The sequence below is a fragment of the Schistocerca nitens genome, chromosome 5 (assembly GCF_023898315.1).
Source record: "Schistocerca nitens isolate TAMUIC-IGC-003100 chromosome 5, iqSchNite1.1, whole genome shotgun sequence".
Lineage (NCBI taxonomy): Eukaryota > Metazoa > Arthropoda > Insecta > Orthoptera > Acrididae > Schistocerca > Schistocerca nitens.
In genome coordinates this window covers 281,987,885-282,132,063 of record NC_064618.1, presented here as the reverse complement: position 1 = coordinate 282,132,063, position 144,179 = coordinate 281,987,885, and the positions used below count along the sequence as shown (strand labels likewise).

At 41.5% G+C, this 144,179-nt stretch overlaps 1 protein-coding gene across 1 annotated transcript; it reads right to left on the bottom strand.

Moving 5' to 3' along the window:
- Positions 1 to 30,172: 30,172 nt before the first annotated feature.
- On the bottom strand, positions 30,173 to 128,965 carry LOC126260390 (carboxypeptidase B-like). Its single transcript, XM_049957717.1, has 10 exons — positions 128,901 to 128,965; positions 117,972 to 118,181; positions 99,386 to 99,482; positions 89,871 to 90,160; positions 84,763 to 84,778; positions 68,075 to 68,162; positions 65,222 to 65,367; positions 46,894 to 46,949; positions 46,720 to 46,805; positions 30,173 to 30,363 (listed from the first exon to the last, which is right to left on the bottom strand). Exons 1-10 carry the CDS (start codon positions 128,963 to 128,965, stop codon positions 30,173 to 30,175), a joined length of 1,245 nt encoding a protein of 414 aa, XP_049813674.1.
- Positions 128,966 to 144,179: the final 15,214 nt, after the last annotated feature.

Below are 144,179 nucleotides of genomic sequence, written 5' to 3'. Positions count from 1 at the left end.
TCCTGAAAGTTTGGCCGTACCTTTTTGTAACACCCTGTAGAGACATGTAAACAGGCAGAATAGGGCGCTGCGGTGGGCAACACCTACATAAGACAAGTGTCCGGCGCAGTTGTTAGACAGGTTACTGCTGCTAAAATGGCAAGCTATCAAGATTTAAGTGAGTTTGAACGTGGTGTTATAGTCTACGCATGAGAGATAAGTCACAGCATCTCCGAGATAGCGCTGAAATGGGGATTTTCCCGTACGACCATTTCACGAAAGTACCATGAATACCACGAATCCGGTAAAACATCAAATCTCCGACATCGCTGCGGCCGGAAGAATATCCTGCAAGAACGGGACCAACGACTGGAGAGAATCGTCCAACGTGACAGAGATGCAGCACTACCGCAAATTGCTGCAGATATGAATGTTGTGCCATCAACAAGTGTCAACGTGCGAAACATTCAACGAAACATCATCGATACGTGCTTTCGGAGCCGAAGACCCACTGTGTACCCTTGATGACTGCACGACACAAAGCTTTATGCCCCGCTTGGGCCCGTCAACACCGATATTGGACTGTTAACGACTGGAAACATGTTGCCTCGTCGGACGAGTCTAGTTCCAAACCGTATCGAATGGATGGACGTGGAGACAACCTCATGAATCCATGGACCACGCATGTCACCAGAGAGCTGTTCAAGCTGGTGGAGGCTCTGTAATGGTGTGGATCGTGTGCAATTGAATCGATATGTGGGCACCTGATACGCCTAGATACGACAAGAATGTAGGCATCCTGTCTGATCGTCTGCATCTATTCATGCCCGTTGTGCATTCCGACGGAATTCGCCAATTCCATCAGGACAATGCAACACCCCACACGTCCAGAATTGCTCAGTGTGTCTCCAGGAACACTCTTCTGAGTTTCGACATATCAGCGGGCCACCAAACGTCCCTGACATGCATACTATTGAGCTTATCTTGGATGCTTTGCTACGTGCTGTTCAGAAGAGATCTCCACCCCCCACCCCCCTTACTCTTACGTATGTATGGAAGCCGTGCAGGGTTCATGTTGTCAGTTCCCTACAACACTATTTCAGATGTTAGTCGAATCCATGCCACGCCATGTTGCGGCACTTCTGCGTGCTTGAGAGGGCCCTACAAGACATTAGGCAGGTGTACCAGTTTCTTTGGCTCTTCAGTATAGGATCCTCACAACCTAATTACCATTTTATAAACGATCCAGCATAGAATTATATGTATCAATTGTAGCATTTTCAGTTCTACCCTGTGGCATAATTTGTTCTTTCAATTGCAAGTCTGCCTACGCTGTCTGAATATGGAGGTACTTCTGTTGCATTTCCGTCGTTTGACCCTGTGCAGCTGACTCGTTTGCTTCTAGTTGCTGTCTTGAATATACTGGGAAACGGCTAGTCTGTTCAATGTGTGGCTGGGTTGTCTTTATCAAAAAAATGTTCAAATGTGTGTGAAATCTTACGGGACTTAACTGCTAAGGTCCTCAGTCCCTAAGGTTACACACTACTTAACCTAAATTATCCTAAGGACAAACACACACACCCATGCCCGAGGGAGAACTCGAACCTCAGCCGGGATCATTGTCTTTATCAGCAGCGTATTGTCGTGTCGTTGATACCTCTGGGCTGTTTAACGGTCGTGTACGGTTCATTTTATGAGCGTACGTAATGGTGTTCTCCGCGCTGGATTGGATTCTCCCGCTTGAAGTGGTGCCGTGCTGCACGCGTTTCTAGTCGCAGGGACCCGGCTAACATTCACATTCCGTCGCTCCATTATTTCTAGTAGTACAGGGTTTCTTTCACACACGCAGTCAACTAATAAATGAAATTCCAATAAATGAAAAATTCACTTTCTTAATACGTGTAAATTACGGCATATAATTTCTTAAATAACGTGGCAAGACAGTGTTTTCTTAAATAAGATTGCACAGCTTAACACTGCCGTGTCTTTAATATTCGATCACAACATAATTCTTGGATTTCATGAGTAATATTGTAACTCATTACTTTGTGGGGTATCACTTCTGCTTTAGAAACTCTTACAGATGTTCTTGCGAGTTAGCAACGACGTTTGCGGTTTATTCAGGCACAGTTAGTTACCATTACTATTTCAACTTGTTTTTCCGACATTTTCGAATTCATTGTCATTCTGCCGTTCCTTCCATGGAGACCTCCTCATGAATTCACTAAGGGATAAACTTTCGTGACTAAGCTGGTGTTTGAATGAACAGTTATTATGAAGTTATTCCATTGCAAGGTGAGACTTGGGTTTTGGGTCATTATCTTGGAAAATATGAATGTAGATGATCTAAACACCGACTTTTCTCTGTACCTGTGCAAATTTTGTTACGAGTAGTTGAGGTATCTCTCCTCGTTTCACGTGCTGTCAATGAAAGTAATCTCTCCCACACCAGGTGACAAATCACTGCCCGATACCAAAATTCTCCGTCAGCTCTCACCCCCTGTATTTTGCATTAGGTAGCAAATGTTTAGCCTGCAGCAAGTCAAATAGTTTTCGCCAAATTATAGTTCTTCCATTTGTTGAAAAGAAGTTGTATTTGGTCTCATTAGCAAATATAACATTAGTCCACCACTCTGAACTTTTGCCAACGCGGTGCAATAGCAAAATCTCCTTTCTCACTGATTGGTGGCTGGAAAATACGTTACACGTTCGACAGTTTGTGAACGAAAACAGTTACTGAATATTTCGTGAATGAAACTGTTAACGTAGACAAGAAAAATTTTCGTATACAGTATACATCTAAATCTGAGCCTGCATCCGCAATTGTCTACCACTAGTTTTAAAACGAAAATAATCCTTAATATTAGCTTAAAATGTGACTTGACTGACTCCATAATCCACATACGAAAAACTAAGGTGAACCACAAACCCGCATAACGTGCGCCCGTAATATCGAGTTAAACATATATACATTCAATTCGGGTAATTGCTTTGTGATATATATATGAGTGTGTGTGTGTGAGAGAGAGAGAGAGAGTGTGTGTGTGTGTGAGTGTGTGTGCGTGAATATTTGTTGTGGTCTTCATGTCCAGAGACTGGTTTGATGCAGCTCTCCATGCTACTCTATCCTGTGCAAGCTTCTTCATCTCCCAGTACCTACTGCAACCTACATCCTTCTGAATCTGTTTAGTGTATTCATTTCTTGGTCTCCCTCTATGATTTTTACCCTCCACACTGACCTCCAATACTAAATTGGTGATCCCTTGACGCCTCAGAATATGCCCTACCTACCGATCCCTTCTTCTCTCCAATTCTATTCATTATCTCCTCATTAGTTATGTGATCTACCCATCTAACTTTCAGCATTCTTCTGTGGCACCACATTTCGAAAGCTTCTATTCTCTTCTTGTGTAATCTATTTGTCGTCCACGTTTCACTTCCATACATGGCTACACTCCATACAAATACTTTCAGAAACGACTTACTGATACTCCTCATCGTACGAGAGAGTCTGACTGCATCTAAAACAAAAAACCGCACAAAAAAAGAATGAAAAAATATTTTCGTTTGTCTGCCCCTTACCGCGCGTTCATAATTTATGTCTTTGCTAGTGCTTCTGGTCGATCGGTATTTTATTTTTGCTTTGTTCTTTAATAAATATTAACTTGGCGGCATCGTGGGTGTCTTTCACCATGTACTTATACATAGTATAAGGTCCACAGGTGGATCAAATCGTTATTGACTTACATAATATTCGTTTATTTGTACATGTGCATCACTTCTACCAATTCCATCCAATTCGGATAATTTCTACGTGACGTATATATGTCTGAATTGAATATTCCCGTATATATATCCCCCATGAACCATGGACCTTGCCGTTGGTGGGGAGGCTTGGTTGCCTCAGCGATACAGATAGCCGTACCGTAGGTTCAACCACAACGGAGGGGTATCTGTTGAGAGGCCAGACAAACATGTGGTTCCTGAAGGGGGCAGCAGCCTTTTCAGCAGTTGCTGGGGCAACAGTATGGATGATTGGCTGATCTGGCCTTGTAACATAACCAAAACGGCCTTGCTGTGCTGGTACTGCGAACGGCTGAAAGCAAGGGGAAACTACTTCCGTAATTTTCCCCGAGGGCATGCAGCTTTACGGTATGGTTAAAAGATGATGGCGTCCTCTTGGGTAAAATATTCCGGAGGTAAAATAGTCCCCCGTTCGGATCTCCGGGAGGGGACTACTCAGGACGTTATTATCAGGAGAAAGAAAACTGGCGTTCTACGGATCGCGGCGTGGAATGTCAGAAACCCTTAATCGGGCAGGTAGATTAGAAAATTTAAAAAGCGAAATGGATAGGTTAACGTTAGATATAGTGGGAATTAGTGAAGTTTGGTGGCAGGAGGAACAAGACTTCTGGTCAGGTGTTTACAGGGTTATAAATACAAAATCAAATAGTGATAATGCAGGAGTAGATTTAATAAGGAATAGGGAAATCGGAATGCGGGTAAGCTACTACAAACAGCATAGTGAACGCACTATTGTGCCCAACATAGATACGAAGCCCACGCCTACCAAAGTAGTACAAGTTTATATTCCAACTAGCTACGCACATAACGAAGAGACTGATGAAATGTATGATGAGATAATAGAAATTATTCAGATAGTGAAGGGAGACGAAAATAAATTTAATAGTCATGAGTGACTGGAATTCGATAGTAGGAAAAGGAAGAGAAGGAAACGTAGTAGGTGAATACGGAATGAGGGTAAGGAATGAAAGAGGAAGCCGCCTGGTAGAATTTTGCACAGAGCATAACTTAATCATAGCAAACACTTGGTTCAAGAATCATAAAAGGAGGTTGTATACATGGAAGAAGCCTGGAGATACTGACAGGTTTCACATAGATTATATAATGGTAAGGCAGAGATTTAGGAACCAGGTTTTAAATTGTAAGACATTTCCAGGGGCAGATGTAAACTCTGACCACAATCTATTGGTTATGAACCGTAGATCAAAACTAAAAAAACTGCAAAAAGGTAGCGATTTAAGGAGATGGGGCCTGGATAAACTGACTAAACCAGAGGTTGGAGAGAGTTTCAGAGAGAGCATTAGGGAACGATTGACAAGTATGGGGGAAAGAAATACAGTAGAAGAAGAATGGGTAGCTTTGAGAGATGAAATAGTGAAGGCAGCAGAGGATCAAGTAGGCAAAAAGACGAGGGCTAATAGAAATCCTTGGGTAACAGAAGAGATACTGAATTTAACTGATGAAAGGAGAAAATGCAAAAATTCAGTAAATGAAGCAGGCAAAAAGAAATACAAAGGTCTCAAAAATGAGATCGACAGGAAGCGCAAAATTGCTAAGCAGGGATGGCTAGTGGACAAATGTAAGGATTTAGAGGCGTATATCACTAGGGGTAAGATAGATAGTGCCTACAGGAAATTAAAGAGACCTTTGGAGAAAAGAGAACCACTTGCATGAATATCAAGAGCTCAGATGGACACCCAGTTCTAGCAAAGAAGGGAAAGCAGATAGGTGGAAGGAATATATAGAGGGTCTATACAAAGGCGATGTTCTTGAGGACAATATTATGGAAATGGAAGAGGCTGTAGATGAAGCTGAAATGGGAGATATGATACTGCGTGAAGAGTTTGACACAGCACTGAAGGCCCTAAGTCGAAACAAGGCTCCGGGAGTAGACAACATTCAATTAGAACTACTGATAGCCTTGGGAGAGCCAGCCCTGACAAAACTCTACCATCTGGTGAGCAAGACGTATGCGACAGGCGAAATACCCTCAGACTTCAAGAAGAATTTAATAATTCCAATCCCAAAGAAAGCAGATGTTGACAGATGTGAAAATCAGCGAAGTATAAGTTTAATAAGACACGGCTGCAAAGTACTAACATGAATTCTTTACAGACGAATGGAAAAACTGGTAGAAGCCGACGTCGGGGAAGATCAGTTTGAATTCCGTAGGAATGCTGGAACACGTGAGGCAATACTGACCCTACGACTTATCTTAGAAAATAGATTAAGGAAAGGCAAGCCTACGTTTGTAGCATCTGTAGACTTAGAGAAAGCTTTTGACAATGTTGACTGGAATACTCTATTTCAAATTCTGAAGGTGGCAAGGGTAAAATACAGGGATATAAGAGTCGAGGGACATGAAAGGTAAGCAGTGGTTTGGAAGGGAGTGAGACAGGGTTGTAGCCTATACCCAATGTTATTCAGTCTGTATATTGAGCAAGCAGTAAAGGAAACAAAAGAAAAATTCGGAGTAGGAAATAAAATCCATGAAGAAGAAATAAAAACTTTGAGGTTCGCCGATGACATTTTAATTCTGTCAGAGACAGAAAAGGACCTGGAAGACCAGCTGAACGGAATGGACAGTGTCTTGAAAGGAGGATATAAGATGAACATCAACAAAGGCAAAACGAGGCTAATGGAATGTAGTCGAATTAAATCGGGTGATGCTGCGGGAATTAGATTAGGAAATAAGACGCTTAAAGTAGTTAATGAGTTTTACTATTTGGGGAGCAAAATAACTGATGATGGTCGAAGTAGAGAGGATATAAAATGTAAACTATCAATGACAAGGAACGCGTTTCTGAAGAAGAGAAATTTGTTAACATCGAGTATAGATATAAGTGTCAGGAAGTCTTTTCTGAAAGTAATTGTATGGAGTGTAGTCATGTATGGAAGTGAAACGTGGATAATAAAAATTTTAGACAAAAAGAGAGTAGAAGCTTTCGATATGCGGTGCTACAGAAGGATGCTGAAGATTAGATGGGTAGATCACATAACTAATGAGGAGGTATTGATTAGAATTGGGGAGAAGAGAAATTTGTGGCACAACTTGACTAGAAGAAGGGATCGGTTTGTAGCACATATTCTGAGGTATAAAGGGATCACCAGTTTAGTATTGGAGGTCAGCACGGAGGGTAATAATCGTAGAGGGAGACCAAGAGATGAATACATTAAACAGATTCAGAAGGATGTAGTTTGCAGTAGGTACTGGGAGATGAAGCTTGCACAGGATAGAGTGGCATGGAGAGCTGCATCAAACCAGTCTCTGGACTGAGGACCACAACAACAACAACTAAAAGTTTACCTTGTCATCAGTTGTAAGTTGCCAGTTCGTTTCGTTTTCGTTAGGGGATTCACTAAGCGATGTTCCTCGATTCCAGATGAGGATAACATGGCAACAAAAATGGTTTTGCGTGTTCCGCTTCAATCAGCGTTATTCACTGCCTGGTGAAATACGTAGTAATACCAATATCAGTTTGCTGTAGTTAATTCTAAGTTCACTGTTAACAAAATTGCGACACAAGGTTGGGCAGTAAATAATGAGATTTTATTTTTTGTGCCGATACAAAACAGTATGATGAATGAAACTTCCTGGCAGCTTAGAAATGTGTGCCGGACCGAGACTCGAACTCGGGCCTTTGCCTTTCGCGACCTATCGACTGAGCTACCCAGCACGACACTCACGACTCGCCCCTCCGCCACCCCCCCCCCTGCCCCCCCCATAGCTCTACATCCACCAGTACCTCATCTCCCCCCTTCCAAACCTCACACGAAACTTGCGAGTTTAGCACTCCTGAAAAAAGGATACTGCGGAGACACCGCATAGACAGAGGGATGTTTCCAAAATGAAATTTTACTCTGCAGCGGAGTGTGCGCTGATATGAAACTTCCCGTTAGATTAAAACTCTGTTCTGGAACGAGACCTTTGCCTGTCGCGGGCAAGTGTTCTATCGACTTTATTTTCCCCAGGCAAGTACACTACCAATCTTTTTAATTTTTTATAATATGTAGAAGTCCGAGAGGAAGGTCGGGGGCGAAAAGGGCTAGGGTCGCCTTCCGAGGCCCTCCCGGAGCCGGAGCCAGGGGGGAACCTGGAATATAAATCATGTTCCGTGAGTCGTCTTCAAGTGTGCGTTCTAGTACCCGCAACGCCCTAATGGGCAGAAGGATCCTCGAATAATGCTCCTAAACAATTTGCTAGCCGTGTCTGGTACAATGTACGGCGGTGGAACGGCTCATGAGTCGTCGTCGGGTGAAACTACAAGTCGAGAGCGCTTTTGGGGCGTGGTTGCAGAACGCAATACAGCACCACGCTGCCCGTCGCAACACATGTCAAGCGGTGAGTGTCCAAATTGACGATTGCGCAGTGCTGGAACAAAGGGTCGTCCTTTAGGTGCATGGAATGGAGACGCTGGCGTGTAGCTAATTCACCGCCATGTACCACAAGGAACGAGCGTACGTGGGGAGGTATGGGGCGTGGACAGCCCGCCACACCCTGGTCCAGCGGATTTTCGGGAGCTGATGTTCGACCTTGTTGCGGAGTTGTCGTGCTTGGTGGAGGCGGTAATTGTCTCTCGTGCTCGGCGCTCTCGTCACCGGTACCGGTAGATCCTCGGTCATGCAGCTCAGTTCGACTAGGAATTCTGAGCTACCCAAGCACGACACACGACGTGTCCTCACATATAAAGAACACATCACACTTGTAGGTGATTTTGGGGTACATAGCGTGCGAAGTTTAATGGACAGCAACAACAGCTCTAGCCCGGCAGGGCAATGAGTTGAATCGAGCTTGGTCGAAAGGTGCGTGTACGTCATTCCATGCGTCCTCAACTCTAAACCAGAGTTCATCAATCATGCCAGTCTCTCTTGAGGGGGAGGGGGGGGGGGGGAGATATGTGATGGCCAGGGCAACAGTCGAACACTCTGTATGTCGAGGTAGGTCAGCACAGCATGGCCAACATGCAGTATTGTGTTATCTTGTTGAAAGATACTTTCAAGTGGACCACCAAGATACGGCACAGCCACTGTCCTTTAGTCGTTAGAAACGTAACACTCCCTGTCCTAATTGGTAGCCTGTATCCAACAATTCCATACTCGAATGTCAGTCTCGTATCTGGAAGAATGCGAGTGGCCTATCATGGAACAATAAACTCCAGTCTCGATAGGCCACGATATTCTAACAAGCGCGTCTTACACGTAGCATAACACGTTCTCCTCACACAAAAAATAACACTCAAATACCGTTCCTGAATGAGAAACGCTCTGTGTGATCTTTTTTTTATACTGGGTGTTTCACAATTCATGTTACGTGCTTCTAGAGGTTGCAGAGGGGACTTAGTAGATCAGGTTTTCATAGGAATCCATTTCCACAAACGGTTCGTTTCCATTTTACAAGGAAAACAAATTAAACAAATTTTGTTCCTGTTTCTGTGATATTACAAGAACTGTTCGATATGAAGACTACAAAGTTCAGTGCACACAGTGTATCTGCTGCTCAGTAAGTTCGTATCAACTCTGCCCAACATGCATGATATATGGTTAAGCACTTCGGTTGCAGCAATGATCCATGTAATCAGGTCTTTCTATGACTGAACAGGGGTCTCGTAAACAAGATTCTCCATGTTGCTCCACAAGAAAAAGTCCAAAGCAGTTACATGTGGGGATCTTCGTGGCCAAGTTTGTGGTCCAACTCGACCGATATACCTGTCCCTATAAAATATATTGAGATGGTTTCGTACGTGAACTGCAAAATGTACTGCCGCGCCATCATGCTGGAACCACAATTCGTGCCGTATGTCCAGCAGCACATCCTCCAAAAAGTCCTTCAGCACCTGTTGCAGCAATATCAAGTACCTCGCAACCATTAGGTGGGGAGGAAGGATGTGTGGCCCTATCACACGACCATCGCAGATACCTGGCCAGACATTGATGCTGAAGGTGTGCTCAAATCTTTGTGTATGTGTGGGTTTGGGATTTTCTTGATCCCAAACGTGGCTATTTTGAGCGTTCAAAACACACTGTCTGTTGAAAGGCGCTTGGTCAGTGAACAAAATTCGCCTTGGAAATTGAGGAAAATCCACACAACGGTGTAAAAACCAAGTACAGAAAGTGACACGTGGCACAAATTCCACTGGGAGCATGACATGTACACTTGACACCAAAAAAGGTGGGTCACTGCCGAATACAACCAACATAACGTAGCTGTGTTGCAGGTCCTCTGAACACCAAAACCCTGTGGGGTACATTCGTTTGACTACACACAATGGGTACCGCAAGAAACTACTAGAGACCAAAGGTCTTTATGGCAGTCAGTCTAAGCGTCAACTAATATCGTCATTCAAAACATATTAGAAAACACGTTCTTATCGATGAGACACCCCATAGCACTCATAAACTAACCTTAATTACAACAAGTGACATTCCAAAAGTTCTGAGAAAACGGATTATTTTACATGTATCGTACAGTAATCCTTAGTCAAAATTAAATACTTGAGACAATATATGGAGTTACAAAGTGGTCGGCAATTGGAAAAACGTTTTTCGCTCTCGAAAATGTTTTCCATCCACGTGTTGAACGTCGCTAAACGGCGAGTGGCTCTGGAAACTAGATATTGGACGAACCAGTAAAAAAACGCGATTAACTGCAACAAGCACTCTACAGAAATCTCAACATTAACAGCGAATCACCAGTACTATCATTGTTCTCGTAACACATCAACAGCTACGTGCACATAAATTTGAACTTTAAATGACATGACCAACGTCGTCGTTCTGGACCTGGATTCAAACCCAGCACCTATAGCCATTGCTAACTAAGTTAAACTTTGTTTGTGCCTTATTGAAACCTGATCACTAGGCATAAAGAGACGTGAAGTACAGACGTTTGCACTAGCATCAGTTATCAATTCAGATCCTGAAAATAAATGACGAAAATGTTTGTATTGAACTGGGGATCCTGTCATAACAGTTACCTTCCTGGGAACTACCCCCAACGGCGTTTAATATGGTGTCATTCACAAGGAACAAGGTATGCTCATGTTTAAAATTGAAAGGCCATCATGTAAAGCTTGTGACAGGGATGCGAACCCAGTACCTAATCTGTTTTCACCTATATCGAGATGTTGGAACCTTAAATGACGATAGAATTGTTTTTGCCTGACTGGGATTCGAACCCAGCATCTAGCGCCGTCGTTTTCTAGCCAGGAACAGACGATAAATAGCTATTGTTGGTTTCTCCAGAAGCGAGATGTGCGCATGTTTAGCTAGACATCAGGCGACGAAAAGTTCTGTGCTGAATGGAATTCAAACCCCGCACATGTGGTCATGAAGAGACTTTAACAATCAAATTCTTTTCCAATAATAGCTAGGAGTGACATGTTTGTACTTTCAATGATGTGATGGAAAATACTCTGCTGGCTGGAAGTTGAATCCACAACATATCGTCGTTGGTGATCACAACGAACACAACGTCAAACCCAAATCCATTTTCGCCAGTGGGATGGAGAGGAATGTTTGAACTTGAGAAGATGTAAGAAAACGTTTGATCTTGTAATGTTGTGATAAAAAGCTCATCATGTGGCTGTTAGTTGAAACGAACACGTTACAGCTGACAACGCACGAAGAGACGTTGAAAATGCAACTATTTTTCACTAGTAGTTCGAAGTATTGCTTACTCAGATCTGTTCCACAGTTTGTTTCATCTTAGGACCGAGAGATAAGGAAGGACTGATTTTAGAACGAAGAATGGGTTATAGGGAAGGGGAAATCATAGAATACGGTTTCATAGGTGTTGAGAGGAATGATAGAGAGTAAAGACAGCAGCAATTAAAAGAGAAAATGTAGCGTCAATGTAAACCGCTATATTTGTTTACAAAGTTTTGGGCAAATGGAATAGAAGGGCGCTTGCGGCGATAGTGTCAAGAGAGAGAGAGTGTGTGAGAGAGAATAGAGGAGACATTAACAACGAGTAAACATAATATGAAATCGTTTTCGTATTGTGTGGAGGACGGAGGATGTATTCATGGACGGAGGGGAAGAGAGAGATGTGTTTGAAATAGCAAAAACTACTGTGATAGAGTCCATCTACGCTGATTAGTTTGTAAGTATCTAGACAGGGTATAAATGAAATCAAAATAGAATATTTGACAAATTTTAAATTCAAAAGAAACCCACTTGAATTAAAACGGCAACTCAAAGGAAAACTAACCCATATTGTATCTTTTCTGTTGCCACGCGATCTTCCACTAGCTCCCAATGGGGAAAAATGCCGGGAAAGAAGACATAACAAAACATTTTAAGGACTGTAATATTTTATGGACTCCTTCATTATTTTGTACTTCTATCATGCGTCTTGGCATATAATGTATAAGCCGTCGGACGTAACAGCCTGAAGAAGCAACCGCTTCCTAGGCTTCCAGGACGCAGTCCCAAAGAGCGTCCGCAGTAGTTGGTTGGTTTCGTGGCCAGTTCTCTGCTAATGTTCTGGCGACCTCAGCCCACATGTTCTCCATGGGGTTCATATCAGCAGCCCGTGGCGGCCAGTCCATGACGTTGACGCCAATCGTGGAGAGCCGCTGCTGAACAAATGCAGACCTATGAATGGGAGAATAGTCCTCTTGCAATGTGACGTCCCCTTCTGCGTACAGCATTCGCACGGACGGATGCTTCACATTTTCCAATATGTGGGCGTACTGCACGCTGTCCAGAATTCCTTCTATCCTGTGAAGAATTCCCGCCCCTCTCGCAGAAATCCAACCCCAGCAGGTAACAGACAGCTGGCCACTTGTTCTCGTCATGGTTATATATCCGCGTTGATGGCGAGTCCTTTGCGGCCTTTAAACGATTCGTGGACCGTCGTTACTGGTGGAAAACACCTTCTCATCAGTGAAAATGACGTTGTCCCACGACTCCCTCAGCTGAAGCTCCGCAAATGCTAGCCGGTATAAAACTTTGTCGTCGCTGAGCTCTTGTTTCAAGGCGGATCGTCGTGCATGCAGTCCAACGTCCCTCAGCCTTCAACGAATCGTGTGATTGGAGCCGGGGAAGTTGGCCTCTCGCCGCAACTGCTTCGGGTTCAGAAAGATATTTTCTCTGCTCCTAGACACTAGGTCCCTGTCTTCCTGCTGTGAGCTCACACTCTTCCTGCCTGAGCCAGGAGCCCTGTTGGTGGTGCCTCTTTCAAGGCAGATCCTCCACCATCTCGTTGCAGTGGTATGTGGTACGCCATACCGTCTGCCAGCTTCTCTGATGGAACATCCTCCCTCAATAAAAGCGACGACTCTATCTCGAATAGACTTCTCCCAGTGAGCCATTACGGCAGACAACCTGATGTTTATTTCTGCTTGCCACTCTTATACTGATGCCAGGAGAGGAGGTAAACATATTTACGTCAAACGGAGCTGGCTCGTCCCAGACTGTTGGCCCACCAACCACACTGCCAGCTCGCTCACTTCCGTCTCGCCTCGGTCAGCCTGGCTGGCCCGTAGCTCCCGAGCCGCGGCTAGTACAGACCCGGGCCGCAAGGCCACGATCACCGTTTGAAGGATCAAAAGTTACACATAACCTACCCAAGTCTGTAGTATAAACTAACGCAGCTACATGTGCAGGCACACCTACAGTTGACGATTCATTCAAATATTTGACGAACAATACGTTCAAAAATACATTCATTTTAAACATAGCTACCACAAAATATTTCACCTAGCTAGCAATAGCATGACGCAGGAAACTATTCTTTCTTGTTAGCGCTCTGCATTAGATTGAGCCTTAAGAAAACGTGTTCAAATGGTTCAAATGGGGCTCTGAGCACTATGCGACTTAACTTCAGTGGTCATCAGTCGCCTAGAACTTAGAACTAATTAAATCTAACTAACCTAAGGACATCACACACATCCATGCCCGAGGCACGATTTGAACCTGCGACCGTAGCGGTCGCTCGGCTCCAGACTGTAGCGCCTAGAACCGCACGGCCACTCCGGCCGGCAAGAAAACGTGTATTCAACCACGGCAACTAAGCGGAATGTAAAAGTAAACAGGTTTTACGACAGCTTCTCCAAATAATGGTATATACGAAGTATATAATTCACATTTTGTACACTTACAACATGTACTCAGTGTCTCTGAAACAATACGTGCTGCACGACGGAAATTACTTTCTGCTGAGGCACTTCATTTAATACACGACTACTAGAGAACATTTCTCTTTACGGCAGTCAATCCTCTTCTAAATCAACACCATGATATCGCAGATGCCGGCCTGAGTGGCCGTGCGGTTCTAGGCGCTACTGTCTGGAGCCGCGTGACCGCTACGGTCGCAGGTTCGAATCCTGCCTCGGGCATGGATGTGTGTGATGTCCTTAGGTTAGTTAGGTTTAAGTAGTTCTAAGTTCTAGGGGACTGATGACCACAGCAGTTAAGTCCCATAGTGCTCAGAGCCATTTGATATCGCAGATATTAGGCAACACGTTAGTAGGGATGAGAAAGGCCTTAAGGTTTGCAACTAAATATGCTACTCGTAGCTACTACTGAATAAGAATTTGATTATCAACCTGTCTTCATAACCATGTGCGCGGCGTCCGACTCTCAGTCAGCATAGACGTTTTTGTCAAATGGTTCAAATGGCTCTGAGCACTATGGGACTTAACATCTGAGGTCATCAGTCCCCCAGAACTTAGAACTACTTAAACCTAACTAACCTAAGGACATCACACACATCCATGCCCGAGGCAGGATTCGAACCTGCGACCGTAGCGGTCGCGCGGTTCCAGACTGAAGAGCCTAGAACCGCTCGGCCACACCGGCCGACAGACGTTTTTGTCGCCTTATTTCTAGTTAAACGTGCGCACATCTCGCTAATGGTGGACCAACATTGGACATTTCTCGTCTGTTGCTGGTTAGACAACGACGGCGGTAGGCGCCGGGTTCCAATCCCGGTCAGGCAATACAACTTCAGTGGTCATTTAAGGTTCCAACCTCACTACTGGTGACAAACTGTGATATCTACATTCTGATTTTACGTACATATTCAACAATCTGATTTTGTGCTGGATTCGCATCCTTGTCACCAGCATTATTTGATGGCATTTCAATTTTAAACATGTGCATCCTTTGTTCCTTGACAATGCAACAATATACAACGTCTTTCGAGGTTAATTACCAAGAACGTTATTGTCAGGATAGGGTTCCTGGTTTCGTACAAACATTATCGTCATTTTCGTTCAAGTTGAGAATTGATAACTGATACTGGTGCAAACTTCAATATTTGACGTCTCTTTCTGCTTAGTAACTGAGTCTCGATAAGGCACAAAGCTTTGCTTGGTTAACAATTTCTTTACGATCTGGGTTTGCATCCGGATCCAGAACGAAGACGTTGGTCGTGTCATCTAAAGTACAACTTCGTGTACAAGTAACTGTTGATGAGTAATGTGAACAATGATATTACTTGTGATTCGCTGTTAGTGTTGGGATTTCCGTAGAGTGCTTGCCGCCGTTAATCACATTTTCTTTTAACTGCTTAGTATTACATAAAGTTGATGCGAAACCACTCCCCGTTGAACGTTGAACGACGTTCAGCATGTGTTGGGTAAACCTTTTAGACAGCAAAGAACTTGTTTCCAATTGCTATATAACTTTATAAATCCATATACTGTCTCAAATATTTAATTGTGCCTAAGGATTACTGAACGTTTTATGTGGCAAAATTAGTTGTCCCATGACGTTTGAAATGTCACTTACTGTAATTAAGTTTAGTTTACAAACGTTAAGGACTGTCTGATCTCTTCTGTACTATCATGGTGTCACTTTACATCTGTACGGACTGTCATAAAGACCGGTGTTCTCTAGTAGTCTCTAGTGGTAGCCATTGTGTATCTTACAACGACAGTACTTTGGAGGGTTGCGACGATGTGCAACACAGATATACTATGTTGCTTGCATACATTCAGGTGCAGCCCACACGTTGGAATTCAGGCGTCACCCACTTATTTTGCTGTCTAGTGTACCTTCTGAGAACGGTATGAGTGGAGTTACTGTTCATGCAGAACACGCCAGACAGACGACTGAAACACATGCAAGTCGCGTGAAATGTCTCGAGTACGCGTCGATGGGTGATCTTCGGCTTGGTGAAGGGCTTCCTCTTCCAGTACTACACTGCGCCACCTTCTTGGACCATCACAGTTTGCTCTAGCGCTTGTGAATTTCCCACTTTCCCGCAGCCGTTGATCCACTCTGGTAAACATGGAATGAGATGGAGACACACGGTTTAGAAAGTACCCGTCATAGAGACGTCCTTTACAGCGAGGTTCACCGTAAATTAACGACATATCGATGTAACCTGCGAACATGTACTCAGGCATTCTGTTACTGCAGTACTAGTCGCCGTAATGTAAACTGACGCATCACAAGGAAGCACGAAAACAAGGCAGGTGGAAACAGAGGACATCACGTGATATTGCGTCATCCTACCGTTCATGAATGTGGGTGGCCTACCATAACAGGCGATCTGAATAAGTAACATAAAGTGAGCGATTGAGTTGCTCTTGTTTTCCTAATAACATAAAAACAAACCGTTTCCGGACATGGGTTCCTATGTAAAACGTGATCTAACTCCTGCAGAAGTGAGTAACATGAATTTTGAAACATCCTGTAATTATAATCCTCGAACTACTCCATCACACTCCTGGCTTTGTGACACGGCGCATTAGTGTGTTGGAAAATGCCACTGCCGTAGGGAAACATGATCGTCATGAAGTGGTGTACGACACTGCTTTGCCTTCATGTTGCATTGCACGAGCTCCACTGGACCCATCGATCCCCTCGTGAGTGTTCCCCGAGCATAATGGAGCCGCCGGCAGCTTGTCTCAGTATCGTAGTACAGGTCTCAAGGAGCTGTTCGCCTTGAAGACGACGAATTCGCGCCCTCCCATCGGCATGATGAAGGAGGTATCGGGACTCATCAGACGATGCAGCGCTGCGCCACTGCGCCGACACCCAGTACCGATGGTCCCATTTCAGTTGTAGTTGCCGATGTTAACACTGCCACATGCATGGGTCGTCGGCTGCAGAGACCCATCTTTAGGAGTGTTCGGCGCACTTTGTGTTCAGACACATTTGTAATCTGCCAGCATTAATGTATGATGTTAGTTCCGCCGCAGCTCACCGCCTGTCCTGTTTTACCAGTCTTCCCAGCCTATTGGTATTCCAATTGATATGCTGGCCCCCAACTCGCCAAATCTGAATCCGATGGAACAGATCTGGGATGTGAGTGAACGTGGCGTCAAAGCTGATCACCCTCCTCCCCGGTATTTACGGGAATTAGGTGACTTGTGAGTACAGATATGGTGCCAATTCCCTCTAGCGGCCAATCAACACCCCATTGCTTCCATTCCCCGACGCGTCGCCGTTGTTATCCGTGCCAAAAGTGGGCATACAGGCTATAAGGTAGGTAGCTATAATGTTCTAGCTGATCAGTGTAATTCTTTGCGCTTACAGTGAAATGCTAACAATTTGCACGTCTAAACATGTACTACATTTCATGCCAATTTGAAATCTTTTGCAGGCTGCCTTCATGGTGTCGCAGTTGTTAGCGTCCAACTGTGTATTTTGGGCTCATCAAGTTTTTTACACATATTTACGCCGATAGTCCGTTCTTGTCTGATTGCGAAGCTCATACGTAAACCTTTAGAGATAACTTATTTTTATCTTAGGAGGTCATTCATAATTTTGTGATTTGATCTTTCTACTAAAAAGTTTTCGAGACCATTTACGCAACCGACATTACCCAAGCACCCAGTATAGTTTACTGATACCATCAGTTCGCGATATTGAAATCCGGCACAAATACAACAGCACGCTTTGTAAGAAGTGCCACTTGTACCTCGCACTATTGAATTAATTTCTTATCAAATACCGTATTTTTCATTTCTGTACATTTTCAAGTGTTCATTTCCTATTTTTGCAATTCCTTTTATTTATTCATTTATTTTTTTGTGACCTATGACTCTGGTTGTGCACTGTTCCTCGTAATGTAGTAATAGCATGCTAGTAGATCATTAGAGGCGAGTAGAGCATACGTCGTTATGAACTTCCTACTACTGCAGACTAATTTCGCACTAATTTTTTTTATCATTGGATTCGTTCAAGTACTCATCACCATCAGGTTACAGTGGTTATTCTGCAGTGGTGGCTCTACGGTCACAGTTACCTAGAGATGTTCAGTACGAAATCACTAAAAACAGACGTGCGTCCTTAAACTTTAATTAAATAAATTTCAATAACTTCGTTGTCGCTGGTTCCTCCACCTGCCAGTAGGAAGGCCTTGACTGATCTCCTGTTACCAACTATTGCGATAAGCGTTTGCCTACTTGTCACATATCAGGAGAATAACACAAAACATCCACCGCGAAATTCCAAAGGTTGAAATATACAACTAACATTCTATTTCCACAGGGTGAGAGTAGACATAGACACTACCAACCTAATTTTTATATTGGTCCCTATAGCGATAAAGAAAATGTTTAATAGCAGACAGTGCATTTCCTTCAAATAGAATGAAATTCTATTTTTGCTATGAAACGAAGAGTGCTAATTTTAATCACAGTGGAGTTTCTAGCAATAAGCTGATGCTGTAGTTTGCGATGTTATGTCCATTATAATTATCCGGGCTGTTATGCCGTGGTCGGTTGATGAATTCTGAGGTGATTCCCAACGTTTCGTCTCCGACTGCGGGAGACATCTTCAAGGGGGTCCGTAGCTTGATGGTCCAACACACACACTGGCTCGCTACTGACTGCCGCTAAATTCCGTGTCCGCGCGCCCCCGCGCCGCGGCGTGACGTCACGTGTTTTGAAAACGTCAGTGCAACTGGCCGCTGTCCGTCGCCGTCGATCGCCGTTGCCATCACCCAGTAGTGGACGAGTGGTACACATCTTCTTTAACACCGGCATCCATATACCGTTTAATTTGACGCCCTCCTCCTTTCGGTTGAAATTATTTGGGTGTTTAGCGATTTCGATTGCCTCCCTGTAGAGCCTTTCGTAGTATCCGCTCGTGGCCGCTAGTACTTGCGTCTCCTCGAAACGAATATTGTGGTTCCCTGGCTGGAAAGCATGCTCCGCAACAGCTGATCGTTCCGTTTCTCCTCTTCTACAATTTCCCTTGTGCTCTTCCAAACGTTTAGAAACAGTTCTTTTGGTGGTACCCACATAAACATCACCACAGCTGCATGGGATCCTATACACTCCAGATTTTTCCAATGGTTTGCGAGCGTCCTTGGCAGGAATACCTTTATCGGTAAAAACGGAACCCTTATAGAATCAGTTTGTTATCCGTCTGTCTGTCAACCTGTAAATACTCCATTTCTCAGGTATCAAGTTGAATATTTACGTCATTTACGAAGGTCTACGGTCCCTTGACGGTGTAAACAATGTAATCTTCTAGGCCATTGTAATCAAAAGATACGGTTATTTATGTTACATAGTCTGATACAAGGGAACTCACTAATCAAAACCTATAGATGAACTGTGCATATAGATAACTGAGCTTGTACGGAACCCGTAGAGAGTGTGTTCTACTCGCATTTGTCCGTTTTCTTCCATCAGAGACACCAAAAACCTCGAATTGTCTATATTACTAAGCAGCTAACCCAATTCGGTTGTATGTTGCCTATGCAACGGCTTCCAGGAGCAACAAAAATTTGATTTTCATTACTCCGTATAACAACTGACCGAATTTGAAAATTTAAAATGCTGTCACAGTCTACTCATTAAAAGGTACAATCTGACGTCAAAGGTTTGACACAGTAAAACGTGTCTTGAGCGAGCGTAGCTCATGGCGCGCAAATACCCGGACTATATTCATCCAGTATTTGAAAGTGAGACAACTAAGTGACTCAACAAATATTACACCTAATTACAAACCTTTACGAAACTTTTTCTCGTTGACACCTACCACAAAATAATGAAAGGAAAAGATTTATCGCTTACTGATTTTCACTGTTTACGCAAAAAATCTTCAGCATTAGGAACGACGTTTCAATTTAGTACTTCTTTACTGCTTATTCTATTCGCAGGTATCCAGATATACAGCTGAATATACCTGCAAAACTTTATGATTGTGCGACACATAGCTCAGGAGATATGACCTCATAAATGATGCGTATAATACTGACATTTGTTTAAAACGGAGCGAAAATTACCCAGAATGTACTCTTCCAGTGCTTGATAATAAAGGCACTTAGCAGCTTCCAATAAACTCTAAACATAATTTCAGACGTTTTCTAAACTTTCTCCCGCTTACATGCTTAACGTCAAATATTTAACACATTTGTACAGTAATGACATTTTTAAACTGATTCATACTTGGAACTTCGATTCCTTAAGGAAACAGCGATGGGGATTTTATTTTTATCTTAGGATTATCGTGTTGGTAAACTTTCAGACTTTCTGTGTACACTTAACTATGATTTCAAACAAAAAACTTGATATGGACATATGCCGTATTCCGAATAGTTTCCGAGGCCGAATACATTTAATGTATTATTCAGAGCCTTTTTAGGTTTGCACATGTACTTATACAACAGTTAGTAAACATTCCAACATACATTTCACAAAGTATTAATTGAAAATACATATTTTTTAACACATTCACCCCTAAGCATTATTATGCACGTCATATTACAGCAGTTGTACAGTTCTCAATAAGTATTCAAATATCCCACGGTCAACTCGAATGTGTTTGTGCACTCTTGAGAGAAGATGTTGCTTGATGGCCTCTGTAAATTCCCTAATAAAAGCAGCAGCGTCATGATGTGACCAAGTAGATTATAGAAATACTTCATACTGTCAACGTCTTCGTATGAAGTATTTGTATAAAGATTGATATTCACGATATCCAGTGTTTATAGCGCTACACGATACGTTCGTTATTTGGATAAAAGCGTATGGGGCCTGAAGACGGCAAAATGAATTGCCGAAACTGGTTGCTTTCAGAATAAAATAAAATATCTCAAGTTATACGGCTGTTGGTGAAGTTTATTGATATTGAAAGACATCAAATATCCCGTCAGTGAAAACCTCTAAAATTTGTGGTTCAACAAAGATATACCATCTTCGACTTTTGATTCGCTTAGTCGAGGGAATTTTTCCGTCGAATGCTTATAGGAGTCACCTTCGCAATTCAAATTCCTTACAGAATGTTTCATGAGTTCTACAAAATCACTTTTGAACGAAACATATAGACTAATTACAATCACAAAGTAACGTACTGAGCTCGTTTGACCTGAGCATTGAATAATACTTCCGTGATATTGTTTGATTTTTGCCATATGCAGCGCGATTCGGCATAAACCTCAAGGTTTTATGGAGCTCACAACACCTTCAAATACCACGCACAAGATATTCATACTCTTTCGCTCGATATGTGCATACTCGTAGTCCTAACAAAAACTAATAAGACCCTTTTGTAGGAAATTTAATGTAGTTATTTTTGTACAGTCTTACAGTTGTTCAAGCAAAACGCGTTCGAATGTCAGTTTAAGTTTTTCTTGAGTAATTCGAAAACTACCCCCTCTAGCGAAAATGCATCCCTCTACAAAACGTAACTGTATTAAATTTCCTACAAAAGGGTTCTGTTCAATTTTTAGGACTAATAGTTTACGCATATCGAGGAAGAGAATATGAAAATCTTGCACTTGTATTTGAATGTGTTGCAAGATGCAAAAACCCAGCAGTAGGAGCAACTGAATAACCCTGTATAATAATAGTAGTACATACAGTGACAACAAACTCCTTGTTTTCCTTTATGGTCAAAATTCTTTGGACAAAGATAAAAAGTTACAACTTTGTTCTCGATATTCCTTAGCAGCATAATGTGAGTGATGATAATTAGTTAAACGAAATTTACACTGTACACAGTTCATCTTGACACTGAAAGCCGGCTGCTGACACTGCGGGTACGTTATGCAGTCAGGAAAGTTCACAAGCGGAGAAAAGACGAACGGTGGATCATTCTAGCGACAATAAGGGTCCCGAATGTGGAAATTTACTGGCATAAGCGACTTTCACAAAGGGCAGAATGTTATGGCCGCGTGCATCTGAAGAGCTGCGAAGCTGATCGGCTGTTTGTATACCGGTGTCGTGGACGGAGAAGGACGGCGAAAACACGAGTGGGCGACAAGGTGGTGGACGTCAACGGCTCGTCGCAAAACAAGGACATCAAAGACACTCACTCTCTCTCTCTCTCTCTATAGAGCATGATAAGCAGCAATCTATGTGGCTGGCGATATAATACAATACTGCTGCAGACGCCAAATGTCCCGGAGCACACCGTTTAGCGCACATTGATGAACATAAACGGCCCGTGCATTCGAACGTCAAAGCTGAGCGTGCCCATTCCAACATGCTGCTGAATGAACAGAACAGTGCGGCTCGTGCATACGGCACGCGTGTCTCAACGTGGTATACGCGATTACAGTGCGCTCCAGCGGCGGTTGTCCGCTCTATCAGGCTCGCAAATCACACAGTTTGCTTACGACATGGAAGAGCGTAAAACTCCTATATCAGCTTCATTAAAACGCAGATTTCCTCCCTTCCAGTCACATTGATATGTCATACATGGATGAAAACTTCAATATCCATGAACATGTTGTAAGGTAAAAAATGGAAATTTCCATAAACAGTCAGTAAGGACATCAGCTTACGAATGTTCCATCACAAAAGGTGCGACACAAATTTACGATAGTCTTCCACGTAAGTTAACAATTACTTCATCATTCTCACTTTTCAGTAAAACTGTAAGGTCATTAGTATTTCATCATTGTTTCTATTCAGCAACAGTATCTTTAGGACAGGTGAAATACAAGATATTTTAATAAAAAAGGGCTATATCTCTCGCTGTAAGCACTGCAAGGTCTCTTGCAGATATAGCCAATCTAACAACCGCACCTGTGTGTGTGCGTGTGTGTGTGTGTGTGTGTGTGTGTGATACATAACAACGAATATTGTAGAATAAACTTTTAATACATTAATAATAAAGTCTCAGAACCTATAAGAAATCGCAAAGGTGAGTAAAAACAATTCAGATTTTGTGAAATGTAAACCTGCAACTTGTCACACATCATAATGTAATTCAGCGTCTCTATCCATTACGTTACGTACCATGTGACTTTATTTTGTATGCTACTCTCTTCTTGAGGCTTCAGTCGCAGGTATGTCATAAATGAACCTTAAGTTTTACGTAACGTGGCAAGAAAAATGCATTTTTGATGGATCTACCGTGAAACGACATGGTTTCACAACACGCGAGTTACTATTCGAAAATCCTTTAACCTCCAATACGACATTTCCCGTCATTTTATCACAAGCAGTCGCACCAATAAACAACAGGTTTTCGAGAGATCACTCTTCTGGTGCTTTGAAACGACATATGTTAACAAGAAGTAAGTTATTATACACATATCAAAAAAGTTTAGCATCACCTCGGTTCCGAGAGTTCCGGAACCTGTACAGAAAATTGGAATAGAGATCAACATAAACATCATTTCCTCCCTTTTTATTGCCCTCTAGTCAAGCGGTGTCGTTATCCTAAAGGAAGTCATTTAGAAGATGTGCACGATGGGGACGCGAATTGTCCATGAAGACGAATGCCTCGCCAATTTGCTGCTGATACGGTTTTACTACCGATTGGAGGATGGCATTCACGTGTCGTACAGCCGTTAAGGCGTCTTCCATGACTACCAGCGGCTTACGTCGGCCCCACATAATGCCACCCCAAAACAGCAGGGAACCTCCACCTCGCTGCACTCAATGGACAGTGTGTCTAATGCGTTCAGCCTGACCAGGTTGCCTAGAAAACACGTCTCCGACCGTTGACTGATTGAAGGCATATGCGACACTCATCAGTGAAGAGAACGTGATGCCAATCCTGAGCGGTCCATTCGGCTATGTTGTTGGGCCCATCTGTACCGCCCTGCATGGTGTCGTGGTGGCAAAGATGGACCCCGCCATAGACGTCGGGAATGAAGTTGCGCATCATGCAGTCTATTGCGCACAGTTTGAGCCGTAACACGACGTCCTGTGGCTGCACGAAAAGCATTATTCAACATGATGGAGTTGCTGTCAGGGTTCCTCCCAGCCATAATCCGTTGGTAGCGGTCATCCACTGAAGTAGTAACCCTTGGCCGGCCTGAGCGAGGCATGTCATCGACAGTTCCTGTCTCTCTGTATCTCCTCCATGTCCAAACAACATCGCTTTGGTTCACTCAGAGACGCCTGGAGACTTCCCTTGTTGAGAGCCCTTCCTGGCACAAAGTAACAATGCGGACGGCATGGCATCGAACCGCGGTATTGACAGTCTAGGCATGGTTGAACTACAGACAACACGAGCCGTGTACCTCCTTGCTGGTGGAATGACTGGAACTGATCGGGTGTCGGACCCCCTCCGTCTAATTGGCGCTGCTCATACATGGTTGTTTACATCTTTGGGCGGGTTTAGTTCAAATGGTTCAAATGGCTCTGAGCACTATGGGACTTAACTTCTGTGGTCATCAATCCCCTAGAACTTAGAACTACTTAAACCTAACTAACCTAAGGACATCACACACATCCATGCCCGAGGCAGGATTCGAACCTGCGACCATAGCAGTCGCGCGGTTCCAGACTGTAGCGGCTAGAACCGCTTGGCCACGCGGGTTTAGTGACATCTCTGAACAATCAAAGGGACTGTGTCTGTGATACAATATCCACAGTCAACGTCTGTCTTCGGGAGTTCTGGAAACCGAGGTGATGCAAAACTTTTTTTGATGTGTATAAAACCCACCATATATGGGCGTCAACTAAAAGCCAACATGGCGTCTCCTATCTCTGAAGACGGTGTGCGTGTGACGTCATGGCGTTATTCCATTTCATTGGCCTATGTTGAAAAGAACTTTCAGAATATGTGCTTGATATTGCTCTACACCTTGAGAAATAGTCCGGTCAGTGGTCAGCGTGACAGAATGTCAATCTTAAGGGCCCGGGTTCGATTCCCGGCTCTCGGAGATTTTATTCGCTCAGGGAGTGGGCGTTGTTCTAATGGTCATCATTTCATCACCATCGACGAGCAAGTCACCGAAGTGGCGTCAAATTGAAACACTTGCACCCGGCAAACGGTCTACCCGACGTGAGTCCCTAGTCACCCTACATTTACATTTTACCCTAAGAAAACATCCCAATGTGCTTTTTCCGCGCTATGAGGTCAGAAACTTGGCATCTTCAACATTGAAATTCAAATGCACAGTCAGCGTGCCGATGGCTTAAGGTTCCGCAGAAGATTACAACTGCTGTGGGCACGGGATCATCGGCTTTGGGTCGTGGATCAATGGAAGAGTGTCTCGTTACACCGGGCAGACGATTGCGATCCACGTGAACGGGTGCTCAAAAAGCAGGCCGGTTGTGGCAGAATTATGGTGTGGGGACATTCACTTGGACTTCCGTCGGACTTGTGGTGGGAATCGAAGCCACTTTCAGCAGCTGTGGACTACGTGAACATTACTGCTGATCACCTACAGCGCTCCACTCCGTGATGGAGTCTTTGAGCAGTATAATCGTCCATGTCACTAGGCCAGAAAGGTGCTAGAGGGGTTTTTGGAGCATAACAGTGATGTCTCGGCCACTAAATGTGCCTGGTCTGGACCAGATGGAGTACATCTAGGGCACTGTTGGGCGCCAGCTCCGCAGCCTCCAACCACCAGCTCGTGATTTACGGTAATTGTGTTGCCAGCGTGTAGATGTCTGGTGTTATATACCTCCGGAAACCTACAGAGGAACTGCCGAACAAAATGTGGATTTTGTTGTGGGAAATCACCTCAGTCCCATTAGGTTCATAAACTTCCAGTAGTTGGCGGCTCTATACGTAACCTTCAAAATAGCGTCTGAAACGGAGGTGCGGTCCAAACTGAGTACTGCCTTGTGATTCTTTTGACGGAAAACTAGAACGTCGCAGAATTTTATAGGCCCTTCCAGAATGTCTAGGGAGACCTGGCAGTGAACAAAAGCACGTTGAGTCGCTGGGCGAGGCGTCTGTCATTATCTGAAAAATGTCGCGCTAACCTGTCGAACCACCCGCGTGCCGGCCGACCGCACACAGCTGTGACTCCCGCCGAGTTGGAACTTGCGAACACTCTCAATCGAGGTGAGTTCAGCGAGTTCGTCGCCACAAAAATGCAAACGAACTTATCCTTCTCCATGACAACGCAAGGCCTCACGTGAGTCTGCTCACCCGACAAGAACACACAAAACTTCATTGGATTGTTCTTCCTCATCCACCCCGCAGCCCTTAATCTCGCACGTTCCTACTTCTCTGTCTTAGGCCAATGAATGATGCACTCTGCAGGAAGCATTACGTGGATGGTGGAAAGGTTGTTGATGTAGCAAGACGTTGACTCTGACGTCGATAAAGAGAGTGGTACCAAGAGGGCATACAGTCCTGCCATAAGATGACGCAAGGCTCTCACATATGTTGAAAAATACGGGACTGAAGCCAAAAGAGCTGGGAAAAATATGGTGTAATGAATCCTGAATAAACTGAAATTGGTTTGAGGAAAAAAATGTGTTGCATTGCCGGCCGGTGTGGCCGAGCGTTTCTAGGCGCTACAGTCTGGAACCGCGCGACCGCTACGGTCGCAGGTTCGAATCCTGCCTCGGGCATCGATGTGAGTGATGTCCTTAGGTTAATCTGGTTTAAGTAGTTCTAAGTTCTAGGGGATTCATAACCTCAGATGTTAAGTCCCATAGTGCTCAGAGGCGTTTGAACCATCTTTTGTGTTGCATTACTTATTGAATGCCTCCCGTATTTCTTTCTCTGATATTGCGACTGATAACAATACGACCATCTTCAGGATGACAGCAGCTGTCACTCCTGCAACGTCGGAACATGCGAAGACTCTCATTCAAGGTGATCGACGGATCACAATCAAACACTTCTGTTGGTAGTGCTGGTACACTCGTCCACCAGTTGGAGTACTCAAAGGTGTGTGCCCGGATCTCGCACCTCCCGACTTCCATCTGTTTGGTCCAATGGAAGATGCACTCCACGGGAAGCAATATGTGGATGATTGGGAGGTTATTGATCTAGCAAAACACAGGTTGAGACGATGACCAGTAAACTGGTACCATGTGAGCATACAGTCCCTCCCAAAGTTGGCATAAGGCAGTCGCGTTGAACGTAAATTATGTTGAAACATACGTTTTATAGTCAAAAGAGTGAGTAATAATATGGTGTATTGGAATACTGTATAAAACCACCCTGCTTTCAGAAAAAGATGTGTTGCATTAATTAATCAGCTCCTCTAGTATGAACTGACTTGGAGGTATGCACAGCGCTAATGGGATAGAAGACGTTAGGAAACCTATCACTTTCGTCCAGGATCAAGTGAAATGGTAAGAGAGCATACACAGCCACTTTTGAGTAAGATAAAGGAACTTGTTACAGGCAGTGAAAACTTTACCAGGAACAAGTAAGGATATACTGAAGCAGTGATTTTCAGATACCTTGATGGTGTGTCTGAATTACTTACTAGGCTGCCTAACCACTTGGTAGCATTATTATGTGAATGAGATGTTTTGTCAATTTGGAGTAGTGAAGACATTGGACATACAATTACGTTCCTCCTCGAACTGCAGGATAACATGGATTGGTGGAAAAACTGTAGTTCGTGGTGCAGTGTTCCAGAGACCCACGAAGGACTATGTTAATAGAATTAAACAGGGTACTGAGTGTACGCCTCTTTCCTTTTCTGAGGAATAAGTTGTTAACAACATGCTGGAGGGAATATGTTCAGTGTAGAGCACACGAATAACATCTAGTACTCGTCCAGGAAATTTTATACAACTGGAGCAACTGAATCAGCTAGCTGAGGACGTATGGGCATCTGATGGTAAGAGACGAGAAGGGAGCAGCTCAGCGTTAGTGCTGGAGTAGGATCGAGGGCCTCTGGCCAGGGAACGCATCTGGGAGAACGTTAGATGTTTCAGGTGTCGCCGTGATGGTCATTTTAGCCAGGGACTCTCCGCATAGAGGTGGATGTGTCAATAGATGACGGTCAAGAAAACGAGTGTTGTAAAGAGTGCAAAGGTGTTATTGGATCATTGCTTCTCGGGTCTGTTTCGTACGAGCTAGTGTTAATAGAGAACCGGTATGTGCACTGCTCGATACGGGCCGTTCTCCTACCTTAATCAGTCAGAGTTTTTATTTGTTACACAACAATTTATTTATGGCATTATGCGGCGAGGTGAATCGTGCAAGGTGATCAATTCCAGCGAAATGCACTTTTTACGTGTTCTGGTTGTTAGATTGCGTATACGTAACGTCATATGACGTATTAAGGTCCGGGAAGTTCGTAGGTTGTGAGTTCCACTGATCGTCGTCCTGTTGGGTTTAATTGGCTAGAGAATAGTTTTTTTCTTTCGTTTTGCTCCTCAACTGTCACTGAATTTTGAAGATTTGTAGTTCACTTGGCTGTGCATCCTGCGGTTACTGACAGTCGCTTTCGGTGAATGAGATGCTGTGAGAGGGATTTATCAGGCCCACCACGTTTCCGCATACCTCCCTACTTTTCCGGTCCCAAAACCACAGAGGATGAGGGTGCAACCTCTTACGGACTACCGCACCCCCAATACTAAGATTCTTCCACATTCTTTAAAATGGTTCAAATGGCTCTGAGCACTATGGGACTTAACAGCTATGGACATCAGTCCCCTAGAACTTAGAACTACTTAAACCTAACTAACCTAAGGACAGCACACAACACCCAGTCATCACGAGGCAGAGAAAACCCTGACCCCGCCGGGAATCGAACCCGGGAACCCGGGCGTGGGAAGCGAGAACCCACATTCTTTACCCTTGCCTGATTTGCACCCATATATTTCAGGGTTTCAGAAGGCAAAAGTGTCCGTTACCTTTGATCACAATCAAACTTGGCTGAGGATTTAAAACCAGTAACTGCTTTTGTGACTGATTAGAATCCTTTCGAATACAACCAGGTTGCTTTTGGCCTGTCCACCACCTCATATTTCGGATAAAGTCGTTTCAGATTGAAAGTTTAGCATTGCATATAGCTGTTCAGGTGATATTGTTATGTTAGTCAAAATTTTCAAGAGCACCTAAACAATATTAGGCTGTTACTTGAACGTTTGCAAGAATCAGGATCTGCTATTAAGCCAACTAACGTGAAATTCGCCCAGCCCGAGGTCTCCTTTTTAGCCACTTAGTTCCAACTGTGGAAATTACCATCGACCAGGCACGGAAGGAAGAAAATCTTGCCGGCTCATCGTTTAAGATTGTGAAGGCAGTGGCTCGCTTCACAGGCATGGCGAACTTTTTTTTTTTTTTTTTAGATGAGAAAAAAGGAGAATATCTGAGTGAGGTCCGTTCCAGCAGGCATCATTTGACGCTCTGAAAGGGGCCCTGGCAAGCGATCCTGTACTGACGATGCCCAATTTGGGAAAGAATTTATTGTGGAAATGGACACATCTATGCCTAGGGTTGCCGCTATCACACATCAAGAACATCCAACTGGTTGGCAGCCTGTGGTTTAGCCGTTTCGCGGTTTTTCCACTCTGAAAGTTAAATACTCCGTGTATGAACTGAAGGCGTTGGCAGTGCCTCAGAAAATTAATTAATAATTTTAACAATAATAAATACAATGGAAATTTACTGTAAGTGTTCCTCGTTTAATTTAGATTTTCTTGTGACCTAGGTGCGATTATTCCGCTACCTATAGGAGAAATCTCATTTCAAACTCCTTAGTTTGTCTTCTTTCGTCAAAAGTTAGACTCCAGCCTTTACATTCATACAACAGTAAAGGAAGAACAAAATCTTTTTTGCTGTTTGAATAGGTTTTCTCTTTCTAATTTAAGTTTTCATGTTCGTTGGTTTGTACCACAGAAATGCCTAATTTTTTGAACTTTGTTCCAACATCTTCTAATTTTGTGTACTATAGACAATACATCGGATCTTTAAATCCGCTTATTTGACGATTATTTGTCCATTTATTACAAATAGTTCTGACTGATTAAATATTGTCAGACAGATAATGATGACGTAGCTCACGAAGTACACAGGTGGGTGTTAATATAGCGTTAGTGTGTGTTGTATGCCAAATAGATATAACAGTTAACTTACCAACCACAATCTTAGGCCCATGAGATAAATTATGTTCACATACATTTACATAGTTTGCTTACTATGACGCCTCAAAGAAAGTATTAAACTGTGAGCGAGGTGACGAAAGGTACGAATGGTTTTATTATTCACCCTTACAATGACTATGAGAATATGATTCACGAAATAGTATTTATTATAAAGCATCAAGTCTTAGTTATAGACGCTGCTTCAGCACGCAGTCTTTTTTTTTTTATCCATAGTTGTCAGCAACATATTGTCCGGAAACACGAATTGCTTCAAAGAAAGGTGTCACAATGCTGAGGATGTCGGATGCTGGAGGGTCGAAACCTGTGTCTCCGCCACCAAGCAGTTCATTGCCGAAGGAGAGGTTCACTCCGGGCACACCTTTCACCCAGTCGTTGCTCACGCCAGACGCTGCGTCTGTGAAAACATGGGTCGTCCAAACGTTTAGAAACACACATCTTTCTTATTATCCACACATATACGTCAGTCTACAAGAACAGAGAACGAAATCTTAGAAATTAAGAAAAAAACAACAAATTCTTAAAGATTAGAAGCCTCTTGGGATCGTCGGGTTCAACAATTAAGTGATAAATTGCCCTTCATTCGCAACTGCTTCTTGATCTACGCCTATATACATATTCCGTAAACCACTGCATACTATTAGTAATTTTTTTCACTCGCAAACAGAGAGCATCAACACGAAGGTAGGCATAAAGTTTAATTATCGGTTCAAAAAAATAAAGTTGCATTTTCTTTTTATTTGAAAGTACATGTCTGTACTCCTGGTACACTTTGAAATCCCCGCGTCATAGTGCTATAGCATGCCGCTAGAGCTGCAAAACAAAATGACATAGGGCTTTGATAAAGTGTATTATCGTTGCAATTCGTTTCTACATTACAGAGGTAACAACACTACAACAATCCATGCTGAGCTGGTGGCAGTACGCAGGAGGAATATTTTGATTGCCTGACTGGCTGGTAAAATGTGCTCCCTTCAGGCATATTTAGAGGAAGCAAGGAGAGAATTTATCAGGATCAAGGGAGACGGAGGAGAGGAGGATTGTCTGTAATTGGCAGTTGGTTAGAAGTCAGGGAGAAAGAGAACGCAGTATGATATTTTTATGACCAACACTAAAGACATGTATCAACCACTGCCACAGATAAGTGGAAAGGAGTCTCATGTAGGACTTGGAGCAGAAAATGTGCAGCACACTTCACCTGACAATGAACCCCTTCAGGGCAATCTTTAGTAAGGCTCATTTGAAATTGTTACGTAAACAGTTATGACAGGAAAACTATTAGCTGCTGATAACTTACCATGTGCATCAGGAGGGTGACAGAAAATGAGTGTCCGGGAGGTGCAGAAATCAGCCTTCTGTGGGATGTATGCATTACACTTCACAAAAGGGACATCGTCGACAGTCAAGAAATGTTCAAAACAAACCATTAACTTGGACCATCAACACCGAATGAAAAATGGCGCGCCAACGTGATGACAAAGGCTCGCACCATCAAGATCGAAGGCGAACTTCTTGGCAGTTTACAAACCGTGCAGGGTGGTCAGCTGGGTATCCGCTCTCTAAGAATGCACATAGAATCATACTGGTGTAACGGGGCGATGGAAACTGATGGCATGTGATGGCGTGCAACCGAATGCGAAACAGTTTGTCGTAGAGGTTATTGTGAAACTGGCTATCCTTTAGGGCGTAGCTGCAGATAGTGCGGTAATATGTTACAGGCACGGAAAAAGCAACCATCCAGAGTCTGAATTTGTTCGGTCGTTCCAGATAATATGAACTGCAATGCCAAACGCTTTTCAGAAGTGATATTTTGCTCTACAGCCTCATGATTTTTATACGAAGACCAGGAATCAAGAAAAAAGCATGTATTTTGACCAGCTATTGGCCAAACGCGCTGCTCTTACCGTAGCTGTAGTTCTCTTACGCCCATTTTCCCACTCTTTCTTACTGTGACGTAAATATCGCGTACTGCCCTTCCTATACTACGCACACTAAAAATAATCGTAGGGGGCAAATCACTTCCAACTTCACACAGCTCAGAAACAACGTTCCAGTCAATTTAACATCTAGATTAACAGTCGGCATTATTGAGGGCTGAATAACACTTAGGTGGTTTTTTGTTCTACTGATTTTTATTTGTATGAACTAGTTTTCGGCTTATTAGGCCATCTTCAGACAACTACTGGTTATTGTTTAGAAGGAGCTTGTGTTCTTACGAACCAAACATTCTGGACTAAGATACAAAGCAATACTAAGTAGTACAAAACTAATATCCTTTGATGTAAGCAGCTTACTAAAAAAACATACCTACACAAGAATGCCTTGATATTCTGACAGAACTATTATACAGAGCAGGTGTCAACCCAGTACAAGTAGAAGACAAAATTTGCCACCCAAACATGTCTGAAACAAAATTATTTCCAATTTGAAGGAACACTTTACAAGGAGCTAGGAGGATTGGCAGTAGGGTCCCCTCTCAGTCCCCTCTTAGCTGAAATATTCATAGAAAAGTTCAAAAAACAGTTCCTAGAAAATGAACCCCTCAGTAATAATATTAAATACTGGTACACATATGTAGATGATGTACTGTGTATGTGGACAGGTACCAACAGACAAACGAACACATTCCTAGAACCTCTAAATTCACAACATAAAAACATTAAACTCACGATGGAGCTAGGTAAAAAATCCATTAACTTTTTAGACCTTAACATAGATATCACCACTGATACACATACTTTCAAAACTTACAGAAAACCCACAACAACAGACACACTGATACCCTCATGTTCACAACACCCAATAACACACAAACATGCACCCTTTCATTCTATGGTGCATTGCCTCATATCAATACCAATGTCAAAACAAAATTTCCAAACAGAAGTAGACACAATTAAATATATTGCATATAACAATGGCTATAACACTGAATTAGTTGACAAAATCCTGCACAAGAAACAAAGAAGAAAAATCTTGCCCTACATGTATGCCCCTCTGCAATAGCAACCACACCAAAAACCAACTGGTGTACTGTTCCATATCTAGGTAAGCTATCAGACAAACTAGCCAAAACACAGAAGTTTCAAAACAATAAAAAATCATTTTATGTAAGACGCACTACAGCTAATCTCCTATTCAACAGCAAGGACAAAACAGATAAACTAAGAAACAGTGGGGTCTAGAAAATAACCTGCACTGACTGCAATAAACTGTACATTAGTCAAATGGGCTGGGCCATATCGCCGGCCGGAGTGGCCGAGCGGTTGTAGGCGCTACAGTCAGGATCCGCGTGAGACGCTGCGGTCACAGGTTCGAGTCCTGCCTCGGGCATGGATGTGTGTGATGTTCTTAGGTTAGTTAGGTTTAAGTAGTTCTAAGTTCTAGGGGACTGATGACCTCAGAAGTTAAGTCCCATAGTGCTCAGAGCCACTTGAACCATTTGGGCCATATCAACAAGGCTGACTGAACATGAACGCAGGTGGAGATCAAATAAGTCAGACTCCACCTTTGCTGAACATGTGCTCAAAGAAGGACACAAACATCTAACACACACAGAAGTGGTACATATAGCCAACAAAGGTAGAAAACTCAGCCTACTAGAAGCACTTGAAATTAGCAAAAATTTAGTGCTAAATCTCCAGCTGGTTCTATATGAACAATTACATCTGTGCACATCACCACTCTTAAACTTTACACAATACGGAAAACCTGCTATTAACCACTAAGTGTCCCAATAGTAAACAAATTCACACCCCAATATAATGTAATATCCCTTATGTGTTTACATTCCTAACTGTAACTCGACTGTAACAGTGTAATATTTGGTATTTATTAATGCACAATTTTTCTGATAACAAAATGTACCCCCAAAGAAAACATCGCTGTTGTACAACCAAAAATTAGTGTCCAGTGCAACTGTTCACAACAAATACCAAAAAACTTTGTGATTTTGTAATAATGAACATTCTAAGTAGTTCTAATTGTTGTCATATATGGTACTGAAAACCATAAAATGTAATTTAGTATGTTAAAGAACAGATTTACAGGACAAAAAGTCAAATGACCCGTTTGACAATTCCAAAGACAATACAACTAAAGATCGTATGTAAGTGCGTTGTATCATAGTCCAGAATGTTTGGTTCGTAAGAACACAAGCTCCTTGTAAACAATGGTCAGTAGTTACCTAAATATGGCCTAATAAGCCGAAAACTAGTTCATACAAATAAAAATCAGTAGAATAAAAAACCGTCTAAGTGTTATTCAACCCTCATTATGGAAATGTTCTATCGGGAACGACGGAAGAATCCATAAATAAGAAAGTCGGCATAATTGTGTACGAATGCGTTAAGACACTAATGCTAGTTGGTGTTGATACAACTCCCTTTGTACCTCTAATTTCCAGGGTTCCTTTCATATGCATTTGCTCTTCAGATCCGGAATTGTTGGAGCTGAAAACAAATTCCTTACTGAACTATGGAATACGTTTGATTACCTCATCTACAAATTTTCGGGCCGATTCCGCTGTTTGCTGTACGTCGTCAAGTTGCCGCTTTGTTTGAAATTTCGTTATCTTATGTCTTCCACTTCTGTAGCGCTGTTTGAAGTTAAGCAACTATCCAATGCATCTCGTGCACAGTTTGAGTACATAACGTAATAGGAGACTATCAGGCACATCTTATAAATTATATCGAGCATCCTTGAAAAGCGCAAACACCAATTTTTGTAACAAGTCTCTCTTACCGCCCTTTGATATCCGCAGTTTTTCTTATGCGCTAAACGGTCTCGTTGCTGCGGACTTATTCAAAATCTATTTACAATTTTTTTTTCTGTGCTGCGCATGATCTTCTATGTAGGTAATTATGTGTAGATCCCGCTCCTTGGACAGCGATGCTCCTTTACTACGTTTCACTGGGAACGGGATTTGTGACTCCCTGTCTGACAAGGATGATGAACTACATGGCTTGACATCAGCTTCCATATAACTTTTACTTGTTAAGCAGATACTGTCATCACTGTAATCCTCATGTACACTATCCGCACAATCGAGCGTATAGGAGACTCATCTTGCAGAAACGCTATCATTGCATATGCCACTTCTTTCTCACTCTGCGAAATTCCTTGGTTTCATTTCTGACGAAATGTCAACTTCGGTAACTGTTGTTGTACATATAAAGCAAATGTTTGCTTTGTTTATCGTTGCCATTACTCTGTTTTGTACCAAAACCACTTACACTGCAGCACTGTTATGAGTACGTCATCGACTACGCAGTTCAACTACACTCCGTAGCCCCATGCTGCGCTCACCACTGGATACCTCCAGTCCCACCCACTGTGGTAGACACACTGCCACAATGCCACAATGACTGCATCCGCTATCCACAATGTGACCACAGATACCGGCAGGGAAGAGTATGATCTTGGACTCTCGGACCATTACTGCCAAATGATAACAGTAAAATAGGACGAGGAGAAATATCCCCAACTATAGACTTATAAAATGTATTTCTCAGAGATCAAAATATAAGGTTTTTTCTAGAGAACTATCAAACAAAAGTTGAGGTAAAGTATACAGAAAAGCTAATGTAATTGTGAAATCAATACCAGTATACTAAAAAAACAAATTGATAATGGCGGGTATTACGAAGCCCTCACAACCCTTAAGTATCTTAGTTCCACAAAAGTCATCGTAATGAACCAGAGTTCTTAAATTTCTATCATAGATACAAAAAGATGTATAAGATACTGATAGCTGTAAAAAGTTATTTAATGATAAAATAGTATACGCTGCAAACATCAAATGCAAAGCAGTCTGTGATGTCATTAAACAGGAAACAGAGAGTGATAAACAAAACCATAATTAGGAAAGAGTGGGCCAATACCGACTGAGCAGGCCAAACCGACCCCTAGAAGATTAACTGTTAGGTGCAGCTATTGGGCGGCAACTTTATGAACCAGTGAAGAGTGAGCGATTATGAAAAGTTCAAGATTGGTTTCGTTTGTGTACTGGCCGTTGTTTGGATTGTGCGAATTTTTGAACTTTTAAACAGTGTCTTTTCCAAGTAAAAGAAGTTTGTCTATTGTTTTGAGAATTAGTACACCAGTCTGATTTACCATCAGTGAGTAAGTACGGTTGGTTGGTCGATTTGGGATTTCGGATGAGCGGACCAAGCAGCAAGGTCATCGTTACCATCGGAATGAAGTCGGCTGTGCCCTTTAAAAGCATCCATCCCGGCATTTGCCTGAAGCGAATTAGGGAAACCACGGAAAATCTAGATCAGGATGGCTGGACGACGGTTTGAACCGTCTTTCTCCCAAATGCCAGTCTAGTGTGTTAACCACTGCACCACCTCGCTCGGTGAGTAAGTGTCATTATTCAGTACGTATAGTTGTAGTTTTGTAGTAAACGTAGCCTAGCAACTGTTGCTCAATAACCTGAAATCACCATATTTGTTTCGTTGTGTACTGCGGGGCAAATCCGTAAATCGAAGATCGGTTTTGCCCTACAATGTTAAAACTACTCAGTTCAGTGTTCCATTGTACTTCATAAAATAGTTAAAACTCCGAATTAGTAATATCAAGCGTTTCATTAAATGTACTCTAAATCGGGATGGAAGTTAGCATGAAATAAAAAGGCTTTGCCCAAATTTTTACTATTTACTTAACACAAAAATTGTTTTACTTGTTACACAAAAAAATTAAAACCGCAGGAAATTGGTATTTTTAGCTGGGCCTCAGGCGAGTTTCTATTTCAAGTAAAAAGTTCTCTTCAAATTAGCAAAACCACTTCTTTAATTTTTGAATACTAACGGCAAACAACACTGTGTATTTTTTATGTTCCTAAAACTAACGCACCTGCAGGTTCGTTTCAGATGTGGTGAGGAACTACTCGGTGAGGAACAACTCGGCAGGGTTGATCACAAGAAGGAACGAAGGAGGCAGTAAATGTGGTTCTTGAAGGATGGTTGGGATACACTGCAGCATCTGAATCTTTCAGAATACCTCGAACAACCATGACTGTCCGGGTGAAAAACGTGCGAAAAAATGAAATGATGCCCGGCCTGGCTTTTGAAAAGCGATTAGGCCCCCATGATACTGTGTTTTCTGAAGCTTAAGAAGAGGAAATAGTTGAGCACGTCTTACTTATGAGAGAGACTCTTTGGCCTTACAATTTCTAATCTACGTCAACTGGCATTTGATTTAGCAAACAAAAATATCATAAATTATACTTTCAACAGAGTAGAATACATGGAATGTAAAGACTGTTCCTACGGTTTCGTTAACCGACATCCTGAATTAAAACTAAGGCCGGCCGAAGTGGCCGTGCGGTTAAAGGCGCTGCAGTCTGGAACCGCAAGACCGCTACGGTCGCAGGTTCGAATCCTGCCTCGGGCATGGATGTTTGTGATGTCCTTAGGTTAGTTAGGTTTAACTAGTTCTAAGTTCTAGGGGACTAATGACCTCAGCAGTTGAGTCCCATAGTGCTCAGAGCCATTTGAACCATTTTTAAAACTAAGGTCACAGAGCATACATCTTTAGCTCGAGTTAAAGGTTTTAATAGAGCTGACATTGGGAAATTTTTTGAACTTTTGGCGTCAATCTACACTAAGTACAAAATTAAACCAAACGATGTGTACAGTGTGGATGAGACTGGGATTCTCATAGTTCCAGACAAACCTTGAAAGGTGTGAGTAAAGCTGTAGAAAACCTAAAAAATGAAAAGTCTTTACACTCAACTTTCAATGGGACAGAGTCTGCAACTGCGACGAATTTACTGAAAGATTTCATGATGCCTTCAGCTGCCATTCTCTTTATTTCATGTGCGATTGTACAGTTTCGGCCTTAGGCGATTTTCAAGTATTTTATGGATGTTTTTTTAGTAGTAAATTATGCCATGTATGTCGTTGCTTCTATGACTCCATGTTATTCTCATAAATGAATCCGAGATGTTTTACGCTATTTTAGGAGCACGTTACATTCGAAGAGTTGTTGCAAAGTCTGTAGACTTAGATGCAGCACGTATGTGTGTGCTGAAGGCAGAGTATACAAGCTCTTTTAAGAAAAATAGTAAATAAGTCATTCGCATCACCCAAAATTTGTCAGAGTATTTAAAACAGGCAAGAAGTGATCGTCTGCTAGCAAGCTAATGTTGAAGACTTAGAAAACTACGACCCATTTCCCTGCTGTTATCATTCTCGAAAATAACAGACTCATTTATAAAAGAATACTATAATAAATACAGCGTTCTACGTGAATCACAGTTTGGTTACCAAAGTGATACAAGTACAGAACCAACTGAAATAGGATTCACAAAAGCGATACTTGATGCTCTTCTCAAAGGTAAGTGTGTCACAGGCATATTTATAGGTGTTCTTATGGCTCTTCATATCGTTAACCACAAGATTCTATTACAAGTAAGAGATGCAGCTAACAAGCGGTACTGACTAAACCTATCAGATAGATACATAGAGTAGAAATAACACATACCTCAAATAAGCTAAACATTTAGTGAAAGACTTAACAGAAGCAAAATATATTAATATGAGTTCCTGAGGGTAGCATATTAGGAGCAATACTGTTCTTAATATACAGCAACGATTTTTCCAACACTGCCAGTGTGGATGAAAAATTCTATTTCCTGATGACAGCAATAAAATTGTCACTGAGAAAATAAGAGAAGCCCTCGCAGTGAAAGCAAGTGGAAACCTCAAGGGAGGTTACAATTAGTCAATATACAACGAAGTGACATTGAACAAAAAGAAAGTAAGTGCCATGAAATTCATTTTTAAGAAGGAAAATAACACTGTTAAGTTAAAAGTAATGGCATATCTATATAGTGTGTAACAAACACAAAATTTGTAGGAGCGAACGTTTATTCTTAGTAGAAAAGATGTGAATACAAGGAGATATTTGCTAACAGAATGTCATCAACATTATATGCCCTTAGATTCCTCTCATCAGTGTGTAAGGGGCAGCGGCTTTTAGTTGCATACTGTTCACATATATGCTCAGTTCTTCGCTATGGAATTCTATTCTGGAGAACAAATGTGCGAAATATGAATACAGTTTTCAAAGAAAGGTCCATAATAATAAGAACCAAAACTGGTAGTCGAGCACATTGTAAGGATCTGTTCGAAACGCTGTGGGTTTTAGCTACACCCACACAGGCGAGTAAATTTACCACTTAGTTGTGCACATCAAAACAACATGGACAAATGTTGCACAAACAGCTTTGTGCATGTCCATGGAACAAGATCTAGACTAAACTTACATTTTAGTAAGAGACAATACACATAACACTCTTTCTACCAAGAAATAAAACTGTGCAATAAATTGCATAAATTGATCAAAGGTATTACTGAAAGTCCTCATTGAAAATGTTACCTGTACGTGTTAAGAAAGACGTTCTATAAAGTGCAGGGCTAGTCGGACAACACAGAGCAGGGTCTTGACAAATAATGTAGCATAAATAAAAGATAATAAAGACAATCAAACGTCTATAATTTCACATGACACTTTCATATTGATAAGGTTCTGGCGGAAATTGTTTGGGTATCTCAGTCGGTAGGGCACTTGCACTTGCCCGTGAAAAGCATAGGTCCAGACTTCGAATTTCGGTCCGGCGCACACTTTTAATCTGCCGGGAACTATCAATTTCACATTGTGTTTTTTTTTCTTCTTTTTCCTTTTTTAGAAAACATCATTCCGAAGGCTATGGAATGTACAATAATAAGTCCTTCTCCCCATTCTGCCCTCACCATTGTCTTTATGGAGGGATGCTGACATGGAGGATTGTAAAATATAAATGGGAGGGCAGGCTTTCATGATAGGTCATCAACTATTCAGGATGAATTTTCACACTGCAGCGGAGTGCTCGCTGATCTGAAACTTCCTGGCAGACTAAAACTGCCTTTCGCAGGCAAGTGCTTTACCGATTATTTTTTTCTTTTTTGTCATTTATTTTTCTCTTGTTTCTGTTAAACTTAAGAGGGGAGTTCAATATGTAATGCGACATATTTTGTCTCGACCAATTTCTGTTGAAAAACACTGAATTTATTTTGGGATATCATGAAATATTCTCGCTTCAGCCCCTACATATTCATGAGTTCCTGTCAGTAGAGATATCATACATAACCTTCAAAATGGAGTCTGTAACTGAGGTGTGTTTCAAGCACAGAGCTGTCATGGTGTTTCTTTTGGCGAGAAACCAGAGCATGACAGATATTCATAGGCACTTGCAGGTTGTCCACAGAGACCTAGCAGTGAACAAAAGCACTGTGAGTCATTGGGCGAGGCGTCTGACATCATCGCAACAAGGTCGTGCAAAACTTGTTCTATCTCCCGCATTCCGACCAGCTACAGAAAGCTGCGACTCCTGCAGTGTTGGAACCTGCGATAATTCGCCCCTCATAAAATAACACAGTTCTTAATGGAAAGGAAAAGTAAAGACTTCTTTTCAAAAGACAGACATGATACCTCTGCGCCGTGCGCACACCCTCATATCGATTCTAGTAGTCATGCGTTTGGTTGCATTGCTAAGCTATGGTTCCTGCGAATACTGTGGTGGCGCTTTTGCAGCGACGCAAGGGTGATTTAAGCGGGCGCACAGATCGCAGCTGAGCAGACTGATCAGGTGGCCAATGGCTGGAGTTAGCTGTTGGATGGAGCTGTGCTTGGAATCGTGGCAATCGTGGCTTGTGGCTGGATGTCGTGCAAGGCTTCCAGTGCTTGCATCACTAGTGTTGACTTCACGGATCGCGGCTTCACCTACTATCTGCGAGGTGACGAAGCCACACAATGCAGGTTGTTTTGGCGAGCTTCCTGCTGCCTTGGTTGGTGGACTTGGTGACATACATTGTCTGACTTTGGTCTAATGCAGGAACCATAGTGAGCTCCATATTTGGTGAACATTCATGCGTTCGTGACTGCACGCGGTACTGACTTGACTTATGTACTGTCACCATCCTTGGCCTATCATTCTACAGACCGTAAGCTGGCCGAAGCATTGAGGGCTGATTAGCATCCTGAATGTCATTAGGCCTAATACCCATTTGACTGTAAATCTCACTTTGCACTATTGGTGTGTGTATTAGCAAATTTAAGTATTTCGTATTCCGGAAGGAGTCGACATAGGAGAAATAGGGGATTCAGTATTAGACTCAGAATGTCGGAGAAACATCATCCACACAATTCCAAAGACTGCAAGAACCAGTAAGTGCGAGAAGCGTCACACAATCAGCTTAACAGCTCACGCATCCAAGCTGGTGACAAGAATAATATACAGAAGAATGGTAAAGAAAACTGAGGATGTGTTAGATAATGAACAGTTTGGCTTTAGGAAAGGTAAAGGCACCAGAGAGGCAGTCCTGACATTGCTGTTGATAATGGAAGCAAGGTCGAAGAGAAATCAAGCCACGTTCGTACGATCTGTCGACACGAAAAAAGCGTTTGTAAATGTAAAATGGTGCAAGATGTTCTAAAGTGTCAGAAAAATAGTGGTAAGCTATAGGGAAAGACGGGTAATACACAATGTGTACAAGAACCAAGAGGAAATAATAAGAGTGGGCGAAGAAGAACGAAGTGCTTGGATTAAAAATTGTGTAAGACAACCATGTTGTCTTTCGTTCCTTCTGTTCGATCTGTACATCGAACAATCAATGACGGAAAAAAAAGGAAGATTCAAGAGTGAACTTAAATTTGAAGGTGAAACATCAATGATAAGATTCGGTTATGACATTGCTTTCCTCACCGGAAGTGAAGAAAAATTACAGGACCTGCTGAATGGAAGGAACAGTATAATGAGTACAGGAAACAGACTGACAGTAAATCGAAGAAAGACTAAAGTAATGAGAAGCAGCAGAAACAAGGACAGCGGGAAACTTCACATAAGAACTGTTGATCACAAATTAGATGAAGTTAAGGAATTCTACTACCTAGGCAGCAAAATAACCCATGACGGTCGGAGCAAGAGGGTCATCAAAAGCAGACTAGCACTGGCTAAAACGGCATTCCTGGCCAAGGAAAGTCTACTGGTATCAAACATAAGTCTTAATTGGAGGAAAAAGTTTCTGAAAATGTACATTTGGATCAAAGCATTGGATGGTAGTGAGACACGAGCTGTTGGAAAACCGGAAAAAAAGAAAATCGAAGCACTCGAGATGTGGTGCTACAGACCAATGTTGAAAATTACGTGGTCTGATAAAGAAAGGAATGAGGAGGTTCTGCGCAGAATCGGAGTGAAAAGGAATATATGAAAAACCAACAAGAAGAGGGAATAGGATAGTAAGACATCCGTTAAGACATCAGGGAATAACTTCCATGACACTGGAGGAAACTGTAGAAGTTAAAAACTGTACAGGAAGACAAAGACTGGAATACACCCAGAAAATAACTGAAGGCGCAGGTTGCAGTTGATACTCTGAGATGAAGAGGTGGCCTAATAAAAAAATTCGTGGCAGGCCACATCAAACCAGTCAGTAGACTGATGACTCAAAACAAATTCAGGAAGTTAGATATTTCCACTGACGTTTAACATTTCTGATGTATTTCCGCGGTGTTTTAGGGAGGCGTGGGCGGGCTTTCACTTCCTATCTGACATACGTTCTGTAATGTGTGTTTTAGAATATATACTGCTTCTGTTCTGTGTTCACGAAAGCAGGCAGTAACGGCTTTTCCTAATTTAGAACTTTGCACTCTACTGTAATGGTCTCTTCTGTCGATTTTCAGCAAGTCAAAATTTTATTTAATTGTAACTTGCGGTGTTGGTGCTATATTTGTTAATCAAACAATAAGCTTCAGCGAATTCGAATATTTTCTTTGGTTTGGGATCTGTGGCCCAAAATCGACTTCCGTTGCATTTTCACATCTCACTGTTGTATTTAAGGAGGCTGTATATGGTTTGTTAATCGCTTGCTATGTAAATCTAATTTGTATTCTGTGTGTTGTATAATCTGTTCTGAACAGAACAATTGCTTGCGCTCCTCAAAGGAAAGATTTTGTTAATAAGAGAAAAAGTTCAAGTTCTGTTACAAAATTCTGGTCCATCCGCTTCACGGATATGCTGTAACAAATCATAAGTATGCTGTCTTTTCTTAATCCGGCCAACGCTGTTGCATGGCCGGACTTGGAAGTGTTTCAATGGCGTGAGTTCCCCACAGAACAGCTGGCTTCTCTTAGTACCCTTCTGGGAACAAGCTACTTAAAGTGTCGGCGGGAAGCAGCATTTTACAGTAGTAGTATGAGCGTCAGCAAGAAATTTCCGATATCAGTGTGTACTTTCTGCTAGATTTGCCGAAACTTCTGCATATGAAAAGAATGTGGCGGGGCTATAAAAAGCTCACGAAAAATCGGAGTCTTTCGGTGGCTCTGATAGGGTGTAGGAGGCGAATTGCGACCTCTGGCCAGAGGTGGTGTGAAGTTGTATTTTGGAAGTTCGTGGTCAGAAGTCAGTAAGGTTTTTTTCTGTGTATGGAAGGTTCCTAAAGTGTTGTGAAGTAATGGGTGTTTCAAAAATGACCGGTATATTTGAAACGGCAATAAAAACTAAACGAGCAGCGATAGAAATACACCGTTTGTTGCAATATGCTTGGGACAACAGTACATTTTCAGGCGGACAAACTTTCGAAATTACAGTAGTTACAATTTTCAACAACAGATGGCGCTGCAAGTGATGTGAAAGATATAGAAGACAACGCAGTCTGTGGGTGCGCCATTCTGTACGTCGTCTTTCTGCTGTAAGCGTGTGCTGTTCACAACGTGCAAGTGTGCTGTAGACAACATGGTTTATTCCTTAGAACAGAGGATTTTTCTGGTGATGGAATTCCACCGCCTAGAACACAGTGTTGTTGCAACAAGATGTAGTTTTCAACGGAGGTTTAATGTAACCAAAGGACCGAAAAGCGATACAATAAAGGATCTGTTTGAAAAATTTCAACGGACTGGGAACGTGACGGATGAACGTGCTGGAAAGGTAGGGCGACCGCGTACGGCAACCACAGAGGGCAACGCGCAGCTAGTGCAGCAGGTGATCCAACAGCGGCCTCGGGTTTCCGTTCGCCGTGTTGCAGCTGCGGTCCAAATGACGCCAACGTCCACGTATCGTCTCATGCGCCAGAGTTTACACCTCTATCCGTACAAAATTCAAATGCGGCAACCCCTCAGCGCCGCTACCATTGCTGCACGAGAGACATTCGCTAACGATATAGTGCACAGGATTGATGACGGCGATATGCATGTGGGCAGCATTTGGTTTACTCACGAAGCTTATTTTTACCTGGACGGCTTCGTCAATAAACAGAACTGGCGCATATGGGGAACCGAAAAGCCCCATGTTGCAGTCCCATCGTCCCTGCATCCTCAAAAAGTACTGGTCTGGGCCGCCATGTCTTCCAAAGGAATCATTGGCCCATTTTTCAGATCCGAAACGATTACTGCATCACGCTATCTGGACATTCTTCGTGAATTTGTGGCGGTACAAACTGCCTTAGACGACACTGCGAACACCTCGTGGTTTATGCAAGATGGTGCCCGGCCACATCGCACGGCCGACGTCTTTAATTTCCTGAATGAATATTTCGATGATCGTGTGATTGCTTTGGGCTATCCGAAACATACAGGAGGCGGCGTGGATTGGCCTCCCTATTCGCCAGACATGAACCCCTGTGACTTCTTTCTGTGGGGACACCTGAAAGACCAGGTGTACCGCCAAAATCCAGAAACAATTGAACAGCTGAAACAGTACATCTCATCTGCATGTGAAGCCATTCCGCCAGACACGTTGTCAAAGGTTTCGGGTAATTTCATTCAGAGACTACGCCATATTATTGCTACGCATGGTGGATATGTGGAAAATATCGTACTATAGAGTTTCCCAGACCGCAGCGCCATCTGTTGTTGAAAATTGTAACTACTGTAATTTCGAAAATTGGTCTGCCTGAAAATGTACTGTTGTCCCAAGCATATTGCAACAAACGGTGTATTTCTATCGCTGCTCGTTTAGTTTTTATTGCCGTTTCAAATATACCGGTCATTTTTGAAACACCCTGTATGTTCCCTTGCGCGGGCGTGGGAAACATCTCAGTCTATTGACTGTTTTGGCGGTGGATGTTGATGGTGGCGACCGTACACAGACTTTTTACGAATAGGTTGCCTAAAAGAGTGTGGAGCAACTGGTTGGCTGCAGGCATAGTGTATCGAACAAAGCGAGGGTTATCAGAAGAAGAATAAATTGAGATTTTCTCCAATAAAAATTAAAAGTGTGGATGTTCTCGTGTACGTACTAACCCATTGTGACTACAGACTGTATTCCTGTGTTGTTTGCAGAAGAGACGGGAGAACCCAACTGGTGATGGTGTGGTGACGGATTTCAGTGTTCGTTGTCCAGTCCAGTGGTCGGACTTGTGTGCTTTTGAAGGTAGTCAGATGGATTCAGAGGATTGAATAGTGGTATAGAGGAAGAGAGCGTTTTAACCCTGTCTATTGGGTCTAAGCGAGACTGAGGACCCTAATGTGGCTTTATAGCGTAGGTGCAACAGGACCTAAAATTATACAGGTCCGCCGACAAAGGTGTGGGAGGGAGTCTACGGAGCAATACTGTGGAGACGGCTGCTTCTGAGCTCCACCAGACGCTACGGAAACTGACGATGAGGGACGTTTCAATAACTTATTTTTCTCTAAAATATTTTTAACAACATTCTGCTCTGTCTGCTTCACAGACGTGTCTAATTTCTTGTTATTTTCAAATTTTGTACATTAATGGTTTCACTCATATGCCTTGATAAATTTTGAACAAACTGCTGCGTCTGCATCACAGAATAGCGCTCTTTCTTACTTTTGAAAATTATATCGCATTTACTGTTTAAATATCTGCTTCATAGACGTGCTTACCGCTTTTAAATCTTAGCCATCTTTTACTCTTTAGTAAGGTAAGTGTTGCAGAAATCTTTGTTGAATTCTAGTAAATTTATCAAAACTTACGGATTGGCTTTCAGTCTGCTGATCCTTATAATCAAAAGTTTGTCCATTGTGGCGAATAAATTTTATTTGTTTTGATACTTGTAAGGTAGCCTTATGTCGTAAATAAACATTTTTTAGAAGTATTTCAATAGATGAGATGTTTTATAATAGCGAAGATGAACAAGTGCTCATAGCTCAAAAGGTATGCATTTTAGAGATCATGTTTACTGGCCATTTGTTTCTTGTTTTGGTCTGTTGCAGCCACCTGTGAAAGTTGCCACCCTACAATATTAGTAACAACAGTACCGGCAAATGCAATCCACAGTCAGAGATATGCGAACGATTTTCTCTTATAACATTCAACTCATTCGTTTCCAGACCAGTTTCACTTTGAAATTTATACATTTATCCTTCTCCATCACCCATGATGGTTCGTAACATCGTCGTGGTATCATCTTGTACACGGGACAAAGCACCTAAAACTAAGAGGCACAATTCCGATGTCACCTGTTCATATAATCTGATAATGTCTTGGCAATAAGTCGAAATCTGCAATGTGAGCTGAGGCTAAAAAATGTAACTTAAAAGACTTACAAGACATTCACTGCGTTATGCTAAGATAATATGCCAGGTCCGTGTAGTACACGACTTCACACGAGCTAGTCGTGCACGGAGTTTCAACCTGAAAGTAGTAGCCAAATAGCGAGAGAAGCGATACAAGGAATAATACTGTCTCGCAAGTAGCTCCAGTTTCCTCAAAACAATGCTCTTTAAAAATGAGAGCAGCAGGATAACTCACACATGACGTTGTAGATGCTGCCAATGGTGTAGTTAGGCCCTCCCGCTGCCTCCTGGGCTTCAATTGCTTCTTGTCTCAAGGCGTCCGATACAAGGAAGGAAAGGAATTTATCATCTCAACTTACAATACATTAAAGCAGTTAGTACTTGAAGGGAATGTTCAGTTCAGCTTACCAGAGTTTCCCAGTCGTCAGGCAATTCGCTAGTGTAGCCCCAGGGGTAAAGCATGTACTGGAAAGAAATTACACATTCATTATTTATCTCCACTGAAAACACAGAGTGTATTAAGACTCGTAAACTACTTTAAAACAAAAGTAGTATGCAAGATACAATTAAATGCATGACATTTCTCTATACGCAACATGTAATTTCGTCTGAGCAGCCTGAAAATGAACATTTTCTGAATCTAATTCCAGCTATTAGCATGCGGTTCGTCCCACATATAACGACGGCAGTCACTAATAACACCTAATATATCTTCTGTAACTTATACTCTCTCTCACATACACACGACTACTAAAGTGTAAAAAAGTTACTTTCACAAAGTTGACAATACAACCTGCACAGAGAGCAAATGAATGAATTAAAACACTGTGCTGAGTGCAGAATACGTGAAACTACAGTATTTTTTCTTCTTACGAAGTTTAGAAGAGTGAACTGGAAAAAAAAACACAAATGGAGCGTAAGATAACAGAATGAATGACTGCGACATCATTTTCAAGGTCTTGTTCAGCACTAATAACGAAAACTACACAGTTTGATGTTAGTGTTTTCGTTAACAAACTTTATTGAGAAGGCTTTTTTTATAAAGCCAATGCAGAAGGTGCCATCTATTGACAATCTAATTTTACTTTTATGCACAACAGTGACTGGAGTTGTTTACTTTCTTTAAGCAAGCAATCGTACTGCTCACTTAAAGTGAAATCAGCGATCACCAACACAGGTAAGCACCGTTTACCTTTATATCTTAAATATTGTTTTCTAATTCTCTATTCATTTACAGCGTTTGCAACGTCACGTTACACGTATCCTGACCTCTGTACCATTAATCTACATATTCATTTTTATAACTTAATTCTTCATTACTTTATAGGGTCTGCAACATTATGTTACTTACACGTCTCCTAACCTCAATACCATTAATCCGTATCAAAATTGCGAAATACTTTTACTGTAGTCACGATAGTTTTTTACCACTATATTCAATGCTACAGAAATCAATGAACAAAATATTTCTAAATTGCATCCAATGGAATTCTACGTCAAAAAATTATGATTGTACAACATATAATGTATATGTCGTTTCCAACTCGTTACCTGGAGCGACAATGGCTAACCTCAGTTCTGATTCCGTCTACTCGAAGAAATAAATAATATTCATTTGTACCACACAGAATTTTTGAACTCTTTCAGTTCGTCCGGTTTATCACCTTATCATCTGCTTTGAAAGAAAAATACTGGTATTTTGTTAAATTGAATTCTTAACGCTAATCTGAGATTTACTAATGTTGTAAGATTAGTGGTAACTCACATATGCAAGTACCTCATGACTTTTAAACTCATTGACTCTGATAAACTGTGCTCATACTCCACATTAACCTCATACCTCATGATCCAGCCATGCCTTTCCTTATGATAAGACAATTCACCACAGAAGTAGCTTTGGCAATGACCATTGATAATGCATAAGGTCAAACACTTCAAAAGGCAGGATTCTATTTACCAGGCCTTCTTTTGCGTGGACAGTTATAAGCGGTTTTTTCATCACATTCAGTGATGTTTATGTTTATGCTAAACACATATGGAGTCAAAAAGTAAACGAAGATCACATTATAACTGCTACCATTCTTTTCAAATAAATTTTTTAAAATAAATAAGTTTAAAAAATTAATCTGACGCAGATAGTATTGCTTTTTATATGTTTTACAATTAAACATATTGTACATAATGATGCCTACTTTTTGCAGTGAGATTAATATTTTTCACTTCTGTTCAGAATATAATATGTTTTATTAATAAATACTCGCATTTGCTTATTTCTCCATTACTACATTGCCTATCAGTGATTGATCAGGAAAGAGCTCGAATTATTTGCTTGGGTAACTAGTTTATAATTATTATGTTTATCATGTGGATAAGAAAAATTTGTCTGTTCGTCCTATGCACCAGTGCTCTATAACACAAAGAACATTATTTAATTATGCATGTTCTGTTAGGAGATCTGTAGTGTTTCCTGGCGGCACATTTAAAGTATCTAAATATATACGAAGATATGGTTGTGATTTATGCTTTACTTTCTATTTTCTATTCCTTACGTGTGTCCATTGGTTCTTCTGTAGGTACTTCATGCACACACTACAGATTTCCATTTGGCAGTTCCTCACGTTTATCAGTGATCTCTCACCAATAGTCTAACAATACAGTAGTGGAATTCTTCGCATATTTGTGCGCAGTATGTTAAATTTGTTCACTCTTTGAGAGAACAGCTAGTGTCAACCTTGAATTCTATAGCTGTCAGATAGTAAAAAACGGATTGTAATACACATGCAACAGCACATTATTGAACAGCTTCAAAACGTCGCTGAGAATAATATTATTACAACCAACAACTACAGACAGCAATAATGGTTTACTCAAAGTTGACTTATCTCTTTCTACAAGGTGAGTGCATGTACTGATGAAGGCAATAAAGCCGAAATAAGCTTATTGTCACGATGGGTAAAATATTCAATATTAAGGTAATCAGCTTAAGGTCGTAAGAAAGTTGAGACATCGTTTCTTGGCGAGAGGAACTGAAATATTTGTGTGACGAGTTAGATGCCGCTATACAGTGTCTGATCAGCTAACAGTAAGCGATATTGGAGCGTTACGAGGCTAGTGAGCTAAGTAAGCATCTTGACCCTTGAACGGTAGAGGCACCAGCGCCGACAAGTATACGACGGCAAAGTACGGCGGACGTCATGCGGTTGCCGCATGACGATCGCAATCGACACAGTCATCATGGGACACTCCAGAAGGTTGGCGCAGTGTGCAACGGCTCCTTATAAATAAGCCAACCACCGACTGGAGTGGAGAGCAGATCGACAGTTGTTTGGGACACCACCTCCGTATCGCTCGGGGTCAAGGGCTGGACTTGTATTATTTGGAACAGGCAGTTCTTAGAAAGATTCACTAGCCTCCGCCGTAGTAGAACTTGTACTTTGAAGACAACAGTAGTACAATCTAATACAATCACTTCTGCATACTTGTAAATAGTCCCTTATACATAGGGAATGTCACAGGAGGCACTTCCACGGAGTGTATTCCTTCCTACCAGTACATGATTTACATCCAGTTCCCGAGCGAATCCTACCGAGTTCCGTGCTCTACACCACTCAATAGTCTACTTTCAGCCCGGTCCACAAGCCGTTCCTCATCGATCTCTTCGAACGAGGTAAGTCTCCCTGTCGCTCTTTGCGCGTGTCTTTCTAACTCCCTCTCAGCGCACGATATTATAAACCAAAATGAAATACCAAGCAGCATACTGTTTTCCAGTTCTCTACATAATGTCATACTGTGACATAACATATCCTAAAGGTCCCACAATAGAGAAACACCGAAATATCATTACATTTCCTCTCAAGCAGTAAAATTCCTCCTTCCCTTCTGGATGGTTCACTTTCTTTGTCAGGCGATGTATTTAAATGAAGAAAGGTCAGATAAATATCCAATACTGACTTTGAAAATGTGTGCTACAATTCGATGTTTGTGTGTATAAGGACCTATCCAAATACGAAAATGGTTCAGATGGCTCTGAGCACATTTGAGGTTATCAGTGCCCTAGAACTTAGAACTACTTAAACCTAACTAACCTAAGGACATCACACACATTCATGCCCGAGGCAGGATTCGAACCTGCGACCGTAGCAGTCGCACGGTTCCAGACTGAAGCGCCTAGAACCGCTCGGCCACAACGGCTGGCTATCCAAATACGACGTGTGATACTAGACTACTAGCCATACTAAGGACAGTTCAGGATTTTTGTTAGAAACTTTTCGTACGCCCGCGCTATAGTCCCGACCTCGCACCCAGCAAATATTAGATTTTGTTGCACGTTAAACAATGGTTTTAAAATGACGAGCGCCTTCTGTACCGAGGGATTGAAGAAGATATTGAAACCTTATGATAAGTGATGTGCGGATACTTTAAAAAGATTTGTAGCTAACTGAAATCTCAAATAAAATCTTTTTCTAATGAATGAATTTTTTATCTTGACCGAAAGATGCTAACTTTTCGAATACACGTCATATATTAGTTAAACCAGGATCAATCACAGAGCTTTGCCTTTCATGGAAAAAGCTTTACGAGTGGTGTCTGCATAATCGATTGAACAAAATTTTGAGATAGAGAGAAATTTGAGACTCAGCCCAAAACACGGTTTTAATCTTCTTGAGACTTATACATAACTCATAGTTCATTAGAAGCAAACTATTCAAATAATATTACCATCATTCGCTTCAGAGTTAAGTCTTTTACAGAAAGGTGCAACATAACAGGTTGAAAGTAAGGGTACCATAAGCATAAGTTACATGATCATAATATGTTGAACATTGTGATGTACTTTCAGGAGGTGCTGTATACACCGTACGTCAAAAAGTTGCGGAGCTGGTTTTACTCTGCCATGTACGCGACATCAGCGGAGTAACTACGGCGACAGCTTGAACTAACAACTGTAAACAAGAGACTTGTGAGCAGACAATGTTACGTAGTGGATGTGCCACTATAATTTGTCAGCTTTCTTGCATCACAAATCGCGATGGAGCAACGAACTGAAGATTTGCAAGTCAAGTGTTCAAGACATTGTCCGAAATGTTACGAAGAAGATAAAAGTGCGTCCAGACTCTGTCCTTCACGCCTAGTCTCCCAGACATCATCTCTAAATCGAATGTCCAACACATTTTCCAGAATATTTTGAAGAGGAGAAAAGTGTGTTCAAACTTTGCCCTACAAACCTCGACACCCAGACGAAAACAATAAAATAAAAGTAAATTCGTATGGCATGAATGGATAGGAAACACGGAAGTGCAGATTCGGCGCCAGAATTGGAACGGTTTCTTCCTATCCTTCGCGGCCGCAGATACCTTTCCTTCGCGAAGTGAGAGAGCTGTGTGTTGAAGTGTTTCCGTTAAGTGTAGGTAACTGTGGTGTATGTGTGCAGAAGGTAGCGTCGTGTTCGCACTAAAGATGATGAGAGAAGGGAGAGGTTGAAACCTGGTGCCGACACAAAGGCTACTACTCTTGAAGAGCACCAAGGGAACAGCCTAGCTTAACTTCCCCAACCGACAGGCAATGATATGTACACCTTCCACCACTTGACTGAAATGGCAAATGCGGACAACTCTTTGGTGATATCAACGTGAGCCTACCACAAAAGGACAAAACGCAGAAACTCACATGAAAAGTCAATAATTTGACAACAGTGTTCGACCCAATGTGACAAGCGGGTTGAACAACATCCCAAAGAACGTGTTATGTAACATTTCACATGGTTATATGAACGTTCAGTGCGTTGTACTCATGTGAGTGGAGACTATCTAGAAACCCCGAAGCATCAAAATCACGAACTTAACCTTTCTCTATTTTTATTAATCCAGCATCAAAACTTTTTAGACTGATAGGGTGTAGTGAACTGCTTCATTATTTTCATCTTAACTCCAGGCTTTGTAAATTCAGTGAGTAGATACGATTTACCGGTTCTGCGTCACACCCGTTTGATCACAATTTTTAGCCAAAATCATTTAGTCAGCACAAATTAATTAAAGTAACATGGGCAAGAATAATTACGCGACCTCATCAGCGCACTGCACCACATGAAAGATAATATAGAAGAGTTCAGTCCTACATAAGCACATAACAAATCTAAATCAGAAAATCGAAATCAAATCGTAAGTAAATAATGTACCCATAGATTTAAGAATAAAAATACAGCCAAATGATCACCACCAAAAAAAAAAAAAAAAACAGCCGCCCGTTACTATGAACCCACAATCATGTGATAAGTCACAAAGGCCTGAAACCAAATAGAACAGACACTTGCACAATCCATGGTTAAGATATGACTGATATACTGTAATAAACAGATACGGATGAAGCAATTAGGAAACATGTAGACATAGAAAATAATAAAACACACGAACAAGTGAGACCTGGTGAAACGCCTGGTCTACGCAGTCAAAACGACGGGTCTATCCAGCCAAAAACGACAAGTATAATTTTAACGAAAGAATAACAATTTTTACAAACGAGTTGGCTTATATTCTATAATTTTGAACTAATGAATGAATCAAACCCCACCAACAAAATCGAAAAATGTGCACTTCATTATTGTTGTTTAAGACGGTTATGTACAGATTAGAGATCATGTTAAATCTAAATACCAAAAAACATATACACAAATAAAGGAGAACGAATCGTTCCTCTCTTCAAATAAACAAACAACAAAGGGTAGCAATTCGCTACTCTCTTCAAATAAACATACAACAAAGGGTAGCAATTCGCTACTCTCTTCAAATAAACAAACAACAAAGGGCAAAAAAATCCGAAAACATTTGAAGTATTAAAGAGTCTATACTGTAGACTCCCCTCTAGTTCAAGGTGTCTATACTATAGACTCCCTTCCAATAATCAACCTCAATGAACCCTGCTTGTATTCTTTAGTTATAAAGCTAATGTGAAAGGAGCAGATAAACCACACACTTTGAAACACGGTTCTCTTTCTAAACAGAGAGCAGCCTTTAAAAAGAACAACCGTAAACAATTCAAACCCGCCAAAACGACGGGGTTAAAACGAAATGAACAAGTTCACAGTGCAACAATGAAATTAAAATAAATCGAATCTGAAAATCATTCTCAAAAACGGCAAAAACCTTCGGCGCCATTGAAGGAAACCCCGGAGGGAATTATTCCAATTTCTCTTTATCTCATCTTTACCCTCTGGGGTTTTTTCGAAGTTCTCTCGTAGTCCAAATACTTCTTCCAGGGACTTGATGGTAGCTGCCCTTCTGCTTCCATCACCCGTCATCTTTAATTGAGGGGCAGAGCTCCAGACAGCAGCGTCTTGACCAACGATGATCCAATAGCTTGAGTGGCCAGCACAACTCCCGGCCTGGGGCAACCGGGAGGACAAGTAGTCCTTTGCAGTTTGTATATATAGTTGCTATTCTACTGATAAAGTATATTCAAAAAGCGCTACTTTCATCAGCATATTCTGGACGTAAATATATGATTTCCTTTACATTATTGTATTTCATTTGAAGAGACGATATGTAAGCTCTGTGCAAATGTTAGTATGAATACTGAAAACCACTTTAAAAATAATTAATTTGCGTTTAAAGTGAAAAATGTTTTCTTATTGCCTCAAACAGAACAAAGATCAGAGCCATCTGTTGACGGAAGCTCAAAGCTGGTACGTGTCGCAGTGTATGAATCAGCGCCGTGTAACTGTGAGAGATAGCGAGGCTAACAAGGTCACTAGCTGGTTGCATCATGCACAGCGCAAAAAGCACGCCAAGGTTGACAGCTATCGTTTCCTCTTACCGATTACGCAGCAGAACATTGTAGTGCCTCTAATTAAAACTGGCTTTTATGGATTCGCAAATAAAAACATCGTAAACTAAGCTTAACAAACAATTATTTACAAACCCCAGCCCATTTTCCTTTTTGTGTACATGACACTTGCGATACCAGCCGAAGCTAACTTTTCATCCCAATCAGAATCTTTACTAAAAACATTAGCCAACACTTTATCTTGTAGGACTTTATCTGCCTCATGTCTCCTACTTAAATCTTTTTTCTCGTGATAAGCTATACCGTGTTCTTTACAAGCTTCATCTAACCTATTAATTCCTTCATTTCCTCCGTTTAATCGTTCTTCCAGCTTTGTAAACGAACCACAGTAGTTATAACCAGGAATGTGAAGCTCAGGCATTTTAAGATTATTCAAAGCCCAATTAACTATTCCTTTGCCATATTTCTTATTTTCCCAGAATGATGGTGGTAACACGTTTAAGAATTTTATAACGTATGATGTACCTTTAGGGCTATTAATCACAAAGTCATTAAACTTTGACATTAACATTTTCATTATTGCAACTTTCGCATTTCGAAAATTATCGTTTCCTGCTTTCTCTCTTCACCATCAATAACAGCCAGACGATCAATTAAGTCCCTAACATCGTCCATCGAAATGTATTCGATTGGTAGCTCATTATATTCTTTAACAAAACCTTTACCTCTCTTTGGTCTTGGAGTACTAGTTTCAAAACTTGATTCTGAGCTACTATCGTTTCTACAGTGTTTTCCTAGAATGTGCTCAATTATTGATTTGTATTTTGCGTAATATTGCAAATCCTCTTGATCAAATTTACCATCAAGTTCGTCCAAAGTAATATACTTTTGAGTAAGAAGATTCATTAAATCGTCAGTGGCTTGATATTCTTTTCTTTGTACAGTTAAATAATCGTAATGTCTTCCTTCTACAGTTAATATGTTGAATTGTACAGGTTCATCACCAACATATTTTTCAGCGCCAATTGATTTTAAACCGAAAATTTCGTCATTACAGTTGTTCAGATATCTCAGTAAACGTGTTCCAATAAAAGTTGGTTTTGTTTCGGTTTTGGAGTTGCTAGTCCTTCTGGTTCATCATGTTGATAATCATAAGCCATTTGACTTGCTATGTATTTCTTTTCTCTTTTCTTAGTTTCTTCATCATAATCACGAAGCACATTATCTACTTCCGATTCGTTTAGTGTTCTATTGATTCCCAAATCTTCACTTGTATTGAATTGAAATGGAATAAGGTCTTTACTTTTATTCTCAAGACCTTTATCTAGTTTCCTTCAAGTCGTTCACCAAGGTTACCAATTGCATCAATCACAGGTTGTTCCTGTTTTTTGTATTTGTCATATTCATCAACTCTTTTGTTTGTAAATCCTCTAAACCTATCCCTGAAATATTCTCTCATTTTAATTGCTTCTCGTGCTTTATTTACATCATAAGGATTCTTCATTTTACCAACCATTTATTCTACAAAATAAAACGTAAATACAACGTAAATGTAACGCGAAAAAACCTAATCACAACGTAAACGTAACGTAAACGCAACGTGAAAAAAGGTAAACATAAGGTAAACGTAACATAGATGTAACACGAAAAAAAGTAAACGTAACGGAATCTTGAAACTTTTCTGCTTCTGGTTGTAGTTCCATAAAAGCACAAACAAAGTTTTTAATTCATTACATAATAAATGGATAGTTTGATTGATTTACAGAATAACTTATTTACTTTTAAAACCAAAACTGTGAGTTTTATTATTGAAGAAAACGATGATGATGTAAAGATCTAATACGCACAAAGCAATTAGATATCATGTCAAACTTAAATATCAAAAAACATTCGAACAACTAAGGGAGGAGCGATTTGGTCCCCCTTTAAATGAACAAACAAAAGTTAATGAATACCATGATGTTAAGATATGGTTTAAAGACAAAGATGCGGCAGAGATTTTCGAGTATAAAAACACAAACAAAGCAATTAAAGATCACATCAAATCTAAATACCAAAAAACATATACACAATTAAGGGGTAGTGATTCATTACCCTCTTTAAATAGATGGACGCAAAGGGGTAATGAATCGTTACCCCATTTAAATACTCATCCTCACTCTATCTTTATCAATGAACATGGTCTGTATTCTTTACTTATGAAGTCTAACATGACAGAAGCAGAAAATTAACAAGATTGGGTTTATGAGAAAGTTTTACCATCAATACGAAAGACAGGTCAATACCAACTAACAAATAGAATTAAACAACTATAATGACAGAACAAACAACCAAGATCTAAAGAAGCTACCCCAGCGCATATTACAGCTGTTTTAAAGACAGCAACTAATTATATTTCTTGTGTTTATTTGTTTTTGTTAGGTACCATTAAAGACATTCGCAAGGAGTTTTGCATTAATGATGTTATTGCTGATAACTGCATTGTGTGTAAATATGGTAAAACGAAAGACTTAGAAGAAAGAACAAAAGACCACATTAAAATGTAGTATTAACTCTTAAATGTTTTTATTATATCGATCCGTTGTATGTAACAAACGCAGAAAGTTCCATCTCTAAACACTTTAACACATTAGATGCAAGGATTGATTATGGAAACTTCATAGAGGTAATTGTGCTTAATGAGAAACAACTCAAAAGGATAACAGAACATTATGAAGAACTAAATGACAAGTATGGCTTCGACCTTCAAAAATTAGTAAATGAACGAGACTGGCTTGGATCACAACTTAAACTGAAAAACATAACAATAGGCAAACTAAAAACGGAAATAGAAATGGAAAGGCTTAAACACAAAAACATCTTATTACAAAAACAACTTGAGGCTGCGCTTGAAAGACAGTTATGAAAGGTTAGGTTTTACATAAACACAGTTAAGCTTGGGCTTTAATGGTTAATACCATAAAAGCATATTCAAATTTAAAACTAAAAAAGCAGTTACTCACTATCGCTAATTTCTAGTACTGATTGTTTTTCGTTTGATTTTTCTGTAAATTCAATCTTGTGAAAACTTCTACTGTCACTCAAATTGATTTTACCTCCATAGACAAGATATAATTGTTCTTTACCATCGTTAATTACTTTTCTGGTTTTTTTATCAAACGCTTTGATGTAACGATCAGGTAAAAACACCTTATAGTTGTCTACGTAAACAACGATCTTAGCACCAACTTTAGTTGTGAGTAGTTCAGTCTTTTTGATTAATAGTGTTTTGTTTAGTGGAAGTTCATTTAGGCTCTTGAATGGGATATTTGGTTTAACTATTTCATTTAGTTTAGTGATAACAGATTCCATGATTCTATTTATTATAAGAGTAAATATATTTTTTAATTTCATTTTTGTTTTTGTGATGTTCAATGTGAAACTGCTTCTTCTTCATGAATATCATATTCATCATCACAAATAGTTGGATTATCAAAATCAAATTAATCATCAGTATCGAAAAGCATTCTGTTAACAATAATTTCATTCTCTTTAGCTTTTGTGTGTAAGACCCATATCTTAAAATGCATCTACACAATGGGCAGGAATTGTTATTTTGTAACTAGGTTTCTAAACATAATTCACAGAAAAAATGATTGCAAACTCTTTCTACTTTATTAGAATGACGATTAACGAACAAACATACACTACAAGGTTTTCTATTTTTTCCAACGTTTACATACATACTGTGATTGAGTCGCTCGATTTCCACCTTTGATACTTTGTTCTTACATTTTAAAGTATGTCAATTAACTTTATCTGCAAACTCTATAATGAATTCATCTTAAAGCTCTTGTTTGTAGCTAACAGCTGTCCAGTCAACTTGGTCTTTAAAGTCTCTAATGAATTGTTCACTTAACTTTTGATTTTGACAAACTACATGCCACAATTCGTTATTATAGTTGCAACTGAAATCTCTTAAAAACTGTTCTGAAAAAATTTTTCTGCACACTAGAATTATTCGCCAACAGCTCAGTGACTTATATTTATATGCACTCTCTCTCTAATGAAATCTTCTGACACTTTTTGATGAGTAATGAAATATAGCCAATTGAATTCTTTATCTTGAAATTCTCTAATAAAATCTTCACTTAGTTTTTGTGAACAGCCAATATTGTGCCAACTGACTTTATGATTGAATTCTCTTATAAAGGCTTTTGTGAACTTTTGACTGTATGACATTTCAGACCAATCTGATTCATTTTCAAATTCTCTTATGAAGTCTTCTAAAAGGTTAGGGTATGTTGACACTGTTTTCCATTTAATGTTGTTAGTTCTAAGTGTTTTCGTTACATCATGTATTATTTCTTCAGCATCACTTTTAACTAGTTTGTCATTGGGCATAGTCATTAAGGGTTTATCAATGGTGTATTGTTTACTCTGTACCAATGCAATCAGGTTGTCTTTCTTAAGTTTCCTCAGAGTTTTATCACTCATTTTAAGTTCCTTTATCATAAGCTTAAAAATGATTTTTAATTTTATTTTTGGTCTTTTTGAGGGTCAAAGGGGGTACCACATGGTCTCTTTTATAAGCACCGCCTATAAAAGCGCTAATACTAAAACACACACACACACACAGAGAGAGAGAGAGAGAGAAAGAGAGAAAGAGAGAGACAGAGAGAAATAGCAATTAACACAAAGGGAAGATTTAGATATGGACGTTCATTCTTAATTTAATTGGTTTACAATTTCAAAGTGTCCCCAAGACAATGTGTTTATCCCATTTGGTAGTATGTATCACTTATCATCTTTGTGACTTAGTGCTGGCTTGTTCAATCCAATTGTGTAGACTTCATGTCGTTTGCTTCGAATAAGTTTCATACTTCTATTCATTTCGGTCTGTTGTAGTAGATATGTTTTGTAGTCTGTAAAATCAAGATTTTTCCTTCCTGTGCTTGCCTTAACACCTTTAGCCTTCTTAGTCTCTTTGTCTTCGTACTTTATAGCATACATCTTTGATCGCAGACCAACAAACTCAGTCAAAACCTTTCCTGCTAGCTCGTTATTCATCTTGCCTGAGACCTTCTTGTTAACTTTTGGGATGTTGTACGGATTATCTTTGGAATAGTCGCTTGTATCAAAGTGGTTAATCATATTTTTCATGTCCTGGTAAAAATCTTGTGTCTTTATATGGTAGATCAGGCTGTCTGTACCTCTGTAGCAAATAGTTATGTTTTCTCTATATTTAGGCTTCATTGTGGTATAATGGAAGTCATACATAAGCTCTTTAGACAGTTTTAAAATACTCATCCCTACTTATATAGGCTTGTTAAAGAGCACTTTGGTCTTATTCATGTACAAAAGAACTAAATCTTCAGTTAATATAGTTCGATCTTTAAAGTTTAGTTTTGATATAAGCTTGGCACACTTCCTTCCATCGGCTATTAGTCGTATGTCAACTCTATTATGTATGTTCTCCATTGTCTTACCAATAACGCTATTGTTCATCAATTTATAGAAGTCCTTTTCCTAACTCGTTTCTTGCTTTGGTTCTCATTGTGGGTTTAACCAATCAGACTGTTTGAAGCTAATAACTCTGTGTATCTCTTTAAGTTTCAGTCCAAGTTTTAAACACTGTTGTAAATTTCTATAGTCTATAACGTATTTATCTTTGTTGCATAATGTTCCACGCAGTTTCGGCTGTTTTGTTGGGAGCACATGTTCTCTAAAGCTAAAGGAAAGTCTTTATGTTGATCGTGCAATTCTTGTGTATATTCTAAACCAACTTCTAAGATTTGACCTGTGTCGTTGTTCCTTGGTATATGCTTGATGTCAAGTTGTTTTATTTGTTCTCTCGTTAACCATTTGAAATCTTTGTATGGCAAATATTTATTCATTGCCCAACCATATAAGTTGTTAGCATCTAAATATGCGATGTATGTACTTTCTTGTGTTGGATCATAGTTGTTCACTTGTTATTTGCTTGAGCATATCTTTGGCAGCACTGTGATGTACCACCTCTCATTCCTTTTTCAATCATTAGAATCATATCATAATCTGTTATCATGTCTAATTTTATTTTAGTCATTTTCAACATTGTATCCCATGCTAAACCTGGACTTGTGTAATATTGTGCTGGATCGAGATAATAAGCTTTCATACAAGTAGCTCTAAAACATTCAAACACATCAACAAGCAGTAACACATCAGTCTTTAAATATAATTCGTGATATTCGTCCATATTCTGTAAATTAAAGTGATTCCAAACATTTACTGCATGTTAATAATCATCATTTGATATGTCTTCTTGTTCAATGCTATTGTAAACAGCTTCTACAATTGGAAGTTGTGTTTCTTTAAACTTGTCCCAAGAGTTCATACAGTCATATGGATAAACACCTTTTCTAGTTACAAGTTTTAATGCCCCATCATCGAAAAACCGTTTTGTAATAGCCATTTGTTCGGGTTTTAGATTCTTAATTAATGATGCAAGGGATTTAGGCATAAACCTAAATGAGTCGACAAACTTTAACTTCACACCTTCTTTAACATTCTTGCTAAATGATATGTATTTTTCTTCTTTATTTCGAGTAACTTCGATGTCTTCATTTGTGCATCCTAGTTCTTTAACAAACAGACGAGAATTATAACCACTAAGATTATGCATACAGACAGGAACAGGTGCTTTTAGTTTTAAATTACATTCGTTACATGCGGGTGCTATGAATTTACCAGTAATATGATCATGATAACGAACTTTTATATTCTTTTCTGTGTATTCAAAATTGCAGTATGTACAGTTCTCAGAACGTTCAAATTGTGTTTCATTTTCTTCAGTCATTTCTAGTGGTACAACTTTTTTATACACTTGATGAATCTTCTTGGCTTATTCTGTTAGGCTTTCAATAAACTTCTTTGGTGCCTCCGGACCTCTGTAACGCTTAAACTTTCTAAATATGCCATTCCTAATAATACAGTATGCATAACTACATGGTTCATGCTTTTGGTCACATCTACTTTTCTTGGCGGTGTCTTGTGTGTTGGGATCAATCTTAGGGGTTAAACATTCGAAGTCATCATAAATAACATATGGTACGCCCATTGTGTTTTGAATGTTCTTAAAGAAGATTTGGCTTCCTTTATCTGGCATTACAATCTTAACAGTTTCATTATTACAATAGTCCTGCATATGAGTTTTGTATTTAGATTCATCATTAAAGCACAGCATACAACTTCTACATATATGTTTCTTGTGTTCGTTTTTATTTACTTGAGATGAAACTAAATGTGATAGGTTACAAATTAAGCAATAGTGTTTTTGTTCATCTTTAGTTGCTAGTAATAGATCTACAGGATTTTCAGCTGGTATTCTTCGTTTGTGTGGGTATAGTGGATAAATTATATGTTTTTCATCATAACCAAACACACTGATTTGTAATCCTAATATTTTCTCAATCTTTGGTATATCTTTAAGTGCTACAGGAAATTCAATGTCTTTTAATGCTTCGTCGATATCAGTTCTAATGTTGATGTACTCTTGTTGGATTTGATAAACGATGTAATGGATTCAAGTGAGCCTTCAAACAATACAGAATGCACTTATCATCTTTATTCATTATGTTTGTACCGCCTGTTTGGACTTGATGTGATATGGTAAATCAGAGTAAGTTGCTCCTGAATATAGTGTATACTGATTAATTCTTAGTTCAAATGTTTTAATTTTGTGTAATGACCAACCTGATCCTCGACCTTGAAATTCACTCATTTCTCTTAAGAGTTTGTCTTTAATACAGCGCATGTACACTCTTAGGTTGGTTGATTCTAAAATCTTATCGTTTGGGGTTTTGAAATTGAACTCTTGCACCTCTCTGCCCTTAATGTAATCACATGTTAGTTGTACGTTAACTTTAAGAGCGTTGTGCTTATGTAGTGCCCTTTCGATTTTCTTAGTTACAGCTTTAGTTATTCTGTTTATAAATGAAACCACTGGATCCTTTTTTGTTTTGATGTGCGGTTGTTCAAACGTCCATGTTTCAAGTCTGCTTTTAATTTTTTCAGTGAATGCCTTATCTTTCATCGCTATATTAAGTCGATCTCGTGCTGTGGGCTTAATAAATGTGTTTTGATCTGTGTCATAGTAAAAGGGCATTTGTGTTAAGGAACTTGGATGAGGATTCGAATTAATAATATGCCTGATGAGGTCTCCTCTATTAAATTTGTAATAACCTCGAATGTTGTTATTTTTGCAATAGGATTTCTAAAAGCATCATGTCATAGATGTGTTTTAGTTGGTCAGGTGTGTTGTGATATTGTGTTAGTTGTTGAATTACTTTCTTTCTGTTGCAAGTACTATAGCCACGAATATTATTGGCTTTAGATAACTGGTGTAGTTTATTTACCGAAATACTTTCAAATGCTGTTCTATTCACACTCTCATTCATTCTCTCACTGATACCATTATCACTTTCTTCACTTATATTATTATACATCGTATCTATTATATAAGAAAACTTATTTATGGTCTTTCAATCTTTATCTTCACCAAAAATAAATTAATCATTTTCGGCCATTTTTGAGGATCAAAGGGGGTACCCCATGGATTTTTCAAAATTTTCTTCTTTTTTTCATTTTCCACCATTAATTGTATACATGGAACAGTGGAGCAGAAAGGTTGTTTGATTAGTTGTTATGATATGAAATTTAACTTGTATCTATGAAACCGATTTACTTACGATTTCTTTATTTCGATTTTGATAACTATAGAAAGAGAGAACTGTTTTTGTCTTCATATCGATCTGTGATTGTATTTACTTACGATTTTCGTTTTTGTTCTTACTTGATTTCTATTTCAAACCCGCCATTTGTGCGGGGTTTAACTTTTCAATGCCTTAGTTTGTATGGGGATTGATTTCTATTTGGTTTCAGGCCTTTGTGACATATCACATGATTGCGGGTTCGTAGTAACCAGCGGCTGTTTTTTTGGTGGTGATCATTTGTCTGTATTTTTATTCTTAAACCTATGGGTACATTATTTACTTACGATTTGATTTCGATTTTCTGATTTAGATTTGTTATGTGCTTATGTAGGATTGAACTCTTCTATATTATCTTTCATGCAGTGCAGTGCGCTGATGAGGTCGCGTAATTATTCTTGCCCATGCTACTTTAATTAATTTGTGCTGACTAAATGATTTTGGCTAAAAATTGTGATCAAACGGGTGTGACGCAGAACTGGCAAATCATATCTACTTCAGTGGAATTATAGAAACAATACTCAGTATAATAAAATAAGTTTAATGAAGTTGCTAAATGAACACAATATGTCAACTCAGTGTTTTGAGGTTGAGTGAGATAACGGAAGAGTACTTGACTGAATCACTGTAAAAATTTACCAGTTTGGCAGGACTCAAAACTAGAGTAAATGCAGGGTGACGTATGGGAAAAGGACTGGTTACTGGCTACTACACAGTTGCCAGTGGTGGGAGGGAGACGGCACAGCCGGCCGGAGTGGCAGAGCGGTTCTAGGCGCTACAGTGTGGAACCGCGCGACCGCTACGGTCGCAGGTTCGAATCCTGACTCGGGCATGGATGTCTGTGATGTCCTTAGTTAGGTTTAAGTAGTTCTAAGTTCTAGTGGACTAACGACCTCAGCAGTTAAGTCCCATAGTGGTCAGAGCCATTTTAACCATTTTTTTGAGATGGCACATACTTCACTGTCATTCACTTTCGGACTGATTGCCATTTCAGTAGCAATGGAAAAATCGGCTATAGAGCATCGCGTGTCTAGTTGCCATACCATATTGCTAAATACTGAGTCTGTGCAGTAACGTGACGAATATTTCGTCGCTTTTTTAATCACACAGCTTCCAGTCGTACTACGATCACATGGTGGGTTACAGCTTTTAGGAACAACAGTTAACAAAGCCGCCAAGACCTGTTGGAAAAAAGCGAGAACAATGGAAGCATAGTCATTACGAGAGCAGCAATTAGCAGAAGACGATTCGTACACCAATATGCACGCTGTTCTCGGATGAGAAACTGTGAGTATGAGAGGAAAATGTTACCATCCGTCCAACAGATTCAGGGACTTCCAATAATGAGAAATCATCGCTGCGCATGGGAGAGAGGTCTTTGAGGAAGACTCAAATGCCGCTGTGTTTACGAGTGATGCGCCCATTTTCACTTGAATTATCGTTCTTTAGTTCCCTGAAAAGCCTTGTTCAGTTCATGATAGTTCTTTTCGACCTCCACGTGAGACTGTGCGATGTACTGTAGCAGTTGCTGACGTAATGGGACCTCACGATTTGCAGGAGGACTGTCCAACAATGGCGATAGGCTCCGTATGTTACATACGCATGATCAACACATTATTTTCTCTAGAATTGTGAATACGACTGATGCACGTGAGAAAGTTTTGTTTTCAAAAGGATTATGTAACATCACACATCTAAAATGCAACCATGTCAATTGTGTCGAACATTTTCATTGGAGACTTCATTTCTCATTTTGATGACTTGCCATGCCACTCAGAACATCAGAGTTGTCCACTTGTGACTTTTCTTTGTGAGGGCATTTGAACTGGTGTGTCTATGTAAGAAAATCCAAAGTTATCAGAACCGAAAGGTGTACTAAGAAAGTGGAGTGTACGATTGATCAACGCCTCTTTGCTCGAGTTATGAGTAACGTTCTAGCAGAGAATTGATAATTGTATACAAGATAATGGTCGTTACTTGTCTGAAATAACTGTTCTTAAGCGACAATGTAAATTACACAGATCTTGGATTTTCTATAAATAAAGTTATTTCCTCACAAACAAAATGCTACTGTTCATTTGAAAAAGTTAATTTTCCCCATGTCAATTGTTTTTCATTTACTTATGAAGCACCAAAACTTCATATTCGTTCTATATTAGATTATAATATATTGTTTACCAAGTAGCACTTTATATAACTTTGGAAAATAGTGCATTAAGTACTTACAGGGCCGTAGCTGTGGAACGTAAGGTAGAGCTTGATACAATCGATGTTCCTGTTGATGTAGTTCCTCAGATAACTGGTCTCCACCTCGGAGAAATCCATAGGCCTGGCATAAGTGTCAGAACAGGGGTCGTTGCTGGAGCACGTCTCTGAAAATGCAGAAATGTACAGCTTGCAGATTAATACATAATACAAGTATCATTCTAGGCCTAAATGAACAAAATGTTACAAAACATATTTTGGTGAAAATAGTTTCTTACACAGGGCAACATATCGTTCCCAAATGAGTGAGAGTGTGTGTGTGTGTGTGTGTGTGTGTGTGTGTGTGTGTGTGTGCAAGTACATGTCTCCATCTGGTACACAACAAAGTTCTGTCTCACACCACTGTGGCATGCTGTTATAATGACAAAACACAATGGTGCAGACCGTTGGTAAGGTGGAATATGCGGCGGTAATTCTTTGTCCTCGGCAGCAGAAATGCATCAGCTCCTTCAGACAAACTCAGAGAGCTAAAAACCTAAGGCCTAAAGGAAAAATGATTTATTGGTGTCTAATTTCTTCCGCTACTTTGGAGAGTTTCTTAATAGAACCGGCTGATGTGTATATCATTAATAACACCCAAAGATGTGGATGTTACATGAAACCTTACTTCGGAATAAATCGAGTGCAGTAGTGTAATCAGAGTTATAAGTGTCGTAAACTGAGTTTCCGTTACAAGAAGCGTTACTACAATAGGCTAAAAATTATTCAACTACAACTTGATTTATTGCACAATTATATGTTTTGAACACATTTGTTATTACCTATTTAATAAAAATATTTATACAATGCTTTTGCCTCATGCGATTCCCGAGAGGGGCATTTCACTTAGGACCCGAGGAAGGGACATCAACATTTCTCTTTCTTTTTTGTACTTACGTATTAGCTGTTTTTTTATGACACGTTCTATATCACAGTAGATTTATAGAACCAAAAATGTATCTAATCCACTCTAATTAGTTATTCAGCGATATATTTCTTCTCGTTTCAGTTTTTGGAAACAAGTCGTAAATTGAGTATTTTAGTTTCCCCAAAGATACTGTGGTGACAACACAGACCGGTTTATACCTAATTGAGTATATAATTTTATATGAAAGGTACAGCTACCAGTCACAGTCCCACGGCCGTCACTTAGCTAAAAGAGGGTAAAAACTGAATCTTTTGGAACCTCCTGGAAATCAATAAACATCTGTCACACAGTCCTAATCTTAAGATAAATGACCAGACACCGCTTAATGCTTCCCCTCTCCTAAACTTCATTCAAGCCTCTTACGAGACCAATTCTTTCCACATAGTCTGTTACTTCCTATTCCTTCATTTTCCATACATTTATTTATTTAACTGTGACTGTGCGTCTGCTTCATGTATTCTGTTGTTTGATTATAAGTACATTTTTCATGCAGTAAGATTAATTATTCAAAACACTGACACATAGTTTAGTTTTGTATTTCCTGTTACAATTTCCAATTGTATCTTCCAATCTTTTTCTAAATCACCTTCCACATGTAAAACTTTTTCAAGTTGTTCCTAAGTGATCTTGATTCATATTGTCAGATTTTGTGTTACTTAAATATTAATTTCATTGAAATTGTTCTATAGGTTGTAATATCTCTTTATATACGATGAATTATGCAGATACAATTCTACCCTTGAATGACGTTTACTAATTTTCTATCTTCATACTCGCAGAATCCATGCGAAAAGTAGTTTCATACAATAGCTATGCCATGAGCGCATAAGTATTCTTTGTAGTACTCTCTCTGGTGGTTGTTAGAAAAAAAGAAGGGGAGCTTCCGAGATTGTCTTCGTGCCGATTAGCCTGAACTTGGTTTGAAGAACTGTAATCTGATTATTGAGATTTGTGACAGAAGATAACGGATACGAAATTGTACGATTAAAAGTGAAATACATATATATGGCTCCTTCACACAAAAGGTGTGTATTCGACTTTTGAGAATTAATGATATTCATCGATATATTGCGTAGTTGTTAATCAGAAGGGAACTTCCGAAAAACTGGATACGAACCTGCATTTAATAATCCAAGAGCTCCATTATTTCTTCGGAAGGTTAAACTTCATCAAAGCCAAATATCCGCTTGATCTGAGGTTTCCCGACTGATTATACAACGCTCCCAAAAATACGAGGCATTTTATTTGTACAGATTAGCGGACTGCCGCAAAGCACGAGCCTGCAGAGAAGAAGAATCATCGCCTGATTTCATTTTAACAAGTAAAATTTCAGAATCATTTTGAGTGACTGAGCTATGACGGTGTTTCCTATCATGAATGATTGATTGCTCGAATGAATTGAGAGCTACATAATTACGTAGATAGGACGGAAAAATTACAAGGTTTATTGGGCTGTTTTACCACATGTACATCTTCTCTTCTTTTGAGTGTAATGCTTTGCTCATGTTTTCTTTATGTTTTGTCTTAGTATTTTCCTGCTGTGTTCCCTTTACATTTACAAACTATTCGGCATTAATATTTTCAAGTATGTTACTATTGCATTGTCACAGATGAGATTTACTTTGCATTTGCCTCTCGTTCCCGACGTGTAATGTCTTTTGGAGTGTTGTTAACCAGCGCTACATCTTGTTTGATGATAATCTTCTGTTATAGTCTGATGATTGTCTTGTAACAGGGAAACTGGTTAACCAAATAACTGAATACTGTAAATCACCTACAATTTTATGACTTTCAATTGTGACGCTAACGAAGGTTATACCCCTGTGCTCTGTGGAATAAGTGTTATGTGTGTTTGAGTCTTAGGCAATAAAATAAAAATTCCATATGCTATATGCAATTCCTCTTACCATTCCAGTGAAAATTAAAGTTCCTGTTACCATCCACTCCAAGGCATCCCGTAATTTCAATGGATCGGGTCTTCCTCCACATTCGGTCCTGTGACATATAAAAACACAAGTAAGTAGAAGTGTATAAGTCTTCGAGGCGTGGGTACAAGCAGAATCACTTACTGATGGGGAAATTTTAATTTTTAAATTAACATTAAGCATATGTATTTCTAATATTTAATATTATGAAGAATCAGCCTCAGTTGCGCAAATTTTCTAGTCTTTACCAGGTTTCGACTAAATTAATCTAGCCTTCTTCAGAAGCATAAAATTACTATAACATGCCAGAGTAAGGCACAGTTAACATTAAAATTAAAACCTATAGTACCATGGTACCATGTCGAATTAAAACTACTTAACTGAAGTCCAGCCCTGGCATCTCTTCACCACGCGGTCGGTTGGCAGCGGCAATATGCTAAAAATTCTTAAATAAGTATGTCTCCTACAAATATTGATAGCATTACAAACAGAAAGGTACAATTACAAATGTTGCTCCACAGCAAATGATTGGCTTATGCAGTAATGTTGTTGTGGTCTTCAGTCCTGAGAATGGTTTGATGCACCTGTCCATGCTACCCTATCCTGTGCAAGCTTCGTCATTTCCCAGTACTTACTGCAACCCACATCCTTCTGAATCTGCTTAGTGTATTCATGTCTTGGTCTCCTTCTACGACTTTTACCCTCCACGCTGCCCTCCAATGCTAAATTTGTGATCCCTTGATGCCTAAGAACATATCCTACTAACTGGTCCCTTCTTTTTGTCAAGTTGTGCCACATACTCCTCTTCTCCCCAATTCTATTCAATACTTCATCATTAGTTATGTGATCTACCAATCTAATCTTCAGCATTCTTCTGTAGCACCACATTTCGAAAGCTTCTATTCTCTTCTTGTGCAAACTATTTATCGTCCATGTTTCACTTCCATACATGGCTACACTCCATACAAATACTTTCAGAAACGACATCCTGACACTTCAATCTATACTCGATGTTAACAAATTTCTCTTCTTTAGAAACGCTTTCCTTGCCATTGCTAGTCTACATTTTATATCTTCTCTACTTCGACCATCATCAGTTATTTTGCTCCCCAAATAGCAAAACTCCTTTACTACTTTAAGTGTCTCATTTCCTAATCTAATTCCCTCAGCATCACCCGACTTAATTTGACTACATTCCATTATCCTCGTTTTGCTTTTGTTGATGTTCATCTTATATCCTCCTTTCAAGACACTGTCCATTCCGTTCAACTGCTCTTCCAAGTCCTTTGCTGTCTCTGATAGAATTACAATGTCATCGGGGAACCTCAAAGTTTTTATTTCTTCTCCGTGGATTTTAATACCTACTCCGAATTTTTCTTTTGTTTCCTTTAGTGCTTGCTCAATATACAGATTGAATAACATCGGGGAGAGGCTACAACCCTGTCTCACTCCCTTCCCAACCACTGCTTCCCTTTCATGCTCCTCGACTCTTATAACTGCCATCTGGTTTCTGTACAAATTGTAAATAGCCTTTCGCTCCCTGTATTTTACCCCTGCCACCTTTAGAATTTGAAAGAGAGTATTCCAGTCAACATTGTCAAAAGCTTTCTCTAAGTCTACAAATGCTAGAAACGTAGGTTTGCCTTTCCTTAATCTTTCTTCTAAGATAAGTCGTAAGGTCAGTATTGCCTCACGTGTTCCAATATTTCTACGTAATCCAAACTGATCTTCCCCGAGGTCGGTTTCTACTAGTTTTTCCGTTCGTCTGTACATAATTCGCGTTAGTATTTTGCAGCTGTGACTTATTAAACTGATAGTTCGGTAATTTTCACATCTGTCAACACCTGCTTTCTTTGGGATTGGAATTATTATATTCTTCTTGAAGTCTGAGGGTATTTCGCCTGTCTCATACATCTTGCTCACCAGATGGTAGAGTTTTGTCAGGACTGGCTCTCCCAAGGCTGTCAGTAGTTCTAATGGAATGTTGTCTACTTCCTGGGCCTTGTTTCGACTCAGGTCTTTCAGTGCTCTGTCAAACTCTTCACGCAGTATCGTATCTCCCATTTCATCTTCATCTACATCCTCTTCCATTTCCATAATATTGTCCTCAAGTACATCGCCCTTGTATAGACCCTCTATATACTCCTTCCACCTTTCTGCTTTCACTTCTTTGCTTAGAACTGGGTTTCCATCTGAGCTCTTGATATTCATACAAGTGGCTCTCTTTTCTCCAAAGGTCTCTTTAATTTTCCTGTAGGCAGTATCTATCTTACCCCTAGTGAGATAAGCCTCTCCATCCTTACATCTGTCCTCTAGCCATCCCTGCTTAGCCATTTTGCACTTTCTATCGATCTGCAGTAATAGGCCTTTTTTAATAAATACAGCGTGCACAAGGAATTTTCCTCTTACCATACACAGATGGAGGGGGAAAAATCCGTAATGACTGAGAAAGTGAGACATTACCTATGCCATGCATTCCACAGGGCTTTTCGCAGTATGGATGTTGCTATAGATGCAGGTATACGTCACAATACCGACGCGTATTTCGTATGACGTTAGGCTACGCCCACAAGTGTTCATCGTAGCGGTCGCAAGACTTAGCTTCATTTCAAGGACCATCTCCGTGAAAGTGGTATAGATTTTTCTAACCAGGTGCGTGCGGAGAAGAAAAGGGTATCAACCATTCCGTTTTGGGTTACGTGCATCATTTCTTTTTGACCTGTGCTTTTCTCCCTACTGTTTCTTACTACTGTACAAGAAAGAATTTACAGGCTGATTCTTGCAAAGAAGAAAACAGCAAACAACCAGTGATAATAATGCTATTTATTTATATAAATAGTGCCGTTACCGGTTTCTAACCGACAAGTTTATCTCTAGACGGCTGTTCATCTTCACATTACATTTCTTGTTGTTTACATTACTCGTTGGAAGAAAACTGGCCAACAGCTAATGTAACCAACAATAAATGTACTATAAGAGTAAACAGTCGTGTGAAGACGGGCCTGTCGTTTCTAAATCGTAAATGGCGCTATTTATATAGTTAGAAATCATTAACTTTCATTGGTTACTATTTTGTTTTCGAGAATGAACTTGTGTTTTGTACATAGCAGTGGTGTGAAAGATGTGGTTTCAACAAAATAAAAAGACAGTTTTTCTTCCAAATACCATTAATACTGCGGCACTAAGTTTTATTTGTGATAATACTAGCACAGAAATAATACTTTACGTTTTTAAGAAGTAGAACTGTAGTGAATAAGAACCACTGTTAATATTCCTTAAATTTTGAAACACCAAAGGCAAGCACAGCTCGGGTCAACGACAATGAGCCATCTACTAAGGCATGTTTTAAACACTTTCTACGTGAATGAAATTTTTCACTGTGCAGCTGAGATATGAAACTTCCTGGCAGATTAAAACTGTGAGCCGGACCGAGGCTCTACTCCAAGTTCGAGTCTCGGTCCGGCACACAGCTTTCATCTGCCTGAAAGTTTCACTTTATACGTGCTTTACCACCTCTATCAAAGCTATAAATACGCAACAGAGTTCCGAGAACGCGTTTTGTTTTCTTTTTCTTTTTTCTTTTTATTAATGACACAGTGGTTCATGGTGTGGGTTCCTGTAGTCATGTCCTAGTTCATGAACCACGGGCAACGTATGAGTGGCCAAGTAAGTGGTCCCGACAGTCGGGATACCAGTTACTTTGGAATAAGGCTGGGCATCTCGGACATATTCTGAGTCATGGTCACCTTTTGTGCTCATACGGCAAGGACTACCAAATCCACCGGTTAGTCCCTCAACCGTTAGGCGTAAAACTCAATGGGACTCGGGGCAAGTAATGCTAGCAACCTGCTTCCCTGGTACTTTAAATATGATGCAGGCAACAATCAGAGCAAAATGCCTCGGACCTTTGGAGGTGACGGAGTCCCACCTCTAACTGACAAACCAGGGACTCCTAAGATACGACTTGGCAAACAAATGGTAATGATATGGGGAGTTATTAATATCAATGGCGGCTACTCTGGGAAGAAAGTAGAGTTGGCAGAGGCTGCAAGTAAGATGGGGCTGGACGTTTAGCTGTTAGTGACATTCGGGTAAGGGGTGAGAAAGAAGAGGAAGTGGGAGAATACAAGGTCCACCTGTCAGGAGTCAAAGCAGGAATAGCACAATAGGGTGTAGGGCTTTACATCAGGAAAGAAATGGAACCCAGCGTAGTTGCAATAAGGTATGTAAACGAACGACTGATGTGGATAGATCTGACAGTGTCTAGCAAGAAAATTAGGATTGTGTCAGTATATTCGCATTGTGAAGGGACAGATCAAGATAAGATGGATAGTTTTTATGAGGCACTCAGTGATGTAGTTGTTAGAGTAAAGGACAAGGGCAGTGTTCTGCTCATGGATGATTTTAATGCCAGGATTGGAAATCGAACAGAAGGGTATGAAAAGGTTATGGGTAAATTTGGAGAGGATATGAAGGCCAACAGGAACGGGAAACAACTCTTGGATTTCTGTGCCAGTATGGGCTTAGTAATCACAAACTCCTTTTTTAAACATAAGAACATTCACCGGTATACTTGGAAAGGCAGGGGAACCAGATCTGTCATTGACTATATAGTAACAGATCAGGAATTCAGGAAGGCTGTGAGGGACACACGTGTATTCAGGGGATTCTTTGATGACACTGATCATTATTTAATCTGCAGTGAAATAGGGATTGTGAGGCCGAAAGTGCAGGAGGTCAGGTCCATATGTAGGAGGATAAGAGTGGAGAAACTTCAGGATAAGGAAATCAGGCACAAGTACATAACAGCGATCTCAGAAAGGTACCAGTTAGTTGAATGTAGTCAATTACAGTCATTGGAAAAGGAATAGACAAGGTACAGGGACACAGTACTAGAAGTGGCTAAAGAATGTCTTGGAACAGTAGTGTGTAAAAGTAGGATGAAGCAAACAGCTTGGTGGAATGACACAGTCAAGGCAGTCTGTAAAAGGAAAAAGAAGGCGTATCAAAAATGGCTACATACTAGAACTCAGGTAGACAGAGAAAGTTATGTTGAAGAAAGAAACAAAGCCAAACAGATAATTGCAGCATCCAAGAAGAAATCTTGAGAAGACTTTGGAAACAGGTTGGAAACTATGGGTCAAGCTGCTGGAAAACCATTCTGGAGTGTAATTAGCAGTCATCGAAAGGGAGGTAAGAAGGAAATGACAAGTATTTTGGACAGGTCAGGATAACTGCTGGTGAATCCTGTTGATGCCTTGGGCAGATGGAGGGAATATTTTGAAGAGTTGCTCAATGTAGGTGAAAATACGATCGGCAATGTTTCAGATTTCGAGGTAGAATGGGAAAGGAATGATGATGGAAACAGGATCACATTTGAGGAAGTGGAGAAAATGGTCAATAGATTGCAGTGCAATAAAGCAGCTGGGGTGGATGAAATTAAGTCGGGACTCATCAAATACAGTGGAATGTCAGGTCTTAAATGGCTACACAGGATAATTTAAATGGCCTGGGAGTCGGGACAGGTTCCATCAGACTGGACAAAAGCAGTAATCACGCCAATCTTTAAACATGGAAACAGAAAAATTTGTAACAACTACAGAGGTATCTCTTTAATCAGCGTTATGGGTAAAATCTTCTCAGGTATTGTTGAAAGGAAAGTGCGAGTATTAGTTCAGGACCAATTGGATGAAAATCAGTGTGGGTTTAGGCCTCTTAGAGGTTGTCAGGACCAGATCTTTAGCTTACGGCAAATAATGGAGAAGTGTTATGAGTGGAACAGAGAATTGTATCTATGCTTTATAGATCTAGAAAAGGCATATGACCGGGTTCCTAGGAGGAAGTTATTGTCTGTTCTACGAGATTATGGAATAGGAGGCAAACTTTTGCAAGCAATTAAAGGTCTTTACATGGATAGTCAGGCAGCAGTTAGAGTTGACGGTAAATTGAGTTCATGGTTCAGAGTAGTTTCAGGGGTAAGACAAGGCTGCAACCTGTCTCCACTGTTATTCATATTATTTATGGATCATATGTTGAAAACAATAGGCTGGCTGGGTGAGATCAAGATATGTGAACACAGAATAAGCAGTCTTGCATATGCGGATGACTTAGTTGTGATGGCAGATTCGATTGAAAATTTGCAAAGTAATATTTCAGAGCTAGGTCAGAAATGTAAGGACTATGGTATGAAGATTAGCATCTCTAAAACGAAAGTAATGTCAGTGGGAAAGAAATATAAACGAATTGAGTGCCAAATAGGAGGAACAAAGTTAAAACAGGTGGACGGTTTCAAGTACTTAGGATGCATATTCTCACAGGATGGCAACATAGTGAAAGAACTGGAAGCGAGGTGTAGCAAAGATAATGCAGTGAGCGCTAAGCTACGATCTACTCTCTTCTGCAAGAAGGAAGTCAGTACCAAGACTAAGTTATCTGTGCACCGTTCAATCTTTCGACCAACTTTGTTGTATGGTAGCGAAAGCTGGGTGGATTCAGGTTACCTTATCAACAAGGCTGAGGTTGCGGATATGAAAGTAGCTAGGATGATTGCAGGTACTAGTAGATGGGAACAATGGCAGGAGGGAGTCCACAATGAGGAAATCAAAGAAAAACTGGGAATGAACTTTATAGATGCAGCAGTCAGGGCGAACAGGCTTAGATGGTGGGGTCATGTTACACGCATAGGAGAAGCAAGGTTACCGAAGAGACTCATGGGTTCAGCAGTAGAGGGTAGGAGGAGTCGGGGCAGACCAAGGAGAAGGTACCTGGATTCGGTTAAGAATGATTTTGAAGTAATAGGTTTAACATCAGAAGAGGCACCAATGTTAGCACTGAATAGGGGATCATGGAGGAATTTTATAAGGGGGCTATGCTCCAGACTGAACGCTGAAAGGCATAATCAGTCTTAAATGATGATGATGATGATGATGATGATTAATGACACATAGAATATTTTCCATTTCGATTCTTCATATGTATATGTATAACCGCACAAACACTCCTTGTGCAACACGATTGTAGTATTAGTGAGTTGCATTTGGATTAAAACTATACAGCCGCTAGAGCATCTTAAACTGAGTATTTTCAGACTTGGAGTCAATAGTCTGAAATTAATATTGCAGTTGGACTGAGGTCTTGAATGAGGGATGCCTGTGACACACGAGTATGTAAAATGAGTGATTTTACAACAAAAACCTCTACGTGTCATCGACGTTGGTAGTCCTATTTAGTAAAAGAGTAAGTAGGAATCTGGGATGGAGATTTACATTTGCGATTGGCTGTCAAAAATGAAGCATCATTTGTCACAGAAATTTGTAAACATGCATTTAACGTATGATGCAGAAAGATGTAGCTGAGGAAAACAGCAGAAAGGTGTTTCGTAACAAGCATTAACTTAACTATAACGAATTTTTCACCATGGAGAGAGACCTATGGGAAACAGGTATGGAGAGCTCGTTTCTGTTGTCGATACATTATTTTCCGCACATTGCAACAATTTAAGATGGTGTCGCATGGCGTGCAAGGAGAGTCATAAAAAGCACGTATCGAAAAATGCAGCCGAGCGATGTGGCGCAGTAGTCAGCCAACGGACTCGCATTTGGGAGGACGACACTTCATACCTCCGTCCGCCCAACCAGGTTTAGGTTTTTCGTGATTTTCCTACATCGCTCCACTCAAATTCCGGGATGGTTGCTTAGGAAGGGGCACGGCAGGTTTCATTCCCCATCCTTTGGTAACCGGGGCTTGTGCTCCTTCTCTAACAACCGCGCTAACGACGGTACGTTAAACTCTTATCAGCCTTCCTTTCTCCACTTCGAAAAATGCAGCCTACAGAGAGCTAGTCGCGCAGCAATTACACCCTGTCATAAACATCTACATCCACATCTACATTTACATACATATACTGCGGCGACAAAAGTCATGCGATACCTCCTAACACCGTGACGGGCCTCTTTTGCCCGGCGTAGTACGACGACCCGACGTGGTATAAACAAGTCGTTGGAGTCCCCTACAGAAATACTGAACCTCTATAGCCATTCATAACTGTGAAAGTGTTGTCAGTGCAGGACTTTGTATACGAACTCACCTGCCGCTTATGCCCCATAAATGATCGACGGGATTCGTGTGATGCGATGTCATGGCCAAATCATTCGCTCGAAATGTCCAGAATTTTCTTCAAACCAGTCGCGAATAATGGTGGCTTGGTGACATTACATCGTTATTTGGGGACATAAAGTCCAAGAATGGCTGAAAATGGTCTCCAAGTAGACGAACATAACCATTTCCAGTCAATGACCGTTTCAGTTGGACCAAAGGACGCGTCCAATCCACGTGAACACTGACCACACCATTATGGAACCACCATCAGCTTGCAGTGTGCCTTGTTCACAACTTGGGTCCATGGCTTCGTGGGTCTGCGCCAACCTCGAACCATAACCTCAACTCTTACCAACTGAAATCGAGACTCATCTGACCAGGCCATGTTTTAACAGCCATCTAGGATTCAAACCGTACGGTTACGAGCTCAGGAGAGGCTCTGCAGGAGATGCCGTACTGTTAGCAAAGGCACTAACGTCGGTCATCTGCTGCCGTAGCCCATTAACGCCATATTTCGGTGCACTGTCCTATCGGATACGTTCATCGTACGTCCCAAATTGATTTCTGTTGTTATTTCACGCAGTGTTGTTGTCTGTTAGCACGAACTACTCTATGCTAGCGCTGCTGTTCTTGGTCGTTGATTGGAAGACGTCGGCCACTGCATTGTCCGTGATGAGAGGTAGTGCCTGAAATTTGGTACCCTCGGCACATTCTTGACACTGTGAAACTCGGAATATTGAATTCTCTAACGATTTCCGAAATTAAATGTCCCATGCGACTAGCTCGAATTACCATTCCGCGTTCAAAGTCTGTTAATTCCAGTCGTGCGGCCATAATCACGTCGTTCACCTTCTCACATGAATCATCCAAGTACGAATGACAGCTCCACCAGTGCTCTGCCCTTTTATACCTAGTGTACGCGATACTACCGCCATCTCTATATGTGCATAGCACAATACCAGCCTTTTGTCACCTCAGTGCACTGTGAAAACTTCTGAAATCCATGACAGACAGAACTGAGCATGGTTAGGGTTCCTTCCCATTCTAGTCGCGATTCTGAGCGTGGGGAGAGCGACTGCTTACATGGCTGTGAGTGTACTGTAAATAGTGTAATCTTTTCTTCACGGGAACGATACGAGGGGGATAAAGAGAACACCTAAACTTTTCATTTACTACTTGTTTCTTAAACCTTTTAAACTGGCTATCGCAGGTGAATTTGCGTCTATCTTCGAGAGTGTGCGAATTCAAATTTTCAGTTTGTGCGATGCTCTCCTGATATTCTTTGTATACGTTCAATGTCTCTCGTTAGTGGACCCGCCAGGTTAGCCGCGAGCGCTAATGCCCTGCTTCCTGGACTCGAGTAGGCGCGTTGGCCCTGGATCGAATCAGCCCGCCGAATTAACGACAAAGGCTGGGGTGCCAGCCAGCCTGAATGTGGTTTTTAGGCGGTTTTCCACATCCCTCTAGGTGAATACTGGGCTGGTCCCCACATCCCGCCACAGTTACATGACTCACAGACATTTGAAACATATCCGCACTTTTCCATGATTTCCACTAGACGCAGACAGATGGGGTACTCTGATTCCGTCCCAGGGGGTACGGGGTGGCGGCAGGAAGGTCATCCGGCCACCCCTTCAAATTAAGATGCCAAATCTGATTTAACCACGCCAACCCCGCGCAAAATGCGGGACAAAGGCGCAAGCGATAAATGTCTCCCGTTAGTGGCATATGGTATGGGTCCCTCATACTTGAATATTCTTAGATTGGTCATGGAAGATATATGCAAGCAGATACCTCTGTAGAATGGTCGCATTCTTTCAGTATCCTGACAATCAATCGAAGTCTGACACGTCCTTGACCTATGATTCAGCCTATGAGAGCATTTCGTCTCATATCTATACAAAATGTTTCATCGAGGTATTGGTTTGAGTTGACTGAATGATATAGTTGTGCTGCAAGGCTGCAAGTAATGTACTCGGCTGGATAAAATAAAAATACCACCAGGGGTAGTGTAAGAGCCTCAAGAAAGTGGGTCGGACAGGTAGTGGCCTGGCGCTTACATTAGAAGCGACCTGCTGGTACAACAAGTATTGTCAGTAGGCAGTTTGACGGCGGCCACCTTTGACGGGAGGTCCACGCTGATCTTTGAGTTGACATGAATCTGCAAACTGCCACTATTGGACCTTGGCGCTGCTAGCTGTTGCCCTGCCGGTCGTACTGACTCTGATGTTGCCGACTCCAACCGGAGGGCCACCAGCAGTCCTATTGCAACCACTGCTGGCCTCCTACCCTGGTGGTGTATAGTTCGAGCCAGGGGACGTGCAGCCACTAAACCATCATTGCTTGCTTGGTCAAACTCTTTGCTGTCCATTTCCACTTGTGTACGCAAGCACTATTGCTGAAAGCTGACTCTTCCACGTTGGGTCCATAACGTGGTTTTGCTCGCCCTGCCTTGAGTCACGTGGCTGCCTCTAGCCTGCAGAAGAGTCACTGTGGGCGCTGGTCATTGTGAAGTCAGCATCCTTGCTGCGCCGCTGCTGCCATCACTTCACTGGCTGAGTGACGCTGTGGGGCGCCAGGGACAATAGCCCACTCACTAACCGCAGGACACTGACCGTGTATAGCTTACACTATGGGGGCAACGGCTTCTCCGAACTTTGTCACGGCTATTATAGTTTGCTGAGCAATAAATTAATCTTTCAACGACGTTGTTTTCTTATCTAAACATCGAACCACAACCAGGTACTCGCCACTCCACCGTTACCCCATTCAGGGTGGTGAACTACTGGCTTTTCGACCTCTGACAACCCAGTTCCATCACGTACTGTCAGGCCAGCCACCTGGAGCCTCTACAATATTATGGTCATAGGATACCGTATTTCTGCATTTTGTGAAATACACAGTATTACATTTATGAGAGTTTAAAACTATTTGTCATTCTTTGCATCACTCTGAAATCTTATGAAGATCTGACTGAATGTTTTAGAGACCTTCTTCAGATATTCATTGTAGATCACTGCATAATCTTCGAAATAAATGAGGTTAGTGATAATATTGGATGCCAGGCCATTCAAATACAGTATGAGGAACAAGGATCCCAACATGCTTCTCTGTGTCACGCCCAAAGTTACTTCCTTCTGTCGATGACTTTCCATCCGAGATAACATGGTGCGTCATTCCTGACTACGTGTATGTCCCCAGTCGAAAAAATTTGTTTGGCACTCCAACTGTACTTTTGTTAAAAATAATTAGTTGTGCAACGCGAATTCTCTCTGTGAATGTCATTCCTGCAATAAATCAGTGACAGAATTCGCACAAACATTGTCTAATCCTTTTAGAAGACAGCTACAAGGCGTCAAATGGTTCAGATGGCTCAACTTAGAACTACTTAAATCTAACTAACCTAAGGACATTACACACTTCCATGCACGAGGCAGGATTCGAACCTGCGACCGTAGCAGTCAGTAGAAGGAGTTGCATTAAGAAATTCTTTTAATTGCTTCTTAAATGCTATATAGCTATCTGCTGATGCTATTAGGTAAGTCACTTACCTTGAGTGACCAAACACTTTTGTGGCTGCATAATTTACCCCCTTCTGAGCCAAAGTTAGATTTAACCTTGAGTAGTGAAGATCATCCTTTCTCCTCGTGTTGTAGCCATGTACACTGCTATTACTTTTGAATTCGTTCGGATTGTTAATAACAAATTTCATAAGTGAATATATATATATATATATATATATATATATATATATATATATTCTGAGGCTACAGTGAAGATCTCTAGCTCTTTAAATAAATGTCTCCTGGATGATCTTGGATGAGCTCCAGCAATTATTCTGATTACACGCTTTTGCGCAATGAACACTCTTTTACTCAATGATGAGTTACCCCGGAATATGATGCCATACGAAAGCAGAGAATGAAAATAGGCGTGGTAAGCTTATTTACTGAAATGTATATCGCCAAAATTTGCAATTACCCTAATAGCATAAGTAGCTGAACTCAAACTTTTCAGCAGATCCTCAGTGTGTTTTTTCCAGTTCAATTATTATGATTGCTAAAGGGTAATAGAACAGAAATGTGCCACTCGAAATATCAAATATAAAGTCACCTTACGACTGAAAAAAGTGTTGTTACTGGAGGAAAAGTTGTGCCCTTCTGGTGGCCTTCACAACTGTTTCAGCGGGATTGCAGAGCGGCACAAGATCCTCTTAAAAACAGTGTGTAGCATTTTACCGCTGTTCGACGCCAGGACAAAATCCAGTACTGCACCGAGGATGGTGATTGTGGAAGAAAACAAGGTTAGAGTTTAACATCCACCCGACAACGGTACAATGACGGAGACGCAAACCGGCCGGCGCATTTTCGAAGAAAGAATCGCCATATTGACCTTAAGTAGCTAAGAGAGCTTGTTGTCAGAAGAGGAATTTGAACGCTTGCGACTGGGCCATTGGTAATGCGCTAGCAGTATACTGCCAAGCGAGTCACGGTTCAGTGTAATCAGTAATTCTGGAGACTAGCTCGTGCGGATTGATACTGAAACACAAATCCTCTCCTAAAAGTGCTATACAGGTGGTTTTCGTGCATAAAGGAATGTCGTATGTCCGGGTATCATGCCCAGCACATGTCTCTGTGGCAGTATAGATCAAATGAGAATGTTAGATGTCGAGAAAGAGAAGGGATTTGTTGCTGACGAAAATCTTGATCCTACCGGAAGGACTCAAAATGTCGATACCGTAGAGTGGGAATATCCGCAAAATGAGTGGCGAAGTATTCACCATTCCATGGAGAACGCATAGTACATTTTAGCAGACTTATAACGGAGATAATTCAAAAATTTCAGGTATACAAGATGTGGAAAACTACACTACTGGCCATTAAAATTGCTACACCACGAAGATGACGTGCTACAGACGCGAAATTTAACCGACAGGGAGAAGATGCTGTGATGTGCAAATGATTAGCTTTTCAGAGCTTTCACACAAGGTTGGCGCTGGTGAGGACACCTACAACGTGCTGACATGAGAAAAGTTTCCAACTGATTTCTCATACACAAACAGTAGCTGACCGGCGTTGCCTGGTGAAACGTTGTTGTGATGCCTCGTGTAAGGAGGACAAATGCATACTATCACGTTTCCGACTTTAATAAAGGTTGGATTGTAGCCTATCGCGATTGCGGTTTATCGTATCGCGATATTGTTGTTCGCGTTGGTCGAGATCCTATGACTGTTAGCAGAATATGCAATAGGTGGGTTCAGGAGGGTAATACGGAACGCCGTGCTGGATCCCAACGGCATTGTATCACTAGCAGTCGAGATGACAGGCATCTTATCCGCATGACTGTAACGGATCGTGCAGCAACGTCTCGATCCCTGAGTCAACAGATGGGAACGTTTGCAAGACGACAACCATCTGCACGAATAGCTCGACGACTTTTGCAGCAGCATGGACTATCAGCTCGGAGATCGTGGCTGCGGTTACCCCTGACGCTGCATCACAGACAGGAGAGCCTGCAATGGTGTACTCAACGACGAACCTGGGTGCACGAATGGAAAAACGTCATTTTTCGGACGGATGAATCCAGGTTCTGTTCACAGCATCATGATGGTCGCATACGTGTTTGGCGACATCGCGGTGAACGCACATTGGAAGCGTGTATTCGTCATCGCCATACTGGCGTATCACCCGAGGTGCCATTGGTTACACGTCTCGGTCACCTCTTGTTCGCACTGACGGCAATTTGAACAGTGGACGTCACATTTCAGATGTGTTACGACCCGTGGCTCTAGCCTTCATTCGATCCCTGCGAAACTCTACGTTTCAGCAGAGTAATGCATGACCACATGTTGCAGGTCTTGTACGGGCCTTTCTGGATACAGAAAATGTTCGACTGCTGCCCTGGCCAGCACATTCTCTAGATCTTTCACCAATTGAAAACGTCTGAACAATGGTGGCCGAGCAACTGGCTCTTCACAATACACCAGTCACTACTCTTGATGAACTGTGGTACCGTGTTGAAGCTGCATAGGCAGCTGTACCTGTACACGGCATCCAAGCTCTGTTTGACTCAATGCCCAGGCGTATCCAGGCCGTTATTACGGCCAGAAGTGGTTGTTCTGGGCACTGATTTCTCAGGATCTATGTACCCAAATTGCGTGAAAATGTAATCACATGTCAGTTCTAGTATAATATATTTGTCCAATGAATACCCGTTTATCATCTGCATCTCTTCTTGGTGTAGTAATTTTAATGGCCAGTAGTGTATATTCGTAGAAAAGTAATACAATATAGCACCATAATTTATATGTGGTCTTTTGGAAAGTGTCTCAAACTGATATATTATCATGCACAACGTAGTATCATTGGCATCCCTTGATACTGCTTCAGTTAAAGCTTTGGTAATGATTTTTTAACGGAGAAAACTGCAAAGTTGCACCCCATAAAGCACATGTCGCTCTACAACTAGCTGGGAAGACCAGTTCAAAGACTGGGTGAAGATAATGGAATTTGCGTTTCTCCAATAGGGCCATTTTTCGTAAAGGCCTGTGGTACTCGGACAAATCTTAGGGTTGGGACCAGCTTTACCCTTACATTTAGCATTCTTCGTATTGGCGATAGGCTGCCGGCAGTAACATGACTGCTCTTCTGCCTCGGAGACAATGTGCTAGAAAGAAATGTTAAACGATGATCTAAAATGCAAATGATAGCGAAACTGGTGATGTAGATGCGACGGTGTTGACTTAGGTGGCGATCCGCATAGTTATTATCTTTTCCTGCTGATACTGGTGTTGAAGTTGTGTTGCTGATGTACGTGAAATGGGAATGATCTCTTGAGGCTTGGCGACCAGCCTAACTTTCCATTATCGAGACGAAATAGAATCGTGAGAAAGGAGATGGAAATTGTGTGTGCAATGAAGGTATTAAATTGGATGAAGCTTGTTAGAAAGCTTTATGGGGTTTCGGGTAAACGTAAGGGATCACGTCAAGTTTGCGGAGGGCTCAAGATGTGTAAGGATTCTGTCTGCTGTGCGGTATAAAATGGGGGTAAGTTTCGGGAGTACACGGTGGTGAAATTTAGGTTTAATACTGTGTGACTTGTTAGAGAATGTGAAGGCGTTGTAAGGGGTGGGCATCTATATTTACACTCCCAAAGCCACCTTGTCGTGTGTGGCGGGAAGCGCTTCCGGCACCACTGTCAATACTTTCCTTCCCTCTTGCATTCGCAACTGGTGAGTGGGAAGAAAGACTGCCGATAAACGTGCGTATGGCTTCTGATTTTTCCGATTCTCTCGTCTTGGCCATTTCTCGAGATGCATGTGGGAGCAACTAATGTGTTGTCCGAGTCATGATACGACAGTGAACCTCTCTGTAATGTATAATGTCTCTGTCTATCACCGGAGTTTGTTGAGCATCTCAGCAGAATTTCTCGCACTTCTTAATCGATGCGATGATGAAACGTGACATTCCTTGGATGTTCTTTACATTATCTAACAATCCAACGTGATAAGGCTCCCATACTAGTGTAAAACAACCAACATGGTCTTACATCCGTTTTGTAAGCCTCTTGTTTCATTGTTGAACGACATTTCCTTACGATTCTGCCAATCAATTTCAGCTTTCCCTGCTGTCAGTTTGGATGGTTTAGGTAGCTCCGAAGTGTCTTGTTTTCAGTGATTCATCACCAATGGCGTAATCGAAACGTAATGGGCGTCTTCGTCTCTTTATATACAATACGTCGAGGGTCAACTGGCGATGCCTGCACCAATCGTCGATACTCAACAGGTTATTACATTTCGTTACACTAATCTGGGGCTGAAACCTCGCTGTAGGTAACAGCATAGTCTGGGAACAGCCTCATAGAGCTTCCGATGGAATCCACTAAATCACTCCTGTAAATTGTAAACATTAGTGGCCTCCAGCATTCCGACGTTACCCCTAAATCTATCAGATCCTTGCCATTAATATCTACGTACTGAGTTCTGTCTGTTAATAAGTTGTAAATCGAGTTGCAAATGTCGTCTGATACTTCGTAAACTCGCATTTTTGTCATTTAACGACACTATGGAACTGTATCAGATTCCTTCTAGAAGTCAAGGAACACGTTTCTATGTACGGCGCTCTGGATTTCATGGACAGTTAGAGCAAGCTGTGTTTTGCAACATCTCTGCTTAAGGAATCCAGGTTGATCCTTACAGAGGAGAGTTTCGTTCTCCAGAAACGTAATTTGCAGAGCGATAGTAAATAACTCGATGAAGAGAATGTTGGGGACTTGTAGGGGCGAAGTAGTTTGGGTCGAACATGTAGATGAGGAGGTTACTTTAGGTCTGACGGAAGGTGCTTTGCCTCACATTAGTAGTAGTAGGTTGTCGGTATTACTCTGTGGAGAGCAACGTGGGATTCGAAGCAAAATTGCTCGTTCACCACGTTTTATAGTACTCGTTCACCACGTTTTATAGTAAAGTCGGCGAAAGAAGTTCCCTGACAGTTGCAGTGGGTTTCATGTGGTTGCTCCATGTGGAATCCACCTAAATTAATCACGTACTGCGTTTTGGTACGTCTCTACGACAGCACGTCAGTATTGTCGAAACTGTATAGGCGACCATATTGTTTTCTCCTGCAGCCATTTGAGCTTCGCAATTGAAAGCTCGTAACGGCGCTGCCAGCTGTCAGGGATCATCTTTCGCCGCCTCTATTATAATTCACTGGTGTCGCAGAACGTAGAAGAGGACACTCGGGAGACAAAATACATGGAGTCAGCAAATGTGTGCTTTCTGGAGACCAAAAGCAAACTTTATAACAGCCACAATATTTTTATGGCAAGAATGTGTCGCATAGAAGAATGGGTGGTGCCAGCTCGACCACTCCCACATTTTAACAGAGAGACGGGTAGTTCCCAGATAATATGTACTCAGAACCAACCGCCCTTGTTAGGAGACCAAACAGTAATTTCGTTTCTATGGAATCGTTCGTCACACAGTCCCAATAGCCTGAAAGTGCCTAAGAAATTTCTGCTAGAGTAATACTCTGCATGACCATAAGTTAGGCAGAACTCCAATCGCGCGACTACACAGACTTGCTTAGCTGTTTCAAATGACTGTACCACTTATGTTCGAGGCAGAAATTTTTAAGATTCTGGTAGCCTGATTGTGTGTGTCAAATCGCAACTGAAAAGTGTATGACAGATGCCAACTTATTTCAGAGTGGTATCTCGAGCAGAATGACAGCACCAGTATGGATTTCGAAAAGATAGATCGTGCGAAACTCAACTTGCCGTTTTCACACAAGACATCCTGCGATTCATGGATCAAGTCAATCATATGAATGCCGTATATCTTCACTCCTGGAAAGAAGTTGACTTGCCCCTAACCAACGTTAGTTAAAAAATTACGATTATATGCTGTAACTAACAAAATTTATGATTGGATTGAGGATATTTTGGAAAGGGGTGTGGGGTGTGGGGGAACGCAGCATGTTGTTCTAGATAGAGTCATAAGCAGAAGTTAAAGTAACTTTGGGTGTGCGCCAGAAAAGCGTGTAGGGACTCTTGTTGTTCATATTGTCATATTAATGACTTGGCAGACAATATGAACCGCAGACGTTCTGCAGATGATGCAGTTATCTGCAATGAAATAGACGACCATACGTAACAACGCGTCGCGGCTATATGAGAAAGTGGATGGATGCCCTGCGGGACACTGTCCATGGGTTACGTCACGTTGGGAGCACACTTCCACGCCGCTGGCATCGACATCCGGTTCCCCTAACCATCGTAGAGGAATCGGATTCCGACCTCGGCTAACGATAGGCCTGGCACGCCCATCACGGATGCATCCTTTGGCGGGACTAGCTCCCCATTCTAAATCTGAAAAAAGCTGTACAATTATCCAGTCAGATCTCTACAGGATTTCAACATGCAAAGACTGGTACATTGTTTTAAATGTTCATAGACGTGTATTTGTGCACTGCACAAAACGCAGAAAAAATAGTGTCTTATAAGACAGCGAGTTACAGTTTCAATCAGTTAACTCGTGCAAATATTTGAGTAACAGTTTGTAGTGATATGAAATGGAATGATAACCTAACCTCAATCTTTGATTAGGGGGACGATAGACTTCAGTTCATTGGCGGTATACTGGGTAAATGCCGTCAGTCTACAAAAAAGATTGCTTATAAATCTTCTGTGTGTCCTATCTCGAATACTTCTCAAACGTGTGAGGCCCGTAGATGAACAAAGAAATCCGCTTCATTTGCCATTAGTTTCTTATGTACTGCACGACCAGCTTCAAAGCCTAAAGCTTAATCTTCAGGTGCCACCAACTGCGAACAAGAGGAGCTAATAACGTACAAGGACTATGGGGTTGAAAGAGAAAAGTGAAGCCACGAAAAGTGGTGTACTTATGGAAACATAAATGTATGGCGGTTGGGAGTCAGTAATGGAGGGGTCACATCCACATCGAATAAACGCATGGGACTAAAACAAAGACGTTGATATAGAGGAATTTGGACAAACATGAACTCGTCATATTACTTTAATTTTTAATGTATTTCTTTATACTATCAGTAGGCCCTGTTTTACAGGTATATCTTTTTATTGTTGTGTGTTCTGTCACGTTGACTTTCAGGGATTCTTGCTGAACACCTAGGTTTATATGTTATTATATTTAGTGTCTCAACCGTGGTACTTCCATATATTTAATATGGTTTGTATTACTTCATTTTAACGTAATCCTATTGTACCCTAATTAGAGTGTTCTCGTACACTACATGTAGGCTTAGCTTCTTTACTCGCTTTCGGTAGTCCTAGTCTGTAGCTCCTTTTTTTTCTCGCTTACATTTATTACGTATTGGTACTGTGGCGATCCACCGTGCAGTTTTATATGTGTAGATTGCTATTTTTGTTGCGTGTATATCTTTAAACCAGACTAATCTTTTTATAAACTTCCATATATGAATACCGATGTTAACAGTTGACATTATTCTCCTGCGATACTTCACCTGTCGTCTTATAGCTCAGTTTTTAGATATATTTTTGCCCACTATCTGTGCCCTCTATTTTAGTTGTATTTTTATCTTTCACGTTTTTATCCTGAGGCACTCTGCCACGTTGATTTGTAATCAAAAATGGCTCTGAGCACTATGGGACTTAACATCTATGGACATCAGTCCCCAAGAACTTAGAACTACTTAAACCTATCTAACCTAAGGACATCACACAATCTATGTCCGAGGCAGGATTCGAACCTGCGACCGTAGCAGTCGCGCGGCTCCGGACTGAGCGCCTAGAACCGCTAGACCATCGCGGCAGGCGATTTGTAATCATTTTTGCGCAGCACTCGTGTTCATTATTATTACATTTATTCTTGCATTTGTAGTTCTATTTTGTATCGATCTTGTGAACCACACTTATGTAAGCGAGCAGACGAATCAGCCCCTGTGTCCCGCAGTTTCTCGGCTATCTACTGTGGTTCCCACCTCATTGGCTAGTGTGTCAGTCGCTTCTGCTGCCGCTGTCAGCTGGCATCTGGTCCGTCTCTGCTTTACTCACTTCTGTGTAGTGCTGTCGATGCGGGCAACGCGGTTTCTGGTCCTACGTGTGAGTGCAGTTATTTATTTATTTACTATCAAGGTCTTTTTTGTCCAGATCCCTCCCTCTATGTTAGCATATTCGTCCCAGTCCTATGCGTTTGTTTGACGTGGGTATGTCCGCCTCCCCGTGACCGATTGGCCCGACTGCCACATATTTATGTTTTCATAAGAACATCAATTTTCATGGCTTTCATCCCCATAGTTCCTGTCCGCTAGTAGCTTCTCTCGTTCGCTGTTCTTGACACTTGAAGACGATGCTTTAGGATTCGAAACCGGTAGTGCAATAAATAAAAAATTAATGGCAACTGAAGTGGTTGTTTAATTCTACTAATAAGTTTCTCAGTTTCGGATCTTCGCCTGATCATGTATTTTATACTAAGAACGATGCCACGAATAGCCACAGGATTGTAAGACTTAAGGGAGTGCATCACGAAAATGTTGAAGAACATGAATTGCAGACTCCTGAAGATAGACGCCTGTTATACAGTGAAAGGCTACTTACAACGTTATATCTCAAGAACCAGTATTTTTTAAAAGTGAAGAATTTGTAAATATTCTTCAGCACCTACATTTCACTCCTACATGGGACAGGGTTAGATTACGGAATAGTTCGTGGTAAATGGTCAAATGTCAGTGTTCGATGGCCACGATATTTCGGCAAGTATCCACCCTCGCCATCATCAGGTAGGCTGGTGAACTGACTGCCTAGGAGCAAGCATGTGGTTTTTATCTCCTCCCCTCCCCCCTCCCGAGAAGCCGTGTAATTCTTATGGATTCTCCTAGGGAAATGATCATCTACAGATATACTCTTTTAGGAATAGTCATTATACTGGGAAAAGTTTAAATATCACGCTAATGGAACTACTACACACTTTCCCTTATGCAAGAAGTTATTTGGCATGATATTGATTGACAGAGTTGTTGGATGCTCTCCCGAGGGAGGTGGTTGGAGGGTCCTGCCCATAATGCTCCGAACGTTCTCCATTGCGGAGAGATCTGACGACCTTGCTGAACAAGGTAGGCTTTGGGACGCACGAAGACAAGCTGTAAAAACTCTCGCCTTGTGAGGCCGGGCATTATTTTGCTGAAATGTAACCCTAGGATGACTTGCCATAAAGGAAAATAAAACGGTGAGTAGAATATCGTCGAGTACCACTGTACTGTAAAGGTGCCGCGGATGACAACAAAGGGCGTCCTGCTATGAAAACAAATGGCAGCCGAGGCCGTCACTCCTCGCTACCGAATAGTACGGTTGGCGACAGTCAGGTTGGTGTGCCACTGCTCTCCAAGGTGTCACCAGACGCTTCTTTTCCGGTGATTGGGGCTCAATTCGCAGTGGGGCTCATTACTGAAGACAGTTCTATTCCAGACAATGAGATTCCAGGCCAGAAACGTGTCTGAAGACAGCCTGGGCAGGGATGGATACAAAGCTGAGTGTCGCCGACCACACGCCCGACTGTCAGGACTGATGGTCTCAAGAGCCGTATATTGTCGTAGCAGGACTCCTTATGGTTGTCATTCCCAGCACCCTTACAGCACAGCACAGTGGTACATCGACGATATTCTAAGCCCCGTTTTGTAGTCCTTCATGGCATGCCATCCTCGGCATAGACCTCAGCAAGGCAATTGCCGCCAGCACATGGCGAGAGTTTCTGCTGTGTGTCACCTACTTGACAAAACCTAACTTGGCCAGTAGGGTCACCGGATCTGTACCCAATTGAGAATGTTTGGAGTATTATAGGTAGAACCCTCTATCCAGCTAGGGATTTTGATTATTTAATGCGCCTATTGGACAGAAATTGGAACGACATCCAACATCTCTATCAATGAATGCCAAGCCGAATAACTGCTTTCAAAAGCGCTAGAAGTGTACCATAGTGTTACTAATGTGCTCAATTTGTGGAGCTCTTCCTCTTCAATAAATCATCTAATTTTGGTTAAACTGTAATCATTTGCTTGTCTGTGCATGTACATCACATCTGTCATTTCTGTCCCATTGGGATAATTCCTTGATGGTGCGTCTTTTTTTCCGAGATTGTATAAATACGAGTTCCGCTGTGGTTTCTGGTGTCATTATCTCTTTGAAGGTGTACTCGTAACCATCAGGGTTGAGCACGGGGACGGTGTGCCAGTCGACGTTGTCTGCCAGCGCGCTTTCTGCAGCGTTCTCGACCAGCTGGTTGATGACGTAGAGAGCGGCAGCTGGCGCTATCCACTCCCTGGCGTGGATGCCCGCGTCGATGAGTATAACAAACCTGGTGTCGTCACCTCCGGAGGAGATCTTGATGATATCCAGGTCGCGGCCTGCGTAGCTGTTCCCGATGGACTCTACCGTCACCGTGTCGGAGTAGTTTGAAGCCAGATCCGACAGGTACTGCAGAATCTGTAAAACCGTGGTGGAGAGCACAGACCATATAACCATTAGGTCAGAGCATACTATCCTGATAAAAGGGATTTTGTTTAATAATAAGTAAATGTACGGTAGAAGGATATGCCTGTATCATCCTCAGTGCTGCCTCGGTAGACAATTAGCTCAGAGTATGGATCGTACTAGTGAAGTTTGTGAAACTTACATTTCCGCAAAATCAGCACAGCGTGCACCCATTATCACCAGACAGAGGTGGGAGAACAAAGCCCAGGCACTCAGAACACGAATGTCATGAAACTTTGTTCTCAGTCCTCAGCTTTCTATTTTCGAAGAGCCCTACATGGAGGGGATGACTCTTTTGTTGTTGCCAATAGTGTGCGGAAATTTGTGGAAAACTAGTGAAAACAGTGCACTAAATAGCAGTCGATCGAGACACCAACCACAAACACGAAAGAGGACAAAAAAAATGTAAGTACAGAAACCTACATAACCTCTACCTTCGAAACAGTTGTTCACAAATACGCATTAATTTTCTTCATGGCTAGTTTGCAGGTAACATGCTGTCAAAAAAAAATAGTGCACTAAAATCGGTGTATAATAATACAGTTCAGTTAGCGACGTAATTTTAAGGTGAGCGTCTGAGCAAAACAAAGTAAACTACACATACTGTAATTCTTAGGTGTACAACAGTTAAACTATTATAAATGTGACATTGTACTCTACAGAAATAAAGATTTGAGCCACAGAAGATGACACATAGTTGTCGAAACATATCTGAGTAAATATAAAAATAAATTAATTGTCTTTGCATTTTCAAAACAACCCAGTGGGAATATGGATTATTTCAAGAAAAAAACATGGGAACGAAGCAGAAATTTCCCCCTCTTGGTGTAGAAAACAAGCACTCGACAAAACAACTGTTCGCATATCGGGCATTTTTGGTATGGACAGAGACGTCGCAAATAGGTGCAACACTTTCGCCCTAACAGGTCAATGTTGGGTTACAGCTGCAAAATATTGTCATGGCACGGAAACATATTAACTACAAAATGGAAATGAACATCAGTGAAACATTATATACGTAAGTACTGGATTTTGACAGCTTCGTGATATATGTAGCGCTAGCGCTAGATGTGGTCCGAAGGAGGTTTTAGCGTCACTGCGCAAGCAGCTTCACGTCAAGGTGTCTGGATGTTACTCGTTGAATCAGATTTCGGTTTGGTCAACTGGCCAATAGTTTTTATGCCCCCATCATGGTAGGTGTCAGTGGCCTTTTTTGGTAGCTTCTCTTGTCTTGATGAATAGAACACAGGTACATATAATTTGTAGTCTTTAAGAGAACTATTACATCGCGTTGATTGTTCCATCAATCCTTGGTAGAATATTTTATGCATTATGAAGAAAATACACGCTATACTGGTGTAATATTCTACAATATTTATTATTTGTTTCACAAACCGGTTTCCGGCTGTTACACCATCATCAGTTACAAAGATAAACATGTGCTGCAGTGAAATTTTGTAGGATCAAAGATTTTAAACATTTTTTTTTATTTTATTGGCTTCCGGCATATAAACTTTATAGCCATCACAATAGATTTTAAACTAGTGCATCTACAGAGTTTCTCCATTTCTAGAAATCAAAATAATAATGCCATATTTAGTAATAAAACGAGAGAAATTATTTCAGTGTACATGCAACTTAAGTTTATTTAACTAACATAAAATATGTGACACATTAAGAAATGAACTGTATACAAATTACAAAAAATTGTTCATAGAAGAAAATAAACTAAACAATAAACCTCGATGATGTATTCCAAGGGTGTGGCTGAACAAACTAATCTTGTCTTCAATAGTTCCTAAATACAAACAGGTAAATTATACTAGTGACATTAATCAGATAATTGAAGCAGCCGTGGTTATACAAAGTCATTTTTTTAGAAAAGAGTAGAATGTATAAAATTACTTGTAATTCCAGCGGTGGAAAAACATGGAACATGTAAAATTACTTTTAATTGTGGCAAATTATGTATAGGTTAGTCTAGCACGGCAATATGCACCCGCTTGAAGGAACATCGCAAAAGTTGGACACTTAGAAGAGGAGACCCAACATTTGCAGACCATCTGCTTAAAGGACATATTTACGAGGTGCAACCTCAAGTATTATATTACATACATAAAGGAAGGAAGATGAACTGTCTTGAAGTAGTGGAAATTAATAAACCAATGTCCATCGACCCCAGCTTAGTACTGAATGACGAAACACAGTTCCTTTACTTACCGCTTCTAACTGCTGGTACCCCTTCATAATCTCATCCAGGACGTGTTTTAAATTACTTCTCTTACTCACATGCCGCATTTTTTCTTTATTTTAGTTACTACAATTTATCTTGTCGTGCTGAAAAAAATATTTCGTACAATCACCGCTGCTTCAGTTACCTGCTTAATCTCACTAGTATATTTTATTTGTTTGTATTTTAAGATTCTTTAAAGACATGATTATTTTGTTATTCCTCGACATAATAGTATTCTCTCAGTCCTATAAGACGACCATCTCATCAAAGTTTATTGTTCAATTTACTTTTTTGTAATTTCTGTGCCGGTGTGCCCGAGCGGTTCTAGGCGCTTCAGTTCGTAATTAGCGTTGCTGCTAAGGTCGCAGGTTCGAATCCTGCCTCGGGCATGGATGTATGTGATGTCCTTAGGTTAGTTTGGTTTAGGTAGTTCTAAGTCTAGGGGACTGATGACCTCAGATGTTAAGTCCCATAGTGCTTAGAGCCATCCGCACCATCTGTAATTTCTGTATAGTTCATTAGTTAATTTGTCACATATTTTATCTTAGTTAAATAATCTTATATCACACTGACACTGAAATAACTACTCTCGTTTTATTCCTGAATCTTATTATTTTCATTTCTGGAAATGGAGACACTCTGTAGGTGCACTAGTTTCAAATCTTTGGTCCTACAAAATTTCACTGCACCACAAGTTTACCTTTGTACGTGATGATGTCGTAACAGCCGAAAACCGGTTTGTGGAATAAATAATAAATATTGTAAAATTTTATACCAGTGTTGTGTGTGTTTTTTCATTCATAATATAAGAACTATTATAGTACAAGTTAAAAAGCTATGTCAAAAAACTGACAAAATTTTATACAGAATTCATCCAACTTACGTTACGGGCGGTCGTTTTATGGGACTGAGAGAATGTTATTATCTCGATGAGAAATTGAGTATTGATTAGTCATATTTTTAGCAAAAACTTATTTTTAACGAATCTCGTTTTTCAAATGCAGGAGAGGGTAACCAATCGAATAACTATTCAGTTCATTGGTGCGAATCTAGATTGTAATTATTTACTTTTCAAATTATGCTGTCAAAAGTAAGAACCCAGTTCAACAGCAGTCCTTTTGCACTTTTACTCAAAAATCGTAAAGGGAGACCAAGAGATGAGACCAAGAGTCTCAGAATGATTTAGGTTGCAGTAGTTACCCTGAGATGAAGAGGCTTGCATAGGGTACAGTAGCATGGAGAGCTGCATCAAACCAGTCTTTGGACTGAAGAGCAGAACAACGCAACAAAAGTATATTCTTCACAAAGTACTCTTTCATTCGCTATAGTAAATTGTTCAAGCCAAGCAGCGTAACTATAGGGCTAGGTTTCTAGCGTTAGATGGCTTATTCCTAACATGCGATACCATGGATATCCTAATACGCGATAGTATTGCGTATTAGAATAGGGTATCTCATGTTAGAATGTCTTTATCTTTCGACCATAGTAGATGTATTCAGACTCTTATTTTTACTAAGTGGTCTGAAAACTTTGCAAACTTTATGGATGTTGCGCTAATACTTGAGGGGTATCATATCACATTTGTGTGAGGGACAAAGCAAGAGAAAACAATGTCCACAATATCTGGTTATCACCCCATTCCACGCATAAAATACAGCCTCATGTGTAGAATTCACGGGACTGTTTAAAAAAATGTTATCTTCAAGAAGTAGAAATCTGGTGTGCAAATAACCCAGGTCAAGTAGCAACATCGCTTTCGATTACGAGGTTATTTGGAGCGGCATACTTGAGAGCAGTAACAAGCATACTTGAAAGCAGTAAAAATGTAAAATACTCTAAAACGGTCTCTGGAAATCGTGATTCTTTCCAAGTAACAGGTGTATACTTAGAGAAATGACTTTTCAATACACAGGGAATCTGACACACAAGATACAAACAACGGAGCAAATGTGATTCCAGTTGGCATCAGGCCAGCTCCTAAAACCAGCAAGCCACATCTGGAGCCATCTGATCTAGTAATATCAGCACGTTCTGAGTCGGTTAAGTAGCTAACATCGTATGCGTACAGGGAATGTTTGAGACAATTCAAAGAGATGAAAGCCGTAGCGAAATCAATAAGAAGAAAAGGAAAATACAGGAGACAGTTTTCCAGTCATTCGTAGTCTAATTCAGATTTAACTGGGGACAATGCTTTGGGTGTGCAGTCTGAAGAAGAAGACAATGAATGCATATTCTGCAGTGATTGTTTCTCTGAAGACTAGAAATGGGCACAGTGCATGGAATAGTGTCCTTAGACTCCCAAATAATATTCACATGAAAAAGAGCTTTTATATGCCTTGCCTGCGTTTCTTTCGCACAAGACACGCTGGAAATGCCAGAGAGGTAGAAAGGAACAGAATATTCATTATGTTTGATTACATGGGAATGATTGTGTCCGACGACCGTGATGTAATCCAGGAATCCAGGACAGGAAGAAGGCAGCATCGGATTGGTCATAATGTCATCTGTCTTTTTTATTGCAGATCTAGATGTCAAGTAACCTTGCAGCTATCATCAGTGCTATAATTCATATATATATATATATATATATATATATATATATATATATATATATATATATATATATATATAGGGTGACTCTAAAAGAATACCACAACTTTGGGAATTTAAAACTCTGCAACGGCAAAAGGCAGAGCTAAGCACTATCTGTCGGCGGATTAAGGGAGCTATAAAGTTTCATTTAGTTGTACATTTGTTCGCTTGAGGCGCTGTTGACTAGGCGTCAGCGTCAGTTGATGCTAAGATGGCGACCGCTCAACAGAAAGCTTTTTGTGTTATTGAGTACGGCAGAAGTGAATCGACGACAGTTGTTCAGCGTGCATTTCGAACGAAGTATGGTGTTAAACCTCCTGATAGGTGGTGTATTAAACGTTGGTATAAACAGTTTACAGAGAATGGGTGTTTGTGCAAAGGGAAAAGTTCTGGACGGCCGAGAACGAGTGATGAAAATGTAGCACGCATCCAGCAAGCATTTGTTCGCAGCCCAGGAAAATCGACTCGCAGAGCTAACAGAGAGCTGCAAATTCCACAATCAACTGTATGGAGAGTCCTACGAAAAAGGTTAGTTATGAAACCTTATCGTCTGAAATTGGTTCAAGCACTGTCTGCAGCTGATAAGATTAAAAGAATCGATTTCTGTGATTTTATCCTTGCTCAAATGGAAACAGATGAATCTTTCGTTTCAAAGATTGTGTTTAGTGATGAAGCAACTTTCCACACTAACGGGAAAGTCAACCGTCACAACGTCTGTATATGGGGCACTGAGAATCCGCGGGAAACAGTATGAACGTGACTCGCCTAAGGTGAACGTTTTCTGTGCCATTTCAGCCAATAAAGTTTTTGGTCCCTTTTTCTTCGAAGGTGCTACTGTAACTGGACTACAGTATCTGGAGATGTTAGAGAATTGGCTGTTCCCTCAGCTCGAACAAGAAGCACAACAATTCATATTTCAGCAGGATGGAGCGCCACCACATTGGCACTTATCTGTCCATAACTACCTGAACGTCAACTACCCGAGGCGATGGATCGGCCGCTAGGCAGCCCGTGACAGAGCACTTCATCACTAGCCTCCAAGAAGCCCTGACTTACCCCCTGCGATTTTTTCTTATGGGGGTATGTTCAGGATATGGTGTTTTGGCCACCTCTCCCAGCCACCATTGATGATTTGAAACGAGAAATAACAGCAGCTATCCAAACTGTTACGCCTGATATGCTACAGAGAGTGTGGAACGAGTTGGAGTATCGGGTTGATATTGCTCGTGTGTCTGGAGGGGGCCGTATTGAACATCTCTGAACTTGTTTTTGAGTGAAAAAAAAACCTTTTTAAATACTCTTTGTAATTATGTATAACAGAAGGTTATATTATGTTTCTTTCATTAAATACACATTTTTAAATTGTGGTATTCTTTTTGAATCACCCTGTATATCTCTCAGTGTCAGGCAGTAATCGCTGTCGGGGTAATACCCATAAACTTATCACAGTTCAGGAGCTACGGCGTCATTAACAATGAGATGTGTGAAAAACTGCCGCATATTGCATGACTTTCAAATTTATTACTTCTGTGCCATTAACTGTGTTCACAATAAACTTCGTGGACGGTATCCACATATGCCGTTGAATACACATACACAATTATATCATGGTACCACACATATATTAGGAGATTTGATAAGCACTCAGATACCTGAAATAAGGCCGCATCATGCATGAAGGTTTAATACCTTTGTTCTTTACTACTAATACACACCTATAGTCGAGTCAAGTTCAGGAAATCCTTGTTGGAAGCCAACCTATTTGCTGGTTCCATGTACATGACTTGACTGTAACATCCTGCACGGCAGAGCGAAAGCTATGTCTTGTCTTTCAGGCACTAGTTGCGTGGGGCCGTTCAGACCCTGCATGGCGTCGACTAAGGCCCTCCTGAACCAATCGATTCAATATTCACCTGACAGTCGTGGGATCCCGAACGATGTGAGCAACAGCATCGCGAACGACAAAGCACCGTTTCGATTGACCATGTTGCTGCCACTGTTGGATTCCGGCACTTAAAAACAGAAATTTCTCCTTCTTACACGAAGCGTAACACGATCCTCTGACAAACAAACGACGTTCAAATGAAGTGTCTGAATAAGAAACCGGTTGTGTATTGTCTACTTACGCACAGAATGTAGATGACATTACGTTTGTTGTCTTCGTGATGCTACAGTTTTCATCCCAGCAGTGTAGTGGGATGTATTGACTCCACGTTGGGCATCAAGATAGTACATCAGTAAAGGCTGTATTAGATCAGTTAGAAAATGTCAGTCCCGCGGTTATATTTCCAGACACTGGCATTGGAGCCGTAGTTCAGAAACGGACATTTGATGGATAATCTGGAATATCAAATATGTAGCTCCAAACAAACGAGAGGACAACACTGACAAGAATCAAAATTCAAATGGTGAAATGGCTCTAAGCACCATGGGACTTAACATCTGAGGTCCTGTGTCCTCGGTGGCTTAGGGATTAGAGCGCCTGCCTAGTAAGCAGGAGCTCCCGAGTTCGAATTCCGGTCGGGCACACATTTTCAACCCTGCCCTATCACGTCCCGTACACAGCGGATGTTTTTAATTCACTGAAATTTGAAAATTAGAATCCTTCATTCGTACTTCCATCGAATGTAGTGATAATGTTGCCCTCGATTTTCCGAAGCTGCCATCGTTCCTTTAAGAATCGCTTTCACTCACAAATAGCTTGCGTCGATGAGAGCAATGAAAGACACCGAAATCTTGCTTGCAATTCAAATAGCCACTATCCCTACTGTACGGTACTGCACAAGCACAATGTTTTCCTTACAAAGCGCCCATTGCAACTCAAATACATTCACTGTTCGCTAGAGCTTAGAGGCTGAAAGTAAACAAAACAAACTCAAAAATTACAAGCTTTTGACAAAATTAGACTGTATCACATCCCCCCCTACCACACCACACCAGACACACACACACACACACACACACACACACACACATCTGTACTGACAAAAACAAAAGAAGCACACAGAAGACATGGTCGGATGTCATCGTAACTTCATACACGCACCCACCTTCGTGTGTATGTAAATGATCAGAGCTGCAATTCTCTGTGACAAGTGACTGTGGCCACCAGAGTGCATTAGTATTGCTCATGTTTAGTGTTGTTACTAGGCCTCGTAGGATAAAAGGGGCATAGACAGCGTCGGATTTTGAGTGATCGCTGTGAATGACACAAAGATGCTGAGTACTCGTCTGCGATAGCGTTATCAGCACTTGACAGAGTTTGAAAGACGCCTTATTGTGGTTCTCCAATTGGCCAGATAGTCGAATCATGCAGTATCCAGATTTACGGGACGTGACACTGTGCTTGACTACGTGGGAAAGTAAGGACAAGCAAACTCGAGGTCAACATTTCGGTGGAACGTTTTTGACCACCACAGTGTGATATCGCCGTATTGTGCGCCAAGCACATAATAACTCCTTCACGTCAGTTCCTGCCTACCAAGAACAAATAATGGCTGCAGCCGGACTTGGGAATTACAGTCCCACAAGCAGGTTGCCGTTAACAAAACACAAACGGCTGCGTTTGGAGTGGAGAAGTGACTGGGAAGCATGGGCTGCTAATGAATAGCGTCGTATTGAGTTCAGTGATGAAATGCCGTTCTGTACTATACGGATGACAATCGTCGAAGATTATGGCAGCGACCTGGGAGAGGTTCCATTGTTCCAGTGTTTTGGAGAGGCATAGTGGTGTTATACCTGGCGACATGTTATAGGGAACCATTTGGTATGGTTTCATGCAAAGGCATGTTGTGATTGACGGAATCATGGCGGCACAACGGTACGCCACGTACTTCACATGTCCTCTTGTGTCACACCACATGCGACAGAATCGAGATGCCATTTTTCAATAGGACTAGGATCGTACACACTTGGCACGTCTCTCTATGAACGGTCTCGCTGATGTTGAGGTACTATTGTGGCCAGCTAGATCCCCAGATCTGTCTCCAATATAATGTGTGGGACCATATCGGACATCAACCCCGTCACAGCGCCAGTATTTAGGATATTTAAGACCAGTTACAGATGTCGTAGGAGGGGATACAACGGCTTCACGACAGCTTTCCCAATCAAATCAGAGTCACACATGCAGATGGGGTGCAACGTCATGCTGACAAGTTGTTTCATTCTGCCAAATTGTTTGTAAATTTGACTTAACTTCTTAATCACTAAATAACATCAGCGCGTAAAATTTCCTTTCGTTTCTTCCTCCCTTTCTGGGAGTGTATTTAACTTACGTAAGATAATGTAATGACCAACCTCTGTGAAATGTTATGGTTCTGAATTTGCACTTTCGCCTTGTGGCAACGTACCTCATCGTACCGAACGTACTCGGTGAACGATATGCGAGACTCGGGGTTTCTGGAGACTGCTCTTGTCTGCGCCCATTGTCGTTCCTTTTCGAAGACCCTGCAAAGCGACATTGAGGTATTATTCAAAGAGTAGAAATGGTTTGATACAAGTACAAAGATAATAATTTAATTTAATTTAATACCTACGATAACAATACAGAAAAGCCATTGCTCTTAATTAACGATTTTACATACAGCCATATTGTCACAAACGTCCCAAGTCCAAGCAAAAAATTGTAGCTAAAAAATCCTACGCCCAATCTTTGCGAATCTTGAAATTCTACTCAGAGCTTTGGGGAGTCATTCTCCTGAAAGGAAGACGGCCTCAACTGTGTTACCTGGTCTCGCTCCACAAGACTCCACAAACAGAATTTCAGTTTAATGACTGTCATCGATGCACATTCTGCTCATCAGGGACAGAACTGCTTTTTCTGGTGAAAATATGTCGACAACCGAGACACGAGCCTCCGGAAAAAGAATAGGCCTGCATCATGGGATGCTAAAAAGCAGCTGAATCTAACTGCCAATGACATTACTGTTCTCTCGAAACATGAACATAGCTAAGTTTGTGGAATTACGGCTAGCAATGTTGTCAGTTTAGTAGTCCATAAGTCGTGTCAAATTATTTAATTTGCTACGTCACTCAATCATCATGTTAAAGCAGCATTTGTAAAGGTGAGAAGCAAAGTATACTTAAAGATACAACAAGATTTTTGCGCTCAAATCATTGTCCAGATTAGTGCAAAAATTTTGAAACTTGGAATATGTGTATGATCTGCATTAAGTACGTTGTGGCTATGATAATATAATACAGTATCTAATACAGTAAGTTGTACTGTATATTCCATGTAATGTTCGTAACAGTCATATCATCCTGTCTCATATATTATAATTCCAGCTGAACGGAATGAATTCTATCTATTTCTCCCATATGGATCGAAAGGACAATGTTACATTCATTTGTGACCGCCTAAAGGCATTTAAACATTCATTTCCGCACGATACACGTAAATGAAGCCGGAGGAAGCTCTGATATGTAGTACAATGGGAAGTACCTCTGCCTTGCACTTGATAGCGGCTGCAGAGAAGCGGTGTAGAGGAAGATCTAAATAAAGGCCAATAGAATGTAGTCGACTTAAATCTGGTGATGTTGAGGGAATTAGATTAAGAAACTCTGACACCAGAAGTAGTAGATGAGTTTCGCTACTTGAGCAGAAAAATAGGTGATGATAGCAGACGTAGAGAGGACGTAACCCGTAGAATTACTACAACGAGGAAAGTTGAAAGCTGAAAAAGACACATACGTTCACACCATGTGCAAATTTAAGAGTTTCGTAGACTTTTCTGAAGATATTGATCTCAAGTGCAGCCTTGTACGGAACTAGCTCCCCTAATAGTAAGCCGCTCACACACACACACACACACACACACACACACACTCTAGTCCATGGCTAAAAGTCGCTCATACACATCCACTCCCAGATGCCCATTCTCACTCACTCATTCAGCCCAATTCATTGCCATTATTTCTTTGCGTCTCTCTGTCACTGTCTCCCGTCTCACATACACGTCTCCTTCGTTACGTCCTACTATTGTTGTCCCCTCCCACTGTAGCTCTCTCCCTCTTGCTCTCTTTTGTTGCTACTACTCATTCATTCCTACCCACTGCTGCTGTCTCTTCTCACTGTTATTATCTCTCTCTTCCTCGTTGTCATTGTCATAGACTGTTTCTCATTATCACTGGTTCGCACCCACTTCCACTTCCTCTGTCTCTTTATTCCTCTCCCTCCGGCACTGCGTCCTTCACTCTTTTCCTAGCACTATTCTGTCACTGTCAACTATGTTCCACTGCCACTGTGTCCCTTATTTTGCGTCTCAATGTCATTATCTCCTTCTCTTTTTCTATACCACAACCCTGTCTACTATATTCCACCATTTATTACTTTTCCGTCTCCATCCCACTGCCAGTGTCTCCTTGGCTCTCAGCATAGAAAGCGCGAATATGCCCGCTTGTAAAAATATTGGGGATGCTGAGAAAGGTAGAATGATTTTCCAGTCAGAGTCTTTTAAACAGGAGCATATTCGCCTTTTTTGTGCTCCGACAGGAGTATTTTTCTTCGGGGTTCCTTCTCTTGCCTACCACAGCAGGGCACGTCACTCATATGAAAAGAACTTTATGGGTCAGTGAAATTTTGATAGTTTACTTACGTGAAACTGAAGTAACGCAAAACTAATTTTACGGGAGCAAAAATTTTGCTTGTGATTCAGTTCTGCAACATGGGTTCCCAGAACCCTTTTGATGGTAATGGAAACACTTTACTGCAATATTTCTTCGTGCTACGTCACTTTACAAACTACGTTTCCGCGTCACACTGGATTTTACGTGCGTGTTTTACGTATAGAAGTAGGGTAAATTTGCACCTCTGCATATTGGAAACGAATAAATATGTTGTTGTTGTTGTTGTTGTTGTTGTTGTGGTCTTCAGTCCTGAGACTGGTTTGATGCAGCTCTCCATGCTACTCTATCCTGTGCAAGCTTCTTCATCTCCCAGTACCTACTGCAGCCTACATCCTGAATCTGCTTAGTGTATTCATCTCTTGGTCTCCCTCTACGATTTTTACCCTCCACGCTGCCCCCAAATACTAAATTGGTGATCCCTCGATGTCTCAGAACATCTCCTACCAACTGTAATATCTCTTTATATTCGATGAATTATTCTGATACAATTCTACCCTTGAATGACGTTTACTAATTTTCTATCTTCATACTCGCAGAATCCATGCGCAAAGTAGTTTCATACAATAGCTATGCCATGAGCGCAAAATTATTCTTTGTAATATTCTCTCTGGTGGTTGCTAGAAAAAGCTTCCGAGATTGACTTCGCGCCGATTAGCCTGAGCATTGTTTGAAGAATTGTAATCTGAATATTGAGATTTATGACAAAAGATAACTGATACGAAATTGTACGATTAAAAGGGAAATATATATATATATTGCTCCTTCATACAAAAGGTGTATAACAATTTACATTATTTGACATTTGAGAATTAATTATGTTCATCGATATATTGCGTAGTTGTTAATCAGAAGGGAACTTCCGAAAGACTGGATACGAACCTGCATTTAATAATCCAAGAGCTCCATTACTTCTTTGGAATGTTAAGCTTCATCAAAGCCAAATATCCGCTTGATCTGAGGTTTCCCGACTGATTAAACAATGCTCCCCAAAATACGAGGCATTTTATTTGTACAGATTAGCAGACTGCCACAAAGCACGACCCTGCAGAGAAGAAGAATCATCGCCAGATTTCATTCTAACAAGTAAAATTTCTGAATCATTTTGAGTGACTGAGTTATGACTGTGTTTCCTATTACGAATGATTGATTGCTCGAACGAATTGAGAACTACATAACCACATAATTACATAGATAGGAGGAAAAATTACAGTGGCGACCGTGACAGGACTCTCTTGGATTCTTATATAATATATGTATTTTTTGTTTCATGGAAACCAACTAGAACGAGAGGTAACTAATCTGAAGAGAGATTCAGTGGCCATAGTAAAAGATTGCTGATACCAAGGAACGCTTTCAACTATTGGACAAGACCTATACTGCAGAACAAGGCCAGATAATTCCAATTTTTACATTTTGTAGTTAAAATAGTTTGAAATTAATTTAGAAAGAACTTTGTTCCAGATAGAAGTTAGATTGTAGAACTGTATATTGTATGATTTTCGTATCTGGACATTGAACTTCATACCATCTGTGAAGTAATTTGAAAGTTAAGTGTGTCTACGACAGTAAATTTGAAACTGTATTTAGTGACTATAACCTGATATTGACAGTTATTTAATGGTATTGACTAGAGCGGCATTTAAAATGTCATTGAATCAACAACAAGACGTGCAACAGCCTTCAGCTGTTTGCGCAGAAGCAGAGGCCACGGATAGCAATTCTGAGACTGTTGTCTCTAGCGGTAGCAATATAAATAATCCCGCTGGTTCAGAAAACATTCATACAACAGCTGATCAGATTGTTGTTAACCCATTAGTTGTTATTATGCAACAGTTGTCTCTATTAGCCGAAGATGTGTCAAAACTTACGAAGGCTCAAGTAGAAATTAAACGAAATTTTGCAGAATACCAAGCGGAAGTAAAACGAGACTTATCCATTATACAGTCTGAAGTAAAACGAGACTTGTCCGTTGTACAGCGAGGTTTTGCAGAAGGCTAAGCGGAGGTAAAACGAGACTTATCCGTTATACAAAATGAACTCCAAAATCAATTAGCCGAAAATCAAATAGAATTACAAAATCAATTAAGAACAACCCTTACCGAATTAGATCAGAGATTAAATACCCAGACACAGGAAATAAAAGAACAGGCAAAAAGGACCGAACAGAATCTTATTGCTCAAATTGAGCAGGTTCGCCAAGAATGCCAAGAAAACAATAGTAAATTAAAAGCGGAACTAACCGAATATGTATCTGTCAAAATTGACACAATGCAGAAACAAGTAGAACTGTTTCCTCAAGTAATATAAGCTCAAGAGGACACACAGTGTTCCGTAGCTGTGATACCAGAAATTATAGAATCACAAGATAATCTAAAGAAGCAGTTTGACGAAGTGAAGGGAAAACAGACGACAGTGGAACATAGAATGAATGTACTTGCGGGTAGGTTTTCAGAAATGACATTAGAGCGGCAAAGTTTTCCTTCGGAAACGATAGAAGAAACTGTGAAAGTAGCTTTACAGTCAATTTCAGAGGGTTCCGAAGAGAATTTTTTCAATAAAGGGTTAAAGGAAGTTAGTGAACAACTTGGCGAAGAATTCTCGCGTTGGAAAGAAAATCTCTCGCAGGTGGATTTAGAAACAGCGAGAAGTAGGAAACAAAATTCTCAATCTGTGCGTGACATTCCGTCCACGTCAAGATCCGATGTAGACAGAACTGGAACGTCACAAGTTAGATTCGATATAACGTATAGCCACAGGGAAGAGTACGAACAGGATGATTTGTGGAATCGTAGTACCGTTGAAGAAAAGATGATTAAACAGAGACAATTTCAAATCTTTAACCCTGACAAAAAGAATGTTCATCTTGCAGTGTTTACTCGAAGATTCAGAGGTCTATTTCCACGATCTTGGACAGAATGGCAAAAGATTAGTTTTGTATCTGGATATATACAAGGATCAGGAGCATCGTGGGCATCCGAACAAACATCTTCTTGTAAATGTTATAAAGAATTTGAGCAGGCTTTTCTAACAAAATATTGGTCTGCTCGAATACAAGAAAGACTTAGGCAGGAAGTATTATATCCTGAGCCTTTCCCATTTTCTAGAGGATCTCTAAAGAGATATTTTGAGAAATACATTAATAAATCTTTGTATTGGGATGTACCGATTCCTTTGCCGGATATACTTAGGATACTCAAGTCCAGACTACCCACCAGTATAAGGAATCAGCTGTTATATAGAAATGATAAGGATATAGACTCATTTATGACTACACCTGATCATATTGATATAATTGAGGAGGACAATAAAAGGTCAAGAGAAATGCCATATCAAAGAAGAGCAATACAAGCGAATCGGAGCTGCAACTTGAATGTGAATGGCAGTAATGGTATAAGTAAAAATAATCATAACCAACTACACTCTCCGAGGAGACTTAGAAATGGACAAAATGCAAACAATAATCATTACCATAATGGAAACTTTAGTAATGGTGCAGCGAGGGGCTATTTTAGGAAAAATAGAAATTGTAATCGATATAATCCAATAGTTCTACCAACACCAGCAGAACAACAACAATAATTACACGAATCAAGCAAGACAACATAGACAGAATTCACCACAACAACCGATAATCACTGAAGTAGCTGAAGAGACAAATACCAATCGGACCAACAATCAGTCAAACTAAACATGACCGCATCGTGCCCCAGAGGAGCGGTCAGGGGATCTGTTAGGGGCGAAATAGTAAAATTACAATTGTTATGATATAATGATGGTGAGCTGTTGACTGAAGAGTTAACAAAGGATTTAACAACGTGTCGTAATGACAGATCGAGTGTTCCGGTATCGGAAGTATTTGTTGAAACAGAGGAAGTTCCAACGAATGTGATATTGGACACCGCCGCTTCCGCCAATGTCATCTCAGGCGCTCTTTTTCGGAGAATTATTAGGAAGAAGAAGGTACCAATTTTGCCAGTACAGAACTGCAAAATCATCGGAGCTGTTGGAGCACTTTCTCCCAATGTCAAAATACAAACACAATTAGAGATGAAAATGGGAAATGTAGCAATAAAATGCACGTTCCTTGTAGTCGAGAAGTTATTAGTGGACTGTATTATTGGTATTGGGGGTATGCAGGAGTACGATTGTCAGGTTGATTTTTTGGAAGGAATAGTTGAATTTAGATTAAATGGAGAAGAGATATCACTGGATTTAAATAGAAAGGAGACGGTGCATGAGAAATATTGTCGCGGTGCCATAATTCAATTAATTGACACTACAAACGGTCGTTGGAAGGAGCTTTCAAGGGCTTTGATACAACAGGAGGACTTTAAACAAACAACAATGATAAAAGCTAGTGAATCAAATCAGTTTACCGGAGAACAAAGGCAGCAGCTTCATTATTTGTTAAAGGCATATGAAGAGATTTTTGATGAGAAACCAGGAATTATTAAAGGGTATATTTGTCGCCTACAAGTGAAACTACATCAGACTTACTGTTACACGCACTATCCGATCCCCTGGCGTTGAAAACAATCTGTTCAAAGGGAGATAAATAGAATGTTAGAATGGAACTGGATTGAGCTATCAACTAGTCCATATTGTTCTCCGCTCTTAGTCGTCCCAAAACCGGGAGGCAACGTAAGATTAGTTCTGGATGCGAGAGAGATTAATCAAATAATAGTACCTGAAAGAACTCATCCGGAAAATATAGATGAATTAATTCAAAATTTGCAGGATGTTTCGTACTTAACTAGTGTTGATTTGAGAAGTTCGTACTGGTAGGTCCAAATGGATGAAGAATCTAGGAAATATACCGCATTTATCTGTGCCAGGAGAAGTTACCAATTTAGAGTTGTCCCGTTCGGACTTAATATTAGTGCCGGAATATTTATTTCAGCGTTGGATTATGTTCTTGGACCAGAATTGCGTAGTCGTATAATTGTGTTTGTTGACGACTTATTAATAGCCACGAAAACATGGGAAGAGCATTTGTAAATTTTGCAAAGGATTTTTGCTGTTTTCAAGAAAACCAGAATTACAGTAAACATACAGAAGTCTCATTTTGCTTTACCACAAATTAAGTTCTTAGGACATATGATAGTTGCGAGAGGTATCCTGCCTACCGAGAAGAAGATAAGTGCAATTCGAAATTTTTCATCACCACGGAATAAAAGACAGCTGAAGGGATTTTTAGGTATGCATCGTTCTTCCGTCGTTTCGTAAAGAATCAAGCCATAAATTCTGAGGCATTAAACCGGCTTCTACGGAAGCATGTGCCATGGCACCGGATTCAGACGTTTCATCTTGGAGAAAAGGTTTTATTGAGGCGCCGGCCGCGGTGGTCTAACGGTTCTAGGCGCTCAGTCCGGAACCGCGCGGCTGCTACGGTCGCAGGTTCGAATCCTGCCTCGGGCATGGATGTGTGTGATGTCCTTACGTTAGCTAGGTTTAAGTAGTTCTAAGTTCTAGGGGACTGATGACCACAGATGTTAAGTCCCATAGTGCTCAGAGCCATTTGAACCATTTTTTTATTGAGGCGACACATCCATTCCTCGAAACTGATGAAGAACATAAAGAAATGGAATCTTATTTATACCGGACCATATGTTATTGTAAATATACCAAATCCTGGATCATACTTGGCATATCCCGAATCGAAAATAATAAAGGGATTATTCCCGCATAATGATATTAAGAAATTTTTAGAAGGATCGTCGATCTGTGATACCAAATATGGAGAAGAATTTAGAGTGGAATTTGACTATGAGTCGAATGTGTATATAAATATCAAGATGTTTATGTTGTTTAGTGGGTAAGAGACAGTGAGATTACTCCTGTGATAGGTTAAGAGACAGTGAGATTACTCCTGTGATAGTTTAGCACAAAATTTTAAGAGAGGTAGAAGAATTTGTTAATTACTAGTGTTTGTAAGTGTGGACTATGAGCAGAAGCCATAGTGATATACAATGAAAGTGCATCTACATTTCCTCAAGACAAGGCACTTATGTGAGAATTGCGTGTTAAACTTGAACAGTGCGGGATATGTAGGTAAATACGCTGTGTGTATGATGTGCGCTGTTCGCGTGAGAAAACAAATGAACTGTGAAATGAAGCAACAGTCGATAATGTCACTGCTGCAAACAATTGAAGAAACTCTCCGGTTCAATTGGCTCTGAGCACTATGGGACTTAACATCTACGGTCATCAGTCCCCTAGAACTTAGAACTAATTAAACCTAACTAGCCTAAGGACATCACACAACACCCAGTCATCACGAGGCAGAGAAAATCCCTGACCCCGCCGGGAATCGAATCCGGGAACCCGGGCGCGGGAAGCGAGAACACTACCGCACGACCACGAGCTGCGGACGAAACTCTCTGGTTGCGCGAGAGAAAATTATTATAATTTTTAGATTTTTCATTATGCCTTCTCTACCAGAAGAATTAATTTAAGAATTTTAATTAACATTTTAAGAATAGCAGTTTGTGTGTTTCATATTATGGACATAATTGTTGAAATATATTTCCATAAATGTTCATGAGAGATTGAAGAAGATTCTGCGAATGGATGATTTGTTAAATGAACATACGTCATCATTAATGATATTTATTTGCAGGTGGATCTATAAATCAATTAATTATAAGAATAATGAAAATTTATCAGAGAATTTTTTCTAGAAATTATTCTTTTTGTGGAGTGTCATATGCCTATGTTTAAAATTTTTCATCAGGTGTAAACATAAATTTTATTCATAATTTCGTAATTGAAAGCATACCTCGGACAGACTCAATGCTCTACTTCCACCTGCGCTGTGACAAAACGAAGATTAGATTTTAAAAAAATTGAGAGGAATACATTCGATATGAGCTACAACAAAATCTAAATGCCCACAGTCTATTTGGCAATGTTTTGGACAATCAGGAGTTGTAATGCAAAACAACTTTGGTATTGAGGACTACAAAAAAATTTGCAATTGTCAGGACTGATGGATGTTCCAGTCTAGTACAGATGGAAGAATATAAGAATCCACTCCGATTTTGAGTTCAACGATGAAATATGGACTTCGTTGCCTTAATCCACTCTCTTCCGGGGATTTATTCAGTCAGAACCTTTTCTTATTCCACTTTAAACCTGTTCCATGTTCACATCCCTGACCATTTGTTCCTGAGATCGTCTTGCTGTTTCTACGGCACATTACCAGCTTCTGTCCTGTACCATAAGCCATCGCCTGTCCTCGGTACCGCCTCCACCAAACGCTGTACGTCGCCTACCCGCTGTCCGTACCCAGTGTTCCTGTTCCATCGACTTCACAACGAGATCGCCGGCTACATCGTTGAAAGAAGAATTTTGAAATTCTTTTTTGGAGCACTATGGTAAATTTTTTTGGGCTATGAGGCACTTTTCCTTCTAACTAATCTATGGAGCTTCTATATATTTCAAAATTACTGGGTTTAGGCTTTCCTATCTTCTTTAATACCTGATCTGGGGTCTATTCTTCCAGGTTTTCCAGGGTTTCCCTGTGAAGGCCAGTTCCCAAATGGGTAGACCTTTTTAGTAATCACGCCAATCTACATCTTCCCTGGTTATGTACTCGGGATGCGGGTATACCCCGGTACATGTAAGAGCTACAGCTTAGGTATTCTCAAAACTTACTGTCTTAACATGTTACCCATACTCTCTATAGTAAAATTCTATTAATTCAAAATATTCCTCTTTTGAATAAACAACCCAACAAATTTTTTTCTATTAGCTCGCAAAGTGTATTATCATTAACTTTGCTCGCTGCGAGGGGCAATTGTAATATCTCTTTATATTCGATGAATTATTCTGATACAATTCTACCCTTGAATGACTTTTACTAATTTTCTATCTTCATACTCGCAGAATCCATGCGCAAAGTAGTTTCATACAATAGCTATGCCATGAGCGCAAAATTATTCTTTGTAGTACTCTCTCTGGTGGTTGTTAGAAAAAGCTTCCGAGATTGTCTTCGTGCCGATTAGCCTGAGCATTGTTCGAAGAATTGTAATCTGAATATCGAGATTTGTGACAAAAGTTAACTGATACGAAATTGTACGATTAAAAGGGATATATATATATATATATATATATATATATATATATATATATATATATATAACAGAGGGAAACATTCCACGTGGAAAAAATATATCTAAAAAGAAAGATGATGAGACTTACCAAACAAAAGCGCTGGCAGGTCGATAGACACACAAACAAACACAAATATACACACAAAATTCAAGCTTTCGCAACAAACTGTTGCCTCATCAGGAAAGAGGGAAGGAGAGGGAAAGACGAAAGGATGTGGGTTTTAAGGGAGAGGGTAAGGAGTCATTCCAATCCCGGGAGCGGAAAGACTTACCTTAGGGGGAAAAAAGGACAGGTATACACTCGCACACACACACATATCCATCCACACATACAGACACAAGCAGACATATTTAAATATGTCTGCTTGTGTCTGTATGTGTGGATGGATATGTGTGTGTGTGCGAGTGTATACCTGTCCTTTTTTCCCCCTAAGGTAAGTCTTTCCGCTCCCGGGATTGGAATGACTCCTTACCCTCTCCCTTAAAACCCACATCCTTTCGTCTTTCCCTCTCCTTCCCTCTTTCCTGATGAGGCAACAGTTTGTTGCGAAAGCTTGAATTTTGTGTGTATATTTGTGTTTGTTTGTGTGTCTATCGACCTGCCAGCGCTTTTGTTTGGTAAGTCTCATCATCTTTCTTTTTAGATATATATATATATATATATATATATATATATATATATATATATATATTGCTCATTCATACAAAAGGTGTATAACAATTTACGTTATTTGACATTTGAGAATTAATGATATTCATCGATATATTGCGTAGTTGTTAATCAGAAGGGAACTTCCGAAAGACTGGTTACGAACCTGCATTTAATAATCCAAGAGCTCCATTACTTCTTCGGAATGTTAAACTTCATCAAAGCCAGATATCCGCTTGATCTGAGGTTTCCCGACTGATTATACAATGCTTCCAAAAATACGAGGCATTTTATTTGTACAGATTAGCAGACTGCCGCAAAGCACGAGCCTGCAGAGAAGAAGAATCATCGCCAGATTTCATTCTAACAAGTAAAATTTCTGAATCATTTTGAGTGACTGAGTTATGACTGTGTTTCCTATTATGAATGATTGATTGCTCGAACGAATTGAGAACTACATAACTACATAATTACATAGATAGGAGGAAAAATTACACAACTGATCCCTTCTTCTAGTCAAGTTGTGCCACAAGCTCCTCTTCTCCCCAATTCTATTCAATAACTCCTCATTAGTTATGTGAACTACCCATCTAATCTTCAGCATTCTTCTGTAGCACCACATTTCGAAAGCTTCTATTCTCTTCTTGTCTAAACTATTTATCGTCCACGTTTCACTTCCATACATGGCTACACTCCATACAAATACTTTCAGAAACAACTTCCTGACATTTAAATCTATATTCGATGTTAACAAATTTTTCTTCTTCAGAAACGCTTTCCTTGCAATTGCCAGTAAATATATCAGGAAAATTTTAAAGGCTGTTCCACCCCGACGTCTTAAGAATATATGGTAAAAATTTCAGCCGCTGCTATGCATAGTCGTCTTGGAATATGAGGCTCCGTTTTCGTGCCTCCATAACCCCCTTAAGGCTCACCGTAGACAGAAAGAAATGAATAATACTCTCTTTTGACCCTGCACTGAAGGAGAATAACATTGAGAGTATCCTTGTATTGGGTATACAGTGGCTATCCACAGTGCTGGACACTACCTTTCTACCAACAATACAATCCAAAGTGTGAGCTGCAGTTGAATCCTGTTTCTATGCACGTCGTTTTGGAACATATTGGATAGCGCATGTTGTTGCATGCGTACCGGTAAATAACCGCATTGTTGGCTTCGACATCCCTGAGGCGTTGGTAATGTAATGAACGAGGTATAACAACTCCGACATACACTGAAGTGGCAAAAGTGATGGAATAGAGATACGCACATATACAGATGGAAGTAGTATCTCGTACAGAAGCTATAAAAGGGCAGTGCGTTGTAATCAGGTGATTCATTTGATAAGGTGTCCGACGTGATTATGGTCGCACGACGGGAATTAATAGACTCTGAACGCGGAGTGGAACATTCAATTCCGTAAATCGTTAGAAAATTCAGTATTCCGAGATACACAGTGTTAATAGTGTGCCGAGAATAGCAGATTTCAGGTATTTCCTCTCACCACCGTCAACGCAATGGTCGACGGCCTACACTTAACTATTGAGAGCAGAGTTTGCTTAGAGTTGTAGGTGCTAACAGACAAGCAACACTCCAGAAATCATTGTGGGATGTACGACGAACGTAAACGTTAGGACAGTGAAGCGAAAATTGGCATTAATGGGCTATGGCAGCAGACATCCGACACGAGTTTCTTCGCTAACAGCGTGACATCACCTGCAGCGAATCTTCTAGGCTGGTGACCATATCGGTTGGACCCTATACGACTGGAAAACCGTGGCATCGTCAGATTGTAACACTCCGATTTTTAATGTATCCCACTCGATCGGGATCTGATAGCAGCCCAAATAATAATTAATTAATGTGACCGTGTACCTAATGGAGCTGGCAATCGGATTTGACTGTTACGGAGTTGTTACATTCCATTTTGTCCTTCTCAAATGCTGTAATAATGAAATGTCTGGTGACAAGAAGAACGCCAACACAGTTTCATTAATCAAGATCCTATATTCGTCTCAAAAACACAAGAAAAGGAGACAGCCACCGCCTTCGCCATACATGTTTAATTACGGCTAATCTCAGCACAGGCTTCTTCGTTATTCACAATCGTCACACGCTAAATACAATCACTGCAATCCAACACTGCAATCCAAATGATGCCGGCGCGGTAGACGCGAAACCACAAATATCGGCACAGAAATATCACTGATCACTCTCGTAATTATGCTTTTTCACTTTCCCGTATTATTCTAACACAAAGGGGTTAAACCGCGGCGATGGCCACTTCCTTTGTCGGTACAGCCTTGCATTACATCAACAGGCCTCCACCCGCTCGGCCCGCAACCCGGAACTGACTTCAACTCTACACTCGTTCTCGCAACCCGACACTATCGATTGTTTGCCCTGTCGACCTGTGCCTAGTGCAAACTTATAGTAAGGGCCTACGGACCCCTTACATCCCCGCCCTCGAAAACTTCTTTGGAGCCACAGGCGTAAAAGCATCGGCAAGGGAATTAAACATTGCTACTTTTGAACAAAACACACAGTGTGAATAATTAATGAAATTACAATTCACCAAAATAATCCCTCGACTCCGGTAGTGGGCTGCCTCCACAATAATTTCTACAAAAGGTTATTACATCTCATAAACATGGCATTGTCCAAATTACAACTTTTATATCAAACAGAAATAGTCCTCTATAGTCCAATATTGAAAGAAACACACAACATACAATCAAAAATTATTACTTAAACACATGACATATGAATTACTATACTACAAATTAGTTGTTACAGGTTTTATACCCATTCTCAGGTAATCGTCGATATGAAATATGCAATTCTAATTATAATACATCACAAAACACAATGTAAATAAACATTTTTCTTTTTCAAATGTCCGTTTTACAACTAAATGTCCTAAATATATCTTAGCAGGTTTATTCGGGTCCTTGTAGCCCTCACTCTTGACCGGACCTCACCTGGAGTGTCATTCAGTTTTCCGGTCCCTCCACCTCTTCCTCTATAATCAGACGAATGATTAAAATGATTCCTTGGGTCATTACTTCCCCCTCGGTTTTGATCATTAGCTTGATTGTGTTCCCGTGATCGAACAGATTGCAACTGTTCCAGTATTTCCATCAAGGCCTCCCTATCTTTAATTAGGCTCCCGGATACAGTTTCTTGCATTCTCCGGCTCATTCTTCTTTTTATCGCTGATATAATTACGTCATCACTCAGGGGTTGTTCCAAAGTCTCGTTCAATTCCCACAAACGTTCGGTAAACTCTTTCAACGTTCCTCTCCATGTAGTAAGTGACTTGCGGTGTAGTAGGTCCTCAAGTGCTGCACACTGATGACTTTTGGACCAGTATTTCTTCAAGACTTCTCCTTCAAACTGATCATAACTAGTAGTCCCTTCCTTCTTCTTGACTCCACAAGTGAAGGCCTCACCTTCCATTGCAACCCTCTGGTTATCCTCTTCTCGCTGCACGGCTATAGCACTTCTCAGATTGACAGGCAATTGGTTTTGCCTATCTCCTATCCCCTTAACCGCATTGTTGCATTGTTTCTGCATCTGCGTCACCTCGGTGATCCTTTCTACAAATTCGGCTTTAGTTTCTTCAATATCGTCTTCTATCTTTTCTGTTAACTTTCCTTCCATCTCCTCCACGTCTCCCTGGACTTGGTCTATATTCTTCTGTAGCTTACTCTCTCTCTCGTCAATGTTCATCTTCAGTCGTTCTGGTAACTCTTGCATTTCCTTCTTCAGATTACATTCCATCTTCATTTGCGATGTTTTGATCTCTTGTAAACCTCTCTCTAATGATTCTCGGGCTATTCTTCCCTCTTCTCTAGTTTCTTGTAAACCTTTCTCTAATGATGCGTTATTTTCTTGTAAAACCTTTAGTGATTCTCTTGTTTCTTGTAAACCCTTCTCTAATGATTCTCGTAAATCTTCCTTTAGTGATGCGTTGTTTTCTTGTAAACGTTTCTCTAATGATTCGTTAGTCTTCTTTATCAAGTCTACCAACATCGACCACCTGTCGGCATCCTCTGAAACTGGCCTAGCTCTCGTCGTTTGTCCCGGTGTTTTGGGATAACTAGTTGAATGTGCTGATGGGCTTCCTAATGACAATCCATAATCACTGATTCCTGAATCATCTTTGTCTTCCTGTCCTATCCCTTTCCTTTCAACTACTGCCTCACAAACCTGCTTATCTTCAGTAGACATGTTTGGTTTATTTTTGATGCACAGGCAAGTAATATAAAATAACATCTAGTAACCCAAAACACTCCTAATTACCATGAAACTAATCAAACAGTACCTGCAGTATTTTCAGTTAATCCCAAAATTGATATAATATGCATAAGTACTGAACATAATGACTCTCAAAACCTAATAACTTCAAATATCAATTCTCGCATACACAGCTTATGTAAAATGTTCTAAACAAGATAAATCACACCACTCATAAAATCTATAAATGTAAAATCCCCAAAAACAATAAGCATATCTGTATAATTACCATTTAGACAACGCAGTATGCATAAATAAGTATGCTATATTTCAGAGTATGTTTCGCAAACTTTTCGGAAATTACTGTAATTGGGCACTTTTCCTAACGTGAAATTCCGTTTACAAATGTTTATTTACCGCGAAGACTGCACACTACAATTTAATGTTATGTCATCCAGTCGTCTTCACTCACCAACTGACGTTACCACAAGTCGCGATGTTTTGACGTTTGAAGTGGGCGTGGCGCTGTACTGCTGCCGGAGCCGCGTGAAGTCGCGCTGCTGTGGCGAGTCGTCGTAGTTCTCCATCGGCCGCTCCGTGGCGCTGCAGGCGAGGGTAGTTTGTAGTTCGGCCGCTAGATGCGGGGTCGGCGCTCGGTGTCTCGAAGTCGCGCTGCGGCGGGACGTCGTAGTTCTCAGCCGGCCGCTCCGTGGCGCTGCAGGTGGGCGTAGTTTGTATTTCTGCCGCTAGATGCCGGTCGGCGCTCGGTGTAATGCGTCTGTGCTTGAACTACTCCTTGCACAGGTAGTTGGGATGACGTGTGAAATCACCTCGCAGATCGAAGCTCTTTGGCGCAACTGCTTCACGGGTCTGCGTGACGTCACTCAACAATTGCGTCGCCACATGAATTGTCGTCCGCATAACAGTTTAGGGGTCCACTTGAAGCTGTCCGATTTTCGTTACCCAAAAAGCAAATCTGTGTTAGACCACAACTCGAACCCGGATTTCTTGTTTATCGCGAGTGGTCGCCTTAACAACTTCGGCTATCTGTGAACGTCTCCTGGGCCGACCCAAACTTCCTTATGTCATGTTCTATATATCCCCTATGATCGAAGTCCTTGTTTCCCACACAGGGAGAGACAACTTTTATTGTGGTCATTTTAGCCCATAGAGGGACAGATACCACTGATTTATACAATACCCGTGTTTGCAGAGTGTATTACATTATTATGTACTTTTAGATGTGCATGGACGTCTGTAGGAAGAGACACCGTTTTTACGATCCACAGCTGTTGTAAATATTACGAAATGGATTCGCAATTTGCCAGTAACTGTTGATGTCAGCTGTACATTTTATTAATGACACACGAAAAGTGCTCGAACTTTGTAACTCCCTCACAGGGAGAGAAAACTTTTACTATTGTCATTTTAGCACATTGAGGCTTGTATACGAATTATTTACACAATGCATATATTCATACACTGTATGCTACATTACTATGTCCTCCAGACATACATGCATGTCTGAAGAACATTGTAATGTAGTCTACAGACACAGTATAAATGCAGAAATTGTAGAAATCACTGCTTGTATCATTTCGGTCTTTTACCAGCTCTGCTCACAAGAGGATATACGTGTACATAAATACTCCGGAAGTCACCTGACGGTGTGTGGTGAAGGGTAGCACAAACGGATCCGCCTTCTCTGATCCACTTTCGAATGGTGCGTGTGAAGAATGATTGCCGGTAAGCCTCTGTATTAACTCGAATTTTTCATTGCGGTCATTTTGCCATATGTACTGTATTTGCATCGAAATAATATGTTGTCCGACTCTCGCCAAAAAACAATTACTTGTAATTTCTGAAGTAATCCTCTCCGTGATGCCTAACGCCTCTCTTCTAGAGTCTGCCGCTGCAGTTTGTTGAACATTTCCGTAACGCTCTCGCGCCCATTAAACTATCACGTGACGAAACGCGCCGCTCTTCTTTAGATATTCTGTGGTGTCACCGCCAGACACCACACTTGCTAGGTGGTAGCCTTTAAATCGGCCGCGGTCCGTTAGTATACGTCGGACCCGCGTGTCGCCACTATCAGTGATTGCAGACCGAGCGCCGCCACACGGCAGGTCTAGTCTAGAGAGACTCCCAAGCACTCGCCCCAGTTGTACAGCCGACTTTGCTAGCGATGGTTCACTGACTACATACGCTCTCATTTGCAGAGACGACAGTTTAGCATAGCCTTCAGCTACGTCATTTACTACGACCTAGCAAGGCGCCATATTCAGTTACTATGAATGTATTCTGAACAGATAATATTCTGAATCATGTACCGTCAAGGGCGACGTTCATCATTAATGGATTAAAATTAAGTATCAAGCTAATTACGTACGCTTTCTTAATTCTAATTCCTTGTCATGTTCCAGACCTCACGTCAGTATCGTCCTTCCCTCCTCACGCCAGCCTGCGTGAGCTAAAACGCGTGCATTTCGGCTCTTCAAAAATGGTTCAAATGGCTCTGAGCACTATGGGACTCAACTGCTGTGGTCATAAGTCCCCTAGAACTTAGAACTACTTAAACCTAACTAACCTAAGGACAGCACACAACACCCAGCCATCACGAGGCAGAGAAAATCCCTGACCCCGCCGGGAATCGAACCCGGGAACCCGGGCGTGGGAAGCGAGAACGCTACCGCACGACCTCGAGATGCGGGCATTTCGGCTCTTCTGGCAACACAACATATTCTGTCTCTTCTATCACTCTTACCTGGTAAGGTTCGCATATAGATGAACAATTCTCAGGAATAGTTCGAAGCCTGCCGCGGTGGTCTAGCGGTTCTGGCGCCGCAGTCCGGAACCGCGGGACTGCTACGGTCGCAGGTTCGAATCCTGCCTCGGGCATGGGTGTGTGTGATGTCCTTAGGTTAGTTAGGTTTAAGTAGTTCTAAGTTCTAGGGGACTTATGACCTAAGATGTTGAGTCCCATAGTGCTCAGAGCCATTTGATTAGTTCGAACAAGCGCCTTGGAAGCCACGGCTTTATAACACCCATCCCAACCGAATGACTGCACCCGTCATGACGGAAAGGGGCGCAACGTCATACTGACAAGTGGGCCCTTCCTGCCATGTTCATTGAAAATTTGACTCCATGTTGAAACCACTGAAACAACATTACATGTCCCCTTGAGTAGCGAATTTTCATTCCCTCCTTTCCTTCTGGTGCTTCACTTTTTTTGGCAACAGGAGATGTAGTTGTGAACAGTGTCATGCTGTCGAATGAGAGCGTGTGTGAGAGAAAGGAAAACTAACTGTTCGAGGTCGTCGATCAGCAGCTGGTGTTCCACTCCGTGGCGGTCGAGGTTTGCCCGGAATTCTCGCTGCAAGTATGGAGGGACCCTGACGTCCACAGGGTGGCCGGCGAGGTGTGCCTGTGACCAGAAGTCAAAGCCAGAGCGCTGCCGCCACTCCGCCAGCATAGGCAGCTGCTCCTTCGTGGGCACCAGACGGTACACTTCGTGTCTGTACGAAGAACACAGCCATTAGAATAACGTCCAAACGTTAAACACAATGAAAAAATGTGGACATGTTCCTGAACACAATTTTGGAGCAGCTACAGAACACAAAATACACTACTGGTCATTAAAATTGCTACACCAAGAAGAAATGCAGATGATAAACGGGTATTCCTTGGACAAAGATATTATACTAGAACTGACATGTGAGTACATTTTCACGCAATTTGGCTGCATAGATCCTGAGAAATCAGTACCCAGAACAACCACCTCTGGCCGTAATAACGGCCTTGATACGCCTGGCCATTGAGTCAAACAGAACTTGGATGGCGCGTACAGGTACAGCTGCCCATGCAGCTTCAACACGATACCACGGTTCATCAACAGTAGTGACTGGCGTATTGTGACGAGGCAGTTGCTCGGCCACCATTGACCAGAAGTATTCAGTTGGTGAGAGATCTGAAGAATGTGCTGGACAGGGCAGCAGTCGAACATTTTCTGTATCCAGAAGGGCCCGTACAGGACCTGCAACATGCGGTCGTGCATTATCCTACTGTAATGTAGGGTTTCGCAGGGATCGAATGAAGGGTACAGCCGCGGGTCGTAACACATCTGAAATCTAACGTCCACTGTTCAAAGTGCCGTCAATGCGAACAAAAGGTGACCGAGACGTGTAACCAATGGCACCCCATACCATCGTGCCGGGTGATATGCCAGTATGGCGATCATGATGCTGTAAACAGAACCTGCATTCATCCGAACAAATGACGTTTTGCTATTCGTGCACCCAGGTTCGTCGCTGAGTACACCATCGCAGGCGCTCCTGTCTGTGATGCAGCGTCAAGGGTGGCCGCAGCCATGGTCTCCGAGCTGATAGTCCATGCTGCTGCAAACGTCGTCGAACTGTTCGTGCAGATGGTTGTTGTCTTGCAAACGTCCCCATCTGTTGACTCAGGGATCGAGACGTGGCTGCACGATCCGTTACAGCCATGCGGATAAGTTGCCTGTCATCTCGACTGCTAGTGATACGAGGCCGTTGGGATCCAGCACGGCGTTCCGTATTGCCCTCCTGAACCCACCGATCCCATATTCTGCTAACAGTTATTGGATCTCGACCAACGCGAACAGCAATGTCGCGATACGATAAACCGCAATCGCGATAGGCTACAATCCGACCTTTATCAAAGTCGGAAACGTGATGGTACGCATTTCTCCTCCTTACACGAGACACCACAACAACGTTTCACCAGGCAACGCCGGTCAACTGCTGTTTGTGTATGAGAAATCGGTTGGAAACTTTCCTCATGTCAGCACGTTGTAGGTGTCGCCACCGGCGCCAACCTTGTGTGAATGCTCTGAAAAGCTAATCATTTGCATATCACAGCATCGTCTTCCTGTCGGTTAAATTTCGCGTCTGTAGCACGTCATCTTCGTAGTGTAGCAATTTTAATTGCCAGTAGTGTACTAGTAGCCCCGAGGAGACAACATGCTCCTACGACATGATACCGTCTCTAGTCCTGAAAATGGCATTAATTCACTGAGAAAGAGCCTTCACAAGCTATTTTCAGGTATGCCATATCTAAATGAAGCCGCACATTCATTACTAGAGCCAGCAGCGCCACTAAATTGCTATGATATTAGTTGCTACATTTCACCTGCTGGTCCAAACGGTCCCAGATTAAGATCAGATGGTTTAGCGGGCACTTCGAGGTGTGATAGGTTGCATGAGTCTCACTCGAACTAGGAACGAATCCGTGCAACTCTGCGAAAACTCATGTTGTAGTCTTGGAAGATGGGAGAGTCCACAGAATACTCTTCACTAAGATGTGGAAGAAGGAGCAACATTTGGTCACCCAGAATGCTGGATGCGTAGGCCCAAAATCATGACACGAATAACACCCCAAAAGCTCACAGGACCACCTCCGGTCTGAGCTACACCATTTACACATACGTGCTACAGGTGAAATGTCTCACTGAGCTGTCGATGCACTCGATGGATTGCGTCTTACGAAAAGCAAAGGTGCGACTCTTCAGACTAGCCTACAAGCCACCAGCCAGCTACCGTCCAGTTTATGTGTTGTCTGTTTTCGCCAGAAGAGATTGGAATGGTTCCAATGGCTCCAAGCACTATGGTACTTAACATCTGAGGTCATCAGTCCGCTACACTTAGAAGTACTTAAACCTAACTGGCATAAGGACATCACACACATCCATTCCAGAGGCAGGATTCGAACCTGCGACCGTAGCAGCCGCGTGGTTCCGGACTGAAGCGCCTAGAAGCGCTGGAGGATTGGAATGGGTGCTGTAACTAAAAGGAAGGAGATCTGTGACAACTGCATTCTGACAGAGTCACACGTTGGGTTGCGGACCTCATACATGCAACTCCATTCATCAACACTTTTGCTTCAGCCTCCACCTAAGCCGAGAGTCGCCGGACTGTGATCAGTCTCGATGCCCCCTTACCCAACGACTCTACCATCACCAAACAACAATCTTTCTGTGATATTACTATGGTCCAACTGGCTACCATTTTCCGTCCCTATGAATGTCTTTCTCGGCCTCTCAACAGAAACCATAAATTAGTGACACATTAAATCAAACCACTCCACAGTACATAAACACACATCTTTGGAATCATACTGTACAGATTCGATGCAGCGATACCTGAAAATTTAACACATCCTGCAGCAGGGTAGTGTTTACTTCTTTGGGCATCGATTACTTTGGTGTGCTTTACTGACCTCACTTTGAACTCTAATTATGGTTTGACCCTCTTGTCCTATCAGCCATTTTAATGACTTCTGGACGCCAAATAGCTGATCGTAAACCAACAACAACTAAATTTGCATGGTTGGGAACAGATTACAGGAAGGGAAAGTGACCAATTCAGCACAATATGTAGTTAAATTGACGAATACACTATTAATTTCTATTTTCAGTAGAACAAGGAGATTAAATATGGGCCCAGTACATCTCGGAGTGCTTGGTGAAGGATGAAAGTCAAATGTACATTAATTATTCCATGCAGAACCCTGAATGCTTACTTTGCAAACGATACTTCCCCCATAACTAATGGGGTGGTATTGAATATAATTGGGGAGAAGAGGAGTCTGTGGCACAACTTGACAAGAAGAAGGGACCGGTTGGTAGGACGTGTTCTGAGGCGTCAAGGGATCACAAATTTAGCACTAGAGAGTAGCGTGGAGGGTAAAAATCGTAGAGGGAGCCCAAAAGATGAATACACTAAACAGATTCAGAAGGATGTAGGTTGCAGTAAGTACTGGGAGATGAAGAAGCTTGCACAGGATAGAGTAGCATGGAGAGCTGCATCAAACCAGTCTCTGGACGGAAGACCACAACAACAACAACGCTCCCCCCTTCTGGTAGTGGTGGCAGTAGTAATAGAGGTAACAGTAAGAGACGCCACTTTACTGAGGTCTACAGGCGTCTCGTAAAGATGATACTCTCGTCGTTCAAAACGTCGAAGCTGCATGTCCGCTGACAAACGATCCGACAGATGACCCAACATGTCATCTGTGAGTAATAGTGTACAGCCACTTTTAATATTTCAGATTCGTCTTTTCTGCAGTTTCTGGGAGCCCAGTTTTCGTCCTTTTTGTGCCAGTGTGCGATTGTAATGTTATTCTTCCAATCATAAAACTTGTTACCTGCCGTTCAATCTCCTTTGTTCGATTTTATCGCCAACTCTCTTCTACCCCCACAGTTAATTATATTTCATTTAAGAAAACCGTCCTTAATGTATTCCATCAGTTACCATGCATTAAACGTCTTCTCATATAATTTGAAACGAATTGGATTCAATGTCATTTCAGGCAACGTCACACTGCAACACTGCCATGGGCCTTATGTGCAGCCCACAGCGTCAGATATCCTAATATTTGCTCGCACTACAAGCAGTTGTAAGGGACAAAATCTGTAGAAAATGTTGTGATTGTTCTTGTCTTGAAAAAGTAGTGGGTTTAGGCAAGTACTGAGGAAGGAATGTTCTTGTGTAACGATTTTATGGCTATCTTTTCTAAGGATTTGTAGGGTGGGATTCTAAAAGCACGCCTCTCTTAACAAGGCAAGCACCACAGCAAAAGTAAGATCGAGTCAGACACAGTAGACAAACTGAAACTTGAAATGTGAACGTGACTGTCTAACACATAACCAAGGAGACTGAAACGTTACACAAAAATATTCCAGTGCCATTAAGCAATAGCACATGAAAGAGGAAACCTATAACAGTGGTATACACAAGCATTTCACAATTAAGGTATTCTATGGAGTGGAAAACGTCATAAGAAAACAGGGAGTGCAAGAAACCTGCAGATCAGGTAACACACCACAAAAACAGTTACGAACGCCACGAGGAGTCTCAGAGGAATTGGGTGGAGCAGAGAGATCCTAGTTAACATGTAATGACTGAAAAACCAATACGCGGGTGATAGGTACAGTGTATTAAATCTTTCGAATAAAATATGCGTAACACATGAGATCAATAATTAGTGCACTTCCACAGTACACATTTCTAGATAATTTCGTAGCACACAACCGTCACCTTAAAGACATAGGTCTCCAGGCCTTAAAGCGAACACCCACCTCTACCAGTTCTTATACAAAAGAAAATTACTATGTTTACAATGCACTTACATAGGGACAAAAACCCATCAATGGCGAAACTCTGTATAGCAGTTCCATTTCTAAATCGATACGTAATTACCATATAATTATTAATAATAATAATAATGCTCAAACTACGTATTGGTGTAGAAGATTTTCAGCACACGTAAATTACCAAGTATTACACAAAAATGGTTTCACATACAAGATCTGGTAAGCTACGTCGATTTTTCTCAAACAGCTAAGAACATGTTCGATGGCCTTCCTCCAACGAAACACAACGGCGTGTGTGTCCTGTCGGTACCACTCCTTCTTCTCGTCATGAAGCCATTTGTCCACTGCACGCATCATCCCCTAGTCATCCTCAAAATGTCTTCCTCTAATGCCATCCTTTAATGGCCCAACGTGTGGAACTCTGAGGGAGTTCAGTGAGGGCTACATAAGGTGGATGGAGGAATACTGTCCAAAGCTGTTTAATCCCAAAGTCCTCAAACTTGGGTGAAGCTGAGCGTTATCATTGGAGTTGTTACGAGGCCGAAGTCGCTGTAACCGCTTCTTGAGTTTGGTCAACGTGTTCACATACACGCACTCCGGAAACTTCAAATAATGCATACCTAAAGTTTCGCATTAATACCATTGTTGTTGGCTGAGGAAAAAAATGTGCTACATTACTTTCTGGGCGACTCTCGTAATCTACTGATACCCACAGATGGAGTGCAACGCCTCTTTGGGGGTAGCTGTCCGGACATATCTGGAGATGGATAGGCCATACACGTCTGGTGGAATGGCCTCCATGTTCCCCAGACTTAAAACCGATAGTTTACTATCTGCGGTTACATGTGAAGTCAAGTGTGTATGCGATGATCACAAACCTTGCACGTCTCAGGGAGCAGATCGCTGATGTTCGCCTTTTCGTGCTTGTGTTAGTTATGGAATGGGCGAGGCGGGCAACAACAACCTTAAAACACTCTGAACGACACACCAAGGAAATCCTGTGGTCGCTGTATGCTATCGTCAGCGTTTTCCTTGTACTATAAAATTATAACTCGAGAATGAATAAAGCTATTTTAAAAAAGACACCATTGTTTTTGTCGTGTAGTACTCTGTTTCGTATTTGACTTGACCCCCTTTATCTGAACATTACTTGTTTGATCCAAGAACGTGACTTTCAAAATGGCCATCATGTTTTTGATGTAGCTTCTCAAGTTACTGGATTTCAGGTCCATCTTTCATACAAACACTTATTTTCTGTATACACCTAAACATTTTTCAGCGCCTGTGAGCTATCGTCAGTGGGTAAGCTATTCAGTTCCATAATATGTAAACATGTTTTGAGTAATAATTATTCTAACGAATGAAGGTCATAGGATTAGTACAGAGCATGACATACTGAAACTACTAAGCAACGAAATCTAGACGAAAGAGGTGAACTGCCACAACGACAAGGCTTGGCTTTAGAAAATGATGATGAAATCAACTGATTCATTTGATATTTCCATATAAAAATGCTGCATCGATAGCAAGTGGTCTGCAATCAAACGGCAGCGACCACAGTCATCATCTCCTAGGAACCTGTTATCAGGACATAGACAGAAATTAATAGTGTTATCGAACACACCATTTATAGCTATTCTGAAACAGTTGTTAGTTTTTCGGATCTATTCTCACAACGACTTGGCTTATAGCAACTTTTGATCTTGGTAAGGAATAACAGATGTCTCTCAGAGTTCATTACTATTGATGGAAAGCAGTTTTCTAAGACTTTTCTTAGAATTACAACCAACAGCCCAAAGGCTGGATGACCTTTCATGTATCTAAGATGATATACCAGCATTGATTACAATACAGGCTATTTACAAATAAATATCAGAGTTTTAACGCTTTGTAATATTTATTATATTAAACTTACAGTTATAAATGATATGTCAAATGAAAGAACAACTCAAACAGTTTTACCAAGAACCTTATAAAGATTCAATGTGAGCACCATTCGTTACATAGCACACATCGAGTCTATAGCCGAGTTCTTCCCAAATGTTGATAAGTGTGTCTTCAGTGGTTGTAGCAACAGCTACTTAAATCCGGTTTCTTAGTTCAGGGAGGTCTGCTGGTAGCGGAGGCACATACACACGATATGTGATGAAACCCCAAAAGAAACAACTCGCATGGCATTAGGTCAGGTGAATATGGAGGCCATGCAAAGCAAGCCCTGTCATTGGGCCCCTAGTGGCCTGGGTACAGTGAAATTCAACCAATCACTTACTTCACTAAGCCAGTGAGGTGGCGCACCATCTTGCTGGAAAAGTAAGTTCTCTGGCTCATCTTCTTCCAACTGAGGGAAGAGCCATTGCTCTAGTCTATCAAGGTAAGAATTGCCAGTCACAGTAGGTTCACCAAAAAAGAAAGGTCCATAAACTTTCAAACATGTATACAGCACAAAAACACTTTAGGGGAATCTCGTTGCATCTGTACCAACTCATGAGGATTTTCTGATCTCTACATGTGCACATTCTGAGTGTTAACATGTCCACTAAGATGAAAGGTCGATTCATCACTGAAGACAACACGATCCAGAAAATCTTCATTGTCACGGAACAACATTCTGTTTGCGAAGTTGGCATGTAATCCATGGTCTGCCAGCTTTAGAGCCTGTAATAACTGTAAACAGTAAGGACGTATTTGTACGCATTTTCTTACTTTCCAAACAGTCATCACAGGAACTTGGAATGAACGACTAGCCTTCTGGACTGATTTCTTTGGTCCACGAGTGAACGACTCTCTCACTTGCTCAACAGTCTCTTCACTAACTCTTGGTCCTCCTATGCTCTTCCCTTTACAAAGGCAGCCTGTATCTTCAAATTGATGATACCATCTACGAATGCTAATATCACTTGGAGGATCGCAACCAAACTTCAGCCGGAACGCATGTTGCACAGTAACTACAGATTCGCTCTTTGCAAACTGCAAAACACAAAACGCTTTCTGTTCACTAGTCGCCATCTTCGCTACTACCGCTGTCTAGCGGATTCCGTCGGAAACACTGCGCGCTGCACATGCGCACTGGCACCAAACACAACTGTTTGAGTTGCCCTTTCATTTGACATATCATTTGTAACTGTAAGTTTAATGTAATAAATATTATAAAGCGTTAAAACCCCGATATTCATTTACACTCCTGGAAATGGAAATAAAGAACACATTGACACCGGTGTGTCAGACCCACCATACTTGCTCCGGACACTGCGAGAGGGCTGTACAAGCAATGATCACACGCACGGCACAGCGGACACACCAGGAACCGCGGTGTTGGCCGTCGAATGGCGCTAGCTGCGCAGCATTTGTGCACCGCCGCCGTCAGTGTCAGCCAGTTTGCCGTGGCATACGGAGCTCCATTGCAGTCTTTAACACTGGTAGCATGCCGCGACAGCGTGGACGTGAACCGTATGTGCAGTTGACGGACTTTGAGCGAGGGCGTATAGTGGGCATGCGGGAGGCCGGGTGGACGTACCACCGAATTGCTCAACACGTGGGGCGTGAGGTCTCCACAGTACACCGATGTTGTCGCCAGTGGTCGGCGGAAGGTGCACGTGCCCGTCGACCTGGGACCGGACCGCAGCGACGCACGGATGCACGCCAAGACCGAAGGATCCTACGCAGTGCCGTAGGGGACCGCACCGCCACTTCCCAGCAAATTAGGGACACTGTTGCTCCTGTGGTATCGGCGAGGACCATTCGCAACCGTCTCCATGAAGCTGGGCTACGGTCCCGCACACCGTTAGGCCGTCTTCCGCTCACGCCCCAACATCGTGCAGCCCGCCTCCAGTGGTGTCGCGACAGGCGTGAATGGAGGGACGAATGGAGACGTGTCGTCTTCAGCGATGAGAGTCGCTTCTGCCTTGGTGCCAATGATGGTCGTATGCGTGTTTGGCGCCGTGCAGGTGAGCGCCACAATCAGGACTGCATACGACCGAGGCACACAGGGCCAACACCCGGCATCATGGTGTGGGGAGCGATCTCCTACACTGGCCGTACACCACTGGTGATCGTCGAGGGGACACTGAATAGTGCACGGTACATCCAAACCGTCATCGAACCCATCGTTCTACCATTCCTAGACCGGCAAGGGAACTTGCGGTTCCAACAGGACAATGCACGTCCGCATGTATCCCGTGCCACCCAACGTGCTCTAGAAGGTGTAAGTCAACTACCCTGGCCAGCAAGATCTCCGGATCTGTCCCCCATTGAGCATGTTTGGGACTGGATGAAGCGTCGTCTCACGCGGTCTGCACGTCCAGCACGAACGCTGGTCCAACTGAGGCGCCAGGTGGAAATGGCATGGCAAGCCGTTCCACAGGACTACATCCAGCATCTCTACTATCGTCTCCATGGGAGAATAGCAGCCTGCATTGCTGCGAAAGGTGGATATACACTGTACTAGTGCCGACATTGTTCATGCTCTGTTGCCTGTGTCTATGTGCCTGTGGTTCTGTCAGTGTGATCATGTGATGTATCTGACCCCAGGAATGTGTCAATAAAGTTTCCCCTTCCTGGGACAATGAATTCACGGTGTTCTTATTTCAATTTCCAGGAGTGTATAAACACTCTGTAGTATAACAGGTGTTCCACTCTACCTGTAATCAATTATAATGTTACTCCGCTCTAGCACAAGCACGATAATCGCTGCAGCTTTATAGTTCTCCACAGTTGTTTGAGACACAGAGCACTTGAAGCCCGCTAGTCTGGCCAGGTAATTTGTTCATGCTGCTGTTCAGACTCACGCAACGTATACGACATTTCGGTGTGGCGAACGTCATCAAACTGTCAGAGAAGCAGTGCGGCTGCAGCTGAGAGGTATCCTGGTCATGCCAAACACTCACCATCTGTCCTTACAAACGTTGTCAAAATATTTCAAGGAACTCGAAGTTCGAATGGTATAATACGCCAACGAATAAGTACAGTAGCAGATGAGAGAAGTACACCTTACATTTTACCAACGGTAACACACAGCCCTCATGTCGCTACGTGGCAACTTGGGGTGCAAGTGAGATCAGCCAAATAAGTGTGTGCGAATGTTACATTATAATGCATATCATTTTTTTCCACATTTCTCCCCATGCCCTGCTGCGGGGTAATGACCTTCAGAATTGGTTGAAGTTCTCCGATTGTTGTCTACGACAACAACAAAGCGTTGAAACGATACTGTGTAGGATTTTTCTTACTTATTGAGGATTATTTACAAACCGCAATCAAATTAATCCTGACATTATACACTACAGGTCAATTGGGGATCGTCGCTGGCTGAGAGAAATGGATAAACAACGTCCTTAGTGCGTCATCGTGTGATGTAATTTTCCAAGAATGACGTCTTTGGCTCCTTGTTTCAATGACAGCTACCTTCAGGTCCTAGCAGAGATGCTGCCTCAGTTATTGGAAGTTATCCCACTGCGAGTAAGGAAATCCTTGTGGAGTACGGATGATGGCCCAATCATTCTGCACAGATAATTACAGACTTCCTCAACAGAAAATTTTTACATCGTTTGGCCGTCGTTCGGGAAACACAAAATGGCCTACACTTTCGCGCTTCTTAACACCTCTGGACTTTTATCTGTGGGAATAATTAAAAGATCTACAAGGACACATCGACGACTCTGGATGATATCAAATACGGCGATACACTGCTCTGATCAGTGAGTATGACAATCCGGAATCCCATTTAGCAGGTATCGATGACTGAGGTCATCATTTTGAGCACTTGATGTGACAGTCATAACAAAAAACACCATAGCTCTATTATGTAATTGCTTACGTTTAGTATTGTAGCACAGATTTTTGTGGCACCTCTTCTGCTGATGGCGAGACAGTGGTTCACGGTGCTTTTGTTTTGTCACTCTATGATCAAGTTCTCCGCATGTAATGTCCGTAAGATCTCATCGAAGGTTCTTTGCAGTGCCACTGAAGGAGTATATTCTTCCATTAAAAAAGTTGTTGCCATAACACAGCCGCTATAAATTCCCTATATTGTCCGCCATAACGTTACAAAACCGGAGCTGCATACATTTAGTAGTTCTGGATATATGTTCGGGGCCTGTCCAAGTTGGCTTACCTTGTATTTCCTTTGTTCCGCTGTGGGTAGTACGGATGATTTAGCTCACTACTAGATGCATACATCTCCGGTCACATCTTTCACAACAATCTTTGAAGAGCATGCACATGTCTCTCCTACTCGAGTAGTACAAGAATCTCGATGCGACGGCTGATAGCAGTATCTCAATTAACAGAGATCACATGCTTTCGATAGGTATTGCCTGGTTCTCGATTGTTGCCAACGTTAACTAGCAGACGACACTGAATTTAGGGTGTCTACAACCACAAAACCAGAAATGACTGACGCACTTGATGATCACTGAAGTGTTGTGCGTAATTGACTAATCGATGTACTGACATGTTAGACGTAAGATGCACTGTGTGTCGTCTGGTAGCTAAATTTGCTAGCTCCCGGGAAGCATTGAAAGACGATCAGCGTATTTCGATTTGAATCGGTTCAGGAAATCCCATGAGCCATAGTGAGGACGTGAGCTTTAGATGGACCGCCACGACAGGTGGCGTAACATTGGCGATACTCTCCCCCTGTAGGAGACGGCGGCCAGCGCAGGCGCCAGTAATGCCACCAGCGGGAGCAGGCTCAGTGCAGAGGCGAGGCGCGCATCCTGTCGCCTGGTGACTCCGCTGCCCGCCCCCCATGTACACCCGGCCTTATCTCGTTGCTAGCCTCTAATTATCCACTTCATTTAATGCCATATTTAGAAGCACTCAACCGCATATCGATCGCTCATCATCATTTTTATGCACTGATGAGCCATTAAGAGCGCTACCCAGCGTGGGACCGAACGCTACATGTTAGCGTGGCGGACACGTGACGTTATAAGCGAAGTACAGTAGACACTCGTTATTTCGAAAACTCGATGATGCCGTACTAGCTGTTCGATCCCTGCCAAATTACATTCAAAGATCTAGCGCGTAAACCGAAGTTCGGATAATTCGTGCTACAAACGAAAATTTGTTACCCACATACATGGCCCATATCTTATTCTTCGTCCAGACCGAATAAGTATGTATATATGTAGTGCTGGATACTACGGTATTTTCCATCATGGATTCTGTAGTGGACTGACGAGGCAGCCAGTCCACAGAGACGGGTAGCCGAAAGGGCACACGTACACACACGCCGACTGGCGCGAAGTCTGGAACAGGATACGTGATGAATGTGATAAAGAAAAGAACGTAGCTACTAGAACACTTAACTTTTATATTGTCCTTTGGTATACAGCATTCTGTATGATACAAGTGAGACTCTATCTTGAGGTACATGCAACGTTACAAATGGTTAATGGCGCCTTGCTAGGTCGTAGCCATTAACTTAGCTGAAGGCTATTCTAACTGTCTCTCGGCAAATGAGAGAAAGGCTTCGATCAGTGTAGTCGCTAGCAATGTCGTCGTACAACTGGGGCGAGTGCTAGTACGTCTCTCGAGACCTGCCTTGTGGTGGCGCTCGGTCTACGATCCTGACAGTGGCGACACGCGGGTCCGACATGTACTAATGGACCGCGGCCGATTTAAGCTACCACCTAGCAAGTGTGGTGTCTGGCGGTGACACCACAGATTCCACATAATTTTTCACAATAATTTCGTAACAATGGCCCAATCGCTTGCTTACTGCCGCCCGGGATTAGCCGAGCGCTCTAGGCCGCTGCCGTCATGGAATGTGCGACTGGTCCCGGCGGAGGTTCGAGTCCTGCCTGGGACATGGGTGTGTGTCTTTGTCCTTAGGATAATTTAGGTTAAGTAGTGTGTAAGCTTAGGGACTGATGACCTTAGCAGTTAAGTCCCATAAGATTTCACACACATTCGATTTTTTTTTTTTTTTTTCGCTGCTCACGCGGCGCATTCACAGCGCAAGAGGGAAGGGAGGGGGAAGAGAGGGGTTCGCCAGCAGACAGGGGTGGCGGTTATCGCTGAAACAATCGGTTTTCGGTTATGTCGCTTACTTCTATGCCAGTTTAACCCAGCTGTTAAAACAGCTCAAGATAACCGATCTCCGGAATAACCACTTTTCATTTTTTTTATTCCTCTTATTTCCTGTAATAAATGTAGAAATCGAACAAAGATTGAAAAATTTTGACTCCCTCATTTTCAATAAAAGTAGAATTAAAATATTAAATTAAATAGGCTAATAAAAGTTCACCCCTTTTTCTCGAAAACTGATAAATGGATGAATACTACAAAAAAATCGGCAATATTGTCCTATTGATTCTAGTTTTTTGAAAATCTGCTCAAAAATCTTGTTGTAACCCAGGAACATAGCACTATTTGAGCATTACGAATAGTCATTGCTAAAGGGTGAAAACTGCGGTTTGAGAATATGTTAATTTCTCTATTTTCAAGGGCTATAATCAGATAAAGGTATATTCCTTAAATACAGGCAGAAGATCAGGTACTTTCTATTTTTATTGTAAACTATGAATGAACCGTTAAGTTTTAAGTGTTCTCCTTCGTTGTGGCTCCTCCAGTTTTTAATCTTTTAATCAAATGGAGCGTTGTACTTCATTGATACCGCACTGCGTAAAACACTTCCAGACTAGGAATGTCGCCACTCTGTGACACAACTGCTGTCCGACAACAGTGAAAACTGCTACGTAGATCATATGGGGCAAGTCATGCCCACTGCGTGCACACGCGTACCAGCTAAACGGCCATGCCACATGGTGACTGTCTCAACAATGCTGTACCAATTCTTATGCCACGTGTTTATCGCTCGTTTCTGTCGGCATTCTCATTAAAATAGCACTCGCCGCTTTTCCCATTTTGTGTTATAACGCAATATTTCCAAGCAATGGAATGTTTACGAATCAGAATTACTCATTTTTTAAAGGGTTTATTTGGAACGGAAAAATTTTAGCACTGCTGCTACGCCGCCAAAACGGAAACGAGCTCATAAAGCTTTAAAGCTAAAAAAAGGCAGAAAATTCTATATGTGGTTGACAGTGGAGAGAATACTGAAACACAGGTTGCAGAACACTTTTAGATCCCAAAATCTACTGTCTCACAGAAAATAAGTTAAAGACAGAAAACTGAGGCAAGTCTGACAAGCTGTTCACTCATCAACAATAACTAACGCATGAGACAGCCGAACGTGAGGAAGTGGAGTATTCGCTGTCTGAATGGTTCCAATATTGTGCTCGCTGCAAATTCCCTTGTCCAGCTCCATGCTTCAATAAAAGGGTCGTGGAATGGCCCACAAAAAGCCAAATGCTGTGTTTGTGTGTTCTGAGGGCTGACTAACACGTTTAAAGAAGAGTCAAAAAATCTGTGCTGTCAGCGTCTTTGTCGAAGCACATAGAACAATTGAGGAAGATCCTATTGAGTGGTCACGGGAATTTAAGCACAAGCTCTCTCAGTTGTATCACCTAAGAGATATATTTAATATGTGTGAATCCGGCGTTTATTATAACATGATGTCCGAAAGGACATTACATGTCAAGGGCAAAAATGTCATGGAGGAAACTGTGGCAAGGAGAAACTGTCGGCGGTATTGTGTTGTAATTCGGGTGAGAAGCTCAAACAATTAGTGACTGGAAAGTACAAAAATCAACATTACTCTAAAAACGTCGACCTATTCAATCTGCTGTGCCACTAAATAATAACAAAAAAACTTGGAAGAGGAATGAGAAAGAGTGTGTGGGGAAATAGAGCATTCGCTTGGATATAGGAGATCGGCAGAGGCATGGAGGATGATAAGGAAGATGAAAATGGCTAGCAATCCCACACGCACAATACAACTTACATCTATTACGCAGGGGTAAAATACTTCAAAGCTCCTGGTAGAAAAAAAGAATACGCCACGTGATAGATATCCACAACAAAAGCAGTATATTAGAGAGTACGGAACCCATGCTAGAGGAAGAAGCAAAAGAGATGCTGAAAAACGCAAGAAATGGAAAAGGTAGCAATTGTGATGGAATTGTGGAAATATGGGCCACCTCAAATGGTGAGACTTATATGTAAACTATTCAGTCAGATTGTGGAGGAAGAGGAAATACCAAGGGAGTGGGGTGTGTCAGAAATATCTACTATCTATACAATAAAGGGACACAAGAAACAATCGAATAATTATAGGGGAACTAGCGTTTCGGCATCTTTTAGCAGACCTTTGAGCGTTTATATCGAAAAACCTGTTGGAGAATGACGCTGAGGGATATATTCAAGAGAAACAGGCAGGTTTTACTGTAGGACGATCTTGTGTGTGTTATATTTTTAGCCTTAGACAGATAAGTGAGAAGACGTATTCTGAGGGTCAGGAAGTACACCGAACATAGTGGATTTAGGGGAAAAGCGTATGATTCTGTATCCGTTAACGTACTATGGGAAGTTATGGAATATATAGGTGCAGAAGCACAACAAATATCCCTTGTTCGGAGAATATACCACCAATCGCATTTAGCATTTAAAGTAGGGAGAAAGTTGATGAGACATCCCAAAAATCGAAAGGACTTAGAGAGGGTGCAGTATGTTGCCGACCCTGTTTAAAGTATACATATATGCAGTACACACTGATGAGCTAAAACAGTATGCCCACCTGCTTAATAGCTTGCTTGTCAGTCTTTGGAACGAAATATATCACTGATTCTGCGCATTATGGAGGTATGCAGCATTAGATATCTACGCATAGGTCATGTAATTCGCGAAATAACGGACCGCTGATTTCCGTACGCGGTGATGGCACCCGATAGCGATCGAGATGGGTTCCATAGGATTTATAGCAGGTTAACGGTGTTGACGAGACATCAACATGATTTCACTTAATGCTTCTCAAACCACTGTAGCACGGCTCTGGCTCCGAAACACGGACAATTATACAGTACTGCTGAAATATGACATCGCCGTCAGGAAAGACATTAAGCATGAAGGGATGCAGATGGTTCGCATCTGTTTGCGTGTCTTTGATTACTATCACAGGCCATACGCAAGCGCAGGTGAATGTCTGCTACACACTGATAAGCAAAAACATTATGAGCACTGCCCACCGCGACGATGGATACCACCTGCTGGCGTTGCGAGCACGTGACTCGGAGACAAAAGTAAGTGAGCGGAGCAGAGCCGGACGGGGGATCACCCAGCGAAGATATGGGGTGAAAATTGGGAAATACACTGAGATAAGCAGCTTTGACTAAGGGCAGATTATTAATACGAGAAGACTGTGATCGAGTATCTCGAAAACGGCGAAGCTGGTCGGATGTTCACGTGCTCCTGTCCTGGGCACCTACGAAAAGAGGTAGGACAGTGAAACTAACCACTGGGCGCTAAATGGTTGGATGTCCAAGACTCTTAACAGAATATGGGGTTCGTAGGCTTGTCTGCTGTGTAAATTAGGATATATGGTTATCTGTGGAATCTCTGCAGAAAGAACACAATGCTGGAGCACGCACAAGTGCTCTACACCTACAAAGCCTTCATGAGATCTTTCCTTTCTTAGCTCTAGAAACGACCCCTTAGACTGTGGCAAGGAGATTCTCTATAACATCCTTCCTTCCAGGAGTCCTGGTTTAGCGAGATATTTGGGAGAGCGACAGTGATGTTTGGAGAGTAGGAGAGTGCGTGGCTAGCTCAGTCTGCCAAAGCTGAGGTTCCCGTTTCGAGTCCTGTCGGGCTCACGGTTTCAGTCTGTCAGGATGTTTGAGAACAGCACATATCTTGTCCAGAGTGGTTCATTTGTTATCCTCTTGGATGCCAGCGACGCCTCTCACTCCTGTATGATAAACCTCTTTGATTACCTCCAAATCCTGGAATGGCACTCCATCTCGCTTTTTGATCTGGTTAAACTTCCCCACAAGAGTGTTGTATCAACTTCTAATCTTCAACGCTCTACCACATCGAATATTTGACATCAAATTTGACAGCAACCAATTATTTTTCCTTTGATTTCCACTTCCCATTCTCTGACACACTTATACCAGCATATCCCTGCAAATGTACACCCACACGAAATACGTAATATGTTGCAGTTAAATTTTTTTGCACTCTTCTGGCTGCTTTGATGCGCCCCGCCACGAATTTCTCTCTTGTGCCAACCTCTTTATCACAGTGTAGCAATTGCACCGAAAGTACTTATTTATTTGTTGGATGTTCCTCAACCTCTGTCTTCCACTACAGTTTCTAACCTGCACAGTTCTCACATGTACTATAGAAATTATTCCTGAACACATGTTCTACCATCATGCGATTCCTTGTCAGTTTTCCACACGTTCCTCTCCTCGTCGATTCTTGCGGAGAACCCTATCATTTCTTATCATGTCAATGCACCAATTGTTCAACATCCTCTTATAAGACCATATCTCAAATGCTTCGATTATCTTCTGTTCCCGTTTTTTCACAGTATATGATTCACTTTTGTTCAACGCTGTGCTCCAGATGTTCATTCCCAGAAATTTATTCCTCAAATTAGGCCGATGCAGACCGTATGTCATCCAGGGAAGAAATCAGGGTGCATGTTGCTCCAGCTGTTTCGTCAGGAACCATCGGGAAGCGTGTGCTTGCAACAGGATTAAGATCACGTGTGCCCCTAGGCACGCACTTTTGCTGTTTCTGCAGGGTAAAGTAACCAGTACCCGCTGCATTGTACAGGCTGTTGTCTCCTTAGTAGTCCAATTTCTTCATCAGGAAGGTGATGTACTTTTCCAATAGGATAGTGAAATCTACAAATGGTATTACATTAAAATGTGCTCTTAGTGGTGTATAGCAACTGCTCTGGCCAACAATATCACAGGAGATCCTGCCAAGTAACACGTATGGGGTGTGATGAAGCAGGAGTTCACTTGTTCTCCATAAGTTGCGAGAATCATATTCGAATTGCGAAAAAAAGACTCGAAGTGCTTGAAATAGTCTATCACAGGATGCACTTCGACACGTTTATGATCGTTTGCACACAGGAAAAACGCTCCTTCAGTGCTGCCGTAAGGGATGCATTATGTACTGACGCTATTGTGACGTGTGTTTCACCTTTTGTCATATACTCCTACAACCATAAACCACTTGTTTGTCAACCCAGTTATCAATAAAATAACCCTACCGATAATGATGTTACACATACACACACACACACACACACACACACACACACATATATATATATATATATATATATATATATATATATATATATATATATATATATATATATATATATAGGGTGGTCATTGATCGTGACCGGGCCAAATATCTCACGCAATAAGCATCAAAAGAAAAAACAACAAAAAACGAAACTTGTCTAGCTTGAGGTGGAAACCCGATGGCGCTATGGTTGGCCTGCTAGATGGCGCTGCCATAGGTCAAACGGATATCAACTGCGTTTTTTTTAAATAGGAACCCACATTTTTTATTACATATTCTTGCAGTACGTAAAGAAATAGAATGTTTTAGTTGGACCACTTTTTTCGCTTCGTGACAGATGGCGCTGTAATAGTCACAAACATTTGGCTCACAATTTTAGACGAACAGTTGATAACAGGTAGGTTTTTTAAATTAAAATACAGAACGTAGGTACGTTTGAACATTTTATTTCGGTTGTTCCAATGTGATACATGTACCTTCGTGAACTTATCATTTCTGAGAACGCATGCTGTTACAGTGTGATTACCTGTAAATACAACGTTAATACAATAAATGCTCAAAATGATGACCGTCAACCTCAATGCATTTGGCAATACGTGTAACGACCTTGCTCTCGACAGCGAGTAGTTCGCCTTCCGAAATATTCGCACATGCATTGACAATGCGCTAACGCCTGTTGTCAGGCATTGTCGGTGGATCACGATAGCAAATATCCTTCAACTTTCCCCACAGAAAGAAATCCGGGGACGTCAGATCCGGTCCGGTGAACGTGCGGGCCATCGTATGGTGCTTCGACGACCAATACACCTGTCATGAAGTATGCTTTTCAATACCGCTTCAACCGCACGCGAGCTATGTGCCGGACATCCATCGTGTTGTAAGTACACCGCCATTCTGTCATGCAGTGAAACAGCTTGTAGTAACATCGGTAGAACATTACGTAGGAAATCAGCATACATTGCACCATTTAGATTGCCATCGATAAAATGGGGGCCAATTATCTTTCATTCGTCAGCGCCGTGTACGTAACAAGAGATATGTCCATTACAGACCATTCAGAAAAAGCTGGAAACGATGATTCTGATGCCCCAACCGTCTGCTGTCATATATCTCTACATGCGCACTCCAAGGACGTCTTCCACATGCTCTGTCCCGATGACTTTGCCGTGTCATTACGTTTGAGTGAGGGAGAGGAGAAAAGACATGTTTAGTGCCACACAAGATGGTGTTCAGAATGAAATAGAGCGCGTTCCTGTCTAGAGGTATTCGAAGCAAAATTTGTGAAAAACCTTGTGCAGAGCTGTTTTTGCAAGAGGTTAACGTTAGATATGTTTTGAAAAAACTCCGGCAAGCTCTGCAGTGCTATATTTAGGGACCATATTGCTTGAAACGGGCTTAGTAGCAAGCAAAAACAGTGACTATCCGAAAACAGTTCCAACACGGGAAAGCATTGCTCGAGTGAAAGACAGCATGGAACAAAGTCCAACGAAATCTCAATGTCGTTTATTTGTGAAAATAAGAATTAAGAGATGATCGTGTTGAAACATTATCAAAAAGAACCTTCATCTGTGTCCTTACAAATTTATTGTTGTACATGAGTTAAAGAGCGTTATCGAACTTCCGGGTGTTGAGTTTTGTCTGTGATTTCGAGATGAAATGAAATCATGAGGTTTGGATCCTCAGTTTTTCATTTCTTCAGGTGATGCCTGGTTCTGCGTGTCAGTTACTTAAGTTGCTATAACGATATTATGATCGCTAATACCGTAGACTTTCTTTGAATTACTGTAGAACTGTCACAGCCGAGTCGGGTGGCCGGTACAAACATCCAATAATTAATTTGTTTTTCATCTACAGCTGTTATAGGCGACCAGATATTTTCAGTCACCCTCAGCTTCGACTTGAATAGAGACAATATTTTTGTCAACTGCAGTGAATTCTCCCCCTCCTGTGGCCTCTAATCTATCTCTCCGATATACGTTCCACGACTCACTAAATATGTCACAGCTTTCCACTTCTGGTTTCAATCAGCTCTCGGTCCCAAGAATAATTTGAGCGCAAGAACTTTCCTGGAAGGCACTAAATTCGGAAACTTTATTACGAATACTTCGGAAGTTTACTAATAAAATTTGGGTAGCCGAAGTGTCTTTACTCCGAGCCCTTGCTGCGTATCAGCTGGAGAGTGTTCATCAGGGCGCCTCAAACTACGATCTAGCCCAAAAAACCCTCACGTCCACTTCACAAGTGCTCTGTTATCCATGTAGCTGCTTCCTTTGCGTAGTGCACACCTGCCCTATCAGTGGGAGTCCTACAATTCCCCACACGATAACGCAGGTCTAGAAATCTGCAGCCAAGACCGTCACATAGTCGACTAAATCATTGGTTGAAACCCTCGGCTCCAAACCAAAGAACCCCGATCAACTCTGGGAACAAAGCTGCAAATTGCGAGCTCTGCTTGCACCCCTCGCTCGAAGCTATCAGTCTTCACCACCTCCGCCAGCCGCCTGTATGAACTGAGGATGGCCTCAGAACTGTGGACAAGGTGTAACAGCTAGATTACACATTTCTAGATTTCCGGCAGGCATTTGACATGGTGTCCCATTGCAGGCTATAAACGAAGATACGAGCACAAATGGTTCAAATGGCTCTGAGCACTATGGGACTCAACTGCTGTGGTCATTAGTCCCCTAGAACTTAGAACTACTTAAACCTAACTAACCTAAGGACATCACACACATCCATGCCCGAGGCAGGATTCGAACCTGCGACCGTAGCAGTCGCACGGTTCCGGACCGCGCGCCTAGAACCGCGAGACCACCGCGGCCGGCGTGATACGAGCACATGGAATAAGTTCACAGATATGTCAGTGGTTTGAAGACTTCTCAAGTAATAGAACCCAGAATGTTGTAATCGACGGCGAATGTTCATCAGAGACAACGGTATCGTCAGGAGTGCCCAAGGGAAGTCGGACAGGAGCGGTTTTGTCTCTATATACATAAATGATTTGGCGGACAGGGTGGGCAGCGATCTGCGTTTGTTTGCTGATGATGCTGTAGTATGCGGTAAAGTGTGGAAGTTTAGAGACTGTAGGAAGATACAAGACGATTTATACAAAATTTCTAGTTGGTGTGATGAATGGCAGCTAGTTCTAAATGTGAAAAAGTGTAAGTTAATGCGCGTGAGTAGGAGGAACAAACCTGTAATGTTCGGATACAGTATTACTAATGTCCTGCTTGACACAGTGAAGTCGTTTAAATGTCTGGGCGTAACATCGCAAAACTATATGAAATGGGACGAGCGTGTGAGAACTATGGTAGGGAAGGCGAATGGTAGACGTCGTTGTCTTGGGAGAATTTTAGAAAAGAGTGGTTTATCTGTAATGGAGACAGCATATAGGACACTGGTGTGACTTATTCGTGAGTACTGCTCGAGTGTTTGGGATCCGTATCAGGTCGAATCGATGGAAAACATCGAAGTAGTTCAGAGGCAGGCTGCTAGATTTGTAGGTTAGAACAACACGTAAGTGTTACGGAGATGCTTCGAGAACTCAAATGGGAATCCCTCGAGGGAAGGCGACGTTCTCTTCGAGAAGCACTATGGACAAAATTTAGAGAACCGGCATTTGAAGCTGACCGCCTAACGATTCTACCGCGGCCAACATACACTGCACGTAAGGACCACGAAGATGATAAGAGAAATTAGGGCTCATACGCAGGCAAATAGATATCGTTTTCCCCTCGCTCTGTTTGCGAGTGGAACAGGAAAGGAAATGACTAGTAGTGGTATAAGCTACCCTCCCCCCCGCGCACCGTTCGATGGCTTGCGCAGTGTCTGTGTAGATGTAGGTGTAAGTGTTCAGCGGGCAGAAGACGTTCAGTAGGAGAAGTGCAGTCTTCTGGCCACCTCGATCGCCTGATCTCTCTCCCTGTGACTTTTACTTGTGAGGCAAATTGAAGGGTCAGGTGCCTATAAACAACCCTTAAACACTGTGAGAGCAACGTCCGGACAGTAAAAACTCTATTGCAGACAGAGCTACTACGCGTTCTCACAGTTTGATAAATCGAGCACAGTGCTGTACCATCGTCAATGGTGGCCATCTTCTGTGATGTTCATTGACGTTGGTTGTAACATTTATGACAGATAACATCTATCTGGAATTGCATGTGACTGTGCAATATCATACAAAGTCTGTTGGCTGCGTAGAAGGACAATTTTTGTCGGAATGACGTGGCACGTGGGTGACTTGGCCTGGAATCACGGAGTGACCCACGTCAAAAACTAGCGATTCGCCGAGCTAGGCCTTAAAGTACGCAGTAAAACGAAATTTCCGTGGCTGGCACTGGCTCAAACGAGTGACGCAGAAGCTTCCTTGTCTAGCAGCTGGGAGATCGTCTCTGGTGGCACTGTCCACCAACGAGGGCGACTGTGAACGAGCATCTGGATAGTTGCTGTCGTCAGTTGCCGACAAATATCATTAAAAACATTGTTTTGCATAGACGAGGGCTGATGTGCCTTGTAGTCGTGTAAAGTATGCCGGAAGCAACGAAAGTTGCATGATATATTCTCAAATTTCTTGGCGCGTCATTTCAGGGTAAAACCTCGAGCTTTCGACGATTGCCTCCATCGTCTTTGTCAGGAGCTACTGACTGGCAAAACTTCTGCTGTGGTTACATCATATTACCCAGAGACGGCAATGACTGATCGGTAGAGTAGAGTAAACATTGCGACGAATATGTTTGACTCTTTTCAGCGCCAAGAGCTCTCTTCCATGCACCGCTAAGATTATATATTTGTTAGATGACGGTCCGTTTGGCTTTTGGAAAGGTAAGGGTATCAGTTTGGCAGTTTGGACGTTGCAGTTGACAATGGAAGCAGGACTGAGGAAGAGTCAAGACACATTCATAGGATTTGTCGACCTGGAAAAAGCATTCGACAACGTAAAGTGGTGTGAGTGTGTGTGTGTGTGTGTGTGTGTGTGTGTGTGTGTGTGTATGTGTATGTGTCGTGTCCGCTCTTTCGGGAGTCTTACAGGAATCGCGAAATCCGCGAGTAATGAGGATAATGGGGAAGGGGCACTACATTAGTTCTTTGTGGAAGGGTTGAGACTTTGGTTCTGTTGGAAGGCATGCCGGAATAGTCTGTGCATTTGCAATGAACACTGTGTCTGGATGGCTTAATGGTTGCCGGCCCGGTATCACAGCGTGTTCAGTCAGGGAGCTGGCTGTTCTCTATAATAATAAAGAAAAAAAACGAGTGAATGGATCAACTACGAACTTCAAGGGCTGTCATGTGACGTCCGCCACGACCAAACGCAACGAATAATAACGGAAAGAATGGAAAATGAAAAAAATGAGCAGTGCTTGTGCCTAATAAGCAAGCGACCCGGCTTAGAATCCTGGTGCGGCACAAATATTCAGCTTTCCCCATTGATCTCAATCTATGGCCGTTCACAGCCCATGGCTGTAATGGCTTTGTGTCTTAATTTCTTCAGTGCAGTTGCACACCAGGCTCGAATTCTTATCGTGATCGCCGAAAGACAGCGAGTAATGAGGATAATGGGCAGAGGGCACAACGTTAGTAGTATGCGCATAAGTTGAAAATGTTGGTCTAATGGGAGGCATGCTAGCGTTGTCCTAGCTGTTGCGGTGACCACAGTGTCCGGATGGCTTAGCAGTCAGAGCAGCTGCCTAGTAAGCAACAAACCTGGTTCAAATCCCCCTGGAGTGTGTGGCTGGTTCCGGCGCAGGTTCGAGTCCTCCCTCGGGCATGGGTGTGTGTGTTTGTCCTTAGGATAATTTAGGTTAAGCAATGTGTAAGCTTAGGGACTGATGACCTTAGCAGTTAAGTCCCATAAGATTTCACACACATATGAACATTTTTTTTCGAATCCCCCCTGCGGCACGAATTTTCAGCTTTTCCCATTGATTTCAGTTTACAGCCAATGTCTGTAATTCATGTGTGCCTCAATTCATAATGGCTGCTGGATCAAAAACGGTGTCTGTTCTTTCGGACATATCCGAAAGAACAGGTACCACGTTTGTAGATGTATTCACCACCGCGACGGAGGCGTGGGGGCTAGAAGGTGTCAGCGGTGAAATAGGAGCGTGTTTTCGCCCGCTTCATTCGTTTTCCCAAATACCTCAGAGACTACTGAGTGATTATTGTTGTAAGACGTGTATATTTCTATTGTCTATTGTCATACCACAATTTATGAAAGATGTTTATATTTTATTAATAGGATTAAGTATGAATAATTAATATTTGTCATTTTGGAAATAATTGTGGTAGCAGGGAATGTGGCACACGTGGCAGTGCCGGAAGCGAATCGAAACCGGAAAAATGTACATCAGTTATTTGTGGGATGGTTTTACTGTCATGGATAATAAACCTCAATCTGTAATTTTCGACGAATTATTTTCACATGAGAGTATGAAACCGCCAAAGTTCATGCGTCACTTTCCAACTAAACATTAAAAGGAAGCTGATAAACCTCTGGATTTATTCGAAAGAAAACTCAAAACGCATTACTATCAATAAACTTCAGTGCTTCAGGCAATAAATTTGTACTGTACTTCTTTGATTAAAAATAATATTGGTTACTTTATTTGTATGATTTAACGGTATTTTTTATCCGATTTTATGTATCCTGGGTCAGCGAGAAAGCGTTATGGGCTAGCGACTGAGTCGCTAAAGCAGGGAATCCGTATACAGATGCAGAGAATCTTATTTTGCCAGCAGCTCTGGATATAGTTGAAAATATATTAGGTAATCAGGCGGCAAACAAGCTTAAACGTATACCATTTTCTGATGATACTATAACACTCCTGTCTGCTACTGCTGTACCATAACCTTAAAGCTGGAAACAGGTTGTGAAATAAAACTATTTTGTTAAAGCAATTATGGTATAAAGCAACAGAGCAGTGTTACCCTCTGAGAGGAATTTTGTTATGTTGACCGTGTTGTTCCTAACGGAGGTGGCTTATCGGAAATGAAAGTCAGAATTACGTAAATATTTGAACAGTAACAAACAAAATTTTCCCTATCTGCACTGTTTAACGGATAACGAAAACGGTCGCCAGCCTAATCAGGCAAGAGAATGATTAACATTCTCGTTCAAGAAAATAGTTATTAGTAACTTTAATGGATAAACACACCCTATACTTTGTCACACGCGAGTGCAGTGAACTCTGACACATACATATGTTTACGGTAAGATTGAAACTAACAGTTAGAGCAGCACAAACTATTTGCAAAATTATAACAGGTACAGAAAAACACTATCACCTTCAGGGCTTATACAAACTGAATGGTCTTTATAACGTTATTATTACTATTCACTGCAGAATCATTAATTGGATATAGGTTAAGTCTCTCTCGGTTAAATACTTTACTATTTAAAATGAAAGTTAATTGGAATCCACTAACAGGTTGCTTCTCACTATCATTTGAATAAAGAAATTATAGTTTTCATAATTAGTCATCTTCCCATTACTTGTCACCCAGCATTAACACAGTAGACAAACTGTGGATCCTGTTATATTATTAATATGCACTTCCAATACACAAGAGAGACAAACACTTAGCAAACATGAGTATATAACTTTTCACAACTTCAGTTTTCCACTTTTACTACCGTGAGACATAAAATTAACATATATGTAAGATACTGACTCACCTTCTGCGATTTACAACAGGCAGTAATGTACTCATTTACTAAGCAAACATTTATAAGCCTCAGTGTTGAGAACTTTTAATTTGAAGTTGGCAACAACACATTAATAAGCAGTTTTACTGAGAAAATTATTGTCAGCAAGCATCATTAACTTTAATCCACTCTCTTGCCACATTAACTTTAACTTTCTTTTTACTATGTTCAAGAGGCATCAATTAGCAAACTGGGTTTTAATGTACTTTCAGTAAGGACACTCGGAAATCACTTTAGGTCAAACGGAGAGGAACCTGAGAGGTGTTATGATGAGGAGAAAAATCAAGGTAGGTACATAAATTCAGATATAAATTACATTATATTTGAGCACACTAACACATCCATTAAGCTGATCCTTCACTGTACATCATTGTAGCATTCCGATGCAATGATTGCGCAATAAGGTGGCGATTGCATGTTGGCAGGTGGAATTGCAGGTAGAATTGCTGGACTCTGTCATTTCTTGGTGGCGATGATAGATACAAATTCCAGAATAGTTCCAGCTATTTATCCATC

Coding starts and splice junctions, on each gene's coding strand:
- LOC126260390 (XM_049957717.1), bottom strand. CDS start 128,965: ATGTATGCATCTAGTAGTGAGCTAAATCATCCGTACTACCCACAGCGG. Junction 46,806..46,893: donor CCTGACGACTGGGAAACTCT/GGTAAGCTGAAC, acceptor CTTCCTTGTATC/GGACGCCTTGAGACAAGAAG. Junction 30,364..46,719: donor CAGCATCTACAACGTCATGT/GTGAGTTATCCT, acceptor ATGTTTTCACAG/ACGCAGCGTCTGGCGTGAGC.